Source organism: Vulpes vulpes, chromosome 2, assembly GCF_048418805.1.
Source record: "Vulpes vulpes isolate BD-2025 chromosome 2, VulVul3, whole genome shotgun sequence".
Taxonomy (NCBI): domain Eukaryota; kingdom Metazoa; phylum Chordata; class Mammalia; order Carnivora; family Canidae; genus Vulpes; species Vulpes vulpes.
This window is the reverse complement of record NC_132781.1, coordinates 65,290,284-65,434,462: the sequence shown is the minus strand read 5'-3', so window position 1 is coordinate 65,434,462 and position 144,179 is coordinate 65,290,284. Positions and strand designations below refer to the sequence as shown.

Here is a 144,179-nt window from a genome sequence, read left to right as displayed (position 1 = left end):
TGTTATTGACCATTGACCCTAGAGAAAACACCACAATACCGTTTTCTCCAGAGCTCTGGACAAACTCTTCCATTTCCTGTGAAGAAAAAATTTGCTCCATCACAAAAGAGAAACAGCATAGCAAACACTATTGGAAGAATTTCTATGAGGTTGCGTGGGAGGCTCAGTCGTTTCAGCATCCGACTCTTGATTTGGGCTCAGGTTATGATTTCGGGGTTGTGAGATTGAGCCCTGTGTCTAGCTCTGTGCCCAGTGGGGACTTTCCTGGGTGTTCTCTCTCTCCTTCAGCTCCCTTCCCCCACCCCACGTGCAGTCTCTCTCTCTCTCTCTCTCTCATAAATAAATAAATAAATAAATAAATAAATAAATCTTTAAAAAATTTTCTTCAATTACAGATAGATACCAAATATCATCAAGAATTATTAGAGTAATGCCTATAGTGATTCTTATTGTGATAAACTACACATAAGAATTATCCTTTTAAGTATATCTGAGTATGCAGTTCAATAGTGTGTATATTTTATACTGTTGGTCAACTAATCACCAGAACTTTTTCAGCTTGTTAACCTGGATCTCAATACCCATTATATTACAATTACCGATTCCCTCATAGACCATCTTTATTTTATTTTTATTTTTAATTTTTTAAAAAGATTTTATCTTTTTATTCATGAGAAATAGAGATAGAGAGGCAGAGACACAGGCAGAGGGAGAAGCAGGCTCTATTCAGGGAGCCCGATTTGTGACTCGATCCCGGGACTCCAGGATCACGTCCTCGGCCAAAGGCAGGCGCTAAATCGCTGAGCCACCCACTGATCCCTGCTCCTTGACCATCTTTAGCAACCATCATTACATTTTGTATTTCTGTGAATTTGAGTGATCTGGATACCTTATATCAGGGGAATCATACACTATTTACAGTATTTGTCTTTTTATGATTGCCCACTTTCACTTTGCATAATATCCCAAAGCTTTGCCACTTTGGTAGGTGTTAGAATTTTCTTCTATTTTAGACCGAATATTCCGTTGTGTGTAAATACATTTTGTTTTTGGATTTGTGTGTTGATGGACACTTGTGTTAGACTGAATAGAACTTTTGCTAGTTTTACATCAGGATTTAGAACTTGAGAAAGTTACCATATACACCTAAATATTTTGCAATCAAAATCGATATTAGGTTAACCATTGAATAAGATCTTAGTTGCAGGGTAATCAGACCCTTTGCAGAGTTTAAAAGACTCATTAGGTAGTTATATATGATTAAGGTTATTTATCTAACCTTTTGTAGAATCTGGGCAAGGGTAGACGTAATCACAGTGGCTCATTCCTCTAGTAGACATCCAGCATGATGAAGAGACCATCAAGTAATTCAGTAAGGGATGCTTATTTTTCAATTATTTCTTAAAGGTTCAATATCAACCTAAAACTTATTATATCATTGCTTTTTTCATGAAGATTATCACCTTATGTGCTAAGAGTGTACTTTTGCAATTTTATACTATGAATTTTTTCAGATATAAGTGGTAGAAGTTATTTGGTCTTTATTAAATATGCAGAATTCACGGTCCTCATTATATACACAGTGTAGCTTTCTCCGTGCTCAGGTTTACTGAGATTTTGTCTGGCCTTGGTGTGTGGCGGAAAACATATGTTCTCATAGATTAATTAAACCTGTTAATTATGTAAGTCGTCAAACCTTGGGATCTCAAATGAGGAATTGTGCAAGTTGGAATGACAGCAAGGAAACATTTGATTTGCCTGCAGATATTGTTGGGGCACATGAATATTGTTGAGGAATGACCTTTGTAAGCTACAATACTGATGAAATGGCCTAGAGGAAACAAAGCAAAAGAAACAGGAATCAGTTACCTTAGGCAGGGGTTTGGCAGGTTTGCAGTGGAGGCCTCCAACAAAGTCAAAATGTGGTAGGAGTGGGTGAGGAAATTCCAAATCCCAGTAGGTTCGAATGAGCCATATATCAGCTTTCCTCATTAACTCATATAGTGTAGTGGGTCTTCCTGAAGGGGAAAAAACAAACAGATCACATCAATAAGAGAAAGGATGGGTATCCCTGGGTGGCTTAGCAGTATGGCGCCTCCCTTTGGCTCAGGGCGTGATCCTGGAGTTCCGAGATCGAGTCCTGCATTGGGCACCTGGCATGGAGCCTGCTTCTCCCTTTGCCAGTGTCTCTGCCTCTCTCTCTGTCTATCATCAATCAATCAATCAATCAATCAATCTTTAGAAAGCTAAAAAAAAATTAGAGAATGGATAAAATGTATATGATCATATCCACATATGCAGAAAAGGCATTTGACTAAGTATAACAGCCATTGATGATAAAAACCCTCAGCAACATTGGTTTCGAGGGAACATACCTCAACAAAATAAAGGCTTACATGGAAAACCCACAGTGAACATCATACTCAATGGGAAACACCTGAGAGCTTCTCCTCTAAGGTCAGGCACAAGACAAGGATGTCCACCCTTCCCACTTTTATTCAACATAGTACTAGAAGTCCTGGCTACAGCAATGAGACAATGAAAAGAACTAAAACCATCCAAATTGGTCAGGAAGAAATAAAACTGTCACTATTTGCAGATGACATGATACTCTATATAGAAAACCCTGAAGACTTAAGCAGAAAAGTCCTAGAACTGATAAATTAATTCAGTAAAGTCACAGGATACAAATCAGTGTACAGAAATCTGTTATATTTCTATGTACTAATAATGCAGCAGAAGAGAGAAATTAAGAAAACAATCCTGTTTGCCATTGCACCAAAAATAATAAAACTTAACCAAAGAGGTGAAAGACCTGTACTCTGAAAACTATAAAATACTGATGAAAGAAATTGAGGATAAAAGGCGTTCCATGCACAAAACTTGGAAGAATAGTATTGAACTGTCTATAATACCCAAGGCAAACTTTAGATTTAGTGTGATCCCTATCAAAATACCAACAGCATTTTTCACAGAACTGGAGCAAACAATCCTAAGATTTGTTGGAACTACAAAAGATTTCAAATAACCAGAGCTATCTTGAAAAAGAAAAAAAACCAAACCGGACGTATCACAATACAAGAGTTCAAGTTATGCTACAAAGCTATAATGGTCAAAACAGTATGGTCGTGACACAAAAATAGACACATAGATCAATGGAAGAGCATAGAAAACCCAGAAACGAACCCACAATTATATGGGCAATTAATCTTTGACAAAGCAGGAAAGAATATCCAATGGGAAAATGACAGTTTCTTGGTGTCGGGAATATTGGACAGCAACATGGAAAAGAATGAAACTGGACCACAGTTTTTTTAGTCTTCTTTTATTTTTTATTCTATTTTTAAAAAAAATTTTATTTATTTATGATAGTCACAGAGAGAGAGAGAGAGAGAGAGGCAGAGACACAGGCAGAGGGAGAAGCAGGCTCCATGCACCGGGAGCCTGACGTGGGATTCGATCCTGGGTCTCCAGTATCGTGTCCTGGGCCAAAGGGAGGCGCTAAACCGCTGCGCCACCCAGGGATCCCTTTTTTATCCTATTTTCATTTTTAGTCTTTTATTTTATTTTATTTTATTTTATTTTATTTTATTTTATTTTATTTTTTATTTTATTATTCATGAGAGACAGAGAGAGAGAGAGACAGAGGCAGAGACACAGGCAGAGGGAGAAGTAGGCTCCATGCAGGGAGTCCAAGGTGGGAGGGTCTCCAGTATCACGACCTAGGCTGAAGGCCGCGTTTAACCGCTGAGCCACCCGGGCTGCCTTGACCACTTTCTTACAGTATACCCCAAAATAAATTCAAGGTGGAATGAAAGACCTAAGCGTGAGACAGGAAACCATTAAAATCCAGGAGAAGAAAACACGCAGTGATCTCTTGACCTCAGCAAGAGCAATTTCTCACTAGATATATTGATGGTAGTAGGAAACAAAAACAAAAATGAACTATTGGCACTTCATCAAGATAAAAATCTTCTGTACAGCCAAGGAAATAATCAGCAAACCTGACAGGCAACCTACAGAATGGGAGAAGGTATTTGCAAATGACATTTTCACTAAAGAGATGGTATCCAACATCTATAAAGAGTTTATCTAACTCAACAACGACACCCAGAGAACAAATAACACATTTAAAAAATGGGCAGGAGACATGAATAGGCATTTTTTTAAAAAGATTTTATTAACTTATTCATAAGAGACACAGAGAGAGAGCGAGGCAGAGACACAGGCAGAGCGAGAAGCAGGCTCCATGCAGGGAGCCTGAGGTGGGACTCGATCCCAGGGCCCCAGGATCACACCCTGGGCGGAAGGCTGCACTAAACTGCTGAGCCACCCAGGCTGCCCATATGTCAAATTTAATGAACCAACCAAACAAGCAAAATACAAAAAGACAGAGAGAAACCAAGAAATAGATTTTCACTGTAGGGAAAAAAAACTGATGGTTATCAGAGGGGAGGTGAATGTGGGGGATTGGTAACATAGGTGATGGGGATTAAGAAGTGAACTCATGATGAGCACTGAGTGATGTATGGGAGTGTTGAATCACTGTATTGTACACCTGAAAGTAATATAACACTCTGTTAACTATCCTGGAATGAAAATTAAAACGTGGGAGAAAACTAAGAGTAAATAAAGAAGTAAAAAAACTCATAACAAGCAACTTCTACTACAAGCAAGTAGAAGAAATGAGGTTAATGGAATGTGAATTTACTATGGAATCTTCTGAAAGGAGTTTGACTAATTTGAAAAAAGGCTTAAAAGTATTTGTAGTTTGCTAACAGACACATGTATGATTCAAACATGTATTGATGCAAATATATACATTTGCATATATATATGTTGATCATATGTAAATATGAGAGACAAAGTGTAAGACTCATTTCTCACATCACAGTAGTACATTCACAACCAATTTGTTAACCTCAGCCACTATGAAAATAGACCATGTATTTATTTATTCTTGAATTCTGCAAAAGTAACATGCAAATGTAACTATTGAGCCCCACCCCCCATCAATTAACCAATGCAAACACCTTTCCCGCCTGTACTCAGTGTGATTTCTACAATTTAGCAAATTATTCCCTTGATCCTAGATTTTCCAAAAAAACTGTGAGTTTTTGGGGGTATGGCTTGTATTGACCATTGTAATTAGTTAATATTTGGAGCTTAATAATATTTATGTAATAAATAATATTTGCAAGTAACAGCCGGAATATTTTCCACAAGTATGGAAATAGATACGTGCACTCTTAATCGTGGCGCATTACGTCTTTAGGGCAGTAACATAGTTTGTTTTTTTTAAAGTGAACTATTAACGTGTATGTGCACCCCTCAGTAAGATTTAGACCTTTAAAACAGGATTTACGGTCAACCCCGGTGGCGCAGCGGTTTAGCGCCACCTTCTGTCCAGGGCGTGATCCTGGAGTCCCGGGATCGAGTCCCACATCAGGCTCCCTGCTTGGAGCCTGCTTCTCCCTCTGCCTGTATTTCTGCCTCTCTCTCTCTCTCTCTCTCTCTCTCTCTGTCTCTCATAAATAAATAAATAAATAAATAAATAAATAAATAAATAAATAAATAAATAAATATCTTAAAAAAAATAAAAAAAAAAACAGGATTTATAAGCCCTGGTGAAAGAATATGTAATCATTAGAAACTTCATACTAGATTCCTGAGTCTAACATAGCCATTGTATCTCATAGCCTTCTAATTGGCTATGGATGAAGGAATTATGAAGGAGTTATTCACAGTCATAAAACATTATTAAACCTAAAGCCACTGTCAAATTAAACATGCATTTGTTTATCTGAAATGCTGCAAAAGTGACAGATTCAAATGTAAACAATTATTTGAGCTCCCCTGTCAATTAACCAAAGGAAACACTTTTCCCTAGAGTTCTCAGTGTAATTTCTACAATTCAGCAAGTTATTCCTTTGATCCTAAAATTTCTTTCAGGTAATTTGTAAACACTTTAGTTCTTTTTAAAAAAAAGATTTTATTTATTCATGAGAGACAGAGAGTGAGGCAGAGACACAGGATTAGGGTGAAGCAGGCTCCATGCAGGGAGCCTGATGTGGGACTCTGTCCCGGGACCCCAGGATCACATCCTGAGCCAAAGGCAGACGCTTAACCGCTGAGGCACCAGGCATCCCAACACTTTAATTCTTAACTAAGGAAACTGAAGAAACAAGTGGGAATAATATCCTCAATACTATAGACAGTTGTACTAGAAATATATGACCCCTCAGTTGACATGTCTGCTTTCATCAAGATAGTGAAATTTCTAATGCCGTTTTTTTTTAAGATGGAAAAAGTAGAGTAAAATGGATATATAGAAAATAAGTACAGCAGACAGGAATTTAAAGCAGTGAGACTACTCTGATATAATAGTGGTAGATGCATATCATTATAAATTTTTAAAACTCATAAAGTGTACAAAGCTGAGAGTAAACTCTTATGTAAACTATGAACTTTGGATGATAATAATGTGTCAGTGTAGTTTCATGAGTCGCAACAAATGTACCACTCTGATGGGGGATGTTGATAATGGAGAAACTTATGACTGTGTGGGGGTGAGGGTTATACAGGAAATCGTGATTCAAAATGTTGTGACTTAAAATTCTTCTAAAAAGTAATGCAAGCATATGTAATATTTTCACTGTGTATTTCATAAACAAGGAAGGATAAAATACTTTACCAAGGAAAAATTAAAAAGCAAACCACAGAAACCCCTTTTTAAAGATATTACAAACAAACACATGGAATGGATATGTCATTGGTACAAGAATTCCTCAGTGCTCTAATGTCAGTTATTGACTCCCTAGAGTGTGATGGACCCATAATGGACAGTGGGATTCTAACTGGCCCTGTCATATATAAGTCTTTGCATGTGTTTGTGAGATTGAGAGATCGATCATTTTAAACTTTCATGTCATCATTTTACTTCTAAAAGACAAATTTCCTCCCTCTTAGTACTTGTACAAACTCTCCTCCCTTGCACTAGGAGAGCTAAGACTTCGTGTTACTAATCAAAAGCAGGACTTACCTAGTACTTCGCTGTAAAACTGATCCCAACTCTTCTCATTTATTGTTTGGAACCAAAAGTCAAAATAAAGCACATATAGCATATTTTTTACTCTCTCCATGAATGTCATTTGATCAGTTAGTTCTGACAGAATAACAGGTACGTAGGATGGAGGGAGCGGAAGTCCTCCAATGTGTTTCTCAAATGCATAGCCTGGAGAGAAACGGAGAGTGTACACTAAAGGTATTTTAAGGAGCTCAGCCAGCAGCTCACCGCAGGGTCCCACAGCGTCTGCAAGAATGAGATCAAATTTTGATTCTTGTAGTTTTGTCATGAGTTTCTTGTTCAAAACTACATCTTTACAGAGCTTCTCAGCAGACTCATAAAATTCCCAAAAAATTTCTTGCATTACGGAAAAATACGCCCAAAATGAATCTTTTGGTATATCATATATCCAAATGTTGAGCAGTTTTATGAACAAAGCCTCAAAATCACCTCTAGATAAATGTGCAGAATAAATCTCAAATTTAATAGCAGATAATTTGTTCGGATCAACAAGAATGGAGGCTGAAGATGTCAGAACAGTCACTTCATGACCCCTCTGGACAAGTTCATCCAGGATTGTCTTTACATTGATCCAATGGCTGTATTCTGTGGGCCACACCAGCACCTTTCCGCAGCTCCCAGAGCTAAAGTAACAGCTCAGCTGGAGCAGCAGCAGAACTGAAATCCATTTCGTAGACATCCTGGTGGAACACGCTGCTGCTTCTGAAATTCCTGCCTTCTCCTACCATTGCTTGCACTTATATCCGAGGAGCAATCAATCAGGAAGTTAAAATATAACTCCTACCTTTCAAAGTAAATACATTATATGAACTGTCCGAGCATTTGGATGGCAAGTGGAAAAAGCCAAAGTAGATGACTTCATTTGTATGCAAATGTGTGTAATGTCTGTTTGATGATTTTAAGTCCTATCATCTAGCTAAGAGTCAATGTGCAAGTCATCTGACTTACGTAATATATTTTGGAAGAGTGTCGAGGACGGTGGTGAGAGGTGACTGCAGTCCTCTTGACACAAGAATGAAAGTTATTATACAGGAAAATTATCTTTCTGGTTATGATGACTCAAGAGATGTTTTTGTTTTGTTCATAAAACTTTGGTTGACATGTGCGTCCATACCGTACAAGTGCCAGATTTAAAGTGTACAGTTCAGTGGTTCATAGTATATTCACAGAATTGTGCAACCGCTCTGGTGATCAATTTTAGAGCACTTTCATCACCCCAAATGGAAACCTTCACTCTGTGATGGAACTCTTCATTTTCTGCATTTCCCAGCCTTAGTCAACATTTTTTCTACTTTTTTTGTCATATATATTGCCTATTTTGAGCATTTCGTATAAATGAAGTGTCGTTTGTGACTGGTTATTTTAATTAGCATACTGTTTTATTTTAAAAATTTTTTTGACTTTATTGAGATATCCTTGATATAACATTGTGCAGTGGTGAGGTGTACAACATGATGACTTGAATCGCTTTATATATTGTGAAGGGATTACACCATTCTCATCCATCACGTCACACACTTATCTTTTTGGTGGTGAGAATTTTATAAAAATCATTTTTATTACTTTTTTATTGAAGTACAGTTGACACACAATGTTACGTTAGTTTCAGGTTACAACATAGTGATTCAACAAGTCTATCTGCTGTGGTGTGCTCACAAGGGTAAATTCCATTCGTCACTACACAATGCCACTACAATTACTGACTATATTCCCTGCGTTTTATGTTTTATTCTCCTGACATTTATTCCATTTATTTCATACCTGGAAGCCCGTATCTCCCACTCCCTTTCACTCATTTTGCCTTCCCTCTCCCCCTTTTCTCTAGAAGCTCTCATTTCTCTATATTTGTGAGTCCTTCCGCTCTGTTTGTTTATTCGTTTCGTTTGGATTCCACATATAAGTGAAATCATATGACATTTGTCTTTCTCCTTCTGCCATATTTTACTTAGGGTAACACCCTCTCAGTTTGTCCATGTTATCACCAATGGCAAGATCTCATTCTTTGTTTGTGGTGGAATAATATTGCATTGTCTCTATATAGTACGTCATCATTATCCATTCATCTATTGACGGACACTTGCATTATTTCCATTAGCTGGCTATTTCAAATAATGCTGCAGTAAACGTAGGGTGTGTATATCTCTTTGAATTAGTGTTTCATTTTCTTTGGGTAAATACCCAGTTGTGGAATTACTGGAGCATATGGTATTTTCTATTTTTAGTTTCTTGAGAAACCTCCGTACTGCTTCCTCTAGTGGGTGCACCACCAACAGTGGACAAGGGTTCCTTTTCCTCCAACTTTGCCAATACTTGTATTTCTTGTCTTTTTGATTCTAGCCATTCTGACACGTGTAAGATGATATCTCCTTGTCGTTTTGATGTGTATTACCCTGATGATTAGTGACATTGAGCATATTTTCATGTATCTGTAGGCCATCTATTTGTCATCATTGTCTTCTCCTCCTCCTCCCCTCCTCCTCTTTTTCTTCTTCCTCCTCCTTCTCCTCCTCCTCCTCCTCTTCTTCTTCTTCTTCTTCTTCTTCTTCTTCTTCTTCTTCTTCTTCTTTCTACTTCTTCAGAAGGCTCCATGCTCAAAGTGGTGGTTGAACTCATGGCCCTGAGATCAAGAGTCATATACTTTACCAATTGAGCCAGGCAAGTGCCCCTTCATTGCTGGTCTTCTTTGGGAAAAGTCTATTCAGGTTGTCTGCCCATATTTTAATTGGATTCCTTCACTTTTTTGGTGTTGGATTGTCTATGTTCTTCATATATTTTGGATATTAATCTCCTACTGGGTATGCCATTTGTGAATATCTTCTCCTGTTCTGTAAGTTGCCTTTTGGTTTTGTTGATGGTTTCCTACATTGTGCAAAAACTTACTTTGGTGTAGTCCCAATGGTTTATTTTAGTTTTGGTTTCCCTTACCTGAGGAGGGATATCTAGAAAAATGTTGCTGCAAACAATGTCAAGGAGATTGCTGCCTATGTTTTCTTCTAACATTTGATTTCATGCCTCACATTTGGTCTTTGTTCCATTTTGAGCTTATTTTTGCTATGGTGCAAGAAAGTGGTCAGTTTTATTCTTTGATGTGTAATGGTCCAGCTTTTCCAGCACCATTAATTGAAGGGGCTGTCTGTCCCCCATCATATATTCCTACCCCTTTTGTCCTAGATTGATTGGCCATAGAAGTGTGGGTTTTATGCCTGGGCTCTCTCTTCTGTTCCACTTCTCAGTATATTTGTTTTTGTGTCAGCACCATGCTGTTTTGATTACTATAGCTTTGTAGTGTATCTTAAAATGTGAGATTGTGATGCCTCCAGCTTTGTTCTTCCTTCCTGAGATTGTTTTGGCTATTTGGGGTCATTTTTGATTCCATACAGGTTTTAGTATTATTTGTTTTGATAATGTGAAAAATGCTATTGGTATTTTGATCGAGATTGCTTTGAATCTATAGATTGCTTTGTGTAGTATGGGCATTTTAACAATATTACTTCTTGTAGTTTGTGAGCATAGTCTATTTTTCCTTCTGATTGTGTCATTTTAAATGACTTTCATCAATGTTTCATAGTTTTGAGTAGATGTTTCAGCTCTTAAGTTTATCCAAGGCTTTTTTCTTTTTTCTGGGAAATTCTTTTATCTCTCTTTCCATTCTGAATGAACTCCTGCCCAGGTAAAGTATTTTGGATTATAGGCTTCTTCCTTTCAGCACTGTGAATATGCCATGTGTTCCATGAGAGGGAGGTATATGCAAAATGACTTCCAAAGGCTGGAAGTACTGGAAGACAGAATAAAAAGGCTGACAAGTCCAGCCTGAAGACAAATGGTTTACTAAAGGGACTTAGTGACAGAAGCATTTCTTGGGCAGCTGAAAGTAGATCTTTGTAAACTCACCTTCTGTTAGACCTACATTTTTAGCTCTAGTGACTGAGGAGTGTATGCTGATAGACCACTGAGGAGGAGATGTTAGAGTTATAGTCATATCGCTAAGAAGATCAAGGACATTATGCCCCCCAAGGGGTTGCTTTAGGGTTGGTTAAACCCAAACTGTGACCAGCTAATATAGTTTACTTATTCAAATACAGCTTTCTCAGCAAGACAGGTTTCAAGATCTCACTTCGCTATGTCCAGCAATCCAAAGTTATGTCATAAACTTTGCCCCGTCCCAACCACTTCCATGTGGTATATAGTTTTTCTTGAGTTCTCCAACCCAAGTACCAACAACTTAGGATAATCTTCCCATGATTTCCTTCATCTCAAATCATAGTAAAACTCTGTCAAGGTGGCCTTCTCCCTTCTTGTTATGTCAAATAAACCTAACTTTGCTTGATCAACTTTTTATTTTTTTGTATGCTTTTGGAAGAGTTAGCAGTTGACTTGTGTATTCAGAAAGATCTGCCCTCCTCACAGAAATCCTTGAATAAAGTGAAAGAGAATGTGAAACTAGGCTTCGTGCATTTGTATGTCACTCTGTGTCCAACATAGTTATTATTGAATTGACTCGTATTTCCTCTTGGCGATTTTTTCATAAAGTCTCTTTTGATATGTAGGCTTTCCAGATTGTGAAGGCTACATATGATAATAAAACCTAATTATGAGATTACATACAATTACCTGGGAAAAGAAGGAAAGTGCTCTTGTTAAATAATTTATATGCACATAAGGAAAAGCCCTAAATTTATTAACTACAACCTTTTCTCGTTTTTTAATTCCTACTGTCAACAGGCTCTCTAAATTGAAACTCTGTCTAAGATTTATCTGCTGATCTCTTTTTCAGGTGTTATTGTATTAATTGACTGAACAAGACCAAGATTTACAAATAATTCACCATTTCTCAAGTGTTTTTTTTTTTTAAAGAATTTATTTATTCATGAGAGACACAGACAGAGAAGCAGACCTCCTGCAGGGAGCCTGATGCAAGACTCCATCCCAGGACCCTGGGATCATGGCCTAAGCCAAAGGCAGACACTGAGTCACCCATGTGCCTTTTCTTAAGGTTTTATATATATATATATATATATATATATATATATATATATATATATATATATATATATATTTTTTTTTTTTTTTTTCTCTCATGCTCTTGCAATATCTGGCATGGTATATTAATCTTATCTCACGTTAAGGAAATAACTTTTCACAACTTTCTGTACTTTGTTTCTTCCTATTTTTACTCAGAGTTCTAACGAAATTGCAACAATGTGTATTAACATTATTTTTGTATAAAACGATTAAATCTTGGATATAAATTTGATTCTATTTCTGATCCTGGCCCAGATAATTTGAGGGAACTAATGCCATGATTATAATGAATGTGACAGATTTTGCTCATAAACTCTATATGTTGAATGGATTTTACTCCCTTGAGTGTGTGATTTAACAGATAAGACATCCGATTAATGTATATATAAACTAACTGGAGTCCACGACATAAAGTTATTGAAAACTTTGGATATTTCTAACTCTGTGGCTTGTTGTGTAGGTTAATATTAAACTGGATATTTCCTCCTTGATATCTTACTTATTGTATTTGTTCTCAAGCTTTGCTAGTGATAGGAGGCATGTTAATTGAATCAAATAAAATTATCGAATTTATCCACCATTGAATGAGTTTTAATGCACCAGAACAAATAATTCCTGCGAGAGACTTATTTCCATGAATTGTATTATCAGACTACAATGATCTGTGCTGTTTTGTGCTGTGAAATTCTTATCTCATATGTATATGTCAGGAAGGATGCTTCCAGTTTAGATTACTGGTGAGACTGTAATGTTTTTTCTTCTTTTCAAACAGATTTTAACATTTTAATCTTATTTTTTGGTTTTGAAACATTGATTCTCTTATTCAAAGGAGGCACTGATAAAAGGTGAAACCATAATAGCTAATATTTATTAAGCACTATGTTCTTGACACTAGGTAAAGGCCTTACCTATTTAGTGAATTCTTATTATCACAGTACTCATGTTTTATACAGAACATGTTAGCAAACACTGACTCATTCCTCCCAGGGGAAATAGAGGGTTAGGGTCCTACCAGCTTCTCCTCACCTTTTCATGAGTCGATACACACATCGCCCTGTTTTGTATGCTTATCTGTTTCAAGACACCTTATTTAATATGTATTATTGATTTATTACCATTAAACTCATAGCCAATGGTCCTATAACTAATGGAACTGAGCAAGCTTAGCTAACAATATGTTTTCTCCCTGAGGCACATCTTTTTGCTTCTTCTTAGGAACTCTACAAAGTATTCTGCACTGTCGTCAGGGGCCATTCTAAACAGTGAAATCACATAGAAAAAGCACAAAAATTAAGAAAAGTGTCATAAAATATAATGGCAAAGGGACACTTGTTTACAGTACGAGATGCAACAACCAGGCAATACTTTGCCTCAACTGAGAAAGACTGGGAGAGAATGTTTTATAGTGTCTATATCCACATTATCCTGCATTTCTTCCATAGTTTTTCCAACTGTTATGTGGCCTAGAATTTTCAGTGATAATGAGATATGAAACACTACTCTATGAGGAAATGGTGTGAAGAAATTTTATACATTGGCCCATGTCTTTTCCATAAGATGTATGGATTGCAGATGGAAAACTTCAAGAGTAAAGTTTTACCTTAGGCAAGGGTTTGACCTTAATAAATTAAAAACATTAAAATAAAGTCCATTGTGCTACATAAAAGAAGCCAGTTTCAGAAGACCATGGATGGTGGTAGATTCCATTTGTATGACTGTCCAGAAAGGCTAATCAACAGAGACGTAAATTTAATTAATGGTTGCTTGGGTCAGAAGAATGGAAAATGACTTCTAAGACATATACGGTTTCTTTTTAGGGTGATGGAAATGTTCTAAATTTATGTTGTGGGGATGAATTCATAGCTTTGTAAACATGCTGTATATATTTGAATTTTATACTTTAAACAGGTGAATTTTATGGTATGTAAATTACATTTCATTAAAAAATCTATTCAAATAATGAAAATATAATCAATTTTTCAGTAAAAAAGTTTTAGAGCCACCAGTAGCTTTATAATAGTGTTTCTGAATTGGCTTTCTGACATTTAATTGTAATCCAAATTTTGTAACTCTGTGGGAGAGAGGACTTTTTGTGATTCTTTCTTTTGAGGTGAGTTTTTCTCCTTCTAGTCATTTTGCTCATTGCAGAGTGGCCAAAAACAAGTTGTACTGGGAATAGGAGAAAAAGAGAGAAGAGAGAAAAGAAAAGAAAAAAAAAAAAGAGAAAGAAAAAGAAGAGAAGAAAAGAAAAAAAAAGTGGGGGGAATGCAAACAGAAAACAAAAAACAAGGGGGAATATCCTCTGATTCTGTATACTGTAAATCCCTCGACTTCCCCTGGAATTTTCCAGTGTGGGTTGGTCAATAACTTGCTTTTCCCCTTCCTTCCAGGTGGTCTTCTGGGGGAGGGGCCTGCTGTGCTGATTCTCAGGTGTGAGCACCTGGGGAAGCTGCTCAGCCCCCTGCCTGGTGCATGGCTCAGTGGGAGCTGTTTAGTTTGTTTATCTTGTGAGGCCACTGTGAGGCTCAGTGGGGGGTTGTTCACCCTGTGAGGCCCCAGGAGGAACAACAACGGTGTCGGTGTCGGTGGCCAGCTCTCCAGCCCTGGAGTCAGCTCCCGCAGTAACGACCGCAGCTCCCAGTCTGCAGGGGCCTGGATGCTCTGGGACTGGGGGCGCTGACCTGCACAGCCGGGGCTGCCCTGGCAGGGGTGTCCTTGCTGTCCTTGGCCCTCCTGGCCTCCGTCTGTCTTGGCGGAGCACCGGATCCTGGGCTGTGTCCCCAGCCTCTGGGCTCCTGGCGGTCCAGCCCCTCCGAGCTGCTCCGGGTCCCGCCTGATACCTGAGATAAATTGGAGCTATCATAATAGTTTACCTTTCATTTTCATGCATTACATTTGAATGATCAGAACCTTTACAGAAATTTTTTTTTAAATTTTATTTATTTATTCATGAGAGACACAGACAGAGGGAGAAGCGGGCTCCTCACAGAGAGCGTGATGCGGGACTCGATCCCCAGACCCTGGGTCAGGCCCTGAGCCAAAGGCAGACGCCCAACCACTGAGACACCGAGGCGCCCCAGAACCTTTTCAGTGCTTGTCCACTATAATGTACTTTATGTAACCTTTTGTGGACTCTGGGCAGGGCTGATGCAATTACATTGACCCTTTCTTCTGTCATGTTACTGACCACTGACCCCAGAGTAAACACCACAATCCCATTTTCTCCAGAACTCTGGCAAATTCTTCCATTTCCTGTGGGGAAAGATTTGCTCCATCATAAAAGAATAACAGCGGGGAAACTACTCTTGCAAAGATTGCTACGAACAACTGAATCATGTATTAGCAGGAGTTATTAAAGTAATGGATTTTTTTATTGTGGTAAAATAGGTATAACATAAAATTTACCATTTTAAACATTCTTAAGTATATAGATCAGTAGTGTTAACTATATTCACTTTGTGGTGCATCCAGTCTCCGGAACTTTCTCTTCTGGCAAAAATGGAACTTTAAACCTGTTATAGCATAATGCCCCATATCTCCCTTCACATTCCCTGGCAACCATCACTCTCCTTTCTATTTTTATGAATCTGACCAGTCTAGATTCCTCTAGAACTGGTATCATACAGTATTTGTCTTTTTGTAAATGGCCCATTTCACTCAGCATAATGTCCTAAGGTTCATTCGTGATGGCACATGTTAAAATTTTCTTCTGAGTATTATTCCATTGTGTGCATATACGGCATTTCATCGACTGATCTCTTCATCAATGGACACTTGGGTCGTTTCTACCTTGTGGCTGTCGTGAATAGTGACGTCAGGAAGATGGGTGTCCTAATTTCAATTCTTTTTGGATATGGACCCATAAGTCTTATTGCTGGACCAAATGGTAATTCTATTTTTACCTTTTCAGGAGCCTCCATCCCCTTTTCATCAGTGTTATTTATAATAGATCTAATCCCTCTTTCCTTTGGAGTATACAATTGATATGAGATTGATTTCCTTTATCAGTATATTTCTACATATGAGTGTGTGTTTCTATGTGGATGTGTGTGTTTGTATGCACAAGCAAGAAACAAAGGAGAGCCGGTATGCAGTATCAAGGAGGAAGTGCTCTTAGATGTGTGGTATTATACCTGGATTCTTTATAATGTCATCCGTGACTGACATAGATTCCTGAAAGGAGGCCACACAATAGGATATGAACTCACCTTCACTTATTTATTATTATAGTCCTATTAAACTCCTTGTGTTTAGTCTAGGCAGGTTTTCTGAAAAGTTGCTTTTCTTTAGTCATTGGTATTTTATTTCTTTGACTATGAGCACTAAAAAAAAATCATATTGTGATTGAGATGACTTTATATCCTTTTTCTCTTAGCTTCATCATCTATACCTAACGTTAAACTTTGTCAGCATTTCCCAAGCTCTCCTATTAAAACGCTCTTTAAGGATTAGAGGTTAAGACGTGCTGTCGTACACGCATTGGGTTCTCCTTTTGGAATTTGCATAAAGTAGTCCTGTGATTCCTATTGACACTCCAGAAATATATAGTAACTTACTTCAATAATCATATTTTTGTCTTCCTTAAGTATGACATCTTTTGCCCTGAAATCATATTGTGTAATTGGTGTCTCATTAGAATGTGCTATGCATTACTGGCAGTGAGGGGAGGGGCCCTGGTCATCCCCACAGTGAGTGCCCTGGGGAGCACTTGCACCACAGTGGCAGAGGTACAGCAGGGCTTAGCAGAGATGTGGTCACCCTCCTGAGTAGCTCAATTCAGACTATATAAAGCTCTTGGTAAAGCCGTGTTCTACTGGAATTGTTTTGTAATTATTCTGGCTTGTAGTCCCAGATCCTTGCCAATTTAAGAATATTTGCTACTTTGTATGCTAGAGTAATTCCTCATTGCTCAATGCACTCTCCTACCAAAAAAAGGAAAGAAGAAATAAAGAAAGGAGAGAAAGAAATGGAAAGGAGCCAAAATTTCCTGGTTATCTTGTCAATACTACGTTTACCTTTTTGGTTTCGTTTTGTTTTCTTTTGGTCTTTCTGTTTTAAATTCATTATTTCTTATTTTCTCTCTGGAAAATAATGATTAATCCTTCCAATACAAAGAGTATGCTTTCTCATTCTTTCTCATTGTTCTACAGCTTCTCTAAAAGCTTTTTTAAAAAATAGAATAAAGAAAAAGTTTTCAAACGTTGACCTTGTAGACTATATGGTGTCCAGAGACTACTGCCAAAGTAGGATTCTACCCAGGGGTGCCTGAGTGGTTCAGTCATTTAAGTGTTCCAGTCCCAATTTCAGCACAGGTCATGATCTCAGTGTCGTGAGGTCCCCCCCCCCCCCCCAATAGGATCCTGCCCTCAGCAGAAAGTCTGCTTGGGATTCTCTCTCTCTCCCTCTGTCTCTGCCCACCCCCTGCTTAAATACAAACATACATACATACATACATACATACATACATACATACGTACATACATACAATCTTTTATTTTCTTTTCATACAATCTTTTAAAAAAGTATAATTCCACCCTAATGATATTAGTTTCACATGATGGTCACTCTACTCTCCTATGACTAACATTTGGCATCCTCATGATCTCTGGGAGACAGTAACCTGTAGCAACATTGATAGTTACCTATGTTCAATGTTTTGTCTCATTAGCTCCCTGCTGATAGCCTTCTTCAACCATGCTGTAGAAGATGGTTCTCTATGGCTCCCTATAATCTTTCTTTCGGTTCATCACTGACTTAGACTAGTCGTTCTGATTCTATAACATTCTTATAAAAGTAAATAACATGGGTTTATTGAAAGAACATTTGGAAAAGCTTGAAAGAGAATAAAAAAGGAAGTAAGATTCACTCCCTAGTCTCCATCCACGTTTATCCTTGGTGTGAACAATATATACATTTTTGCACATTTTGATTATTTTTCTCTGTATAGTTTTATATGTGCATATTATGAAGTCAAAATGTATAGACTTTTGTTTTTTTTTGAGAGAGAGAGAGCAAGCATGCACATGAGTGGTGGGAGGGGCTGAGGGAGAGGGAGAGAGAGAATCCTAAGCAGGTTCCACACTCAGCACAGGGCCTGATTTGGGGCTGCACCTCATGATGCTGAGATCACAGACTGAGCCACAATCAAGAGGCGGTTACTTACTGACTGAGCCACCCAGGCACCCCAAAGTGCATAAGCACATTTAAAGATTCTTATTGCAATTTTCCAAATGTCTTATTTCTTAAATGAAGAGTATGGAAATATCCTGGGATCCTAATAACCAATGGAAGGCAAGTTGTTTAGAAGAAGAATTTATTTTATATAATAAAGAATATTAGACAGGCTTCACAATCATTGACTTGGAATCAGATCTTATTTTGCAACTTAATAACAGCAGCTACTGTTACTAATCATTATGATTATACATCTATTCATCCTTCTCCTTGTCCTCTTCTTCTTCTTCCTCTTTTTCCACTCCTACTGATGTAGTCACCTTATCTTAGTGTGAAGGGGACATCTCTCAAGAATAGGTATAGATTGAATAGAACTTTCCCTAATCTTACCTTGGCCTTTACCCTTGTGAAAGTTTCCACAGGTGGCCTAAATAATTTGTAATCAAGAGAAATTGCATTAACCCTTGAACAAGATTTCAGTTTTATGTTGTTGCCAATCAAATGGTAGACAAAAAGGATCTCTTAATAGGTCAATTAATAGTTGAGTAAAGGATGCTGATTGTCTATTAGTATCTTAAAGATAGGCCATCAATTTAAAACATATAGATTCTTTCTCTCATAAGGAATATCATTCTATGTACTAACAGCATTACTTTGTAATTTTAGTCTCTAGGCAGTTTTCAGATAGAAGTGTAGAAATGTAACAAGTGTGCAGAATGTATAATCCTTATTATACACACAATGTCCATTTTCTCTTTGATCATGCTGACTGACAGGAAGCTATGATATCTAGAACTTTGTTCCCTATGGGATCTTTACTGAAATTTCATACAGGTTTGGTATATGGTATACGGACTTACTCCAATAAAAGCTAATCCATTTTATGCTCTAAATGTCAAAGTCTGGGATCACAGATGAGGAATTATTTAAAGGCTGTAAAGAGGCCAAGTAATTTTGGGTTTGGCTGCCAATTTTGTTAGGGCACACGCAATATTATTGGGGAATGGTCTTCCCTGTAAGCTAGAATACTGGTTAAGAGCCTTAACTCTTACCGAATACCTTGAGCGTTTCAATGCCCTCATCTGGTTGCCAAACTACACACTTACTCTTAAGTACTGCACAGAATATCTATTCTCTATGACTATGCTAGAAAATGCCATCTTTATCTTTTGGAAACCAGTTCTTGTTTAATGCGGAATCATATCAAATTAGTCTGACACAGTTTGGGTTATTAATAACATAATAGTAACAAAATCATGACGGTACTTCATATTCCTTCTGTATCAATATGTGCCAGAGAAATTTCAAAAATTTTGTAAATGTTAAGTAGTTATCTCATTGGATAGAAATATGAGGCTATCTGGCATTGTAGAGAGTAGGCATAGTCATATCTTTAATGTCCGGTTCTTCTGTCATGTTACCTGAACTCTTGCAACGACCTCCTAACTGGTTCTCTTTCACTCTTGCCCCTCTGCTGTCCAATCCAGTGATTGCGTCTTGAGAGCCTTTTGAAAAAGCAAATCTGATCGTAGATTTCTTTCCCTTTTCACACCTCTTTTCTCCTTTTCCTTAGCTCCCTAATGCCCTTAGTAGATACTTCAAAATCCTCGTAATTATTTGCCTCTCACATACTTCTCTAGCATCATCTGCCTCTTTATTCAGCCTCTTTCTACCAGACAAAACTCAGACTTCTCAGGAAATGTCATTATTACTCTACCTGATTTATTTTTGGTAGTCTTCCACTCTCCCCATCTCTTCCTCTTACAACTGTACATCCTTCAGATCTCAGGTAGCAATGGTATGAGGTACTTCCTATGATCCCTGCTAGATGTTCTTCAGTATTGTGGTTTTTCCTTATTATAACACTTCTCACATAGTTTTAATCACAGGCTTAAATTCTTTCCAAGTAGAATGTCAGGTGCATATGGCTGGAAATTTGTGTCTACGCTGTTCTCTGAATATCCAGCACTTACGTCTGAACTATGCTAGTCACTTTAAGAATATTCTCTGAATGAATGATTGATACTTTCTTGTGTGTAGGATAATGAAGGCCTTAACTTAACCGAACCCTGTTCCCAAAGTCTCCAGGTATAATGTTATTTTGCAATAATAATGAAATTCACATATTGTAATGATATTGAAATATTTACATTTCTAATTATCAGGTCATTTTACCCAGCTTCCCATATCTTTCTCACTGTAATCAGACATTCTGAATAAAGGATACAGAATCATTTCTACTGACAATGCAAAGTAAAAAGTAACCAAAGCAAAACAAACAGATACAGGTTACCGTCAGCAGGGGTTTGGGAGGTTTGCAGTGGAGGCCTCCAACAAATGTGGAGGAGTGGGTGAGGAAATTCCAAATCCCAGTATGTATCAGCTTTCCTCATTATCTCCGATATTGTAGTGGGTCTTCCTGATGGGAAATAGAGCAAGCAAAAGGTAGAGGAAACAGGAATATTGTTATGTGAATATACCAGGTAATTTTCTGAAAGGAGCTTGAAATGACTTAGCCAAAAGTGTTTAAAAGTGTCTGTGGTTTGAAAATAAAAATATGTAAATATGTATATTGTTTATAAATATATATACAAAAGAAAAAGTGCAACAGACTCATTAAACCTAAGCCGCTAAAATATTTAACATGCATTTATGTATTCTGGGAAGCTGTGAAAGTAACAAATGCAAATGTGAAAACTGATTTCAACTCCTCAATCAATGAACCCTACCCACACTCGTGGAAACAGTTTTCCCTAGAGTACTCTAGTCTACTGTCTATATATTAGCAAGCTATTTGATTCTAGATTTTCCAAGTATATTGCGAGGTTTTTGAGGGTATGGCCATTACTCTATTTGGTTCATGTTAAGAGCTTAATAATATTTGTGTATTAAATAAAAATATTTATCAAAGCAGCTGGGAACTCGAGGAGCCTGCTTCTCCCTCTGACTAGGTCCCTGCCTCTCTTTCTGTGTCTTTCATGAATAAATAAATAAAATCCTTTTAAAAAGGCGGCTGGAAATTATCATAATGTCTGCAAATAGGCATGTTCACCCTTAATCTTAGCTCATTTTTTTCTTTAATGGAAAGCCATAATTTTGAAAAAAAAATATAGACTAATAACATGTGTGTCCATACTTGAACAAAATTTAAGTACTTACTTAAGGAATATGTATGTAGTCGTTAGAAACTTTACCTTATAGGCTCCTGAGTCTGGGAGTCCAGACTTTCAATTGTGAAGGAGTCCGTCCTTCAGATAATTTGGCAACTCAGTTTAATTTTTAAGTGAAACTAAAACAAGGAGGACACAATTTCCTTCAATGCTCCATAGACAGTTGTGCTAGAAATATGTAAATCCTGAGTCTACAGGTCTTCTTTGATAACGATACTTCATGAAATCCCTAATGCTTTCTATTAAAGATGAAAAAAGTATAATAGAATTTATATGTAGAATGACTAGGAAGGGCACAGAGAATGTTTAGGGCACTGAAACTACTCTGTACAAATAGAGTGGTGGATACATAATATTACAACTATTTCCAGACTCATCAAATGTACAACCCCAAGAATGAACCTTCACATGAACTATGGACTTTGGAGCATAATGATCTGTCCATACGGTTTCCTGGATTGTAACACACTCCGTATTCCTCTGCCGCGGGATACAGGAGGCAATGCACGCGAGGCGCCAGGGCATATAAGATCAAGCTCTACTTAATATTGCTGTGGACCTAAAACTCCTCCTTACAGCGCAGCCTGTTACACACAAAGAAACAAGAACGCATGTGTGATCGCTCAAAGAACTCCTCAGTGCTTCCGTTTGTAGGTTATACTTCTTGGGAGCGTTTTGTATTAGCAGTGGACCACAGGATTCTACCTGACCTTAGAATTTAAGCATTCCATGGTATTTGGGAGCTTGAGAGATCACTTCATATATTCACTCCATCATTTGACTTATAAAAGACAATTCCCTTTGACGTTGTACAAAGTCACCTTCCTAGGCACTAGGAGAATTAAGATTTCCCGCTACCAATTAAAGACATGACTGAGGAGAGCCTGGGTAGCTCAATGGGTTAAGCGTCTGCCTTTGGCTCAGGTCATAATCCCACGCTCCTGGGATTGAGTCCAGCATTGGGCTCCTTGCTCAGCAGGGAGCCTGCGTCTCCCTCTCCTTCGGCCTGCTGCTCCCCATGCTTGGGTTCTCTCTCTCTCTCTCCCTCTCAAATAAATAAGTAAAATATTTAAATAGAAAAAGAATAAAAACCCTGACTTACCTAAGACTTCACTGTAAAACTGATCCCAACTCCTCTCATTAAATGTTTGGAAACAAAAGTCAAAATAAAGCACATATAGCACGTATTTTTACTCTCTCCACGAATGTCATTTGATCAGTTGATTCTGACCGAATAACAGCTACGTGGGATGGAGGGCGAGGAAGTCCTCCACTGTGTTTCTCAAATGCAGAGAAACGGAGAGTGTACACTAAAGGTATCTTAAGGAGCTCAGCCAGCAGCTCCCCGCAGGGTCCCACAGCGTCTGCAAGAATGACATTGAACTCTGATCCTTGTCGTTATGTCATGAGTTTCTTGTTTAAAGGCGCATCTGTACAGTTTATCAAGACAACCAGAACATTTCCAAAGGGTTTCTGGCATTAGTGCAAAACGTGTCCAAAATGTATGTTTTGGGAGATCACGTATCCATCTATTGGCCAGTTGCGTCATAGTAACCTCAGTATCCTTGTTCGTCAGAGATGTAGGGTATGTCTCAAATTTACTAGCAGATTGTTTGTTGGGACCAAGAAGAATGGAAGCTGAAGATGTCAGAACAGTCACTTCACGACCCCTCTGGACAAGTTCTTCCAGGATGGCCTTTATATTGATCCAATGGCTGTATTCTGTGGCCACACCAGCACCTTTCCGGGACGACCCCCAGAGCTAAAGGAACAGCTCAGCTGGAGCAGCAGCAAAACTGAAACCCATTTCATGGACATTTTGCTTCTTTTCAAATTCCTGTTCCCTGTTGTCATTACTTGTGCCTTCCTTCTTCATTTAGATGTTTGGTCCATTTTGAGTAGTTTTTGCATATGGCTTGAGAGAGGGTGTCCAGCTTCAATCTTTTACATGTGGATGATCAGTTTTTCCAGAATTTATTCAAAAGAGTGTTCATTTCCTTGTCAAAAATGAATCAGCCATCAGTGTGTGAGAATATTCCTGGGTTCTGAAATCTATTCTGTGGATCCATATGCTTATCTCTGTGCCTGTGTCCCGCTCTCCTGATTACTGTAATTTATCATTAGTTTTCCTCTTCCGACTTTTTATTTAAATTCCAGTTAGTTAACATACAGTGTAATATTAGTTTCACGTGTAGGACGTAGTGATTCATCACTTACAGACAACACCCGGTGCAGTGTAGTTATTTTTAAAATCAATCAGTGATTTTAAATCACTGAATCATTGTAATTCCTCCATTTTTATTCAAAGTTATATAAAGGTTGTGGGACTACTTTTAGGTCCCTTGAAATATCTATATAAATTTGAGACTGGCTTGTCAATCCATTGTAAAAGGGTCCGCTGGGATTGTGATAGCGATAGAGATTGGGTTGGACTGTGTATCGATTTGTGGAGAATTACTATTACAACAATGTTGTTTAAATCCATGAATATGCGGTGTCTTCCTTTTAGAAATTTTAAAGTATCTTCCTGCAATGTTTTGTAGTTTCCCTAGTACAGACTTTACCCTTTCCTTGTGAAATTTATGAGGCCTTTTTTTCTTTTGATGGTGCTATATTGGGGATTGTCTTCTTAATTTCATTCTGGATTGTTTATTGCAGTTGTGTATTGTATATTTTCTAGTGAATTCCCAGGGTTTTTCTCCATATAGGATCCTGTCACCTCCCCATTGAAATAGTGCGATGTCTTCCTTTCCAACGTGGATTTCTTTATCTTATTTTCTTGGCTAGTCATTTTGGTTTGAACCTTCAGTACAACTGTTGAAGAGAAGCGTTGAGGGTGCATGTCCTAATCGATGTCCTATTCTCCTTTGTTATCTTAGAAAGAAAGCATTTAGTCTTAACCATAAAGTATGCTGTCAGCAGTGGGGTTTTTGCAGATGCCTTTTATCCATTTGAGAAAGTTCATTTCTCTCAGTAGTTTACTGGGTATTTTTATCACAAGGGTATTGGATTTTGTAATGTTTTTCTGCATTTATTGAGATAATCATGCGGTCTTTGTTTTTCAATCTCTTGGTATAGGGTGTAGGAATAATCGGTTTTGAACTGTAAAAGCACCTTTTGCATTCCTGGGATAAATCCCAGTTTTCCTTGGTGTATGATTTCTTTTGCATATTCCTGGATTTGGCTTACTTGCATTTTGTTGAGGACTTTTGTTTTTGATGTTAATTTTATCTAAGTCCAATTAATTAACAGCTAATGTATTATTGGTTTCAGAGGAAGAATTCTGCGGTTCATTAGTCTTACACAATACCCAGTGCTCATTATACCACATGCCCTCCTCAATGTCCATCACCCATCACCCCGTTCCCCCACCCACTTCGCCTCCAGTGACCTGCAGTTTGTTTCCTATGATGAAAAGTCTCATGGCTTTTCTCCCTCTCTGATTTTGTCTTGTTTGATCATTTTTTTCCCGCTCTTCTCCTATGTTCCTCTGTTTTGTTTCTTAAACTCCACATATGAGTGAGATCATAAGATAATTACCTTTCTGATGGACATATTTCACTTAGTATAATATCCTCTAGTTCTATCCACATCATTGCAAATGGCAAGATTGCATTTTTCTGATGGCTGAGTGGTATAGGCCATTGTATATATACACCTCATCTTTATCCATCCATCTGTGGGTGAACATCTCAGCTCTTTCTATAGTTTGGCTATTGTGGCCATCGCTGCTGTAAATATTCGAGTACAAGTGTCCCTTTGATCACTACATTTGTAACTTTTGGGTAAATACCCAGTATTGCAATTGCTGGGTCATAGAGTGGCTCTATTTTCACCTTTTTGAGGAACCTCCAACCGTTTTCCAGAGTGGCTGTGCTGGCTTGCATTCCCACCACAAGAGGGTTCTCCTTCTTCCTCATCCTCGCCAACATGTGTTGTTTCTTGACTTGTTAATTAGGCCTTCTGACCCGTGTGAAGTGGTATCTCATTGTGATTTTGACGTGTATTTCCCTGATGGCAAGTGATGTGGAGCATTTTTCATGTGTCTGTTGGCCATTTGTATGTCTTCTTTGGAGAAATGTCTGTTCCTGTCTTCTGCCCATTTCTTGTTTGGATTCTTTATTCTTTGGGCATTGAGTTCTTTATAGCTTTTGGATACTAGCCCTTTATCTGATAAGACATTTGCAAATATCTTGTCCCATCCTGTAGGCTGTCTTTTGGGTTTTGTCCACAGAGTCCTTTGCTGCGCAAAAGTTTTGTTTGTTTGTTTCTATCTTGATGAAGTCCCAATAGTTCATTTTTACCTTTGTTTTCCTTGCCCTTGGAGAGCTGTCAGGCCAGAGCTGCAGCCACGGTCAAAGAGATTTCTGCATGCATTTTTCCTCCAGGATTTTGATGGTTTCCTGTCTCACATTTAGGTCTTCCTATTTTTGTGTGTGGTGTAAGAAAATGGTCCAGTTTCTTCTTTTGCATGTGGCTGTCCAATATTCTCAAAACCACTTGTTGAAGAGACTGTTACCGTTGGACATCCTTTCCTGCTCTGTCAAAGATGAGTTAACCATAGAGTCGAGGGTCCATTTCTGGGTTCTCTATTCTGTTCTTTTGATCTCTGGGTCTGATCACCATATTGTCTTGATGATTACAGCTCTGTAACAGAGCTCAAAGTCTGAAATTGTGACGGCCCCAGCTTTGGTTTTCCTTTTCAATAGTCGTTTGGCTATTTGGGGTCTTTGCTGGTTCCGCCCAAATTTTAGGATTATTGGTCCCAGCTCTGTGAAAAAAGTGGATGGTATTTTGATAGGGACTGCATGGAATGTAGAGATTACTCTAGGTAGCATAGACATTTTAACGATATTTGTTCTTCCAGTCTATGAGCGTGGAACCTTTTTCCATTTCTCTGTCTTCCTCAGTTTCTTTCACGGGAGTTATTTAGTCCTCTGAGTACAGATCTTTTGCCTCTTTGGCTAGGTTTTTTCCGAGGCATCTCATGATTTCGAGTGCAATTACAAATGCGATTGACTCCTTAAATCCCCTTTTTTTCTGTCTCATTGTTAGTGTCTAAAAATGCAACTGATTTCTGTGCATTGGTATTATATCCTGCCACTTTGCCGAATTCCTGTATGAGTTCTAGCAATGTTGGGGTGAGGCCTTTTGGGCGTTCCACATAGAGTATCATGTTGTCTGCAAAGACTGAAACTTTGACATTTTCCTTGCTGATTTGGATGCCTTATATTTCTTTTTGTTGTCTGATTGCTGAGGCTAGGACTTCTAGTACTATGTTGAACAGCAGTGGTGATAGCGGGCATTCCTGCCGTGTTCCTGACCTTAGGGGAAAAGCTCTCGGTTCTTCCCCATGGAGAATGATGTTTGCTGTTGGGTTTTATACATGGCTTTTCTAATACTGAGGTCTGTTCCCTCTATCCCTACACTGTGAAGAGTCTAATCAGAAGGAAGACTGTACTTTGTCAAATGCTTTTTCTGCATCTATTGAGAGGATCATATGATTCTTGTTCTTTCTTTTATTAATGTGGTGTATCACTTTGATTGATTTGCAGATATTGAGCCATCCCTGTAGGCGAGGAATAAATCCCACTTGGTCGTAGGGAATAATCCTTTTAATGTACTATTGGATCCTAGTATCTTGGTGAGAATTTTGGCATCCATGTTCCATCAGGGATATTGTTCCAGAATTCTCCTTTTTGGTGTGGTCTTTGTCTGGTTTTGGGATCAGGGTATTGCTGCCCTCATAGAAAGAGTTTAGAAGTTTTCCTTCCATTTCTATTTTTGGAAATAGCTTCAGAAGAATAGATATTAATTTTTCTTTAAATGTTGGGTGGAATTCCTCTGGGAAGCCATCTGGCCCTGGACTCTTGATTGTTGGGAGGTTTTTCATTTCCTTTGTGGTTATGGCTCTGTTCAGTTTTTCTATTTCTTCCTTTTTCAATTTTGGTAGTTTATACTTCTCGAGGGATGCATCCATTTCTTCCAGATTTCCCAATTTGTTGGCATATAGTTCTTCATAATATGCTGTTATAATTGTGTGTGTTTCTTCGGTGTTGGTTGTGATCCCTCCACTTTCATTCTTGATTTTTTTCTTTTTTTCCATTTGGGTCCATTCTCTTTTCTTTTGGAGAAGTCTGGCCAGGGGTTTATTGATCTGATTAGTTCATTCGAAGAACCAACTTGGTTTTGTTGATCTGTTCTACTGTTCTTAGGTTTCTAGTTCATTGATTTCTGCTCTAATCTTTGTTATTCTTCTTCTGCTGGGTTTAGGTTTGATTTGTGTCATTTCCCCTTTAAGTGTAAGATTCGGTTGTGTATTTGAAACTTCTAGTTTCTTGAGAAAGGCTTGGATGGCTCTATACTTCCCTCTAAGAGCCGCCCTTGCCACATCTCACAGGCTTTGAACAGTTGTGTTTTCATTTGCATGTATTTCCATGGAGTTTTTTTTTTTAATCTCTAATTTCCTGATTGACCTAATCATTATTTTAGTAGGATGCTCTTATGCCTCCACGTATTTGAGTTCTTTTCAAGTTTCCTCTTGTGACTGAGTTCCACTTTCAAAGCATTGTGTTGTGAAAATAAGCAGGGAATGATCCCAATCTTTTGGTACCCGTTGAGACCTCATTTGTGACCCTTTATGTGATCTATTTTGGAGAATGTTTCATGTGCACTTGAGAAGAACGTATTCTGTTGCTTTAGGATGAAATGTTCTAAATATGTCTGTTAAGTCCATCTGGTCCAACGTGTCATTTAAAGCCCTTGTTTCCTTGTTGGTCTTCTGCTTAGATGATCCATCTGTCCGTTGCAGTGAGGAGGGTGTTAAAGTCCTTTACTATTATTGTATTATAGGTGTTGTGTTTCTTTAATTTTGCTATTAATTGGCTTGTGCAACTGGCTTCTGCCGTGTTAGGGGTATCAATATACAGTTGTCAGATCTTATTGCATAGACTTTTTAATCATGATGTGCTGTAAAAAATTATGATATTACTGTCCTTTCTCATCTCTTATTAACATCTTTGGTTTAAATCTAATTTGTCAGCTATAAAGATTGCTACCTCGGTGTTCTTTTGATGTCCATTAGCATGATAAATAGTTCTCCACCCCCTCAGTTTCAATCCGGAGGTATTTTTAGGTCTAAAATGAGACTCTTGTAGACAGCATATCAATGAGGCTTGCTCTTTTGTCCAGTCTGATACCTGTTTCTTTTGATTGGGGCATTTAGTCCCTTCACATTCAGGGCAACTGTTGAAAGATATGAAATTAGGGCCATAGTGTTACTTGTAACGTTACTGTTTCTGTATATGGTTTCTGTTCCCTTTTGGCCTACGTGACTTTTGGGCTTGTTCTTTGCTTAAAGGATCTTTTAAAATACTTCTTGTAGGGCTAGTTTGGTGATCACAAATGCTTTTAGTTTCTGGAAACTTTTTCTCTCTCCTTTTATTTTGACTGGGATCCTAACTCCTGCATATTTTTCTCATCTCACACCTTGACTATATCATGCCAGTTCTTTCTGGCCTCACAGGTCTCTGAGCATAGGTCTGTTGCCAGTCTAATGTTTCTACCCTTGCAGGTTACAGACCTCTGGCCCTGAGCTGCTGTCAGGGTTTTCTCTTGGTCTCTGAGATTTGTAAGTTTCTCTATTATATGTCAGGCTGTTGACCTATTTTTATTGATTTGGAGGGATTCTCTATGACTCTTGAACTTATATACCTCATTCTTTCCCCATATTAGGGAGGTTCTCTGCTATAATTTTCTCCAATGTACCTTTTGCCCCTCTCTCTTCCCGGCTCACTGGGATTCCAGTGTTTCTAACACTGTTTTGCTTTGTGGCATCACTTATCTCTCGAACTCTCCCCTGCTGATCCAGTACTTGTTTATCTCTCTTTTCCTCAGGGTCTATATTCTCCATCATTTTATCTCCTAGATCAGTATTTCTCTCTTCTGCCTCATTTGTCCTAGCAGTTAAAGCCTCCATTTTTTATTGCATCTCATTAATAGCCTTTTTAATTCCGACTTGATTGGATCTCAGTTCTTTTATTTCTCCAGAAAGGGGTTTTGTAGTGTCTTGCATGCTTTTGCAAGCCCCACTCGTATCTTTATAAACATCTTTCTGAACTCTAGGTCCAATATCTTACTTATGTTCATATTGATTAGGGCCTGACAGTCAGTGCAGCTTCTTATTCTCTTTTTTCTTCCTCTTCTTTTTTTTTCTATGATATTTTATGTATTTACTTGAGACAGAGAGAGAGAGAGACACAGAGAGAGACAGAGATAGTGACAGAGAGCATGCGGATGGGGGAGAAGTTGAAGCAGGCTCCCTACGGAACAGGAAGCCTGACATAGGTCTCGATCCTAGGACTCTGGGATCATGACCTGGGCCAAAAGCAGATGCTAAACCAACTGTGCCACCCAGGTGCCCCTCTTGTTATCTTTTTGGAGGTGAGTTTTTCCATGTTGTCGCTCTACCCAGAGAAGAATAGATTCATGAGGGTCAAAATACTAAAATGGCAACAACAACCTCAGAGAAATAGACACAAAACAAAACAGAAGAGACCTTGAACCGAGAGAGAGAGAGAGAGAGAGAGAAAATAATCAAAGAGGTGAACAGAATAGAAAAAAAGCACTAGATCCTCTGTGTATATTGGTCCATTTGCTAGAAAACTGGATACCAAACTTCTAAGGAAAGAAAAACATATCATGAAAAGAATTAAATACAATGAAAGGATAGAATGTAACTATAAAAATTAAAAGGCAAAAAAAGGAAAAATAAACAGAAAGGTGAACAGAAAGGAGCAATGCAGGGTATCCTGAATATATTTTGGTTGGGTTTTGTATCTCAAAATTGCAAGGGAAGAAAAAATATATACAAAAATAACGTTAAATCCCTTGAACATGTAAGTGTAAAAATGAAATTAAAAGAAGACTTTAACAAAACAGAAAAAATAAAAGAAGAACAAAACAAAACAAAACAAAAAGAGTGACTATGATCAGACAGGTGAAGAGAATAGAGCCATACACTAGATTCTGTCTATCAGAAGAAAGTGCATCCCAAAATTGTAAAGAAAGGAAAAAAAATCCAGGATAAAATTAAATACAATGAAAGGGTAGAATGAAACTAACTGTAAAAAGGAAAATTAAAAAAAGATTTTTAAAAAGTTGATAAAGTAACAAATTGGTTGAGAAAAAAAGAGGAAAAATAAAATTGGAAGACTAAATAATCATAGGGGGGAGATAAAAATACAACCGTGCGTTCTATATGCTATCTTCCCCTAGTGCCTGAGTTTTGCAGGACTCAGTGTTTGGTAGACTTGGTCTTGGCTGGATGTTCTGCTGAACTTCTGGGGGGAGGTGCTGGTTGCACTGATTCTCAGGTGTCTTTGGCCCAGGGGGGATTGCACAGAACCCTTGCCAGGGGGCCAGGCTGTCATGTGCTCAGGATTGCTCTTGGTGGCTTTTGTTCCCTGAAGGCTCTCTGCGCAGCTTCAGGGCATGGGCGTGCAAATGGTGGCCTCCCAGTCTCCAGCCCTGGAGCCAAGAGCTCATGAGCCCACTGTTGAGTGCGCCCTCAGGGAAAAGCATACAATCACTCCTGTCTCCCTGGTCCCCGTCCACACTCCGTGTTCACCCAGACTGGGACTATTTCTACCTCAGGCACACGACCCCTGTTTTGAGTCTCCAAACCACGCAGACTCCTTTGGCGCTCCCATACATGCTGCTCCTCCTGGGGGAGGGAAGGGCATCGCACTGGTTCTGCCACTTGTTGGGCCCCTGCTTGGAGACTGGGCATGCATTCTGTGCAGGGTTCATGGTTTATGGCCCCCCTGAGCTGCCGGCCCACTCCTGGACTTGCTGATTGTACCCAGTTTCCCCCACACCTATGCCTCAGAACTCCTTCACACTAGGGCACCCCCAGTCTTCCTGTGACCCCCAAGGAGCCTATGACCCCACCTAGGATTCCGCCCCTGCTTCACCACCTGAGCAGCTCTCAGGCCAGGAGATCCCTCACCAGAGCAGACTTCAAAAAGTTCTGATTTTGTGCTCTGCTGCCTTACCACTTTTTGGTAGCTGGCTGCCAGAAACTGCCTACCCCTGGGGTTTATCTTCTCATGTATCACCTCAGATTCACCTCTCTGCACCTTCGGCCTTGCAGAAAGTTGTCACTTTGGTAGAGTTGCAGCTATTTTCATAGATCTCCAGATGAGTTATCAGGTGTTCAGAATGATTTGAGAGCTATCTAGCTGAATTCCTAGGATCAGATGAAACAGGTCTTCTACTTCACCTATGCGGATTTTCTTTTTCATCTTGAGTCTACTCAATAGTTCATATTTTCTGCACCTACTAGCATTGGAGTTTCTGTTGCAATGAGTTGAGTGGGGGATAAAAAAGTGGGTCATATTTCAAATGTTATAGATCCTTGTTGATCTTTTTTTCATTCTAAGTTTTTATTTAAATTCCAGTTAGGTAACATACAGTGTAATATTAGTTTCAGGTATAGAATTTAGCGATTTCACATTTCCATAGAACATCTGGTGCTCATCACATCAGGAGGCCATTTAACAGCTCCCATTTAACCCATTCCTCAGCCACTTCCCCTCTGGTAACCATTAGTTGGTCTCTATGGTTAAGACTGTGTTTCTTGGCGGGCGGGGGGTGGGGGATCCCTGCATAGCTCAGATATTTAAGCATCCACCTTCTGATTTCAGCTCAGGTCATGATCTCAGACTCTTGAGATCAAGCCCTGTGTTGGGCTTGAAGCTAGCATGGAGCCTGCTGAAGGTTCTCTCTCTCATTTCCTTTCTCTGCCCCTCCCCCTTCTCCCCACCCCTTTCTATGTCTTTTTTTTTTTAAAGTGTCTGTTTCTTGGTTTTCAGCTCTTTGAATCCCATTCTCACTGTTTTATTACCATGTTTTAGCAAATAGTATAAATGTTTCTTTATTTGCTGTAGGTTCTTACAAGAATTCCTGGAGACTTTATTTTTTATGGTAAAATCCATTAAAAAATGTTAAATTCCAGTATAATTAATGTATATTAGCTTCAGGTGTGCAATATAGGGATTCAATAATTCTTTTTCTTTTCTTTTCTAGTTTTATTTAACTCCTAGTTAACATACATTGTGGTATTATTTTTAGGTGTACGATTTAGTGATTCAGTACTTAAACTAATACCCAGAGACCGTCACAACAAGTGCTCTCTTCATACCCATCACCTATTTACCCATTCCTCTCCCACCCAGTATGTGATCTCTTCTGGAGAAGGTCCCATGTGCACTTGCAAAGAATGTGTACTCTGCTGCTTTAGGGTGAAACGATCTGAGGATATTTGTGAAGTCCATCTCGGCCAGTGTGTCATTCGAGGCCATTATTTCCTTGTTGATGTTCTGTTTTAGGTGATCTGTCCATTGCTCGCAATGTGATGTTAAAGTCCCCTATTGTTATTGCTTTATTATCAATGAGTTCCTTTTTGTTTGTTATTAATTGTTTTATATATTTGGGTGCTCCCAAGTTGGGGGCATCAATATATACAATTGTTAGATCTTCATGTTGGGTAGTCTCCTTTATTATGATATAGTGCCCTTCTTTACCTCTTTTTACAGTCTTTAAGATCTCGTTTGTCTGATGGAATATTCCTACTCTGGCTTTTATTTTTGGAAATATTCATTTGCATGTTAAATGTTCCTCCAACCCCTCACTTTCAATCTTCAGGTGCTGTTAATCCTAAAATGAGTCTCTTGTAGTCAGTCTACACTTGGGTCTTTTTTTTTTTTTTTTACAATTTGGTTCATTTACGTTCAGAGTAATTATTGATAGATATGTACTTAGTGCTATTTTATTGCCTGTTTTTTTTTTTCACTGATTCCTGAGATTCTCTCTGTTTGTTGCTAGTCTTTGACAGTTTTAGAATTTTTTTCCGACTGAAAAGAGTCCCATTTAATATTTATTGTGGGAGTTGTTTAGTGGTCATGACTCCTCTAGGTTTTTTGTTTTTGTTTTTGTTTTTTTGTCCTGGAAACTTTTCATTTCTCCTTCTATTCTGAATGGAAGCTTGGCTGGATAGAGTATTCTTGGCTACATATTTTTCTCATTCAGCACGTTGAATATACCATGCCACTCTCCTCTGACCTGCTCATTCTGTGGAGAAATCGGTTGCTAACCCGTTTCCTCTTCCATTAGAGGTTAGGGATTTCTTTTACCTTGGTGCTTTCAAGATTCTTTCTTTATTTTTGTGTTTTGCAAATTGTATTACAATATGCCTTAGTGTTTCCCTGCTTTTGCTGATTTAGATGGGAGTTCACTGTGCCTCCTGGATTTGGGTGTCTGCATGTTTTCCCATATTAGGGGAGGTTTCAGCTATAATTTGCTCAGATAAACCTCTACCTCTTTTTCTGTCTCTTTTTTCCAGGTCCTACATTATGCACGTTATTACACTTTATGGAGCCACTGAGTTCCCTAAGTCTACCTTCCTGACCCAATATTTTTCTTCGCCTCTTCTCTTCAGCTTCATTATCTTCCATTATTTTATCTTCTGTATCACTTATTCATTTTTTCTGCTTCTTCCATCCTTATGGTCAAGCCCATGCAGTGGGTTTTGCCTCTCGTTTATAGCATTTTTCACTTCAGCTTGACTAGTTTTTAGGTCTTTTATCTCTGTGATAAGGGACTTTCTGGTATCTTCTATGCTTTTCCCAAGGCCAGCTCATATCTTTGTGATTGTTGTTTTAAATTCTGGCCCAGGCATATTACTTATATCTCTGTTTGTTAGATCCCTGGCTGTGATGTCGTCTTGTTTTTTCTTTTGGGATGAATTTTTCCATCTTGGCATTTTGTCTACGTCTTCGTCTTTGTGTTAGGAAGGCCTATTTTGTTTCCTACTCCTGAGAATAATGACTGTATTAAGAAGAGGTCACATACTGTCCAGGGCCCGGTGCTTTGGGGAACGTTTCAGGTGTATGCTGTGTGCATTCCTAAGCTACAGTTATTTTCAAAATGTAACATTTGTAAGTTCCCAGTTTTTAGTTTATTTCTTAATTGTAATTTTGTTACTAATGTATAATTCCTAGAAAGTGTAGAAATGTCATTTCAGAGTTCTTTGACTACATAACAAACTGCCTTCACGTGTAGAGGCCTACAACATCAATAATCTTTTAATTATTATCTCTTATAACTCTGGGTGTCAGCTGGCCTCAGCCAGTAGGTTCTTCTTCGGGTTGGTTCTTGGGTTTCTCAGGTGGTTACAGACATATGGTAGCTGAGGTGTAATCATCTGGAGGATGTTCATTCACACCTCTACTGATACTTTGGGAATACTCAAATTGCTGTGGACCTGGAGCAACAGAGTTTCTAAGGCACACCTTTCTAATGTCTCCAGCACTTAGCCTTCATCATGGGTCCTTGGGGTTTGGCACAGGGTTCTAAAGTGAGTGGACTGAAAGAGGGTGGGGGATGGAGGGAAAAAGGGTGAATGAGAAAGTGAGAGGTAAAGAATGTATTGCCTTTTTTTATGAGAGCCTTGGAAGTTAAGCTGTATCACTACACTGCATTCTTTTTGTTGAGACTACTGCGAGGCCTGCCAAAGGTCAAGGGGAGGAGACACGATGGGAGCATTGTCATGGTATTTGTAGTCATGTTTCAAAATCACCGTAAATATAATCTTTTGAAGCCAGCCAACAGAGGTTACTAAGCTACTATAAATTTCATGAAATACTGACGTGAAAAACACGGTAAAACAGTTAAGAATTGTTGAACTTAGATCTTCACATGTATTGAAACTTTTAATAATACTCTCATATATTTATTTATTACTAGTTATTTTAGAGGAAAGATTCTTAAACAGGAAAGAAGGAAGAAGGGCCCGAATTTGTAATAGAAGATGGTCCATCAGATTTTGGTCAGTTAAATATTCTGAATGACACTCCTGAACCGATAGCACAATATCAAAGTGTTGGAACTTGACATCGTGCATCAATATGTTCATTTTGTTAACAAATTTATTATTCCATATCATAGGCATATGAAAATCATGTTGTGAAATATCAAAAATGAAGACATACCTAAATGTTTAAATTACCATAATATGAAATCCTGTCTGTTTTGTGTTTATAGAAATTTACATATATTTTAATTTATTTCCAAAAGAGAGTATCGTGCTTGTATATTTTTCCTGGAACTTATTCATGTAGCAATGTGACATGGAGATCATGCAAAAATACTGCCTGTCACCATATCTTCTCCGTAATTACTGTATACATTACATCTTTCATCAAATGTGTTTTTCGTATATATTTAGGTACTTTAGGGAATATGTTGAACATAAATGTGTATGTGTGCATTTCTAGATGGCTGATTCCTAGATGTGGAATTGCATCGTTAAATAGCGTGTTTAAATCTTATCGGAAAGCATCATACTAACTTGTACTTCATAAAAATAGTGTTCTCAGATTCTTTCTCCCCCCTCCTTTAGCAGAAGGAAATTTCTTAATTTGATAAAGCATATTTATCTATCGTGAGGCAATAACAGGCAATATTGGTGAAATAGTCAAAGTTTTTCACCTGAGATTAGGAAGGAGAGAAGAATGGTGACAATTCCACTTCAGTTCAAAATTGTGTGGGGGGTTCTGACCATACAGGAAAGCCAAAATAAAAATCACAGATTGTGTAGGAAAAAAGGTCCCTGGGAGGCAGAAGGTTGGGACTTGGACTGGAGAATTCCAAAGCAAGCCAAACCATAGTGGAAAGTTTAGAAAATGTTAGATGTGTACAACATGAAGTGGACCCTGAAGCTGACTTTAAGGAAAACAATCAGCCATTTCTAAGAGAAGCTGACAGAATATTGACGTGGTTTCCTTATCTCACTTTGGCATTAATTCAAAATATTTACTAGAAGGACCACTTCCCGGAGAATTAAAACAATTTACATCTAAGCGCTTATTTCTGTAGGACTTCCTCTACCACTTGAAGTAGAAATCAAAGCCGAGGACGTCTCAACAGACAGACAGACAGACAGCCTGCTGACCTGCAGTACGTGTGACTTCTCCACGGCCCAGGAGCCCGAGCAAGGTCCCAGGGCCACTGGCAGGCCCGGCGGCTGTCCCTGAAGAGAGGCCCAGGCCGGCCGGGATCCGCCAGCACTTTGAGAGTCTGCAGACGGCTGAGGACCCCAGGATGACACCAAGCACCCGACATCCATCTGCACGGTTGGTCACCGTCCTTGCTGGAGAGGACTGGGGAATGGAAGCTGTGGCACGGCCTGCCAAGGAGTGGGGGGCTGTGATTTGCAATGTCAAAGCGTGGGCAGTGGCCCCCAGGAGAGGCCACGCAGCCAGCACACAGGAGACTACCCTGGGTGGGACTCAGCCTGTCCTCTGCGCCCTCAGCCTCACACCCCAGCGGCGGCCTAGCTCTGGCGTGGAGCTGGTGGCGCTCAGGGTAGGGCATGCACCCCCTGGCTGCACCGAGGGGCTCAGCCAGGCTGAGGCTGCAGAGACCCAGTAGGTGAGCAAGTGCCAGCCCTCCAGGACTTGGCGGGTCGGGTGTGATCCTTGGCGGGGTGGCCGACGGCAGGAACCAGGTCAGGGGGCAGGTCAGGGGGCAGCCAGGCCACAGCAGCCCACGACCAGCAGGGAGGTGGCCTCCAAGTGCCGCTGCTGGGCAGGTCCAGCCCTCGCTGTGGGCTTGGGCGTGGAGTCTCCCCTCGGCCTCTGGCAGCCTTGCAAGCAAAGCAGCAGGAACCAGTTGTCAGACCCCTGCCTCAGCCTCTGCTTCAGGGAGCTCAGCTGCTCCTCCTGATGGGCCCCTGCAGCCTGCAAGGGGAGGACTTCCTCCCTGGGAGCCACAGCGGCCTCTTCCCTCTTCAGATTCTGCTGCTTGATCCATCTGTGGGAAACACTTTGTGACTTAATTTACATTTCCCTATGAATTCATACCTTTTGTTCTCTTATGTTATTGGGTTTTGTTTGTTTGTTTGTTTTTACTTCTGTGAATTGCCTCTTCACATCCTCCGTTTAGTTTCATTTACTGGGTTTTTTGTTTGTTGTTTTTTTTCTGATTTGTAACGTTTCTGGCTTTATACTTATCAACCTTTAATCTGGTAGGTGTGGTACAGGATAGATTTGAGGACAATTAAACCCACTCACGGTTTAACAACATTATCTGCTATGGCTCTATAGTCTCTTGAGTTAAAAATGTGTCAAATATCTCAAAGAATTGTATGGAAATTCATGATAAACTTTTCTGAGAATTCCCACCCCAAACCTCGCCCCCAGCCCCACATCTGTTTTAACTTGTTTTTAAGAGAAACTCATGCTTTAGGGGAGAGAATGTTGTGAGACTACAGTGATGGTCTTCTTAACCAATGAAGACAGGTATTTTTCTGTCATCTGAACCACTTCAATCATAAAGTGATTGATTCCCGATGCTTAGGTTTCAGGAGGCTCTCGAGAACCCTTGTGGGTCGATTCTGTTTCCATAAAATACATAGTTTTTGTCTTCTTTGTATTGTTATTGATTATCGCCAGACTTGGTGTACCTAGGTTTAAGGAAATGATTGCAATCTGTTTTTTATCACGCCAAAGGATTCATTGTTTCCTATTATGTTAATGGAAAAGATGGAACAGCAAGCAGGCTGCTGAGGAAAGAGAAAGAATGAGTCATGCTCGTCTAAAGTATGGTCATACAGAATGATCATGATTTCAAACTGCATTGAACTAACACATTGAATTGCTCACCATATCTGTAACAGCAAAGTGATGATGTGTCTGGTTTCAAAAGAGAAGATGTATATAGATACCCCCACTGTAGGGGAGAGTGAAAATTTAGTAAGTTCCTCTAGGGAGCATATTCTATACTATCCAACCTACAACTGAAACTTTATATCCATAATCAAAGGGTAAAATGAGAGTGTAAGCCACCAGGTGAATTGTTTTAAAGGACTGTGAGGTAAAGAGAATAAGCTAATGAAACCGATCTTATTATTAACTCAGCTTTCTTTTTCTTTTAAGGTTTTATTCACTTGAGAGAGAGAGAGAGAGAGAGAGAGAGAGCATGCTTGTGAGTGGTAGAGGAATAGAGGGGGAAGAAGAGGGAGGAGATAACCTCCAGCAGACTCCAAGCTGAGCACAGAGCCCAATGCAGGGCTTGATCCCACAACTCTGAGACCATGACCTCTGCTCAAACCGAGAATAAGGAGCTTAATGGAATGAGGTGCCCAATAGCTCAGTTTTATAATAGGAAACAGCTGTTATATTTCTAAATTCCATACATTCCACAGGATACTGACTAGGTGGTTGAAGGCCATCAACTTGCCATGTCCCAGGGTAAGGAGTGATGCTCAGGCTGGGTACACTATAAAAGCCAAGGAGAATTAGTGGTCAACCAAAACAAAATGGATGGGTCAGTCATTTTATACAACTTTAACTATCTGTAGTTTCTCTAGCAAAGGACGAAACGACAAATTTTGCACCAAAATGAAGTTAAAATATTCTGAGTATTTGCAGAGTAACAGTGATATTGTGAATAGCCTACTGAATGTTCTTATATTCATGCCCTATGTTGGAAACACAGGTAAGCTCAGTAAGTTTTGGAGGGGGATGACTTTTCATTTAGAATAATAAGTTTCTGTAAATTCCCGTAGAGTTTTATTTTAATTTAATTTTATTTTGCCAGTTTTTCTGTTGGCATGACACATTTCTGACTCTTAAACAGGCAATAAATCCCTTGAGAGCAGATGTTGATCTCAGAAGCTAAGTTGGGAGGAGTCGTTCCTTCACAGGGGAAGGGAACTTTACATCATAACTCCTTGCTGGCATCAACTGGAGGAGTCCCATCTAGGAGGCAGACCAGCTTGAGGCCTCAGATACGACTACTCCTTTTTTATCTTCTGCCCTGTTTTTGCGACCTTCCGACAACAAAACAGACAACACTGTGTGGTGACAAACATAGCAGTTACCACACAGGCCAGCAGAAACCCAATGACATCCAAGGAGTGGTACTGCAACCAGGTGAGGTCGTGGGAGGCTGGCCGCAGGTGCTTGGCTCCTTTGTGGCGCATGACATACTCGATCCAGAAGACTGCTCGGTCCAGGGGCTTTAGAGGCTGATCGTGCTGAATTCTTGATAATTTCATAGCATTCTCTTTGTACCTAAGGGAGAAACATAAAGATACCGACATTGAAAGGAAGTTAATTTGCCAAATCAAAGAATTCCCATGAAAGGTCTTTGAAAAGAGCCATACAAATGATTCAAAACAAGTGCCATAGAATTACAGAAGTCGTGTGTTCTTTATTTGGGTCCTCATAGGAGATTTGGCTTTTAAATTGGAATTTTCTGAGTGACGAATGTTGAAAAGTAAAAATGGAAGTTAGGTTAGTTTGATCTTCTCTAACAGAGAAAAGGATACGAGCCATCGTAACAGCTATAAAAGAGACGGTGGAAATGCATTATAGAATGATCCTCATGAAGCAGGAAAGGGAATTGCGTCATGGTGAGTAAAATGCCGCCTCACCGGGCCTCGTCCTTCCATTCTTCTATCCTCTACTCTTTATTTTCCATCATGTAGCCAGTCTGATTTTTGAAAACAGACATCAGATTATGACACTTCCCTGCTAAAAATTTCCAACTGGCTTCTCACTACCTACAGGAAAATTCAAATATGGATTTTGGACTCTAGGATCTTGCAAATACACACACCCGGCAACTTCGTTTCCTGTCACTTTGTCCCACGTACACTCTGCTGTAGGCCCAGAGGCTTGCTAGCAGTTCACTGAAGTTGCCAGACGTATCCCACCTCAGCCAGCACCTTTGCACTTTCTGGCTCCTCGGTGTCTGCTGGACACTTCCCTGCCACACCCCAAGGATGCTTCTACCTCTGGATGGATGACCCAGCTTTGTGTCCCGTCTCGGAGAGACTTTTCTGGGCCACACTATCCTAGCACCTTGAGACATTTGTTCTGTTTGTGTCTATGTGTATGTGTTTTGCTATTTGCAACCCAGAACTTGAAAACATGTTTTATTTTCCAAAATAACCTTTAGGCGTAACACATAAGAAATATGCACAGTCTTCACGGAATACCCATACATTCAAAATTAGCTAGAATATTATTGTGAAGTGGATGTAATAATGTACCTACTACTAAGATATTGGTATAGGGTGTCACAAGCTACCCAGAAGCACCCCATCTGCCCTGATCCTTTTAGTCATCATAGGTTAGTTTTTATTATTTATATATTAGAATATGAAGTGAGCGCTCATTTCCTTTGGTCTTTTGTGTAAGAGTTGTTGGTTAATTCTGGCACTGTTAGGTATTCCATTGTTGGCAATAGTACCGGTTATTTCATCATTTAATGATCAATAGCCATTTGTGTTAATCTTTTGGCCATTACTACTAATGCTGCCATAAAAATCTTGTATCTTGATTTACATGTTTGTACAAGTGTTTGTATATATGTAGAAGTGGAATTGCTGAGAAGAGGTGTATTGATGAGTATGATTTCTTTATTGGCTGAGTTATGTAGAAGTATATTGCTGAATTTCCAAAATGTAGAGAGGTTTTAGTTGTCTTTCTTTTTGATGATTCTAAGTGAATCCCAGTAGAGCTGAACAGTGTGCTCTTGATGATTTATATTCTTCAAAATTCCTTTTGGTTTATGGCCCACGTATGGTTAATTCCAGTATCTAATCCATTCTTGAAAAATGGGTATTCTCTGTTGTTTTATATAAATGTCAGATGGGTTGCATTTTTAAATTGTGTCCTTCAAAACACTTAGGTATTTCTCCCTTCCATTATCTTATCTTTTTTCCCTTGTTCTGATCTTACTTTTCTATGTTACTGAGAAAGATGTTTAAAAATTCAATATTATGACTGTAAATTTGAATGTTTGTTCTTTGGCCCACTTCTACTGCATTTTGATGTTTTTCGTAGTAGGCGTCACTAATTGGTAATTTGTACTCTTTTGAAAGATAAACCTATTCATTATGAAATACTTGTCTTTATTTTTGTTGGTAATTCTGGACTAGTGTGTCTGATCTCTGCTTGGGTCCAACATCTTTCTGCGGTTACTGCTAGAATAGGTCATTTCCTACCTTCTTCCTACTTAAATCTTTTTGTGCATCTCTATTTGAACATGTCTTGTAACTGGCATATACTTTAAAAAATGTGTTCTGACAATCTTTGTCTTTAAATTATTTAGTCTGTTTAGATTTAATGTCTTGGCATATTTATATTTTCATCTACTGTCTTAGTCTGTTTTCTTTTCTATTTGGCCAACCTGCCTTATATTTCTTTACCTTTCTCTCTTGTTTTAAGGTATTTTTATTATGCAATTACTCTACCATTTTCTCCCCATAATACATTTTTCAGTGTTTCTGATATGTGAATGACAATAAGTACATGAAAAGATGTTTAATAACTTTGGCTGTAAGAGAAATGAAAATGAAGACCACAAAGAGAGACCCACTAGGATGGCTGTAATAAAAAAGATGATAGCAAGTGTTGAAAATGATGTGGAGAACTTGAATCTCCCATACTTAGCTGGCAGAAATGTAAAATAGTGCAACTTATTTGGACATCAATTTGGCAGTTCTTCAGAGATAATCTGTGGCCTAGATGTCAACCCAAAATGCTACTCCTAGATGTCTACCCAAAAGAAGTGAAAAATTTTGTTCACACAATAAATGTGTAGCAATATTTATAATACCTAAATGTGGAAAGAACCCAAATGTTCACGAACTGATACATGGATAGATTGCAGCATATCCATACCATAGGATATTTATCATTCAGCAATACAAACCTACCACACGAATGAAACTCAAAAACATGCCAAATGAAAGAAGCCACATGCAAAAGCCCGTAAGTGGTATGATTCCACTTGTATGAAACACCCAGAATACAGCAATTTGTAGAGACAGAAGTAGATTAAGGTTTACTTGAGGCAAGAGAAATGGGCAAAGACTCCTAAGTCAGTCGTATGTGATTTCTTCTTGGGCTAATGAAAATGTCCCAAAGTTAGATTATGGTGATGGTTTCATAATTCCATATATATTACATGTATTTGAATTTTATACTTTTAGTTTTATGGTACAAAATTACATATTATAAATATATTAACAATAAGAACCAAAATCAATGTTTGAGCAAAAAGAGATTTATAGCTTTGGAAATTTTGGTACTGAATAGAAAGTCACTTTACATGACTTCAAGTTCTTCATTCTTTCATTCTATGGTTTCTATCATAGGAACTTTGAAATATTCTTACAGTTACTATATAATCGTTTGCATTTGTGTATGTAGAAAATTGTTGCAGTAATTGGTTGCCCATTAAGTCAAAGGGATTTAAATGCAACTGTGAAATAAATGTCTGGTTGAAAATAAAAGTAGATTTAAGATCAGTCTATCACTTGGCTTCTTTCCAAATTAGCCTCTTAAGAATGGGAGGAAACTCACAACCACCATTGACTATCTATCAATAATCTATCGATAATCAATTGATAAATTCTATCAATTGAAAAAAAATGCAATACTCACGAAGGGGCATTAATGACTGTCCTCAATGCATTGAGCAAGTCTGCGCTGGACATTGCGCTGAAGTCCAGTCTGATAGCTGCTCCCTTAGCTTTCATGTGAACAATGTTATCAGCTTGATCGGCAAACAAGGGAATGCCCACCATGGGGATCCCGTGGTAGATCGCCTCATAGATGCCGTTGGTTCCACCATGGGTTATAAAGGCTTTGGCTTTCGGATGACCTAGGATTGGATGAATCTCAGCACATTATTAACTGTAAGTCTTAGAAATAAAATGAGAATTGGGCAACATAAGACATATGTTATTATATAAACATGAAACAGCATTAAAATGTCTTTTGGCTGTCAGCGCAAGAAGCACATAAATGTGCTGGAGAGGTAAATGAAGATTGGTGTGGTACTTGTAACTTGAAAAATGAATACAAGATTGCTGGACAGACAAATTGAACGATAACATTCTGGTTATCACCAAAAAAAGGGAAAGGGTGCAAAAAAAAGAAAGGGAGGTGGCATGTTAGAACATATCCTCTTAAAGACACAGTAAAGTCATTGAGTTTCACTGTAGGGTGTCAAGGCAGCAGGAAGTGTGATGGTGGTGGCTCAAACAGGGGAAGGAAAGATAGCACTTTATCATGAAATGTGACTTCATGGAAAAGATTATGGTGTTTTTCTAGGGAAAATGTAGAGTCCCTGGTAATAAAAGAGAGGCTATTATTTTCCATTGGCACTGAATACCCATGCAGAAGGAGAAAGGATAGGAATAAGGTGGGAAAATTCGGAGACAGAGCGATGCTCTAGGTAGTTAGTAACAAATTATGTGGGAGAAGTAATTACAGCTGAAATACAGATACTTTGATTCTGGCCATAAGGAATGGGACTGTGTATAACAACATGCCAACTGTTGTTGGTTATCTTTTTCCCTCTAGGTCTGCAAAATATATGTAAGAGAGTTAAGTTTTAGTTTTGAGTTTTTGAGTAGTAAATGCTCAATCAGATTGCTTTTTGATGAACTGTTATCATTTTGTTTAGAGTTCCTTTCCATTCAGTATTTTCCAGATTCTTACCAAGAAGGTCATTCTGGGGAAGCCACTTATACAGCCGAGTATTTGGCCCTAAGGTTTCTGGTTTCTTGCCATCAAATCTCCATAGAACCTGTTAAAGAAAATACCTTATTTCATGAGTTGAACTTTGAAGTTATAGCTTGTGAACATTTTAAAGAAATTAAGAGATAATCTAGTTAGACTCCTTTCATTGACTGATAAATAACAAGGACAAAAGATATTAAAAATGAGACTACTAAAACCCTAGTATAGTAAGAATACCCCCATTTTGTTACTTATTTTTATATTCAAGCAAGTATGAATGTAATCATAATATTTCACACATGAGGATTAGACAGATGAGATTATCAAGGACAAATTCAAGCATTTAAGAAATTTTTAGGCAGTTATTATAATTCTAGTGCAAACGAGTAGGAAATTACTAAGATCCACACCTTTGTTATCATTGCTTTCATCTTCCAATGTAATACCAACGTATTTACATCTTTTTAAGTGATACAGAAGGACGTTCCCTTATATCCACTTGTTCATAGCCCTAGTTCCATAAGTTCTTTTATTTGAGTTTTACATGTTTTGATACACAAAAAAGCTAAATGTGCAATCTGCTGCTTGTGAGAAACAAGTAATTCTGCTTATTAGTAATTCATTAATATCAATAATTTCTCCTTAGTACGTTTAACTTCTTTCACATTACCTATGATTAGGCACTACTTCCAAGAAAAAGTTAATTTTTTTTACATGAATGCAGATTACTATTAGTATTTCTTGGTTTGGCAGTTCTTTACATGTGGGAAGAAAAGCCTGTTGGCAATTCAGAAATAACAGTGTACGTGTCAAAAAGACTCCAAAAGTGTAGTGGTGCTAAATTTTATTGAACTGGTTGTTGACATGTCAATGATGCACTACAAAGCACTGACAGCATTGATTGATATGAAATCTATGGCTAAGCAATTTCCATTGCCATATTAAAATAGATTCTGATTTTAGAATTTCCCAGCAATCCTCATAACTGGAATATAGTTTGCATTGGTTAGCATATATTTGCTATATGAATGTTAAAATAACTTGCTATAGTAAGCAAAAATTAGCATAAGGAGAAACTATTACAGTGACCGAAAAGTAGTTCACAAATACCCAAATACTCCAGGTGCATTCTCTCTATCGGAAAATAATTTACTATTGTAGTTTATGCAGAAAGAGGCATGTGAAACTTTCCCATGCTAGGCTTGTTTCTGGTTGACTCCTTAATATGTATTTTTTTTCCTTCCTTAATTGGGAGCAGTTATTATTCTGATAAGTTAGAGTCCTTTGCAACCAGATATTATTAAGCACTGGGTCACCTTGAAGAGTGGACCCATCTTCCCCCTTTTCAATGATCTTACTCTTTCACTCGGAATAGGGTCCATTTCATCAGTCATGTCAATTTTTCCCTTTTTCTAAGTCATCTTGGCTGGACGAAACCTAGACATAGTTTGGTGAGCCCTGGGTATTGTTTTTCTACACAGCACACTGAGGAGGCTTACCTAAAAATTTAAGAGAAGGAAAGGAAATCTGGATTATCTGGTAAATGTAAACTGTATGGTGCTTTTCACTCTTTTCAGTTCCTCTTTAACATAACTGTTGAAATTTAACTCCTTTCTGAAAACAGCTATGAGGTAGTCAGTGCCCTTGGAAGTCTTGAAAGGAATGCAGATCTTGTAAGGAAAAGGAAAGAATGACAGACAGAATTTGGTGATTGCTATTCCTGCCCACAACACATTAGAATACCAAGGTTTTCTCTGCACGTCCTATAAATATATTTTTCCAATCTCAATGTTAATGCCAAAGGTATTGTCAAAACGACTTCTGTAGTACTTTAGCATCTGCCATTTATATTTTCCTCATGTTTGACGTAAATTGGAGCTATCATAATGATGTTCATGTCATGAAGGAAAGGGTAATCCAGCCCTTTACAGAGTTTAACAGCCTCATTAGGTAGTTGTATACAATTAAGGTACTCTGTCTAACCTTTTGTGGAATCTGGGCAAGGGCTGATGCAATCACATTGGCTCTTTCCTCTGGCATGTTATTGACCATTGACCCTAGAGAAAACACCACAATACCGTTTTCTCCAGAGCTCTGGACAAACTCTTCCATTTCCTGTGAAGAAAAAATTTGCTCCATCACAAAAGAGAAACAGCATAGCAAACACTATTGGAAGAATTTCTATGAGGTTGCGTGGGAGGCTCAGTCTTTTCAGTATCCGACTATTGATTTGGGCTCAGGTTATGATTTTGGGGTTGTGAGATTGAGCCCTGTGTCTAGCTCTGTGCCCTGTGGGGACTTTCCTGGGTGTTCTCTCTCTCTTTCTGCTCCCTTCCCCCACCCCATGTGCAGTCTCTCTCTCTCTCATAAATAAATAAATAAATAAATCTTTAAAAAATTTTCTTCAATTAAAGATAGATACCAAATATTATCAAGAATATTTAGAGTAATGCCTATATTGATTCTCATTGTGATAAACTACACATAAAAATTATCATTTTAAGTATATGTGAGTATGCAGTTCAATAGTGTGTATATTTTATACTGTTGGTCAACTAATCACCAGAACTTTTTCACCTTGCTAAACTGGATCTCAATACCCATTATATAACAATTACTGATTCCCTCTTAGACCATCTTTATTTTTTTTATTTTTATTTTTTAAAATATTTTATTTTTTTATTCATGATAGAGACAGAGAGGCAGAGACACAGGCAGAGGGAGAAGCAGCTATAATGATAGCAACTATCATTATACCTTGTATTTCTGTGAATTTGAGTGATCTGGATACCTTATATCAGGGTAATCATACAGTATTTGTCTTTTTATGATTGCCCACTTTCACTTTGCATAATATCCCGAAGCTTTGCCACGTTAGAGTATGTGTTAGAATTTTCTCCTATTTTAGGCCGAATATTCCGTTGTGTGTAAATACATTTTGTTTATGGATTTATCTGTTGATGAGCACTTGTGTTAAACTGAATACAACTTTTGCTAATTTTACGTCAGGATTTAGACATTGAGAGAGTTACCATATACCCCTAAATATTTTGCAATCCAAATCGATATTAGGTTAACCATTGAATAAGATCTTAGTTTCAGGGTAATCAGACCCTTTGCAGAGTTTAACAGACTCATTAGGTAGTTATATATGATTAAGGTTATTTATCTAACCTTTTGTGGATTCCGGGCAAGGGCTAATGTAATCACAGTGTCTCATTCCACTAGTAGACCTCCAGCATGATGAAGAGACCATCAAGTAATTCAGTAAGGGATGCTTGCTTATCAATTATGTCTTGAAGCTTCAATATCAACTTAAAACTTATTACATCATTGCTTTTTCATAAAGAATATCACCTTATATGCAAAGAGTGTACTTTTGCAATTTTATACTATAGGTTTTTTCAGATACAAGTGTTAGAAATTATTTGGTATTTATTAAATATACTGAATTTATGGTCCTCATTATATACACAGTGTAGCTTTCTCCGTGCTCAGGTTTACTGAGTTTTTGTCTGACCTTGTGTGTGGCGGAAAACATATGTTCCCATAGATTAATTAAACCCGTTAATGCTCTAAGTTGTCAAACCTTGTGATCTCAAATGAAGAATTGTGTAAAGTTGGAATGACAGCAAGGAAATATTAGATTTGCCTGCAGATATTGTTGGGGCACATGAATATTGTTGAGAATGAGATTTTTAAGCTACAATACTGATGAAATGGCCCAGAGGAAACAGAGCAGAATAAACAGGAGTCAGGTACCTTAGGCAGGGGTTTGGCAGGTTTGCAGTGGAGGCCTCCAACAAAGTCAAAATGTGGTAGGAGTGGGCGAGGAAATTCCAAATCCCAGTAGGTTCGAATGAGCCATATATCAGCTTTCCTCATTAACTCATATACTGTAGTGGGTCTTCCTGAAGGGGAAAAAACAAACAGATCACTTCAATAAGAGAAAGGTTAAAATGTATATGACCATTTCCACATATGCTGAAAAGGCATTCGACAATGTATAACAGCCATTGAAGATAAAAACCCTCAGCCACGTTGGTTTCGAGGGAACATATCTCAAAAATAAAGGCTTACATGGAAAACCCACAGTGAACATCATACTCAATGGGAAACACCTGAGAGCTTCTCCTCTAAGGTCAGGCACAAGACAAGGATGTCCACCCTTCCCACTTTTATTCAACATAGTACTAGAAGTCCTGGCTACAGCAATGAGACAATGAAAAGAACTAAAACCATCCAAATTGGTCAGGAAGAAATAAAACTGTCACTATTTGCAGATGACATGATACTCTATATAGAAAACCCTGAAGACTTAAGCAGAAAAGTCCTAGAACTGATAAACTAATTCAGTAAAGTCACAGGATACAAATCAGTGTACAGAAATCTGTTATATTTCTATGTACTAATAATGCAGCAGAAGAGAAAAATTAAGAAAACAATCCTGTTTGCCATTGCACTAAAATAAAGTATCTAGGAATAAACTTAACCAAAGAGGTGAAAGACCTGTACTCTGAAAACTATAAAATACTGATGAAAGAAATTGAGGATAAAAGGCGTTCCATGCACAAAACTTGGAAGAATAGTATTGAACTGTCTATATTGCCCAAGGTAATTTTTAGATTTAATGCGATCCCTATTAAAATACCAACAGCATTTTTCACAGAATTGGAACAAACAATCCTAAGACTTGTTGGAACTACAAAAGATCCAAAATAACCAAAGCAACCTTGCAAAAACAAAAAACAAAAACAAAAAAACAAAACAAAAACTAGAGGTACCACAATTCAAGACTTCAAGTTATACTAAAGATATAGTGATCAAAACAGTATGGTCGTGGCAGAAAAACAGACACATAGATCAATGGAAGAGCATAGAAATCCCAGAAATGAACCCAGAATTTTATGGGCAATTAATCTTTGACAAAGCAGGAAAGAATATCCAATGGGAAAATGACAGTTTCTTGGTGTTGGGAAAATTGGACAGCAACATGGAAAAGAATGAAACTGGACCACTTTTTTTTTTTAAATCTTCTGTTTTTTATTTTATTTTATTTTATTTTATTTTATTTTATTTTATTTTATTTTATTATTTTATTCATGAGAGACAAGACAGAGAGAGAGAGAGAGGCAGAGACACAGGCAGAGGAAGAAGCAGGCTCCTTGCCGGGGTCCAAGGTGGGAGGGTCTCCAGGATCATGCCCTGGGCTGAAAGCGGCTCTAAGCAGCTGAATTACCCGGGCTTCCTTGGCCACTTTCTTACAGTATACACAAAAATAAATTCAAGATGGAATGAAAGACCTAAGCGTGAGACAGGAAACCATCAAAATCTTGGAGAAGAAAACAAGCAGTGACCTCTTTGACCTCGGCAAGTTCAGTTTCTTACTAGACATGTTGCTGGTAGCAAAGGAAACAAAAACAAAAATGAACTTCACCAAGATAAAAATAATCAAAAAGCTTAACAGGTAACCTACAGAATGGGAGAAGGTATTTGCAAATGACATTTTCAGTAAAGAGATGGCATCTAACGTCTATAAAGAACTTACCAAACTCAACACCCACACCCAGGAAACAAGTAACGCACTTAAGAAATGGTCAGAAGACATTAATATGCATTTTTAAAAATGATTTTATTAATTTATTCATGAGAGAGAGAGAGAGAGAGAGAGAGAGAGGCAGAGTCACAGGCAGAGGGAGAAGCAGGCTCCATGAAGGGAGCCTGATGTGGGACTTGATCCTTGATCTCCTGGATCAGGGCCTGGGCTGAAGGTGGTGCTAAAGCACTGAGCCACCCAGGCTGCCCTGAATAGTTATTTTTCCAAGGAAGACATCCAGATGGCTAACAGACACTTGCAAAGATGTTCATCATCATTCATCATCAGGGGAATACAAATCAAAACCGCAATAAGGTGTCACCTCACATCTTTTAAAATGGCTCAAATTAAAGCCACAGGAAACCAGTGTGGAGGTTTCTCAAAAAGTTAAAAGTAGAACTTCCTTATGATCTAGGAATTGCACTACAAGGTATTTACCCAAAGATTATAAAAATACTCATTCAAAAGGGCATATGCTCCTGGTCGTTTACAGCAGTATCATCTACAATAGCCAAATTATGGAAACAGCCCAAGTGTCCATCAGCTGAAGAATGGCTAAAGAAGAAATGATATATTTATACAATGAATATTACTAATCCATAAAAAAGAATGAAATCTTGGGCTGCCTGGATGGCTCAGTTGGTTAAGCATCCAACTCTTGGTCTTGGCTCTGGTTATGATCTTGTGGTCTTGGGATCCTGCCCTGAGTGGAGCTCTGCAATCAGTATGGAGTCTCCTTCATTTTCTCTCTCCCTCTCTCTCTCACTCAAAGAAATTAAAAAAAAAACTTAGAAAAAAAGGATGAAGTCTTGAGGTTTGCAGTGACGCAGATGGAGCTAGAGAATACTATGATGTTAATCAAAATAAGTCAGAGAAAACAAGTACCGTATGATTTCACTCATATGTGGAATTTAATGAACAAACCAAACAAGCAAAATAGAAAAAGACAGAGAGAAACCAAGAAATAGACTCTAAGTGTAGGGAACAAACTGATGGTTATCAGGGGGAGGTGAATGTGGGGGATGGGTAACACTGGTGATGGGGATTAAGAAGTGAACTCATGATGAGCACTGAGTGATGTATGGAAGTGTTGAATCACTGTATTGTACACCTGAATGTATTATAACACTCTGTTAACTATCCTGGAATTAAAAAGTAAAACTTGGTAGAAAAATAAGAGTCAACAAAAAAGTAAAAAAATCTCATAACAAGCAACAGGTGGAAGAAATGAAAATAACGGAATGTGAATATACTATGGAATCTTTTGAAAGGCGTTTTGACTAGTTAGCAAAAAAGGTTTAAAAGTATTTGTAGTTTGCTAACAGACACATATATGATACAAACATGTATTGATGCAAATATATACATTTGCATATATATATGTTGATCATATGTAAATATGAAAGACAAAGTGTAAGAGACTCATTTCTCACATTTTGTAGTACGTTCACAACCAATTTGTTAACCTAAGCCACTATGAAAATTAACCATGCATTTATTTATTCTTGAATTCTGCAAAAGTTACAGATGCAAATGTAAACAATTATTTGAGCCCCCACCCCCACCCCCATCAATCAACCAATGGAAACACCTCTCCCGCATGTACTCAGTCTAATTTCTACAATTTAGCAAGTTATTCCCTTGAACCTAGATTTTCCCAGAAAACTCTGAGGTTTTCTTGGAAATTACGAAGAAATCTTCCAGGTAATATGTAAACACTTTAGGGGCAACCCCGGTGGCGCAGCGGTTTAGCGCCGCCTGCAGCCCAGGGTGTGATCCTGGAGACCCAGGATCGAGTCTTGCGTCGGGCTCCCTGCATGGAGCCTGCTTCTCCCTCTGCCTGTGTCTCTGTCCCACCCCCTCTCTCTGAATTAAAAAAAAAAAGAAAAAAAAATATATATAGACTTTAATTCTCTTTTTTAAAAAAGATTTTATTTATTCATGAGAAACGAGAGAGAGAGAAAGAGAGAGAGAGAGAGAGGCAGAGTCAGAGGCTTAGGGTGAAGCAGGCTCCATGCAGGGAGCCTGATGTGAGACTCTCTCCCGGGACCCCAGGATCACACCCTGGGCCAAAGGCAGACGCTTAACCGCTGAGCCACCAGGAATCCCAACACTTTCTTTTTTTTTTTTTTTAATTTTTTTTTTTTTATTTAATTATGATAGTCACAGAGAGAGAGAGAGAGAGAGGCAGAGACATAGGCAGAGGGAGATGCAGGCTCCATGCACCGGGAGCCCGATGTGGGATTCGATCCCGGGTCTCCAGGATCGCGCCCTGGGCCAAAGGCAGGCGCCAAACCGCTGCGCCACCCAGGGATCCCAACACTTTAATTCTTAACTAAGGAAACTGAAGAAACAAGTGGGAATAATATCCTCAATACTATAGACAGTTGTACTAGAAATATATGACCCCTCAGTTGACATGTCTGCTTTCATCAAGATAGTGACATTTCTAATGCCGTTTTTTTAAGATGGAAAAAGTAGAATAAAATGGATATATAGAAAATAAGTATAGTAGAGAAGAATTTAAAGCAGCGAGACTACTCTGATATAATAGTGGTAGATGCATATCATTATAAATTTTGAAAACTCATAAAATGTACCAAGCTGAGAGTAAACTCTTATGTAAACTATGAACTTTGGATGATAATAATGTGTCAGTGTAGGTTCATGAGTTGCAACAAATGTACCACCCTGATGGGGGATGTTGATAATGGAGAAACTTATGCCTGTGTGGGGGTGAGGGTTATACAGGAAATCGTGATTCAAAATGCTGTGACTTAAAATTCTTCTAAAAAGTAACGCAAGCATAAGTAATATTTTCACCCTGTATTTGATAAACAACAAAGGAAGGATAAAATACTTTACTGAGAAAAAATTAAAAAGCAAACCACAGAAACCCCTTTTTAAAGATATTACAAACAAACACAAGAAATGGATATGTCATTGGTTCAAGAATTCCTCAGTGCTCTAATGTCAGTTATTGACTCCCTAGAGTGTGATGGACCCATAATGGACAGCGGGATTCTTACTGGCCCTGTCATATATAAGTCTTTGCATGTGTTTGTGAGATTGGGAGATCATTTTATATTTACTCTCTTTACTTTTTTAAAGATTATTTATTTATTTATTCATGAGAGACAGAGAGAGAGAGAGAGAGAGAGAGGCAGAGACAGAGACAGGGTGAAGCAGGGTCCACACGGGAAGCCCGATGAGGGACAGAATCTGGAACATCCAGGATCACACCCTGGGCCAAAAGCAGGTGCCAAACTGCTGAGCCACCCAGGGATTCCTTATATTTTCAAGTCATCATTTCACTTCTAGAAGACAAATTTCCTCCCTCTTACTACTTATACAAACTCTCCTCCCTTGCACTAGGAGAGTTAAGACTTCATGTTACTAATGAAAAGCAGGACTTACCTAGTACTTCGCTGTAAAACTGATCCCAACTCTTCTCATTCATTGTTTGGAACCAAAAGTCAAAATAAAGCACATATAGCATATTTTTTACTCTCTCCATGAATGTCATTTGATCAGTTAATTCTGACAGAATAACAGGTACGTAGGATGGAGGGAGCGGAAGTCCTCCACTGTGTTTCTCAAATGCATAGCCTGCAGAGAAACGGAGAGTGTACACTAAAGGTATTTTAAGGAGCTCAGCCAGCAGCTCACCACAGGGTCCGATAGTATCTGCAAGGATGAGATCGAATTTTGATTCTTGTAGTTTTGTCATGAGTTTCTTGTTCAAAACTACATCTTTACAGAGCTTCTGAAAACACTCATAATATTCCCAAAACATCTCTTGCATTACTGAAAAATATGCCCAAAATGAATCTTTTGGCATATCATATGTCCAAGTCTTGAGCAGTTTTATGAACAAAGCCTCAAAATCACCTCTAGATAAATGTGCAGAATAAATCTCAAATTTAATAGCAGATAATTTGTTCGGATCAACAAGAATGGAGGCTGAAGATGTCAGAACAGTCACTTCATGACCCCTCTGGACAAGTTCATCCAGGATTGTCTTTACATTGATCCAATGGCTGTATTCTGTGGGCCACACCAGCACCTTTCCGCAGCTCCCAGAGCTAAAGTAACAGCTCAGCTGGAGCAGCAGCAGAACTGAAATCCATTTCATAGACATCCTGGTGGAACACGCTGCTGCTTCTGAAATTCCTGCCTTCTCCTACCATTGCTTGCACTTATATCCGAGGAGCAATCAATCAGGAAGTTAAAATATAACTCCTACCTTTCAAAGTAAATACATTATATGAACTGTCCAAGCATTTGGATGGCAAGTGGAAAAAGCCAACATAGATGACTTTGTTTGTATGCAAATGTGTGTAATGTCTGTTTGATGATTTTAAGTCCTATCATCTAGCTAAGAGTCAATGTGCAAGTCATCTGTCTTACGTAGTATATTTTGGAAGAGTGTCGAGGACGGTGGTGAGAGGTGACTGCAGTCCTCTTGACACAAGAATGAAAGTTATTATACAGGAAAATTATCTTTCTGGTTATGATGACTCAAGAGATGTTTTTGTTTTGTTCATAAAACTTTGGTTGACATGTGCGTCCATACCGTACAAGTGCCAGATTTAAAGTGTACAGTTCAGTGGTTCATAGTATATTCACAGAATTGTGCAACCGCTCTGGTGATCAATTTTAGAGCACTTTCATCACCCCAAATGGAAACCTTCACTCTGTGATGGAACTCTTCATTTTCTGCATTTCCCAGCCCTAGTCAACATTTTGTCTACTTTTTGTCATATATATTGCCTGTTTTTAGCATTTCGTATAAATGAAGTGTCTCTTGTGACTGCTTATTTTAATTAGCATACTATTTTATTTAAAGAAAATTTTTTGACTTTATTGAGATATCCTTGATATAACATTGTGCAGTGGTGAGGTGTACAACATGATGACTTGAATCGCTTTATATATTGTGAAGAGATTACACCATTCTCATCCATCACGTCACACACTTATCTTTTTGTCTGGTGAGAACTTTATAAAAATCATTTTTATTACTTTTTTATTGAAGTACAGTTGACACACAATGTTACATTAGTTTCAGGTTACAACATAGTGATTCAACAAGTCTATCTGCTGTGGTGTGCTCACAAGTGTGAATTCCATTTGTCACTACACAATGCCACTACAATTACTGACTATATTCCCTGCGTTTTATGTTTTATTCTCCTGACACTTATTCCATTTATTTCATACCTGGAAGCCCGTATCTCCCACTCCCTTTCACTCATTTTGCCTTCCCTCTCCCCCTTTTCTCTAGAAGCTATCATTTCTCTAAATTTTTGAGTCTTTCCACTGTTTATTCCTTTGTTTTGTTTAGATTCCCCATATAAGTGAAATCATATGACATTTGTCTTTCTTGTTCTGACAATTTTACTTAGCATAACACCCTCTCGGTTTGTCCATGTTATCACCAATGGCAAGATCTCATTCTTTGTTTGTGGTGGAATAATATTGCATTGTCTCTATCTAGTACGTCATCATTATCCATTCATCTATTGATGGACACTTGCATTATTTCCATTAGCTGGCTATTTCAAATAATGCTGCAGTAAACATAGGGTGTGTATATCTTTTTGAATTAGTGTTTCATTTTCTTTGGGTAAATACCCAGTTGTGGAATTACTGGAGCATATGGTATTTCTATTTTTAGTTTCTTGAGAAACCTCCGTACTGCTTCCTCTAGTGGGTGCACCACCAACAGTGGACAAGGGTTGCTTTCCTCCATCTTTGCCAATACTTGTATTTCTTGCCTTTTGATTCTAGCCATTCTGACACGTGTAAGATGATATCTCCTTGTCGTTTTGATGTGTATTACCCTGATGATTGTGACGTTGAGCATATTTTCATGTGTCTGTGTTCCATCTATTTGTCATCATTTTTTTCTCCTCCTCCTTCTCCTCCTCCTCCTTCTCCTTTTCTTCCTCTTCTTCTTCTTTTTCTTCTTCTTCTTCTTCTTCTTCTTCTTCTTCTTCTTCTTCTTCTTCAGAAGGCTCCATGCTCAATGTGGTGGTTGAACTCATGACCCTGAGATCAAGTGTTTTGCTCTACCAATTGAGCCAAGCAAGCGCCCTTCATTGCTGGTCTTCTTTGGGAAAAGTCTATCCAGGTTGTTGCCCATATTTTAATTGGATTATTTCACTTTTTTGGTGTTGGATTGTCTATGTTCTTCATATATTTTGGATATTAATCTCCTACTGGGTATGCCATTTGTGAATATCTTCTCCTCTTCTGTAAGTTGCCTTTTGGTTTTGTTGATGGTTTCCTACATTGTGCAAAAACTTACTTTGGTTAGTCCCAATAGTTTATTTTAGTTTCGGTTTCCCTTGCCTGAGGAGGGATATCTAGAAAAATGTTGCAGCAAACAATGTCAAAAGATTGCCGCCTATGTTTTCTTTAGCTTTTTGATTTCATGCCTCACATTTGGTGTTTAATCCATTTTGAGCTTATTTTTGCATATGGTGTAAGAAAGTGGTTCCGTTTTTTTTCTCTGATGTGTAGTGGTCCAGCTTTCAAGCACCATTAATTGAAGGGGCTGTCTGTCCCCCATCATATATTCCTACCTCTTTTGTCCTAGATTAATTGGCCATAGAAGTGTGGGTTTTATGTCTGGGCTCTCTCTTCTGTTCCACTTCTCAGTATATGTGTTTTTGTGTCAGCACCGTGCTGCTTTGATTACTATAGCTTTGTAGTGTATCTTAAAATGTGAGATTGTGATGCCTCCAGCTTTGTTCTTCCTTCTTGAGATTGTTTAGGTTATTGGGGATGTATTTTGATTCTATACAGGTTTTAGTACTATTCGTTTTGATAATGTGAAAAATGCTTCTGGTATTTTGATAGAGATTGCTTTTTTTTTATTGGCAAATTGAAAATGCAGTCACCTTTCATGTTCTTGGCTTGAAATATTTAGAATTACATCTTGTCCCATTCATTGAACTGAAATTTACTGAACATTTTCAATGTTTAACACTGTTGTGGCCTTGTTTTTAGGAATATGGAGGGGAATGCAACAAAATTACCCCTCAGGGAACTTGAAAAAGAAATCAAAAGGCAATACAGACTGAAAGAAAATATTTGCAAAAGATCCATTTGAAAAAGAACTCGTATCTGAAATAAAGAAATTCTTATAACTGAAAAGTAAGAGAATCCCATAAAAATACATATTCCGTCAAAGAAAAGTTAAAGATGATGAATACATAAAAAACGCTGAAAATCATTATTAGGGATGTGCAAGTTAAAAAGCACAGTAAGATATCACACTTGGGTATTGGGTAGTATGGGCATTTTAACAATTTACTCCTAGTTTGTGAGCATAGACTATTTTTCCATCTGATTGTGTCATTTTAAATGACTTTCATCAATGTTTCATAGTTTTTTTTTTTAAAGATTTTATTTATTTACTCATGAGAGACACACAGAGAGAGAGAGAGAGAGAGAGAGAGAGTCAGAGACCCAGGCAGAGGGAGAAGCAGGCTCCATGCAGGGAGCCCAACGTGGGATTCGGTCCGAGGACTACAGGATCAAGCCCTGAGCCAAAGGCAGGTGCCAAACCACTGACCCACCCAGCGATCCCTGTTTCATAGTTTTGAGTAGATAGTTCAGCTCTTTATTTGAGTTTATCCAAGGGGTTTTTTTTTTTCTTTTTCTGGGAAACTCTTTTATCTCTCTTTCCATTCTGAATGATATCCTTTCCAGTAAAGTATTTTGGATTGTAGCCTTCTTCCTTTCAGCACTGTGAATATGCCATGTGTTCCACGAGAGGGAGGTATATGCAAAATGACCTCCGAAGGCTAGCAGTGCTATAAGACAGAATAAAACGACTGACAAGTCCAGCTTGAAGACAAAAGGTTTACTAAAGGGGACTTAGGGACAGAAGCATTTCTTGGGTGGCTCCAAGTAGATCTTTGTAAACTCACCTCCTGTTAGACCTACATTTATAGCTCTAGTGGCTGAGGAGTATATGCTGATAGACCACTGAGGAGGAGATGTTAGAGTTATAGTCATATCGCTAAGAAGATCAAGGACATTATGCCGCAAGGGTTTACTTTAGGCTTGGTGAAACCCAAACTGTGACCAGCTAAAGTAGTTTACCTATTAAAATTCAGCTTGCTCAGCACGACAAGTGTCAAGATCTTACTTCACTATGTCCAGCAATCCAAAGTTATGTCATAACCTTTCCCAGTCCCAACCACTTCCATGTGGTATAAAGGTTGAGTTCTGCAACCCAAGTACCAACAACTTAGGATGATCGTCCCTTGACTTCCTTCATCTCAAATCAGAGTAAAACTCTGTCAAGGTGTGTTCTCCCTCTTATTATGTCAAATAAACCTAGCTTTGCTTGATCAACTTTTTATTTTTTTGAATGCTGTTGGAAGAGTTAGCAGTTGGCTTGTGTATTCAAAAGGTCTGCAGTCCTCCCAGAAACCCTTGAATAAAGTGAAAGAGAATGTGAAACTAGGCTTCTCGCATTTGTATGTCACTCTGTGTCCAACATAGTTATTATTGAGTTGATTCATATTTCCTCTTGGCGATTTTTCATGAAGTCTCTTTTGACATGTAGGCTTTTCAGATTGTTTAGGCTACATATGACAATACATCCTAATTATGAGATTACATACAATCACTTTGGGAAAAGAAGGAAAGTGCTCTTGTTAAATCATATATATATGCACACAAGGAGAAGCCCTCGATTTATTAACTACAACCTTTTCTGGTTTTTAAATTCCCACTGTCAACAGGCTCCCTAAATTGAAACTTTGTCTAAGATTTATCTATTGATCTCTTTTTCAGGTGTTATTATATGAACTGACTGAACAAGACCTAGATTTACAAACAAAATTCACCATTTCTTAAGTGTTGTTTTTCAAAGATTTTATTTATTCATGAGAGACACAGAGAGAGAAGCAGAGCTATAGGCAGAGGGAGAAGCAGGCTTCCTGCGGGGAGCCTGATGCGAGACTCGATCCCAGGACCCCGGGATCACGACCTGAGCCAAAGGCAGGCACTGAGTCACCCATGTGCCTCTTCTTAATGTTTTATATTATGTTTTATTTTTGTCTCATGCTCTCGCAATATCTGGCATGGTATATTAATCTTACCTCACATCAAGGAAATAACATTTCACAACTTTGTGTACTTTGTTTCTTCCTATTTTTACTCAGAGTTCTAAAGAAATTGCAACGATGTGCATTAACATTATTTTTATACAAAATGTTTAAATCATGGATATAAATTTGATTCTATTTCTGATCCTGGCTCAGATATTTTGAGGGAACTAAGGCCATGAATATAATGACTGTGACAAATTTTGCTTATAAACTCTTTATGTTGAGTGGATTTTACTCCTTGAGAGTGTGATTTAATGGATATGACATCCGATTAGTCTATATATAAACTAACTGGAGTCCATGACATAAAGTTATTGAAAACTTTGGTTTGCATTTCTAACTCTGTGGCTTGTTGTGTAGGTTAATGTTGAACTGGATATTTCCTCCTTGATATCTTACTTATTGTATTTGTTCTCAAGCCTCACTAATGATAGGAGGCATGTTAATTGAATGAAATAAAATTACCTAATTTATCCACCATTGAATGATTTTTGATGTGCTGGAACAAATAATTCCTGAGAGAGGCTTTTTTCCGCGAATCCTTATTATCAGACTGCAATGATCTGTGCTGTTTTGTGCTGTGAAACTCTTGTCTCATATGTATATGTCAGGAAGGATGCTTCCGGCTTAGATTACTGGTGAGACCTCGTAAGCTTCAAATAGATTTAAACATTTTTATCTTATATTTTGGTTTTGAAACATTGATTCTCTTATTCAAAGGGACGCTGATAAAAGGTGAAACCATAATAGCTAATATTTATTAAGCACTATTTTCTTGACACTAGGTAAAGGCCTTACATATTTAGTGAATTCTTATTATCACAGTACTCATGTTTTATAACAGAACATGTTAGCAAACACTGACTCATTCCTCCCAGGGGAAATAGAGGGTTAGGGTCCTACCAGCTTCTCCTCACCTTCTCATGAGTCGATACACACATCGCCCTGTTTTGTATGCTTATCTGTTTCAAGACACCTCATTTAATATGTATTATTGATTTATTGTCATTAAACTCATAGCCAATAAATAGTGCTATAACTAATGGAACTGAGTAAGCTTAGCTAACAATTATGTTTTCTCCCTGAGGCACATCTTTTTGCTTCTTCTTAGGAACTCTACAAAGTACTCTGCAATGTCGTCAGGGGCCATTCTACACAGTGAAATCACATAGAAAAAGCACAAAAATTTTTTTATTTTTTTAAAAAAAGTGTCATAAAATATATTGGGAACGGGACACTTGTTTACAGTATGAGATGCAACAACAAGGCAATACGTTGCCTCAACTGAGAGAGACTGGGAGAGACTGTTGTATAGTGTCTATATCCACATTATCTTGCATTTCTTCCATAGTTTTCCCAACTGTTATGCGGCCTAGAATTTTCAGTGATAATGAGATATGAAACATTACTCCATGAGGGGATGGTGTGAAGAAATTTTATACATTGGCCCATGTCTTTTTTCATAAGATGTCTGAATTGCAAGATGGAAACCTTGCAGAGAATCAAGTTTTACTTTAGGCAAGGTTTTGGCAGGTTTACATTAGGGTTCTCCAATGAATTCAAAATTAGGCAAGAGAGGGTGAGGAAATTCAAAATCCCAATATTTATATCAACCACATATCAGCTTTCCCCACGGATTCACATATTGTAGTAGATTCCTGAGAAAGGATGTAGAGAAATGAAAATACATAAGTTTGTGAATTTTTATTTATTTACTCTTAGGAGATTGTAGTAATAAAATTTCAGGTCTCTGTAGGGTAAGATAATCAAAGTATGCCAGTGTTTTAAAGTTTAAGCAAACATTCAACAATAACAAAAATGAAAAGAAAATCATGTATGTGAGAGAGTGACATATCTAATAAAACACTCTCACCTCTGCCCCTTTCTAGATTCAGATATTCAATAATTTCTCTTCTCATGCATTACAAATTGAAGGTAACTGGTACATTCTATTTCTCAGTCAGTATTTCTCTGGTGTTTATGTTTATGATTCATGCTAAATTCTAAATGACTATCATGTTTTCCATCTCCTCAGCATTAGGTTTGTATCTCTTATGATATTTGTGACATGTTTACTTCCTCCTATAGCATTTTAAGCATGTTTTATTTTCTGTTCTACCTGTCGATCCCTATGATTTGGGGAAGACAGCGTTTCACATGGGACACGGGCCTAGGTCAGAACTCATTGTCCTGCTCCCTGAAAATGAAGAAAGGCCCTACCCCAAGGTCGATGTCAGTGGTTGAATAAGATATTGTTTTCCAAAGGTTATACTTATCTTCCACATTAAATATAGATCTGCTGCATGGAGAATTTGCATTGATCACTCTTGTCTCAATCTGGTCTCCAGTTGTACTCAGCCAGCTACCACAGCACAGACAGGTTACTTGTGGGAAGGGGACTATCCTTTAGGGCTATAGTGAAAGGCAAGCAGAGAAACCTCAGGGTTCAAAAGTCCTCCCTACTGATGCAAACCTCACCGTGAATCAGCAACCTTTCCCTTTTATGGTGCGCAGACTCATCCTTCCTTGTATATTATATACAAGAAACATTATTACAGGACCAAATTCCTGGACTTTCTGCAATCAGTAAAGTGCATGGTAAGTGAGATGCACTAAATAAAATACGGTCTTTCACCTTCATATCCATGTCATTTATTTTTTATGACCAAGGAAACTTGAAGTTCTGACATGTGTTAAATATTATGGTTTAATGTAAAGGGAAGGCTGCTTGACAACTGCCTGGAAAGAATAGAAGCCTGAGAACTGTCCCATGATTCAGCTCATCAGGTGTTTCCTGGATCTAAATCTGTGTCATTGGAAAAATAATAAAATGAAAAACTGAGGATAAATATTACTAAGCATGAGGGAATGGGTAGTAAGGGAGATTCAATCACGAAATGCTGCACATCTCCTTTTGGTATATTTGTAATTTGACCAAGGGACTGATCATGTGAGTGACGCTTTCCTGGACCATTTGTCCTTAGCCAAGCTGATAGCTAACTGCATCATAATGAGTGAGCGCAGGCAAGCCCCAAAGAGGAAACATTTCCCTGAGCCCAGCCCAAATTGCTGGTCCACAAGATCACGAGCAGATGCTTCTTGCTGGTTTAACCCTAAGTTTGAGATGGTGGGTTATATAGCGGGAAACACAGACATTAGGATTTATGAAAAACACAGTCTGTATGGTGCTTTTTAAAGAAACAAGCTCTAAGAATTTAAAAAGAGTGGATCAATGTGTAACTAAGGGAGGTATAAACTATTAGAAGATACTTTGCACAAGTGGTCTAATATGGTTAAATTTCATTTTTCTAACTTTTAAAGTTTTATATTTATTTCATTTTTATATTCAATTTTAAAATTTTAAAATATTATATTTTATATATTTTAATTTTTATTCTATTTTTAAAATTATTATTTTCTAATATGTTCATATTAATATATAACATGTTTTATTTATATGACTATTATATACACAACACACAAATAGGCAACATATATAAGATATGTTATATATTACAAAACCTGTCACATGGATAACATGTCACATACATGTCACATAGCATACATTTTATATGTTACACATGTCTTATGATATTGTATACATAACATCTATTTATTGATAATGGTGGGGAAAAAGTGGAATAAACATTGCCTAAAAGGTTATTTAAAATGGAGCAAGATAAAATAAATAAATAAAATATAAATTGCTTATTTATTCTCGGGGTAGAAACTGACAAGGCAGATCAGTCCCTTGGTCAAATTACAAATATACCAAAAGGAGATGTGCAGCATTTCGTGATTGAATCTCCCTTACTACCCATTCCCTCATGCTTAGTAATATTTATCCTCAGTTTTTCATTTTATTATTTTTCCAATGACACAGATTTAGATCCAGGAAACACCTGATGAGCTGAATCATGGGACAGTTCTCAGGCTTCTATTCTTTCCAGGCAGTTGTCAAGCAGCCTTCCCTTTACATTAAACCATAATATTTAACACATGTCAGAACTTCAAGTTTCCTTGGTCATAAAAAATAAATGACATGGATATGAAGGTGAAAGACCGTATTTTATTTAGTGCATCTCACTTACCATGCACTTTACTGATTGCAGAAAGTCCAGGAATTTGGTCCTGTAATAATGTTTCTTGTATATAATATACAAGGAAGGATGAGTCTGCGCACCATAAAAGGGAAAGGTTGCTGATTCACGGTGAGGTTTGCATCAGTAGGGAGGACTTTTGAACCCTGAGGTTTCTCTGCTTGCCTTTCACTATAGCCCTAAAGGATAGTCCCCTTCCCACAAGTAACCTGTCTGTGCTGTGGTAGCTGGCTGAGTACAACTGGAGACCAGATTGAGACAAGAGTGATCAATGCAAATTCTCCATGCAGCAGATCTATATTTAATGTGGAAGATAAGTATAACCTTTGGAAAACAATATCTTATTCAACCACTGACATCGACCTTGGGGTAGGGCCTTTCTTCATTTTCAGGGAGCAGGACAATGAGTTCTGACCTAGGCCCGTGTCCCATGTGAAACGCTGTCTTCCCCAAATCATAGGGATCGACAGGTAGAACAGAAAATAAAACATGCTTAAAATGCTATAGGAGGAAGTAAACATGTCACAAATATCATAAGAGATACAAACCTAATGCTGAGGAGATGGAAAACATGATAGTCATTTAGAATTTAGCATGAATCATAAACATAAACACCAGAGAAATACTGACTGAGAAATAGAATGTACCAGTTACCTTCAATTTGTAATGCATGAGAAGAGAAATTATTGAATATCTGAATCTAGAAAGGGGCAGAGGTGAGAGTGTTTTATTAGATATGTCACTCTCTCACATACATGATTTTCTTTTCATTTTTGTTATTGTTGAATGTTTGCTTAAACTTTAAAACACTGGCATACTTTGATTATCTTACCCTACAGAGACCTGAAATTTTATTACTACAATCTCCTAAGAGTAAATAAATAAAAATTCACAAACTTATGTATTTTCATTTCTCTACATCCTTTCTCAGGAATCTACTACAATATGTGAATCCGTGGGGAAAGCTGATATGTGGTTGATATAAATATTGGGATTTTGAATTTCCTCACCCTCTCTTGCCTAATTTTGAATTCATTGGAGAACCCTAATGTAAACCTGCCAAAACCTTGCCTAAAGTAAAACTTGATTCTCTGCAAGGTTTCCATCTTGCAATTCAGACATCTTATGAAAAAAGACATGGGCCAATGTATAAAATTTCTTCACACCATCCCCTCATGGAGTAATGTTTCATATCTCATTATCACTGAAAATTCTAGGCCGCATAACAGTTGGGAAAACTATGGAAGAAATGCAAGATAATGTGGATATAGACACTATACAACAGTCTCTCCCAGTCTCTCTCAGTTGAGGCAACGTATTGCCTTGTTGTTGCATCTCATACTGTAAACAAGTGTCCCGTTCCCAATATATTTTATGACACTTTTTTTAAAAAAATAAAAAAATTTTTGTGCTTTTTCTATGTGATTTCACTGTGTAGAATGGCCCCTGACGACATTGCAGAGTACTTTGTAGAGTTCCTAAGAAGAAGCAAAAAGATGTGCCTCAGGGAGAAAACATAATTGTTAGCTAAGCTTACTCAGTTCCATTAGTTATAGCACTATTTATTGGCTATGAGTTTAATGACAATAAATCAATAATACATATTAAATGAGGTGTCTTGAAACAGATAAGCATACAAAACAGGGCGATGTGTGTATCGACTCATGAGAAGGTGAGGAGAAGCTGGTAGGACCCTAACCCTCTATTTCCCCTGGGAGGAATGAGTCAGTGTTTGCTAACATGTTCTGTTATAAAACATGAGTACTGTGATAATAAGAATTCACTAAATATGTAAGGCCTTTACCTAGTGTCAAGAAAATAGTGCTTAATAAATATTAGCTATTATGGTTTCACCTTTTATCAGCGTCCCTTTGAATAAGAGAATCAATGTTTCAAAACCAAAATATAAGATAAAAATGTTTAAATCTATTTGAAGCTTACGAGGTCTCACCAGTAATCTAAGCCGGAAGCATCCTTCCTGACATATACATATGAGACAAGAGTTTCACAGCACAAAACAGCACAGATCATTGCAGTCTGATAATAAGGATTCGTGGAAAAAAGCCTCTCTCTGGAATTATTTGTTCCAGCACATCAAAAATCATTCAATGGTGGATAAATTAGGTAATTTTATTTCATTCAATTAACATGCCTCCTATCATTAGTGAGGCTTGAGAACAAATACAATAAGTAAGATATCAAGGAGGAAATATCCAGTTCAACATTAACCTACACAACAAGCCACAGAGTTAGAAATGCAAACCAAAGTTTTCAATAACTTTATGTCATGGACTCCAGTTAGTTTATATATAGACTAATCGGATGTCATATCCATTAAATCACACTCTCAAGGAGTAAAATCCACTCAACATAAAGAGTTTATAAGCAAAATTTGTCACAGTCATTATATTCATGGCCTTAGTTCCCTCAAAATATCTGAGCCAGGATCAGAAATAGAATCAAATTTATATCCATGATTTAAACATTTTGTATAAAAATAATGTTAATGCACATCGTTGCAATTTCTTTAGAACTCTGAGTAAAAATAGGAAGAAACAAAGTACACAAAGTTGTGAAATGTTATTTCCTTGATGTGAGGTAAGATTAATATACCATGCCAGATATTGCGAGAGCATGAGACAAAAATAAAACATAATATAAAACATTAAGAAGAGGCACATGGGTGACTCAGTGCCTGCCTTTGGCTCAGGTCGTGATCCCGGGGTCCTGGGATCGAGTCTCGCATCAGGCTCCCCGCAGGAAGCCTGCTTCTCCCTCTGCCTATAGCTCTGCTTCTCTCTCTGTGTCTCTCATGAATAAATAAAATCTTTGAAAAACAACACTTAAGAAATGGTGAATTTTGTTTGTAAATCTAGGTCTTGTTCAGTCAGTTCATATAATAACACCTGAAAAAGAGATCAATAGATAAATCTTAGACAAAGTTTCAATTTAGGGAGCCTGTTGACAGTGGGAATTTAAAAACCAGAAAAGGTTGTAGTTAATAAATCGAGGGCTTCTCCTTGTGTGCATATATATATGATTTAACAAGAGCACTTTCCTTCTTTTCCCAAAGTGATTGTATGTAATCTCATAATTAGGATGTATTGTCATATGTAGCCTAAACAATCTGAAAAGCCTACATGTCAAAAGAGACTTCATGAAAAATCGCCAAGAGGAAATATGAATCAACTCAATAATAACTATGTTGGACACAGAGTGACATACAAATGCGAGAAGCCTAGTTTCACATTCTCTTTCACTTTATTCAAGGGTTTCTGGGAGGACTGCAGACCTTTTGAATACACAAGCCAACTGCTAACTCTTCCAACAGCATTCAAAAAAATAAAAAGTTGATCAAGCAAAGCTAGGTTTATTTGACATAATAAGAGGGAGAACACACCTTGACAGAGTTTTACTCTGATTTGAGATGAAGGAAGTCAAGGGACGATCATCCTAAGTTGTTGGTACTTGGGTTGCAGAACTCAACCTTTATACCACATGGAAGTGGTTGGGACTGGGAAAGGTTATGACATAACTTTGGATTGCTGGACATAGTGAAGTAAGATCTTGACACTTGTCGTGCTGAGCAAGCTGAATTTTAATAGGTAAACTACTTTAGCTGGTCACAGTTTGGGTTTCACCAAGCCTAAAGTAAACCCTTGCGGCATAATGTCCTTGATCTTCTTAGCGATATGACTATAACTCTAACATCTCCTCCTCAGTGGTCTATCAGCATATACTCCTCAGCCACTAGAGCTATAAATGTAGGTCTAACAGGAGGTGAGTTTACAAAGATCTACTTGGAGCCACCCAAGAAATGCTTCTGTCCCTAAGTCCCCTTTAGTAAACCTTTTGTCTTCAAGCTGGACTTGTCAGTCGTTTTATTCTGTCTTATAGCACTGCTAGCCTTCGGAGGTCATTTTGCATATACCTCCCTCTCGTGGAACACATGGCATATTCACAGTGCTGAAAGGAAGAAGGCTACAATCCAAAATACTTTACTGGAAAGGATATCATTCAGAATGGAAAGAGAGATAAAAGAGTTTCCCAGAAAAAGAAAAAAAAAAACCCCTTGGATAAACTCAAATAAAGAGCTGAACTATCTACTCAAAACTATGAAACAGGGATCGCTGGGTGGGTCAGTGGTTTGGCACCTGCCTTTGGCTCAGGGCTTGATCCTGTAGTCCTCGGACCGAATCCCACGTTGGGCTCCCTGCATGGAGCCTGCTTCTCCCTCTGCCTGGGTCTCTGACTCTCTCTCTCTCTCTCTCTCTCTCTCTGTGTGTCTCTCATGAGTAAATAAATAAAATCTTTAAAAAAAAAAACTATGAAACATTGATGAAAGTCATTTAAAATGACACAATCAGATGGAAAAATAGTCTATGCTCACAAACTAGGAGTAAATTGTTAAAATGCCCATACTACCCAATACCCAAGTGTGATATCTTACTGTGCTTTTTAACTTGCACATCCCTAATAATGATTTTCAGCGTTTTTTATGTATTCATCATCTTTAACTTTTCTTTGACGGAATATGTATTTTTATGGGATTCTCTTACTTTTCAGTTATAAGAATTTCTTTATTTCAGATACGAGTTCTTTTTCAAATGGATCTTTTGCAAATATTTTCTTTCAGTCTGTATTGCCTTTTGATTTCTTTTTCAAGTTCCCTGAGGGGTAATTTTGTTGCATTCCCCTCCATATTCCTAAAAACAAGGCCACAACAGTGTTAAACATTGAAAATGTTCAGTAAATTTCAGTTCAATGAATGGGACAAGATGTAATTCTAAATATTTCAAGCCAAGAACATGAAAGGTGACTGCATTTTCAATTTGCCAATAAAAAAAAAGCAATCTCTATCAAAATACCAGAAGCATTTTTCACATTATCAAAACGAATAGTACTAAAACCTGTATAGAATCAAAATACATCCCCAATAACCTAAACAATCTCAAGAAGGAAGAACAAAGCTGGAGGCATCACAATCTCACATTTTAAGATACACTACAAAGCTATAGTAATCAAAGCAGCACGGTGCTGACACAAAAACACATATACTGAGAAGTGGAACAGAAGAGAGAGCCCAGACATAAAACCCACACTTCTATGGCCAATTAATCTAGGACAAAAGAGGTAGGAATATATGATGGGGGACAGACAGCCCCTTCAATTAATGGTGCTTGAAAGCTGGACCACTACACATCAGAGAAAAAAAACGGAACCACTTTCTTACACCATATGCAAAAATAAGCTCAAAATGGATTAAACACCAAATGTGAGGCATGAAATCAAAAAGCTAAAGAAAACATAGGCGGCAATCTTTTGACATTGTTTGCTGCAACATTTTTCTAGATATCCCTCCTCAGGCAAGGGAAACCGAAACTAAAATAAACTATTGGGACTAACCAAAGTAAGTTTTTGCACAATGTAGGAAACCATCAACAAAACCAAAAGGCAACTTACAGAAGAGGAGAAGATATTCACAAATGGCATACCCAGTAGGAGATTAATATCCAAAATATATGAAGAACATAGACAATCCAACACCAAAAAAGTGAAATAATCCAATTAAAATATGGGCAACAACCTGGATAGACTTTTCCCAAAGAAGACCAGCAATGAAGGGCGCTTGCTTGGCTCAATTGGTAGAGCAAAACACTTGATCTCAGGGTCATGAGTTCAACCACCACATTGAGAGGGGGGCCTTCTGAAGAAGAAGAAGAAGAAGAAGAAGAAGAAGAAGAAGAAGAAGAAGAAGAAAAAGAAGAAGAAGAAGAAGAAAAGGAGAAGGAGGAGGAGGAGGAGGAGAAGGAGGAGGAGAAAAAAATGATGACAAATAGATGGAACACAGACACATGAAAATATGCTCAACGTCACAATCATCAGGGTAATACACATCAAAACGACAATGAGATATCATCTTACACCTGTTAGAATGGCTTGATTCAAAAGGCAAGAAATACAAGTATTGGCAAAGATGGAGGAAAGCAACCCTTGTCCAGCAAGGGTTGGACTGTTGGAGGTGCAGCCACTAGAGGAAGCAGTACGGAGGTTTCTCAAGAAACTAAAAATAGAAATACCATACGCTCCAGTAATTCCATTATTGTGTATTTACCCAAAGAAAACGAAACACTAATTCAGAAAGATATACACACCCTATGTTTACTGCAGCATTATTTGAAATAGCCAGCTAATGGAAATAATGCAAGTGTCCGTCAATAGATGAATGGATAAAGATGACGTACTATATAGAGACAATGCAATATTATTCCACCACAAACAAAGAATGAGATCTTGCCATTGGTGATAACATGGACAAACTGAGAGGGTGTTATGCTAAGTGAAATATGTCAGTAGGAGAAAGTCAAATGTCAGATGATTTCACTAATATGGGGAATCTAAACAAATGAATAAACAGTGGAAAGACTCACCAATATAGAGAAATGATAGCTTCTAGAAAAAAGGGGGAGAGGGAAGGCAAAATGAGTGAAAGGGAGTGGGAGATACGGGCTTCCAGGTATGAAATAAATGGAATAAATGTCAGGAGAATAAAACATAAAACGCAGGGAATATAGTCAGTAATTGTAGTGGCATTGTGTAGTGACAAATGGAATTTACCCTTGTGAGCACACCACAGCAGATAGACTTGTTGAATCACTATGTTGTAACCTGAAACTAACGTAACATTGTGTGTCAACTGTACTTCAGTAAAAAAGTAATAAAAATGATTTTTATAAAGTTCTCACCAGACAAAAAGATAAGTGTGTGATGTGATGGATGAGAATGGTGTAATCTCTTCACAATATTTAAAGCGAATCAAGTCATCATGTTGTACACCTCACCACTGCACAATGTTATATCAAGGATATCTCAATAAAGTCAAAAAAATTTCTTTAAATAGAATAGTATGCTAATTAAAATAAGCAGTCACAAGAGACACTTCATTTATACAAAATGCTCAAAACAGGCAATATATATGACAAAAAGTAGACAAAATGTTGACTACGGCTGGGAAATGCAGAAAATGAAGAGTTCCATCACAGAGTGAAGGTTTCCATTTGGGGTGATGAAAGTGCTCTAAAATTGATCACCAGAGCGGTTGCACAATTCTGTGAATATACTATGAACCACTGAACTGTACACTTTAAATCTGGCACTTGTACGGTATGGAGGCACATGTCAACCAAAGTTTTATGAACAAAACAAAACCATCTCTTCCTGTATAATAACTTTCATTCTTGTGTCAAGAGGACTGCAGTCACCTCTCACCACCGTCCTCGACACTCTTCCAAAATATGTTACGTAAGACAGATGACTTGCACATTGACTCTTAGCTAGATGATAGGACTTAAAATCATCAAACAGACATTACACACATTTGCATACAAACAAAGTCATCTATGTTGGCTTTTTCCACTTGCCATCCAAATGCTCGGACAGTTCATATAATGTATTTACTTTGAAAGGTAGGAGTTATATTTTAACTTCCTGATTGATTGCTCCTCGGATATAAGTGCAAGCAATGGTAGGAGAAGGCAGGAATTTCAGAAGCAGCAGCGTGTTCCACCAGGATGTCTATGAAATGGATTTCAGTTCTGCTGCTGCTCCAGCTGAGCTGTTACTTTAGCTCTGGGAGCTGCGGAAAGGTGCTGGTGTGGCCCACAGAATACAGCCATTGGATCAATGTAAAGACAATCCTGGATGAACTTGTCCAGAGGGGTCATGAAGTGACTGTTCTGACATCTTCAGCCTCCATTCTTGTTGATCCGAACAAATTATCTGCTATTAAATTTGAGATTTATTCTGCACATTTATCTAGAGGTGATTTTGAGGCTTTGTTCATAAAAATGCTCAAGATGTGGACATATGATATGCCAAAAGATTCATTTTGGGCATATTTTTCTGTAATGCAAGAAATTCTTTGGGAATATTTTGAGTGTGTTGAGAAGCTCTGTAAAGATGTAGTTTTGAACAAGAAACTCATGACAAAACTACAAGAATCAAAATTCGATCTCATCCTTGCAGACGCTGTGGGACCCTGCGGTGAGCTGCTGGCTGAGCTCCTTAAAATACCTTTAGTGTACACTCTCCGTTTCTCTCCAGGCTATGCATTTGAGAAACACATTGGAGGACTTCCGCTCCCTCCATCCTACGCACCTGTTATTCTGTCAGAATTAACTGATCAAATGACATTCATGGAGAGAGTGAAAAATATGCTATATGTGCTTTATTTTGACTTTTGGTTCCAAACAATGAATGTGAAGAGTTGGGATCAGTTTTACAGCGAAGTACTAGGTAAGTCCTGCTTTTCATTAGTAACATGAAATCTTAACTCTCCTAGTGCAAGGGAGGAGAGTTTGTATAAGTAGTAAGAGGGAGGAAATTTGTCTTTTAGAAGAAAATGATGACATGAAAGTATAAAATGATCTCTCAATCTCACAAACACATGCAAAGACTTATATATGACAGGGCCAGTTAGAATCCCCCTGTCCATTATGGGTCCATCACACTCTAGGGAGTCAATAACTGACATTAGAGCACTGAGGAATTCTTGAACCAATGACATATCCATTCCATGTGTTTGTTTGTAATATCTTTAAAAAGGGTTTTCTGTGGTTTGCTTTTTAATTTTTTTCTCAGTAAAGTATTTTATCCTTCCTTTGTTGTTTATCAAATACAGGGTGAAAATATTACTTATGCTATGCGTTACTTTTTAGAAGAATTTTAAGTCACAGCATTTTGAATCACGATTTCCTGTATAACCCTCACCCCCACACAGGCATAAGTTTCTCCATTATCAACATCCCCCATCAGGGTGGTACATTTGTTGCAATTCATGAACCTACACTGACACATTATTATCATCCAAAGTTCATAGTTTACATAAGAGTTTACTCTCAGCTTGGTACATTTTATGAGTTTTCAAAATTTATAATGATATGCATCTACCACTATTATATCAGAATAGTTTCGCTGTTTAAATTCTTGTCTGCTGTACTTATTTTCTATATATCCATTTTACTCTACTTTTTCCATCTTAAAAAAATGGCATTAGAAATGTCACTATCTTGATGAAAGCAGACATGTCAACTGAGGGGTCATATATTTCTAGTACAACTGTCTATAGTATTGAGGATATTATTCCCACTTGTTTCTTCAGTTTCCTTAGTTAAGAATTAAAGTGTTGGGATGCCGGGTGGCTCAGCGGTTAAGTGTCTGCCTTTGGCCCAGGATGTGATCCTGGGGTCCCGGGAGAGAGTCCCACATCAGGGTCCCTGCATGGAGCCTGCTTCACCCTAAGCCTGTGACTCTGCCTTGCTCTCTCCATCTCTGCCATGAATAAATAAATAAATAAAATCTTTTTTTAAAAAAGAGAATTAAAGTGATTACATATTACCTGAAAGATTTTTTCATAATTTCCAAGAAAACTTCAGAGTTTTCTTGAAAAATTGAGGATCAAGGGAATAACTTGCTAAATTGTAGAATTACACTGAGAACTCTAGGGAAAAGTGTTTCCGTTAGTTAATTGACAGGGGAGCTCAAATAATAGTTTACATTTGCATCTGTCACTTTTGCAGCATTTCAGATAAACAAATACATGTTTAATTTGACAGTGGCTTTAGGTTTAATAATGTTTTATGACTGTGAGTAACTCCTTCATAATTCCTTCATCCATAGCCAATTAGAAGGCTATGAGATACAATGGCTATGTTAGACTCAGGAATCTATAGTATGAAGTTTCTAATGATTACATATTCTTTCACCAGGGTTTATAAATCCTGTTTTAAAGGTCTAAACACACACACGTTAACAAGTTCACATAAAAAAAAAAAACTGTTACTGCCCTAAAGACAAAATGTGCCATGATTAAGAGTGCACGTATCTATTTCCATACTTGTGGAAAATATTCCAGCTGTTACTTGCAAATATTGTTAATACATAGATATTATTAAGCTCCTAATATTAACTAATTACAATAGTAAATACAAGCCATACCCCCAAAAACTCACAGTTTTCTTGGAAAATCTCGGATCAAGGGAATAATTTACTAAATTTTAGAAATTACACTGAGTATATGCCGGAAAGGTGTTTCTTTCCATTGGTTAATTGATTGGGGGGGGCTCAATTGTTTACATTTGCATCTGTTACTTTTGCAGAATTCAAGAATAAATAAATGCACGGTTTATTTTCATAGTGGCTTCGGTTAGGTTAACAAATTGGTTGTGAACGTACTACTCTGATGTGAAAATTGAGTCTCTTACACTTTGTCTTTCATATATACATATGATCAACATATATATATGCAAATGTATATATTTGCATCAATACATGTTTGTATCATATATGTGTTCTGTTAGCAAACTACAAATATTTTTAAGCCTTTTTTTTATTTTTTTATTTTTTTAAGCCTTTTTTATAACTAGTCAAAACTCTTTTCAGAAGATTCCATAGTATATTAACATTCCATTACTCTCGTTTCTTCTACCTGTTGCTTGTTATGAGATTTTTTTACTTTTTTATTTACTCTTATTTTTCTACCAAGTTTTACTTTTTAATTCCAGTATAGTTAACAGAGTGTTATATTACTTTCAGGTGTACAATACAGTGATTCAACACTTCCATACATCACTCAGTGCTCATCATGTGTTCACTTCTTAATCCCCATCACCAGTGTTACCCATCCCCCACATTCACCTCCCCTCTGATAACCATCAGTCTGTTCCCTACATTTAGAGTCTATTTCTTGGTTTCTCTCACTCTTTTTGTAATTTGCTTGTTTGGTTGGTTCATTAAATTCCACATATGAGTGAAATCATATGGTACTCGATTTTCTCTGACTTATTTTGATTAACATCATAGTATTCTCTAGCTCCATCTGCGTCACTGCAAACCTGAAGACTTCATCCTTTTTTTTTCTAAGATTTTTTTTTTAATTTATTTGAGAGGGAGAGAGAAAATGAGGCAGACTCCATACTGATTGCAGAGCTCCACTCAGGGCAGGATCCCAAGACCACAAGATCATAACCAGAGCCAAGACCAAGAGTTGGATGCCTAACCAACTGAGCCATCCAGGCAGCCCAAGATTTCATTCTTTTTTATGGATTAGTAATATTCATTGTATAAATATATCATTTCTTCTTTAGCCATTCTTCAGCTGATGGACACTTGGGCTGTTTCCATAATTTGGCTATTGTAGACAATGCTGCTGTAAACGACCAGGAGCATATGCCCTTTTGAATGAGTATTTTTATAATCTTTGGGTAAATACCTTGTAGTGCAATTCCTAGATCATAAGGTAGTTCACCATTAACTTTTTGAGAAACTTCCACACTTGTTTTTGTGGCTTTAATTTGAGCCATTTTGCAAGATGTGAGGTGATACCTCATTGTGGTTTTGATTTGCACTTCCCTGATGATGAATGATGATGAACATCTTTGCAAGTGTCTGTTAGCCATCTGGATGTCTTCCTTGGAAAAATAACTATTCAGGGCAGCCTGGGTGGCTCAGTGGTTTAGCGCCACCTTCAACCCAGGCCCTGATCCAGGAGATCAGGGATCGAGTCCCACATCAGGCTCCCTTCATGGAGCCTGCTTCTCCCTCTGCTTGTGTTTCTGCCTCTCTCTCTCTCTCTCTCTCTCTCTTTCTCTCAGTGTCTCTTATGAATAGATTAATAAAATATTTTTTGAAAATGCATATTCATGTCTTCTGCCCATTTCTTAACTGCGTTATTTGTTTCCTGGGTGTGGAGGTTGAGTTTGAGAAGTTCTTTATAAATGTTGGATACCATCTCTTTACTGAAAATGTCATTTGCAAATACCTTCTCCCATTCTGTAGGTTGCCTTTTAGTTTTGTTGGTTATTTCCTTGGCTGTACAGAAGATTTTTATCTTGATGAAGTCCCAATAGTTCATTTTTGTTTTTGTTTCCTTTGCTACCATCATCGTGTCTAGTAAGAAACTGCTGTTGCCGAGGTCAAAGAAGTCACTGCGTGTTTTCTTCCCAGGATTTTGATGGTTTCCTGTCTCACGCTTAGGTCTTTCATTCTACCTTGAATTTATTTTTGTGTATACTATAAGAAAATGGTCAAGGCAGCCCAGGTGGCTTAGCGGTTTAGCGCTGCCTTCACCTTAGGGCATGACTCTGGAGACCCTCCCAACTCAGACTCCCTGGGTGGAGACTGCTTCTCCCTCTGCCTGTGTCTCTGCCTCTCTCTCTCATGAATGAAAAAATAAAATAAAATAAAATACAGAATATTAAAAAAAAGGAAAATAGTGGTCCAGTTTCATTCTTTTGCATGTTGCTGTCCAATTTTCCCGACAACAAGAAACTGTCATTTTCCCATTGGATATTCTTTCCTGTTTTGTCAAAGATTAATTGCCCATATAATTGTGGGTTCATTTCTGGGTTTTCTATGCTCTTCCATTGATCTATGTTTCTATTTTTGTGCCACGACCATACTGTTTTGATCACTATAGCTTTAGTATAACCTGAAGTCTTGAATGGTGATACCTCCAGTTTTTTTTTTTTTTTTCTTTTTCAAGGTTGCTTTGGTTATTTGGGAACTTTTGTAGTTCCAACAAGTCTTAGGATTGTTTGTTCCAGTTCTGTGAAAAAATGCTGTTGGTATTTTGATAGGGATCACATTAAATCTAAAGATTACCTTGGGCAATATAGACAGTTCAATACTATTCTTCCAAGTTTTGTGCACGGAATGCCTTTAATCCTCAACTTCTTTCATCAGTATATTATAGTTTTCAGAGTACAGGTCTTTCACCTCTTTGGTTAAGTTTATTCCTAGATACTTCATTATTTTTGGTGCAATGGCAAACAGGATTGTTTTCCTAATTTCTCTCTTCTGCTGCATTATTAGTACATAGAAATATAACAGATTTCTGTACACTGATTTGTATCCTGTGACTTTACTGAATTAATTTATCCGTTCTAGGACTTTTCTGCTTAAGTCTTCAGGGTTTTCTATACAGAGTATCATGTCATCTGCAAATAGTGACAGTTTTATTTCTTCCTGACCAATTTGGATGGTTTTAGTTCTTTTCATTGTCTCATTGCTGTAGCCAGGACTTCTAGTACTATGTTGAATAAAAGTGGGAAGGGTGGACATCCTTGTCTTGTGCCTGACCTTAGAGGAGAAGCTCTCAGGTGTTTCCCATTGAGTATGATGTTCACTGTGGGTTTTCCATTTAAGCCTTTATTTTTGAGGTATGTTCCCTCGAAACCAACGTTGCTGAGGGTTTTTATCTTCAGTGGCTGTTATACATTGTCAAATGCCTTTTCTGCATATGTGGAAATGATCATATACTTTTTAACCTTTCTCTTATTGATGTGATCTGTTTGTTTTTTCCCCTTCAGGAAGACCCACTACACTATATGAGTTAATGAGGAAAGCTGATATATGGCTCATTCGAACCTACTGGGATTTGGAATTTCCTCGCCCACTCCTACCACATTTTGACTTTGTTGGAGGCCTCCACTGCAAACCTGCCAAACCCCTGCCTAAGGTAACTGATTCCTGCTTCTTTTGCTTTGTTTCCTCTGGGCCTTTTCATCAGTATTGTAGCTTACAAAGGTCATTCCTCAACAATATTCATGTGCCCCAACAATATCTGCAGGCAAATCTAATGTTTCCTTGCTGTCATTCCAACTTTTACACAATTCCTCATTTGAGATCCTAAAGTTTGACGACTTAGAGCATTAACAGGTTTAATTAATCTATGAGAACATATGTTTTCTGCCACACACCAAGGCCAGACAAAATCTCAGTAAACCTGAGCACAGAGAAAGCTACACTGTGTGTATAATGAGGACCATAAATTCTGTATATTTAATGAAGACCAAATAATTTCTACCACTTATATCTAAAAAAAATCTATAGTATAAAATTGTAATAGTAAACTCTTAGCATATAAGGTAATAATCTTTATGAAAAAAGCAATGATGTAATAAATTTTAAGTTGATATTGACCCTTCAAGACATAATTGATAAACAAGCATCCCTTACTGAATTACTTGATGTTCTCTTCATCATGCTGTATGTCTATCAGAGGAAAGAGCCCCTGTGATTACATCAGCCCTTGCCCGGATTCCACAAAAGTTTAGATAAATAATCTTAATCATATATAACTAGCTAATGAGTCTGTTAAACTCAGCAAAGGGTCTGATTACCCTGAAACTAAGATCTTATTCAATGGCTAACCTAATATCGATTTTGACTCTAAAATATTTAGGTGTGTATGTAACTCTCTCAAGGTCTAAATCCTGACGTAAAACTAGCAAAAGTTCTATTCAGTCTAACACAAGTGTCCACCAACAGATAAATTCTTAAACAAAATGTATTTACACACAACGGAATATTCGGCCTAAAGTAGAAGAAAATTCTAACACGTACTCCAAGGTGGCAAATCTTTGGGATATTATGCAAAGTGAAAGGGGGCAATCATAAAAAGACAAATACTGTATGATTCCCCTGATATAAGGTATCCAGATCCCTCAAATTCACAGAAATAAAAAGTATAATCATGTTTGCTAGTGTTGGTCAAGGAGGGGGGATTACTAGGTGGCTCAGCGGTTTAGTGCCTACCTTTGGCCCAGTGATCCTGGAGTCCCGGGATCGAGTCATAAATCGGGCTCCCTGCATGGAGCCTGCTTCTCACTCTGCCTATGTCTCTCCCTCTCTCTCTCTCTTTCTCTGTGTGTCTGCCATGAATAAAAAAATAAAATCTTAAAAAAATAAATATAAAAAATAATACAGATGTTCAAGGAGGGAATGGGTAATTGTTATATAATGGGTATTGAGATCCAGTTTAGCAAGATGAAAAAGTTCTGGTGATTAGTTGACCAACAGTATAAAATATACACACTATTGAACTGCATACTCAGATATACTTAAAATGATAATTTTTATGTGTGGTTTATCACAATAAGGATAAATACAGGCATTACTCTAATAATTCTTGATAATAATTCTTGATAATACTCTAATAATTCTTGATAATATCTTGTATCTATTTTTAGCTGTGTGTACAAAAATTTTTAAAGATTTATTTATTGGAGGCAGGGCAAGATGGTGGAAGAGTAGGGTCTCCAGGTCACCTGTCCCCACCAACTTTCCTAGGTAACTTTCAAATCATCCTGAAAACCTACAAATTGGGCCTGAGATTTAAAGAGAGAACAGCTGGAATGCTACATTGAGAAGAGTTTGTGCTTCTATCAAGGTAGGAAGACGGAAAAAAAAATAAAGAAATAAAAGGCATCCAAGGGGGAGGTGCTCCGAGAGGAGCCGGGCTGAGGCCCCAGCGAGAGCCCCCAGGACAGGAAAGCCGGGTCCCAGAGAAGCAGGAGCTTCACCAACCTTCCCCGACAGAACTGCGCTGGCAGGGAGCTCGGGCAGGCTCCCAGGGGCACTAACAGCACCTGCGCCCTGGGGAGAGCACGCAACACCCCGCAGCCGAGCTCCCTAAAGGGCTGGGGTGCGCCCGGCGGGGCCCCAGAAGTGGCTCAGGTGGCAGCTCCATGCAGAGGGGGCTGCGCGGGCCGCAGGAGCTTGATTCCTGTGCTGCAGGCCCTGGAGCCCAGGACGTCCAGGGGGCACAGCCCCGGATCCTGCGCTCCCCCCGGGACAGGCAGAGGCCGGGAGGGCACAGGACAGCCAGACGCTCCTGCCCCCGGGTGGCCCCGAGATGCACAGATGGGCATCCACTGCCCCCCGGAGCATCCAGGCCCCTGCGGACTAGGAGCTGCGGTAGTTACTGTGATAGTTACTCCAGAGCTGGAGAGCTGGACGCTGCCACTGTTGTTGTTCCTCCTGGTTTCAACTTGTACCTGGGATGGAGCAGGGCTGACAGGGAGCAGGGGCCTCACAGGATAAACAGCTCCCACTGAGCCGTGCACCTGGCAGGGGGTGGGGCAGCTTCCGCAGGTGCACACATCTGAGAATCAGCACAGCAGGCCCATCCCCAAGAAGAGCAGCTGGAAGGACAGGGGAAGACCATGTTCTCGACCAAGCAGCACTGGAAAGTTCCAGGGTAATCTGCAACTTACAGTATATAGAATCAGAGGATACCACTCCTTGTTTTTTTGTTCCTTGTTTGTACCCCCCATCCCTTATTTTTCTCTTTTTCTCCTTTTTCCAGTACAACTTGTTTTTAACCACTCTTCACTGAGCAAAATGACTAGAAGGAAGAACTCACTACAAAAGAAAGAAACAGAAACAATACTCTGCCACAGAGTTTCAGAATTTGGATTATAATTCTATGTCAGACACCCAATTCAGAAGCACAATTATAAAGCTACTAGTGGCTCTGGAAAAAATCAAAAGGATTCAAGAGATTTCATGACTGCAGAATTTAGATCTAATCAGGCTGACATTAAAAATCAATTAAATGAGTTGCATTCCAAGCTGGAGGTCCTAATGATGAGGGTTAAGAGGTAGAAGAACGAGTGAATGACACAGAGGACAACTTGATGGCAAGGAAGGAAGCTGAGGAAAATAGAGAAAAACAATTAAAATATCATGAGGATAGGCTAAGGGAAATAAATGGCAGCCTCAGAAGGAAAAATCTACATTTAATTGGGATTCCAGAGGGCGCCTAAAGGGTCAGAGGGCCAGAAAGTGTATTTCAACAAATCATAGCTGAAAACTTCCCTAACTTGGGAAGGGAAACAGGCATTCAGATCCAGGAGATTGAGAGATCCCCCCCTAAAATCAATAAAAACCTCTCAACACCCCAACATTTAATAATGAAACTTGCCATTCCAAACATAAAGAGAAGATCCTTAAAGAAGCAAGAGACAAGAGATCCCTAATGTTTATGGGGAGAAATATTAGGTTAACAGCAGACCTCTCCACAGAGACCTAGCAGGCCAGAAAGGGCTGACAGGATATATTCAGGGTCCTAAATGAGAAGAACCTGCAGCCAAGAATACTTTATCCAACAAGGCTCTCATTCAGAATAGAAGGAGAGATAAAGAGCTTCCAAGATAGGCAGAAACTGAAAGAATATGGGACCACCAAACCAGTTATGCAAGAAATATTAAGGGGGACTCTGTAAAAGAAAAAGGAAGCCCCAGGAAACAATCCACAAAAACAGGGACTGAATAGGTATCATGATGACACTAGGTTCATATCTTTCAATAGTAACTCTGAACATGAATGGGCTTAATGATCCCATCAAAAGGCACAGGATTTCAGACTGAATAAAAAAGCAAGACCCATCTATTTGCTGTCTAAAAGAGACTCATTTTAGACATAAGGACGCCTACAGTCTGAAAATAAGAGGTTGGAGAATCATTTACCATTCAAATGGTCCTCAAAAGAAAGCTGGGGTAGCCATCCTCATATCAGATAAATTAAAGTTTATCCGAAAGACTATAGTAAGAGATGAAGAGGGACACTATATCATACTTAAAGGATCTATCCAAGAAGAGGACCTAACAATCATGAATATTTATGCCGTGAATGCGGGAGCTGCCAAGTATATCAATCAGTTAATAACCAAAGTTAAGACATACTTAGATAATAATACACTTACACCTGGAGACGTGAACACAGCGCTTTCTACAATTGAGAGATCTTCTAAGCAAACATCCCCAAAGAAACAAGAGCTTTAAATAATACACTGGACCAGTTGGATTTCAAAGATATTTACAGAACTTTACATCAAAACGCAACTGAATACACATTCTTCTCAGGTGCACATGGAACTTTTTCCAGAATAGACCACATACTGGGTCACAAATCAGGTCTTAACTGATACCAAAAGATTGGGATTGTCCCCTGCATATTTTCAGACCACAATGCTTTGAAACTTGAACTGAATCACAAGAAGTTTAAGGATTTCAAACACGTGGAGGTTAAGGACCATCCTGCTAAAAGATGAAAAGGTCAACCAGGAAATTAGAGAAAAATTAAAAAGATTCATGGAAACTAATGAGAATGAAGATACAACCGTTCAAAATCTTTGGGATGCAGCAAAAGCAGTCCTGAGGGGGAAATACTTCACAATACAAGCATCCATCCAAAAACTGGAATGAACTAAAATACAAAAGCTAACCTTACACATAAAGGAGCTAGAGAAAAAACAGCAGATAGATCCTACACCCAGCAGAAGAAGAGAGTTAATAAAGATTCGAGGAGAACTCAATGAAATCAAGACCAGAACTGTGGATTAACAAAATCAGGAGTTGGTTCTTTGAAAGAATTAATGAGATAGATAAACCATTAGCCAGCCTTATTAAAAAGAAGAGAGAAAAGACTCAAATTAATAAAATCATGAATGAGAAAGGAGAGACACCACCAATACCAAGGAAATACAAATGATTTTAAAAACTTATTATGAACAGCTATATGCCAATAAATTAGGAAATATAGAAGAAACAGATGCATTTCTGGAAAACCACAAACTACCAAAACTGGAACAGGAAGAAATAGAAAACCTAAACAGGCCAATAACCAGGGAGGAAATTGAAGCAGTCATCAAAAGCCTCCCAAGACATAAAAGTCCAAGGCCAGATGGCTTCCCAGGGGAATTCTATCAAATGTTTAAAGAAACCATACCTATTCTACTAAAGCTGTTCGGAAAGACAGAAAGAGATGGAGTACTTCCAAACTCATTCTATGATGCCGTCTCACCTTAATTCTAAAACCAGACAAAGACCCTACCAAAAAGGAGAATTATAGACCAATATTCCTGATGAACACGGATGCAAAAACCCTCAACAAGCCAATAGGATCCAACAGTACATTAGGAATATTATTCACCATGACCAAGTGGGATTTATCCCTGGGATGCAAGGCTGGATCAACACTCGTAAAGCAATCAATGATAGATCATTTCAACCAGGGAAAAAACAAGAACCGTATGATCCTCTTAAAAGATGCAGGGAAAGCATTTGACAAAATACAGCATCCATTCCTGATCAAAAGTCCTCAGAGTGTAAGGATAGACGGAACATTCCTCAACATCTTAAAAGCCATCTACGAAAAGCCCACAGCAAATATCATTCTCAATGGGGAAGCACTGGGAGCCTTTCCCCTGAGATCAGGAACAAGACAGGGATGTCCACTCTCACCACTGCTATTCAACATAGTACTGGAAGTCCTAGCCTCAGCAATCAGACAACAAAAAGAAATAAAAAGCATTCACATTGGCAAAGAAGAAGTCAAACTCTCCCTCTTCACAGATGACATGATACTGTACGCAGAAAACCCAAATGACTCCACCCCAAGATTGCTAGAACCCATACAGCAATTCGGCAGTATGGCAGGATACAAAATCAATGCCCAGAAATCAGTGCCATTTCTATACACTAACAAGGAGACTGGAGAAAGAGAAATTAAGGAGTCAATCTCATTTACAATTGCACCTAAAAACATAAGATACCTAGGAATAAACCTAACCAAATAGGTAAAGGATTGATACCCTAAAAGCTACAAAACACTTCTGAAAGAAATTGAGGAAGACACAAAGAGATGGAAAAATATTCCATGCTCATGGATTGGCAGAATTAATATTGTGAAAATGTCAATGTTACCCAGGGCAATGTACACATTTAATGCAATCCCTATCAAAATACAATGGACGTTCTTCAGAGTTGGAACAAATCATCTTAAGATTGGTGTGGAATCAGAAAAGACCCCGAATAACCAAGGGAATATTAAAAAAGAAAACCATAGCTGGGGGCATCACAATGCCAGATTTCAAGTTGTACTACAAAGCTGTGGTCATCAAGAGAGTGTGATACTGACACAAAAACAGACAGATAGATCAATGGAGCAGAATAGAGAATCCAGAAGTAGACCCTCAACTCTATTTTCAATTAATATTCGACAAAACAAGAAAGACTATCCCCTGGAGAAAAGACAGTCTCTTCAATAAATGGTGCTGGGAAAATTGGACATCCACATGCAGAAGAATGAAACTAGACTATTCTCTTACACCACACACAAAGATAAACTCAAAATGGATGAAAGATTTAAATGTGAGACAAGAATCCATCAAAATCCTAGAGGAGAATACAGGCAACACCCTTTTTGAACTTGGCCACAGCAACGTCTTGCAAGATACATCCATGAAGGCAAGAGAAGCAAAAGTAAAAATATGAAATATTGGGACTTCATCAAGATAAAAAGCTTCTGCACAGTAACAGACACAGTCAACAAAACTAAAAGGCAACGTATAGAATGGCAGAAGATATTTGCAAATGACCTATCAGATAAAGGGCTAGTTTCCAAGATCTACAAAGAACTTATTAAACTCAACAGCAAAGAAGCAATCCAATCATGAAACGGGCAAAAGACATGAACAGAAATTTCACAGAGGAAGACAGAGACATGGCCAATAAGCACATGAGAAAAATACTCTGCATCCCTTGCCATCAGGGAAACACAAATCAAAACCACAATGAGATACCACCTCACACCAGTGAGAATGGGGAAAATTAACAAGACAGGAAACAACAAATGTTGGAGAGGATGCAGAGAAAGGGGACCCTTCTTGCACTGTTGGTGGGAATGTGAACTGGTGCAGCCACTCTGGAAATCTATGTGGAGGTTCCTCAGAGTTAAAAATAAATCTACCCTATGACCCAGCAATTGCACTGCTGGGGATTTACCCCAAAGATACAGATGCAGTGAAAAGCTGGAACACCTGCACCCCGATGTTTCTAGCAGCAATGTCCACAATAGCCAAACTGTGGAAGGAGCCTCGGTGTCCATCGAAAGATGATGGATAAAGAAGATGTGGTTTATGTATACAATGGAATATTCCTCAGCCATTAGAAACGACAAATACCCACCATTAGCTTTGATGTGGATGGAACTGGAGGGTACTATGCTGAGTGAAATACGTGAATCAGAGAAGGACAAACATTTTATATGGTTTCATTCATTTGAGGAATATAAAAATTAGTGAAAGGGAATAAAGGGAAAGGAGAGAAAATGAGTGGAAATATCAGTGAGGGTGACAAAACGTGAAAGACACTTAACTCTGGGAAAGAACAAGGGGTAGTGAAAAGGGAGGTGGGTGGGGTGTTGGGGTGACTGGGTGATGGGCACTGAGAGGGACATTGGCGGGAAGAGCACTGGGTGTTATGGTATATGTTGGCAAATTGACTCCAATAAAAATTTTTTTTAAAGATTTATTTACTTATTTATATGAGAGAGAGAGAGAGAGAGACTCTCACATGGGCTGGGGAGCAGAAGGAGAGAGAGAACACCCAGGAAAGTCTCCACTGGGCACAGAGCTAGACACAGGGCTCAATCTCACAACCCTGAAATCATAACCTGAGCCCAAATCAAGAGTCGGATGCTGAAACGACTGAGCCTCCCACGCAACCTCATAGAAATTCATTCAGTGGTGTTTGCTATGCTGTTTCTCCTTTTTGATGGAGCAAATTTTTTCTTCACAGGAAATGGAAGAGTTTGTCCAGAGCTCTGGAGAAAACGGTATTGTGGTGTTTTCTCTAGGGTCAATGGTCAATAACATGCCAGAGGAAAGAGCCAATGTGATTGCATCAGCCCTTGCCCAGATTCCACAAAAGGTTAGATAGAGTACCTTAATTGTATACAACTACCTAATGAGGCTGTTAAACTCTGTAAGGGTCTGACTACCCTTTCCTTCATGACATGAACATCATTATGATAGATCCAGTTTATCTCAAACATGAGGAAAATATAAATGGCAGATGCTAAGTACTACAGAAGTCGTTTTGACAATAACTTTGGCATTAACATTGAGATGGAAAGAAATATATTTAGGACGTGCAGAGTAAAGCTTGGTATTGTAATGTGTCCTGGGCAGGAATAGCAATCACCAAATTCTGTCTGTCATTCTTTCCTTTTCCTTACAAGATCTGCATTCCTTTCAAGACTTCCAAGGGCACTGACTACCTCATAGCTGTTCTCAGAAAGGAGTTAAATTTCAACAGTTATGTTAAAGAGGAACTGATAAAAGTCTGAAAAGCATCCTGCAGTTTACACTTATCAGATAATCCAGGTTCCTCTTCCTTCCCCTAAATTTTGAGGTAAGCCTCCTCAGTGTGCTGTTCAGAAAAACAATCACCAAACTATGTCTAGGCTTTCGTCCAGCCAAGATGACTTAGAGAAAGAGAAAAATTGACATGACTGATGAAATGGCCCTATTATGAGTGAAAGAGTAAGATCAATGAAAAGGGGGAAGATGGGTCCACTCCTCAGGGTGACCAAGTGCTTAGTAATATCTGGCTGCAAAGGACTCTAACTTATCAGAATAATAACTGCTCCCGATTAAGGAAGGAAAAAGAAACATATTAAGGAGTCAACCGGAAAAAAAGCCTAGCATGGGAAAGTTTCACATGCCTCTTTCTACATAAACTATGGTTGTAAATTCTTTTCCAATACATAGAATGCACCTGGCATATTTGGGTATTTGTGAACTACTTTTCGGTCACTGGAATAGTTTCTCCTTATGCTAATTTTTGCTTACTATCGCAAGTTATTTTAACATTCATATAGCAAATATATGCTAACCAATGCAAACTATATTCCAGTTATGAGGATTGCTGGGAAATTCTAAAATCAGAATCTATTTTAATATGGCAATGGAAATTGCTTGGCCATAGATTTCATATCAATCAATGCTGTCAGTGCTTTGTAGTGCATCATTGACATATGAACAACAAGTTCAATAAAACTTAGCACCACTACACTTTTGGAGTTTTTGTGACACGTACACTGTTATTTCTGAATTGCCAACAGGCTTTTCTTCCCACATGTAAAGAACTGCCAAACCAAGAAATACTAATAATAATCTGCATTCATGTAAAAAAATTACCTTTTTCTGGCAAGTAGTGCCTAATCATTAGTAATGTGAAAAAAGTTAAATGTCCTAAGGAGAAATTATTGATATTAATGAATTACTAATAAGCAGAATTACTTGTTTCTCACAAGCAGCAGATGACATATTTAGCTTTTTTGTGTATCAAAACATGTAAAACTCAAATAAAATAGCTTATGGAACAAATGGCTATGAACAAGTGGATATAAGGGAACGTCCTTCTGTATCACTTAAAAAGATGTAAATAGGTTGGTATTACATTGGAAGACGAAAGCAATGATAACGGACAAAGGTGTGGATTTTAGTAATTTCTTACTTGTTTGCACTAGAATTATAATAACTGCCTAAAATTTTCTTAAATGCTTGAATTTGTCCTTGATAATCTCATCTGTCTAATCCTCATGTGTGAAATATTATGATTACATTCATACTTGCTTGAATATAAAAATAAGTAACAAAATGGGGGTATTCTTACTATACTAGGGTTTTAGTAGTCTCATTTTTAATATCTTTTGTCCTTGTTATTTATCAGTCAATGAAAGGAGTCTAACTAGATTATCTCCTAAATTCTTTAAAATGTTCACAAGCTATAACTTCAAAGTTCAACTCATGAAATAAGGTATTTTCTTTAACAGGTTCTATGGAGATTTGATGGCAAGAAACCAGACACCTTAGGGCCAAATACTCGGCTGTATAAGTGGCTTCCCCAGAATGACCTTCTTGGTAAGAATCTGGCAAATACTGAATTGAAAGTAATCCTAACAAAATGATAGCAGTTCACCGAAAAGCAGTCTGACTGAGCATTTACTACTCAAAAACTCAAAACTCAAACTTAACTTTCTTATATTTATTTTGCAGACCTAGAGGGAAAAAGATAACCAACAACAGTTGGCATGTTTTTATACACAGTCCCATTCCTTATGGCCAGAATCAAAGTATCTGTATTTCAGCTGTAACTCTTCTCCCACATAAGTTGTTACTAACTACCTAGAGCATCGCTCTGTCTCCAAATTTTCCCACCTTATTCCTATCCTTTCTCCTTCTGCATGGGTATTCAGTGGCAATGGAAAATAATAGCCTCTCTTTTATTACCAGGGACTCTATATTTTCTCTAGAAAAATACCATAATCTTTTCCATGAAGTCACAACACATTTCACGATAAAGTGCTATCTTTCCTTCCCCTGATTTGAGCCACCACCATCACACTTCCTGCTGCCTTGACACCCTACATGTGAAACTCAGTGACTTTACTGTGTCTTTAAGAGAATATGTTCTAACATACCACCTCCCTTTCTTTTTTTTGCACCCTTTCCCCTTTTTTGGGTGATAACCAGAATGTTATCGTTCAATTTGTCTGTCCAGCAATCTTGTATTCATTTTTCAAGTTACAAGCACCACACCAATCTTCATTTACCTCTCCAGCACATTTATGTGCTTCTTGCGCTGAGAGCCAAAAGACATTTTAATACTGTTTCATGTTTATATAATAACATATGTCTTATGTTGCCCAATTCTCATTTTATTTCTAAGACTTACGGTTAATAATGTGCTGAGATTCATCCAATCCTAGGTCATCCGAAAGCCAAAGCCTTTATAACCCATGGTGGAACCAACGGCATCTATGAGGCGATCTACCACGGGATCCCCATGGTGGGCATTCCCTTGTTTGCCGATCAAGCTGATAACATTGTTCACATGAAAGCTAAGGGAGCAGCTATCAGACTGGACTTCAGCACAATGTCTAGTGCAGACTTGCTCAATGCGTTGAGGACAGTCATTAATGACCCTTCGTGAGTATTACATTTTTTTTCAATTGATAGAATTTATCAATAGATTATCGATAGATTATTGATAGATAGTCAACGGTGGCTGTGAGTTTCCTCCCATTCTTAAGAGGCTAATTTGGAAAGAAGCCAAGTGATAGACTGATCTTAAATCTACTTTTATTTACAACCAGACATTTATTTCACAGTTGCATTTAAATCCCTTTGACTTAATAGGCAACCAATTACTGCAACAATTTTCTACATACACAAATGCAAACGATTATATAGTAATTGTAAGAATATTTCAAAGTTCCTATGATAGAAACCATAGAATGAAAGAATGAAGAACTTGAAGTCATGTAAAGTGACTCTCAATTAAGTACCAAAATTTCCAAAGCTATAAATCTCTTTTTGCTCAAACATTGATTTTGGTTCTTATTGTTAATATATTTTATGTGTAATTTGTGTACCATAAACTAAAAGTATAAAATTCAAATATGTGTAGTGTATTATGGAACTATGAAACCATCACCATAATCTAAGTTTGGGACATTTTCATTAGCCCAAGAAGAAATCACATACGACTGACTTAGGAGTCTTTGCCCATTTCTCTTGCCTCAAGTAAACATTAATCTACTTCTGTCTCTACAAATTGCTGTATTCTGGCTGTTTCATACAAGTGGAATCATACCACTTACGGGCTTTTGCATGTGGCTTCTTTCATTTGGCATGTTTTTGAGTTTCATTCGTGTGGTAGGTTTGTATTGCTGAATGATAAATATCCTATGGTATGGATATGTTACAATCTATCCATGTATCAGTTCGTGAACATTTGGGTTATTTCCTCATTTAGGTATTATCAATATTGCTACACATTTATTGTGTGAACAAAATTTTTCACTTCTTTTGGGTAGACATCTAGGAGTAGCATTTTGGGTAGACATCTAGGCCACAGATTATCTCTCTGAGGAACTGCCAAATTGATGTCCAAATAAGTTGCACTATTTTACATTTCCGCCAGCTAAGTATGGGAGATTCAAGTTCTCCACATCATTTTCAACACTTGCTATCAACTTTTTTATTACAGCCATCCTAGTGGGTCTCTCCTTGTGGTCTTCGTTTTCATTTCTCTTACAGCCAAAGTTATTAAACATCTTTTCATGTACTTATTGTCATTCACATATCAGAAACACTGAAAAATGTATTATGGGGAGAAAATGGTAGAGTAATTGCATAATAAAAATACCTTAAAACAAGAGAGAAAGGTAAAGAAATATAAGGCAGGTTGGCCAAATAGAAAAGAAAACAGACTAAGACAGTAGATGAAAATATAAATATGCCAAGACATTAAATCTAAATAGACTAAATAATTTAAAGACAAAGATTGTCAGAACACATTTTTTAAACTATATGCCAGTTATAAGACATGTTCAAATAGAAATGCGCAAAAAGATTTAAGTACGAAGAAGGTAGGAAATGACCTATTCTAGCAGTAACCGCAGAAAGATGTTGGACCCATGCTAAGATCAGACATGCTAGTCCAGAATCACCAACAAAAATAAAGAGAAGTATTTCATAATGAATTGATTGATCTTTCAAAACAGTCCAAATTACCAATTAGTGACGCCTACTACGGCAAACATCAAAATGCAGTAGAAGTGGGCCAAAGAACAAACATTCAAATTTACAGTCATAATATTGAATTTTTAAACATCTTTCTCAGTAACATAGAAAAATAAGATCAGAACAAGGGAAAAAGATAAGATAATGGAAGGGAGAAATACCTAAGTGTTTTGAAGGACACAATTTAAAAATGCAACCCATCTGACATATATATAAAACAACAGAGAATACCCATTTTTCAAGAATGGAATAGATACTGGAATTAACCATACGTGGGCCATAAACCAAAAGGAATTTTGAAGAATATAAATCATCAAGAGCACACTGTTCAGCTCTAGTGGGATTCACTTAGAATCATCAAAAAGAAAGACAACTAAAACCTCTCTACATTTTGGAAATTCAGCAATATACTTCTACATAACTCAGCCAATAAAGAAATCATACTCATCAATACACCTCTTCTCAGCAATTCCACTTCTACATATATACAAACACTTGTACAAACATGTAAATCAAAAGATACAAGATTTTTATGGCAGCATTAGTAGTAATGGCCAAAAGATTATTAACACAAATGGCTATTGATCGTTAAATGATGAAGTAACCTGTGCTATTGCCAACAATGGAATACCTAACAGTGCTAGAATTAACCAACAACTCTTACACAAAAGACCAAAGGAAATGAGCGCTCACTTCATATTCTAATATATAAATAATAAAAACTAACCTATGATGACTAAAAGGATCAGGGCAGATGGGGTGCTTCTGGGTAGCTTGTGACACCCTATACCAATATCTTAGTAGTAGGTACATTATTACATCCACTTCACAATAATATTCTAGCTAATTTTGAATGTATGGGTATTCCGTGAAGACTGTGCATATTTCTTATGTGTTACGCCTGAAGGTTATTTTGGAAAATAAAACATGTTTTCAAGTTCTGGGTTGCAAATAGCAAAACACATACACATAGACACAAACAGAACAAATGTCTCAAGGTGCTAGGATAGTGTGGCCCAGAAAAGTCTCTCTGAGACGGGACACAAAGCTGGGTCATCCATCCAAAGGTAGAAGCAGCCTTGGGGTGTGGCAGGGAAGTGTCCAGCAGACACCGAGGAGCCAGAAAGTGCAAAGGTGCTGGCTGAGGTGGGATACGTCTGGCAACTTCAGTGAACTGCTAGCAAGCCTCTGGGCCTACAGCAGAGTGTACGTGGGACAAAGTGACAGGAAACGAAGTTGCCGGGTGTGTGTATTTGCAAGATCCTAGAGTCCAAAATCCATATTTGAATTTTACTGTAGGTAGTGAGAAGCCAGTTGGAAATTTTTAGCAGGGAAGTGTCATAATCTGATGTCTGTTTTCAAAAATCAGACTGGCTACATGATGGAAAATAAAGAGTAGAGGATAGAAGAATGGAAGGACGAGGCCCGGTGAGGTGGCATTTTACTCACCATGACGCAATTCCCTTTCCTGCTTCATGAGGATCATTCTATAAGTGCATTTCCACCGTCTCTTTTATAGCTGTTACGATGGCTCGTATCCTTTTCTCTGTTAGAAAAGATCAAACTGGGACGCCTGGGTTGCTCAGTGGTTGAGCATCTTGCCTTTGGCTCAGGGCATGATCCTGGAGACCTGGGATCAAGTCCCACATCGGGCTCCCTGCATGGAGCCTGCTTCTCCCTCTGCCTGTGTCTCTGCCTTTCTCTGTGTGTCTCTCATGGATAAATAAATAAAATCTTAAAAAGAAAAGATCAAACTATCCTAACTTCCATTTTTACTTTTCAAAACATTCATCACTCAGAAAATTCCAATTTAAAACCCAAATCTCCTATGAGGACCCAAATAAAAAACACACGACTTCCGTAATTCTATGGCACTTGTTTTGAATCATTTGTATGGCAGTTTTTAAAAAGACCTTTCATGGGAATTCTTTGATTTGGCAAATTAACTTCCTTTCAATGTCGGTATCTTTACGTTTCTCCCTTAGGTACAAAGAGAATGCTATGAAATTATCAAGAATTCAGCACGATCAGCCTCTAAAGCCCCTGGACCGAGCAGTCTTCTGGATCGAGTATGTCATGCGCCACAAAGGAGCCAAGCACCTGCGGCCAGCCTCCCACGACCTCACCTGGTTCCAGTACCACTCCTTGGATGTGATTGGGTTTCTGCTGGCCTGTGTGGTAACTGCTATGTTTGTCACCACACAGTGTTGTCTGTTTTGTTGTCGGAAGGTCGCAAAAACAGGGCAGAAGATAAAAAAGGAGTAGTCGTATCTGAGGCCTCAAGCTGGTCTGCCTCCTAGATGGGACTCCTCCAGTTGATGCCAGCAAGGAGTTATGATTTAAAGTTCCCTTCCCCTGTGAAGAAACGACTCCTCCCAACTTAGCTTCTGAGATCAACATCTGCTCTCAAGGGATTTATTGCCTGTTTAAGAGTCAGAAATGTGTCATGCCAACAGAAAAACTGGCAAAATAAAATTAAATTAAATAAAACTCTACGGGAATTTACAGAAACTTATTATTCTAAATGAAAAGTCATCCCCCTCCAAAACTTACTGAGCTTACCTGTGTTTCCAACATTGGGCATGAATATAAGAACATTCAGTAGGCTATTCACAATATCACTGTTACTCTGCAAATACTCAGAATATTTTAACTTCATTTTGGTGCAAAATTTGTCGTTTCGTCCTTTGCTAGAGAAACTACAGATAGTTAAAGTTGTATAAAATGACTTACCCATCCATTTTGTTTTGGGTGACCACTAATTCTCCTTGACTTTTATAGTGTACCCAGCCTGAGCATCACTCCTTACCCTGGGACATGGCAAGTTGATGGCCTTCAACCACCTTGTCAGTATCCTGTGGAATGTATGGGATTTAGAAATATAACAGCTGTTTCCTATTATAAAACTGAGCTATTGGGCACCTCAGTCCATTAAGCTCCTTACTCTCGGTTTGAGCAGCGGTCATGGTTCAGAGTTGTGGGGTCAAGCCCTGCATTGGGCTCTGTGCTCAGCTTGGAGTCTGCTGGAGGTTATCTCCTTCTCCCTCTCCTTCCCCCTCTATTCCTCTACCACTCACAAGCATGCTCTCTCTCTTTCTCTCTCTCTCTCTCTCTCTCTCTCTCTCTCAAGTAAATAAAACCTTAAAAGAAAAAGAAAGCTGAATTAATATATGATAGATCGGTTTCATTAGCTTATTCTCTTTACCTCACAGTCCTTTAAAACAATTCACCTGGTGGCTTACACTCTCATTTTACCCTTTGATTATGGATATAAAGTTTCAGTTGTAGGTTGGATAGTATAGAATATGCTCCCTAGAGGAACTTACTAAATTTTCACTCTCCCCTACGGTGGGGGTACCTATATACATCTTCTCTTTTGAAACCAGACACATCATCACTTTGCTGTTACAGATATGGTGAGCAATTCAATGTGTTAGTTCAATGCAGTTTGAAATCATGATCATTCTGTATGACCATACTTTAGACGAGCATGACTCATTCTTTCTCTTTCCTCAGCAGCCTGCTTGCTGTTCCATCTTTTCCATTAACATAATAGGAAACAATGAATCCTTTGGCGTGATAAAAAACAGATTGCAATCATTTCCTTAAACCTAGGTACACCAAGTCTGGCGATAATCAATAACAATACAAAGAACAAAAACTATGTGTTTTATGGAAACAGAATCGACCCACAAGGATTCTCAAGAGCCTCCTGAAACCTAAGCATCGGGAATCAATCACTTTATGATTGAAGTGGTTCAGATGACAGAAAAATACCTGTCTTCATTGGTTAAGAAGACCATCACTGTAGTCTCACAACATTCTCTCCCCTAAAGCATGAGTTTCTCTTAAAAACAAGTTAAAACAGATGTGGGGCTGGGGGCGAGGTTTGGGGTGGGAATTCTCAGAAAAGTTTATCATGAATTTCCATACAATTCTTTGAGATATTTGACACATTTTTAACTCAAGAGACTAGAGAGCCATAGCAGATAATATGGTTAAACCGTGAATACGGGTTTAATTAATTGTCCTCAAATCTATCCTGTACCACACCTACCAGATTAAAGGTTGGTAAGTATTGAAAAGCCAGAAACATTACAAATCAGAACAAACACAACAAACAAAAAACCCAGTAGATGAAACTAAACGGAGGATGTGAATAGGCAATTCACAGAAGTAAAAACAAACAAAACCCAATAACATAAGAGAACAAAAGGTATGAATTCATAGGGAAATGTAAATTAAGTCAGTAAAGTGTTTCCCACAGATGGATCAAGCAGCAGAATCTGAAGAGGGAAGAGGCCGCTGTGGCTCCCAGGGAGGAAGTCCTCCCCTTGCAGGCTGCAGGGGCCCATCAGGAGGAGCAGCTGAGCTCCCTGAAGCAGAGGCTGAGGCAGGGGTCTGACAACTGGTTCCTGCTGCTTTGCTTGCAAGGCTGCCAGAGACTGAGGGGAGACTCCACGCCAAGCCCACAGCGAGGGCTGGACCTGCCCAGCAGCGGCACTTGGAGGCCACCTCCCTGCTGGTCGTGGGCTGCTGTGGCCTGGCTGCCCCCTGACCTGCCCCCTGACCTGGTTCCTGCCGTCGGCCACCCCGCCAAGGATCACACCCGACCCGCCAAGTCCTGGAGGGCTGGCACTTGCTCACCTACTGGGTCTCTGCAGCCTCAGCCTGGCTGAGCCCCTCGGTGCAGCCAGGGGGTGCATGCCCTACCCTGAGCGCCACCAGCTCCATGCCAGAGCTAGGCCACCGCTGGGGTGTGTGGCTGAGGGCGCAGAGGACAGGCTGAGTCCCAACCAGGGTAGTCTTCTGTGTGCTGGCTGCGTGGCCTCTCCTGGGGGCCACTGCCCGCGCTTTGACATTGCAAATCACAGCCCCCCACTCCTTGGCAGGCCGTGCCACAGCTTCCATTCCCCAGGCCCCGCCAGCAAGGACGGTGACCAACCGTGCAGATGGATGTCGGGTGCTTGGTGTCATCCTGGGGTCCTCAGCCGTCTGCAGACTCTCAAAGTGCTGGCGGATCCCGGCGGGCCTGGGCCTCTCTTCAGGGACAGCCGCCGGGCCTGCCAGTGGCCCTGGGACCTTGCTCGGGCTCCTGGGCCGTGGAGAAGTCACACGTACTGCAGGTCAGCAGGCTGTCTGTCTGTCTGTCTGTTGAGACGTCCTCGGCTTTGATTTCTACTTCAAGTGGTAGAGGAAGTCCTACAGAAATAAGCGCTTAGATGTAAATTGTTTTAATTCTCCGGGAAGTGGTCCTTCTAGTAAATATTTTGAATTAATGCCAAAGTGAGATAAGGAAACCACGTCAATCTTCCGTCAGCTTCTCTTAGAAATGGCTGATTGTTTTCCTTAAAGTCAGCTTCAGGGTCCACTTCATGTTGTACACATCTAACATTTTCTAAACTTTCCACTATGGTTTGGCTTGCTTTGGAATTTTCCAGTCCAGGTCCCAAACTTCTGCCTCCCAGGGACCTTTTTTCGTACACAATCTGTGATTTTTATTTTGGCTTTCCTGTATGGTCAGAACCCCCCACAGAATTCTGAACTGAAGTGGAATTGTCACCATTCTTCTCTCCTTCCCAATCTCACGTGAAAAACTTTGACTATTTCACCAATATTGCCTGTTATTGCCTCACGATAGATAAATATGCTTTATCAAATTAAGAAATTTCCTTCTGCTAAAAGACGGGGGAGAAAGAATCTGAGAACACTATTTTTATGAAGTACAATGTAGTATGACGCTTTCCGATAGGATTTAAACACGCTATTTAACGATGCAATTCCACATCTAGGAATCAGCCATCTAGAAATGCACACATACACATTTATGTTCAACATATTCCCTAAAGTACCTAAATATATACGAAACCACATTCGATGAAAGATGTAGTGTATACAGTAATTACGGAGAAGATATGGTGACAGGCAGTATTTTTGCATGATCTCCATGTCACATTGCTACATGAACAAGTTCCAGGAAAAATATACAAGCACGATACTCTCTTTTGGAAATAAAATAAAATGTATGTAAATTTCTATAAACACAAAACAGACAGGATTTCATATTATGGTAATTTATCTCCCCCCTATGATTATTTAGTCTTCCAATTTTATTTTTCCTCTTTTTTTCTCAACCAATTTGTTACTTTATCAACTTTTTAAAAATCTTTTTTTAATTTTTATTTTTATGGTAGTTCCATTCTACCCTTTCATTGTATTTAATTTTATCCTGTATATATATATATATTTTTTCCTTTCTTTACAATTTTGGGATGCACTTTCTTCTAACAGACAGAAATACACCCAGATTTTAGTGTATGGCTCTATTCTCTTCACCTGTCTGATCATATTCACTCTTTTTGTTTTGTTTTGTTCTTCTTTTATTTTTTCTGTTTTGTTAAAGTCTTCTTTAAATTTCATTTTTACCCTTACATGTTCAAGGGATTTAACTTTGTTTTTGTATATATTTAGTCTTCCCTTGCAATTTTGAGATACAAAACCCAACCAAAATATAGTCAGGATACCCTGCATTGCTCCTTTCTGTTCACCTTTCTGTTTATTCCTTCCCTTTTTTTGTCTTTTAATTTTTATAGTTACATTCTATCCTTTCATTGTATTTAATTCTTTTCATGATATGTTTTTCTCTCCTTAGAAGTTTGGGATCTAGTTTTCTAACAAATGGACCAATATACACAGAGGATCTAGTGCTTTTTTTCTATTCTGTTCACCTCTTTGATTATTCTCTCTCTCGCTCTCTCTCTCTCGGTTCAGGGTCTCTTCTGTTTTGTTTTGTGTCTATTTCTCTGAGGTTGTTGTTGCCATTTTGGTATTTTGACCCTCATGTATCTATTCTTCTCTGGGTAGGACGACAACATGAAAAACTCACCTCCAGAAAGATAACAAGAGGGGCACCTGGGTGGCACAGTTGGTTTAGCATCTGCTTTTGGCCCAGGTCATGATCCCAGAATCCTAGGATGGAGACCTATGTCAGGCTTCCTGTTCCGTAGGGAGCCTGCTTCAACTTCTCCCCCCTCCTCATGCTCTCTGTCACTATCTCTGTCTCTCTCTGTCTCTCTCTCTCTCTCTCAAGTAAATACATAAATTATCATAGAAAAAAAAAAGAAGAGGAAGAAAAAAGAGAATAAGAAGCTGCACTGACTGTCAGGCCCTAATCAATATGAACATAAGTAAGGTATTGGACCTAGAGTTCAGAATGATGTTTATAAAGATACTAGTGGGGCTTGCAAAAGCATGCAAGACACTACAGAACCCCTTTCTGGAGAAATAAAAGAACTGAGATCCAATCAAGTCGAAATTAAAAAGGCTATTAATTAGATGCAACCAAAAATGGAGGCTTTAACTGCTAGGACAAATGAGGTGGAAGAGAGAAATACTGACTAGGAGATAAAATGATGGAGAATAGAGACCCTGAGGAAAAGAGAGATAAACAAATACTGGATCAGCAGGGGAGAGTTCGAGAGATAAGTGATGCCACAAAGCAAAACAGTATTAGAAACACTGGAATCCCAGAAAAGCCAGAAAAAGAGAGGGGCAAAAGGTACATTGGAGAAAATTATAGCAGAGAACCTCCCTAATGTGGGGAAAGAATGAGGTATCTAAGTTCAAGAGTCATAGAGAATCCCTCCAAATCAATAAAAATAGGTCAACAGCCTGACATATAATAGAGAAACTTACAAATCTCAGAGACCAAGAGAAAACCCTGAAAGCAGCTCAGGACAAGAGGTCTGTAACCTGCAAGGGTAGAACATTAGACTGGCAACAGACCTATGCACAGAGACCTTTGTGGCCAGAAAGAACTGACATGATATAGTCAAGGTGTGAGATGAGAAAAATATGCAGCAGCTAGGATCCCAATCAAAATAAAAGGAGAGAGAAAAAGTTTCCAGAAACTAAAAGCATTTGTGATCACCAAACTAGCCGTACAAGAAGTATTTTAAAAGATGCTTTAAGCAAAGAACAAGCCCAAAAGTCACGTAGGCCAAAAGGGAACAGAAACCATATACAGAAACAGTAACGTTACAAGTAACACTATGGCCCTAATTTCATATTTTTCAACAGTTGCCCTGAATGTGAAGGGACTAAATGCCCCAATCAAAAGAAACAGGTATCAGACTGGACAAAAGAGCAAGCCTCATCGATATGCTGTCTACAAGAGCCTCATTTTAGACCTAAAAATACCTCCGGATTGAAATTGAGGGGGTGGAGAACTATTTATCATGCTAATGGACATCAAAAGAAAACCGAGGTAGCAATCTTTATAGCTGACAAATTAGATTTTAAACCAAAGAAGTTAATAAGAGATGAGAAAGGACAGTAATATCATAATTTTTTACAGCACATCATGATTAAAAAGTCTATGCAATGAGATCTAACAACTATACTATTGATACCCGTAACACGGCAGAAGCCAGTTGCACAAACCAATTAATAGCAAAATTAAAGAAACACAACACCTATAAAACAATAATAGTAGAGGACTTTAACACCCCCCTCACTGCAACGGAACACAACACCTATAAAACAATAATAGTAGAGGATTTTAACACCCCCCTCACTGCAACGGACAGATGGATCATCTAAGCAGAAGACCAACAAGGAAACAAGGGCTTTAAATGACACGTTGGACCAGATGGACTTAACAGACATATTTAGAACATTTCATCCTAAAGCAACAGAATACATTCTTCTCAAGTGCACATGAAACATTCTCCAAAATAGATCACATAAAGGGTCACAAATGAGGTCTCAACCAGTACCAAAAGATTGGGATCATTCCCTGCTTATTTTCACAACACAATGCTTTGAAAGTGGAACTCAGTCACAAGAGGAAACTTGAAAAGAACTCAAATATGTGGAGGCTAAAGCATCCTACTAAAATAATGATTGGGTGAATCAGGAAATTAGAGATTAAAAAAAAATCCATGGAAATAAAGGCAAATGAAAACACAACTGTTCAAAGCCTGTGAGAAGTGGCAAGGGCGGCTCTTAGAGGGAAGTATAGAGCCATCCAAGCCTTTCTCAAGAAACTAGAAGTTTCAAATACACAACCGAACCTTACACTTAAAGGGGAAATGACACAAATCAAAACTAAACCCAGAAGAAGAAGAATAACAAAGATTAGAGCAGAAATCAATGAACTAGAAACCTAAGAACAGTAGAACAGATCAACAAAACCAAGCTGGTTCTTTGAATGAACTAATCAGATCAATAAACCCCTGGCCAGACTTCTCCAAAAGAAAAGAGAATGGACCCAAATGGAAAAAAAAAAAATCAAGAATGAAAGCGGAGGGATCACCACCAACACCAAAGAAACACACACAATTATAACAGCACATTATGAGGAACTATATGCCAACAAATTGGGCAATCTGGAAGAAATGGATGCATCCCTCGAGAAGTATAAACTACCAAAACTGAAAAAGGAAGAAATAGAAAAACTGAATAGAGCCATAACCACAAAGGAAATGAAAAACCTCCCAACAATCAAGAGTCCAGGGACAGATGGCTTCCCAGAGGAATTCTACCCAACATTTAAAGAAAAATTAATATCTATTCTTCTGAAGCTATTTCCAAAAATAGAAATGGAAGGAAAACTTCTAAACTCTTTCTATGAGGGCAGCAATACCCTGATCCCAAAACCAGACAAAGACCACACCAAAAAGGAGAATTCTAGAACAATATCCCTGATGGAACATGGATGCCAAAATTCTCACCAAGATACTAGGATCCAATAGTACATTAAAAGGATTATTCCCTACGACCAAGTGGGATTTATTCCTCGCCTACAGGGATGGCTCAACATCTGCAAATCAAAGTGATGCACGACATTAGTAAAAGAAAGAACAAGAATCATATGATCCTCTCAATAGATGCAGAAAAAGCATTTGACAAAGTACAGTCTTCCTTCTGATTAGACTCTTCACAGTGTAGGGATAGAGGGAACAGACCTCAGTATCAGAAAAGCCATGTATAAAACCCAACAGCAAACATCATTCTCCATGGGGAAGAACCGAGAGCTTTTCCCCTAAGGTCAGGAACACGGCAGGGATGCCCGCTATCACCACTGCTGTTCAACATAGGACTAGAAGTCCTAGCCTCAGCAATCGGCAACAAAAAGAAATATAAGGCATCCAAATCAGCAAGGAAAATGTCAAAGTTTCAGTCTTTGCAGACCACATGATACTCTATGTGGAAAGCCCAAAAGACCCCACCCCAACATTGCTAGAACTCATACAGGAATTCGGCAAAGTGGCAGGATATAATACCAATGCACAGAAATCAGTTGCATTTTTAGACACTAACAATGAGACAGAAAAAAAGAGGATTTAAGGAGTCAATTCCATTTGTAATTGCACTCGAAATCATGAGATGCCTCGGAAAAAACCTAGCCAAAGAGGCAAAAGATCTGTATTCTGAGGAGTAAAGAACTCCCGTGAAAGAAACTGAGGAAGACAGAGAAATGGAAAAAGGTTCCACGCTCATAGTCTGGAAGAACAAATATCGGTTAAATGTCTATGCTACCTAGAGTAATCTCTACATTCCATGCAGTCCCTATCAAAATACCATCCACTTGTTTCACAGAGCTGGGACCAATAATCCTAAAATTTGGACGGAACCAGCAAAGACCCCAAATAGCCAAACAACTATTGAAAAGGAAAACCAAAGCTGGGGCCGTCACAATTTCAGACTTTGAGCTCTGTTACAGAGCTGTAATCATCAAGACAATATGGTGATCAGACCCAGAGATCAAAAGAACAGAATAGAGAACCCAGAAATGGACCCTCGACTCTATGGTTAACTCATCTTTGACAGAGCAGGAAAGGATGTCCAACGGTAACAGTCTCTTCAACAAGTGGTTTTGAGAATATTGGACAGCCACATGCAAAAGAATGAAACTGGACCACTTTCGCAGACTTCTTCCTCTGAAACCAATAATACATTAGCTGTTAATAAATTGGACTTAGATAAAATTAACATCAAAAACAAAAGTCCTCAACAAAATGCAAGTAAGCCAAATCCAGGAATATGCAAAAGAAATCATACACCAAGGAAAACTGGGATTTAGTCCAGGGATGCAAAAGGTGCTTTAACAGTTCAAAACCAATTATTCCTACACCCTATACCAAGAGATTGAAAAACAAAGACCGCATGATTATCTCAATAAACGCAGAAAAACATTACAAAGTCCAATACCCTTGTGATAAAAATACTCAGTAAACTAATAGAATGAACTTCCTCAAACGGATAAAAGGCATCTGCAAAAACCCCACTGCTGACAGCATACTTTATGGTTAAGACTAAATGTCTTCTTTTAAGATAACAAAGGAGAATAGGACATCGATTAGGACATGCACCCTCAACGCTTCTCTTCAACAGTTGTACTGAAGGTTCAAACCAAAATGACTAGCCAAGAAAATAAGATAAAGAAATCCATGTCGGAAAGGAAGACATCGCACTATTTCAATGGAGAGGTGACAGGAGAAAAACCCTGGGAATTCACTAGAAAATATACAATACACAACTGCAATAAACAATCCAGAATGAAATTAAGAAAACAATCCCCACTATAGCACCATCAAAAGAACAAAATGCCTCATAAATTTCACAAGGAAAGGGAAACTACAAAACATTGCAAGAAGATACTTTAAAATTTCTAAAAGGAAGACACCTCATATTCATGGATTTAAACAACATTGTTGTAATAGTAATTCATCACAAATCGATACACAGTCCAACCCAATCTCTATCGCTATCACAATCCCAGCGGACCCTTTTACAATGGATTGACAAGCCAGTCTCAAATTTATATAGATATTTCAAGGGACCTAAAAGTAGTCCCACAACCTTTATATAACTTTGAATAAAAATGGAGGAATTACACTGATTGATTTTAAAAATAACTACACTGCACCGGGTGTTGTCTGTAAGTGATGAATCACTACGTCCTACACGTGAAACTAATATTACACTGTATGTTAACTAACTGGAATTTAAATAAAAAGTCGGAAGAGGAAAACTAATGATAAATTACAGTAATCAGGAGAGCGTGACACAGGCACAGAGATAAGCATATGGATCCACAGAATAGATTTTAGAACCCAGGAATATTCTCACACACTGATGGCTGATTCATTTTTGACCAGGAAATGAACACTCTTTTGAATAAATTCTTCTGGAAAAACTGATCATCCACATGTAAAAGATTGAAGCTGGACACCCTCTCTCAAGCCATATGCAAAAACTACTCAAAATGGACCAAACATCTAAATGAAGAAGGAAGGCACAAGTAATGACAACAGGGAACAGGAATTTGAAGAGAAGCAAAATGTCCATGAAATGGGTTTCAGTTTTGCTGCTGCTCCAGCTGAGCCGTTCCTTTAGCTCTGGGAGTCGTCCCGGAAAGGTGCTGGTGTGGCCACAGAATACAGCCATTGGATCAATATAAAGGCCATCCTGGAAGAACTTGTCCAGAGGGGTCGTGAAGTGACTGTTCTGACATCTTCAGCTTCCATTCTTCTTGGTCCCAACAAACAATCTGCTAGTAAATTTGAGACATACCCTACATCTCTGACGAACAAGGATACTGAGGTTACTATGACGCAACTGGCCAATAGATGGATACGTGATCTCCCAAAACATACATTTTGGACACGTTTTGCACTAATGCCAGAAACCCTTTGGAAATGTTCTGGTTGTCTTGATAAACTGTACAGATGCGCCTTTAAACAAGAAACTCATGACAAAACGACAAGGATCAGAGTTCAATGTCATTCTTGCAGTCGCTGTGGGACCCTGCCGGGAGCTGCTGGCTGAGCTCCTTAAAATACCTTTAGTGTACAGTCTCCGTTTCTCTGCATTTGAGAAACACAGTGGAGGACTTCCTCGCCCTCCATCCCACGTAGCTGCTATTCGGTCAGAATCAACTGATCAAATGACATTCGTGGAGAGAGTAAAAATACGTGCTATATGTGCTTTATTTTGACTTTTGTTCCAAACATTTAATGAGAGGAGTTGGGATCAGTTTTACAGTGAAGTCTCAGGTAAGTCATGGTTTTTGTTCTTTTTCTATTTAAATATTCTACTTATTTATTTGAGAGAGAGAGAGCCCAAGCATGGGGAGCAGCAGGCCAAGGGAGAGGGAGAAGCAGGCTCCCTGCTGAGCAAGGAGCCCGATGCTGGACTCAATCCCAGGAGCCTGGGATTATGACCTGAGCCAAAGGCAGACGCTTAACCCATTGAGCTACCCAGGCTCTCCTCAGTCATGTCTTTAATTGGTAGCGGGAAATTTTAATTCTCCTAGTGCCTAGGAAGGTGACTTTGTACAACGTCAAAGGGAATTATCTTTTATAAGTCAAATGATGGAATGAATATATGAAGTGATCTCTCAATCTCACAAATACCATGGAATGCTTAAATTCTAAGGTCAGGTAGAATCCTGTGGTCCATTGCTAATACAAAACGCTCTCAAGAATTATAACCTACAAATGGAAACTAATGTGAATCTAATATCATTAGGGTGGAATTATAATTTTTAAGAAGATTGTATGTATGTATGTGTGTATTTAAGCAGGGGGTGGGCAGAGACACAGTGAGAAAGAGAATCCCAATCAGACTTCCTGCTGAGGGAAGGACCTTTTGGGGGGAATGACCTCACAACACTGAGATCATGACCTGTGCTGAAATAGGACTGGAACACTTAAATGACTGAACTACCCAGGCACCCCTGGGTAGAATTCTACTTTTGAAGAAGTCTCTGGACACCATACAGTCCACAAGGTCAAAATTTGAAAACTTTTTCTTTATTCTATTTTTTAAAAAAGCTTTTAGAGAAGCTGTAGAACAATGAGAAAGAATGAGAAAGCATACTCTTTGTATTGGAAGGATTAATCATTATTTTCCAGAGAGAAAATAAGAAATAATGAATTTAAAACAGAGAGACCAAAAGGAAATGAAACGAAACCAAAAAGGTAAGTGTAGTATTGACAAGATATCCAGGATATTTTGGCTCCTTTCCATTTCTTTCTCTTTTCTTTATTTCTTCTTTCCTTTTTTTGGTAGGAGAGTGCATTGAGCAATGAGGAATTATTCTAGCATACAAAGTAGTAAATATTCTTAAATTGGCAAGGATCCGGGACTATAAGCCAGAATAATTACAAAACAATTCCAGTAGAACACGGCTTTACCAAGAGCTTTATATAGTCTGAATTGAGCTACTCAGGAGGGTGACCACATCTCTGCTAAGCCCTGCTGTACCTCTGCCACTGTGGTTCAAGTGCTCCCCAGGGCACTCACTGTGGGGATGACCAGGCCCCTCCCCTCACTGCCAGTAATGCATAGCACATTCTAATGAGACACCAATTACACAATATGATTTCAGGGCAAAAGATGTCATACTTAAGGAAGACAAAAATATGGTTATTGAAGTAAGTTACTATATATTTCTGGAGTGTCAATAGGAATCACAGGACTACTTTATGCAAATTCCAAAAGGAGAACCCAATGCGTGTACGACAGCACGTCTTACCCTCTAATCTTTAAAGAGCGTTTTGACAGGAGAGCTTGGGAAATGCTGACAAAGTTTAAGGTTAGGTATAGATGATGAAGCTAAGAGAAAAAGGATATAAAGTCATCTCAATCACAATATGATTTTTTTTTAGTGCTCACAGTCAAAGATATAAAATACCAATGACTAAAGAAAAGCAACTTTTCAGGAAACCTGCCTAGACTAAACACAAGGAGTTTAATAGGACTATAATAATAAAGAAGTGAAGGTGAGTTCATATCCTGTTGTGTGGCCTCCTTTCAGGAATCTATGTCAGTCACGGATGACATTATAAAGAATCCAGGTATAATACCACACATCTAAGAGCACTTCCTCCTTGATACTGCATACCGGCTCTCCTTTGTTTCTTGCTTGTACATACAAACACACACATCCACATAGAAACACACACTCATTTGTACAAATAGACTGATAAAGGAAATCAATCTCATATCAATTGTATACTCCAAAGGAAAGACGGATTAGATCTATGATAAATAACACTGATGAAAAGGGGATGGAGGCTCCTGAAAAGGTAAAAATAGAATCACCATTTGGTCCAGCAATAAGACTTATGGGTCCATATCCAAAAAGAATTGAAATTAGGACACCCATCTTCCTGACGTCACTATTCACGACAGCCACAAGGTAGAAACGACCCAAGTGTCCATTGATGAAGGTATCAGTAGATGAAATGCCGTATATGCGCACAATGGAATAATACACAGAAGAAAATTTTAACATGTGCCATCACGAATGAACCTAGGACATTATGCTGAGTGAAATGGGCCATTTACAAAAAGACAAATACTGTATGACACCAGTTCTAGAGGAATCTAGACTGGTCAGATTCATAGAAATATTATTTTTGGTGGGGTAATACTTCCTTTTTGAAAATTTTTTGTATATTTTTTATTGTAGTTCAATTTGCCAACATATTCTATAACACCCAGTACTCATCCTGTCAAGTGTCTCCCTCACCTACTTTCACCCAGTCACCCCCAACCCCCCACCCACCACCCCTTCCACTTCCCCTTGTTCATTTCCCAGAGTTTGGAGTCTCTCATGTTCTGTCACCATCTCTGAATTTTTTCCACTCATTTTATCTCCTTTCTCCTTTAATCCCTTTCACTATTTTTATATTCCCCAAATGAATGAAACCATATAATGATTTTCCTTCTCTGATTGACTTACTTAGCATAATAATCTCCATTTCCATCCACGTTGAAATAAATCATGGGTATTTAACATTTCTAATGGCTGAGTAATATTCCATTGTATATATAGACTACATCTTCTTTATTCATTCATCTTTTGGTGGACAGCAAGGCTCCATGGTTTGGGTATTGTGGACATTGCTGCTATAAATATTAGGGTGCAGGTGTCTTGGTTTTTCATTGCATCTGTATCTTTGGGGTAAATCCCCAGCAGTGCAATTGCTGGGTCGTAGGGCAGGTCTATTTTTAACTCCTTGAGGTACCTCCACATAGTTTTCCAGAGTGGCTGCACCGGTTCACATTCCCACCAACAGTGCAAAAGGGTTCCCCTTCTCCACATCTTCTCCAACATTTGTTGTTTCCTGTCTTGTTAATTTTCCCCATTCTTACTGGTGTGAGGTGGTATCTCATTGCGGTTTTGATTTGTGTTTCCCTTATGGCAAGGGATGCGGTACATTTTCTGATGTGCTTGTTGGCCATGTCTATGGCTTCTTTGGTGAAATTTCTGTTCATGTCTTCTGGCCATTTCATTATTGGGTTGTACGTTTCTTGGATGTTGAGTTGATAAGTTCTTTTTAGATCTTGGATACTAGCCCTTTGTCTGGTATGTCATTTGCAAAAGTCTTTTCACATTTTGTAGGTTGTCTTTTAGTTTTGTTGATTGTTTCTGTTGCTGTGCAGAAGCTTTTTATCCTTATTAAGACCCTATAGTTCATTTTGTTTGTTGCTTTTGTTTCCCTTGGCTTCGTAGAGGTATCTTGCAAGAAGTTGCTGTGGCCAAGTTCAAAAAGTGTATTGTCTGTGTTCTCCTCTAGGATTTTGATGGATTCTGTCTTACAGTGAGATCTTTCATCCATTTTGAGTTTATCTTTGTGTATGGTGTAAGAGAATGGTCTAGTTTCATTCTTCTGCACGTGGCTGTCCAATTTTCCCAGCACCATGTATTGAAGAGACTGTCCTTTTTTCAGTGGATATTCTTTCCTGCTTTGTCGAATATTAGTTGACAATAGAGTTGAGGGCCCATTTCTGGATTCTCTATTCTGTTCCATTGATATATGTCTGTTTTTGTGCCAGTACCGCACTGTCTTGAGGATCACAGCTTGAAAACTGGCATTGTGATGCCCCCGGCTCTGGTTTTCTTTCTCAATATTCCCCTAGCTATTCAGAGTCTTTTCTGATTCCACACTAGTTTAAGATTTTTTTGTTCCAACTCTGAAAAAAGTCCGTGGTATTTTGATAGGGATTGCATTAAATGTGTAAATTTCCCTGGGTAGCATAGAGATTTTCACAATATTAATTCTTCAAATCTATAAGCATTGAATATTTTTCCATCTCTTTGTGTCTTCCTCAATTTCTTTCAGAAGTGTTCTGTAGTTTTTCGTGTACAGATCTTTACCTCTTTGGATAGGCTTATTTCTATGTATCTTAAGCTTTTGGGTGCAATTGTAAATGGGATTGACTCCTTAATTTCTCTTTCTTCAATTGTGTATTGAAATGCCACTGATTTCTGGGCATTGAATTTGTATCCTGCCACACTACCAAATTGCTATATGAGTTCTCGCAATCTTGGGGTGGAGTCTTTTGGGTTTTTTATGTGCAGTATCGTGTCATCTGTGAAGAGGGAGAGTATGGCTTCTTCTTTGCCAATTTGAATGCCCTTTATTTCTTTTTGCTGTGTGATTGCTGAGGCTAGGATTTCAGTACTATGTTGAATAGAAGTGGTGAGAGTGGACATCCCCGTCTTGTTCCTGATCTTAGGGGAAAGCCTCCCAGTGTTTCCCTATTCAGAATGATATTTGCTGTGGGCTTTTCGTAGATGGCTTTTAAGATGTTGAGGAATGTTCCCTCTATCCCTACATTCTGAAGACTTTTGATCGGGAATGGATGCTGTATTTTGTCAAATGCTTTCTCTGCATCTATTGAGAGGATCATATGGTTCCTGTTTTTTTTTTTTTCTCATTGATATGGTCTATCATGTTGATTGTTTTATGAGTGTTCAACCAGCCTTGCATCCTGGGGATAAATCCCACTTGGTCATGGTGAATAATTTTCTTAATGTACTGTTGGATCCTATTGGCTAGTATTTGGTGAGAATTTTAGCATCTATGTTCATCAGGAATATTGGTCTATAATTCTCCTTTTTGGTGGGTCTTTGGTTTTGGAATTAAGGTAATGATGTCCTCATAAAACAAGTTTGGAAGTATTCCGCCCCCTTCCATCTTTCAGGAACTTTAGTAGAATAGGTATTGTTTCTTATTTAAACGTTTGATAGTATTCCCCTGAGAAGCCATCTGGCCCTGGACTTTTGTGTCTTGGGAGGTTTTTGATAACTGCTTCAATTTCCTTCTTGGTTATCAGCCTCTTCAGGTTTTTATTTCTTCCTATTACAGTTTAAGTAGTTTGTGGTTTTTCAGAAATGTGTTCATTTCTTCTAGATCGCTTAATTTATTGGCGTATAGCTGCTCATCATATGTTTTGTATTTCCTTGGTATTTGTTGTGATTTCCCCTAATTCATTCATGATTTTATTAATTTGAGTTTTTTCTCTTTTGTTTTTAATAAGGCTGGCTAGGGGTTTACCTATCTTATTAATTATTTTTTTATAATAAATTTATTTTTTATTGGTGTTCAATTTTCCAACATACAGAATAATACCCAGTGCTCATCCCGTCAAGTGCCCTCCTCAGTGCCCATCACCCATTCACCCCCACCCCCCGCCCTCCTCCTCTTCCACCACCCCTAGTTCGTTTCCCAGAGTTAGGAGTCTTTATGTTCTGTCTCCCTTTCTGATATTAATTCTTACAAAGAACCAACTCCTGGTTTTGTTGATCTGTTCTACAGTTCTTCTGGTCTCTATTTTATTGAGTTCTTCCTGAATCTTTATTAACTCTCTTCTTCTGCTGGGTGTAGGTTTTATTTGCTGTTCTTTCTCCAGTTCCCTTAGGTGTGATGGTAGTTTGTGTGTTTGAGTTTTTTTCCCAACATTTTAAGGAATGCTTGTATTGCATGTATTTTACCTATTAGGACTGCTTTTGCTCTATCCCGAAGATTTTGAATGGTTGTATCTTCATTTTCCTTAGTTTCCATGAATCTTTTTAATTCTTCTTTAATTTCCTAGTTGACCCATTCATCTTTTAGCAGGATACTCTTTAACCTGCACGTGTTTGAGTTTCTTCCAAATTTCTTCTTGTGATTGAGTTCAAGTTTCAAAGCATTGAAAATATGCAGGGGCGATCCCAATCTTTTAGTATCGGATGAGACTTGATTTGTGAACCAATATGTGGTCTATTCTGGAGAAAATTCCATGTGCACTTGAGAAGAATGTGTATTAAGTTGCGTTCAGATGCAAAGCTTTGTAAATATCTGTAAAATTCATCTGGCCCAGTGTATCACTTAAAGCCCTTGTTTCTTTGCAGATGTTGTGTTAGAATATCTGTCATTTGCAGAAAGCAACGTGTTGAAGTCTCCCAATATTAGTGTATTATTATCTAAGTATGTCTTTACTTGGGTTATTAATTGATTGATATACTTTGCAGCTCCTACATTAGGGGCATAAATATTCATGATTGTTAGATCCTCTTGTTGGATAGATCCTTTACATGTGATATAGTATCCCTCTTTCTCTCTTACTACAGTCTTTGGAATAAACTTTCATTTATCTGATATGAGGATGGCTACCCCAGCTTTCTTTTGAGGACCATTTAAATGGTAAATGGTAAATGGTTCTCCAACCTTTCATTTTTAGGCTGCAGGTGTCCTTAGGTCTAAAATGAGTCTCTTATAGACAGCAAGATGGGTCTTGCTTTTTTATCCAGTCTGAAACCCTGTGTCTTCTGAGGGAATCATTTAGCCCATTCACGTTCACAGTTACTATTGAAAGATATGAATTCAGTGTCATCGTAATACCTATTCAGTGCCTGTTTTTGTGGATTATTTCTTTGAGCTTCCTCTTTCTTTTCTGAGTCCCCATTAATATTTCTTGCAGAGCCAGTTTGGTGTCATATTCTTTCAGTTTCTGCCTATCTTGGAAGCTCTTTATCTCTCCTTCCATTTTGAATGAGAGCCTTGCTGGATAAAGTATTCTTTGCTGCATGTTCTTCTCATTTAGGACCCTGGATATATCCTGCCAGCCCTTTCTGGCCTACCAGGTCTCTGTGGAGAGGTCTGCTGTTAATCTAATAGTTCTCCCCATATAAGTTAGGGATCTCTGGTCTCTTGCTGCTTTAAGGATCTTATCTTTAACTTTGGAATTTGCAAGTTTCACTATTAAATGTCAAGTTGTTGAACGGTTTTTATTGATATTAGGGGGGGACCTCTCTATCTCTGGGATCTGATTGCCTGTTTCCCTACCGAATTAGGGAAGTTCTCAGCTATGATTTGTTCAAATATGCTTTGTGTCCCTCTGTCCCTCTCGGCACTTTCTGGAATCCCAATTATACGTAGATTTTTCCTTCTGAGGTTATCATTTATTTCCCTTAACTTTTTCTCATGGTCTTTTAATTATTTTTCTCTTTTTCGTCAGCTTCTTCCTTGCCATCAACTTGTCTTCTATGTCACTCACTCATTCTTCTACCTCATTAAACCTTGTCGTTAGGACCTCTGGTTTGGATTGCATCTCATTTAATTTGTTGTTAATTTTGGCCTTATTAGATCTAAATTCTGCAGTCATGAATCTCTTGATTCCTTTATGTTTTTTTTCCAGAGCTACCAGTAGCTTTATAATTGTGCTTCTGAATTGCTTTCTGACATCGAATTATAATCCAAATTCTGTAACTTTGTGGCAGATAGTACTGTTTCTGATTCTTTCTTTTGTGGTGGGTTTTTCTTTTTAGTCATTTTGCTTATTGCAGAGTGGTGGTATGAGCGGGGTGAGTTAAGAATATCAACCACGATGTAAGTAAATTTCATCCTAGATGATTCTGCCGAGGTCAGAGCCAGAAATTGAAAACAAAGATCAGAACAAAATAAGAACAGGAGCACTAAAGTAAAAAACAAATTTTAAAACAAAGTAGTAAAAAATAAAAGACCAAGAATCCCAAAGAAGAAGAGAAAAAAAAAAAAAAGAAAGAAGAAAAAAAAAGGAGAAGAAAAAAAGGAGGGTCTGGGAGACGGTGGTGGTGACAAAGTTATTTTGGAAGGAGAATGTAGTCTACATGAGGGGTTCTAGAGGGTAATCCTCTTGTTTCTGAGTGTATTAAGTCTGTATATTTGAAGATGGTCAGTCCGAAATTTATATAAACCTGAAATACTTGTAGAAGACCCCAACATTGACCGCCAAAACATAAATGAGATAAAAGAGGGGGGCAGAGTGGGAATGAGGAATGTCACAGAATGAACCAGCACGGTTCACCCCTTGGTTCTGGGTGCATGCTGGTCATATTTTAGAAAGTATTAACTTCTGTCATTATAGAACAAAATGAGGCAGAGAAAACAAAAATCACAAAACAAAACAAAAAAATATCTTGCATATCTCCCAAAATTAAGTTGAGTGTGTTAAAGAGAATCTAGAAATGGAAAATATGTCCAGGGCCTATAATTGTAGAAATATGAACATCAAAAAGGCAGAATCTTCAAAATGAAGAAGTGGTAAACTATTGTAGTTAAGGTGGGGAGAAAGAAAAAAAAAACATTGGAAATTTACAGTCTGATTTAAAAACGAGTTGTATGTAAAAAGGAAGAAAAAATATGAAAGAGGGGTACCCTCTAGTTCTATATACTGTAAATCCCTCGACTTCCCTGGAACTTCCCAGTGCTGCTCGGTGCAGAACTTGCTCTTCCCCTGTCCTTCCAGCTGGTCTTCTGGGGGAGGGGCCTGCAGTGCTGGTTCTCAGGTGTGTGCACCTGGGGGAGCTGCTCAGCCCCCTGCCTGGTGCATGGTTCAGTGGGAGCTGTTCACCCCGTGAGGCCCCTGTTCCCCAGCGGCCCCGCCCCCCCAGGCACAGGGTGACACCACCGGCAGCGGCCAGGTCCCCAGCCCTGGAGTCAGCTCCCCAGGAACCACCGCAGTCTCCTGGTCCGCAGGGGCCTGGGTGCTCCCAGGGCGGGGGGCGCTGCCCTGCACAGCGGGGGGCCCCGGGGCAGGAGCGTCCTCGCTGTCCTGGGCCCTCCCTGCCTCCGCCTGTCCCGGGGGGAGCAGGATCCCTGACGTGTCCCCGGCGCCCTGGGATCGGGGCCTGCGCCACCCGCATTGCGCTCCCTGGGCTGTGGTCCCCAAGCCCCAAGGCAGCAGGTGCAGCCCCCCTACCCCCCCGAGCCCCCGCCTGACCCCCGGCGTCTCCCCGTGGCCCCTCCCAGCCCTGCCCCAGGTCCCTGCGAGGCTTCTCCGGGAGGAATCGGGGGGTTGGTGAGGTTCCCGCTGCTCCGGGCGGGGCTGTCCTGTCCCGGAGGCTCTCCCGGGGCCTCAGCCCGGCTCCCTGCGGGGCCTCCCCCACTGGTTCTTTTTTGTTTTATTTTTTTCCACCTTCCTACCTTGTTAGAAGCGAAAACCCGTCTCTCGGTAGCATTCCTGCTGTTCTCTCTGTAAATCTCAGGTCGAATTTGTATGTTTTCAGGGTTGTTTGAAAGTTATCCAGGTGAGTTCTTGGGGCCAGGTGAGGTGAGGACCCCAACTCCTCCACTATCTTGCCTTGCCCCCCCCCCCCCCCCCGAATTTTTCTCTTTGGGATAAAAAGATATATTCTGTAACTAATGCTATAAGAATAAAAGATCTAAGTTTTCTTTCCTTTTTTAAAAGAAATTGAGTACATTTTGGGCGCCTAAGTGGCTCAGTCAGTTAAGGGTCTGATTTCAGCTTAGGTAGTCATGATCTCAGGTCCTGGGATGGACCCCCGAGTTGGGTTCCTTTCTCAGCAGGGAGTATGCTTGTCCCTCTGCTCCTCCCTCTGCTCTTGTTTCATTCTCTCAAATAAATAAATACAACCTTAAAAAAATTAAAATAAAAGAATGGAGTCATACCAAAAGGATATAGGAACCAATATATAAAAAAGTTTCCAAAATCTGGGACGCTTTGAACAATAAATTAAATAATGATAATAATTGAGTAAAATATATAAAATAAAATAAATGTATATCTTATACTGATAAAGTAAATAAATAATAAACAAGCAGTTTCTTGAATTCCAATAAAAAACAGAAAGAAAAAAAACAGAAAGAATGAAAAAATTTTAATTTACTAGGTTTTCAATATTAACATTTTTACATAAATAATAAAATGTTCAAAACTATAAATCCTTATTCAGATGTTGTCAATTATCCTGCTAGTGTTCTTTTTTCTCTCTGATACACGATCTAGGTTCCCTTCTTGAATTATCTTGCCCAGTGTCCTCACTCTTTTCAACTTGTGACAGTTGCCACAGTCTTTCTTTAACTCTTATTTAAGAAAAGTATTGTCTGGTTGCTATTTTTAGACACTCCTTTAATTTGGGTTTTTATGATATTTTCTCATACTAAACTGAGGTTATACATCTTTGGTAAGAATGCCATAGAAGCAATCTTGTGCCCTTCACTGTGTGGCACATCAGGAGGCACATAATATGGATAGATTAATCTTAGTGACAATAATTCTGATCACTTAGTTAAGATGGTGTCTGCCAGGAGCCTCCTTATGTAATTAAATATCTTCTAAGAAGATGCCATGAGACTATGCAAATCACAGTAACCATATGTTTATGCATATTTTTGCAAACTTTTACCATAAAATTCCAATTAACAACTGCAGAAGAATAACAAAAGTGGTAAATCACTATTAGGCAAACACCACACTAATAATTCCTGCAGGGTATACAGAAGTCTCTATACTTCATTTGTAATTTTCATAAATCTAAAATGATTATTAAAAACGTAAAAGAAACTTGGGGATTTGGTTGAAAGAACTTTAATATAGGAATTAGTCATGCAGGCCAGTTGTAGGAAAAGGGGCCAGCTTTAAACAGCAGAAAGGGAGTTGAGAGAGGAGACACCAAGTTGGTCAAACCCAAAAACTAGATTTGGTTATCTTAGTTTATTCTCCATGTTTCTTGACCAGTCTATCATATTTTCTATTCCACGTTTTTTATTCAGAACTTAATTATATGTCATGTCTTTGCTTTCTTTTCTGGGTTACTGTTTATTTCAATAGCTGTGTCTACTCCTTTGGTTTCATTCGTTGAATTTATAATTTCTAGAAATTCTCTTTGGCTCTTTAGCAAATTTTCACAATTATTCTTTTTCATCTCTTGTTCCTTGCTAATGTTTTCAGTTTCTGCATTCATACTCAAACATATTGAACAACATAATTTTATATTTCATTTCAAATAATAATGTTTAAAATTACTGTGTTAATATTTGGGGTTTCTGTTGGTTTTGCTGGTTTGCAGTCATGAGATGTTGTTTCCTTATACACAAATTCTAATTGTGCAGGGTTGATTGGCGATTTGACCCTAGATTTATCTTTGCATCTTTTAAACAATTCTACTTTGGATCTTCTCTTTAACACAACAGAAAAACTCTCAAGGGATTTGAAATTTCAATATGTCCCTGTCAAATATTTTGATATAATTTTGTAATTGAATATAACATTGATAAAACCATGTCATACTTCTTGGAACAGAGATACATTAGTATTCTCTGTTACTTCCAAGTGATACTCTTCAACCTGTAACTACCACGCTTAAAGACTTAGCTAAAGCATTATATCATCATTCTCTTCTTCCACTAAGCAACCTCCTTTATGGGCTTGCCCTCCCTAATTCCTTCTAACCACCTAAGATCCATCTCCCTCATGTGTGTAGAATAAGTATTGGTTGAACTGACATTTTTGCAGCAACCTGTGAAGTCATTTTGAACTGGAAATGATTTTTCTTGTTTATGCCCTGTGCATAGTACAGAATCTGGTATACACGGTGTGCTAAAAATTGCTTTGGGAAAGTATGAAGTATTAAAGGATTTGTAAAGGAATTCAAATTGGGTCAAATATAGATGGACAATCATCATATAGTTTCATCATATGGTTTCATCATATGGGGAACCAAGTGGGAAAAATTAGAGAGGGAGACAAACCATGAGAGACCCCTAACTCTGGGAAACAAACAAAGGGTTAAGGAAGGGGAGGTGGGTGGGGGGATTGAGTAACTGGTGATGGGCACTGAGGAGGGTACTTGATGGGATGAGCACTGGGTATTATACTATATGTTGGCAAACTGAATTTAAATTTAAAAAAATGTACAAAAAAAAAGAAAATATAGATGGACAACTGAACACAACATGTATATTTCTAAATATTACCCTTCCGTTGAGATTTTGGTGTTTACGTCAAGTCAATATTTCCACAGACATGTCCAGTTATTAACTCACACACACTGGAGGTCACAAATCTTTCCACAGACACTATTCCTTTAGTGCCTCATGGTTTTGCCTGTCATTATCATACTCTGGTTGCTCAAACTATAAACTGAGCACTTCTTTGTTTTTTAATTACCAACCATTTCTCACTTCTCCTGAAATATAAGGCATCATTCTATGCTTTCCTTTCATGAACCAAAATTATATTCTCCCTGGTATTCACATCAGATCTTGTTTTCCTAATATTTACTTTTAGCCCCTTACACATGTATTTTTTTCTATAACATTCAAATCCTATTTATTTATTTAATTTTAATAATTTTACTTTATTGATTCATGAGAGATACAGAGAGAGAGGCAGAGACACAGGCAGAAGGAGAAGTAAGCTTTCCATGGGGACCCAATGTGAGACCCGATCCCAGAACCCTGGGATTATGACCTGAGTTAAAGGCAGACACTCAACCACTGAGCCACCCAGGCATCCCTCAAATCCTATTTAGAAGCTAGAATAGTTTCATTATAGGACACATATGATCATTTTCTGAATCTCATTTGCAAATCTGAGTAGACTTCTTTAATGGAAATTAAAATGGAACCGAAAGTACAAGATCCAAGGCTCTCCAAAGTGTCCTGTTTTAAATAGTATTTTCCTTGTCTGCACTGTCCTATGTTGGCCTTCACTCTAAACATACTGAACTGATAACACATAAATGGTCATTATTCCCATATCAGCATTCTTTTTTTCCTTTTCTTCCATTCACCTTCAGAACCCTCCTTCTGTCACGTTTGCTTCTGGGCTCAGATGAAATGCACCCTCCATCTTGGAGCTTTGTGTGATTTTTTTCACATTAGTGTGACAGCATCTTCTGAGGCCCTGAAATGCTGTACTTTAATCTACTATTTAGCACATTCCTCTTGTTACTATGTGATGTATGCATCTTACTCATATACTAGCATGTAACCAATTTTGTGTCAAGGCTTACATTTTTGTTTCCCAAGTTATCAATCATCATGTTCCATAAGATGTACTATATTATCTATTAGACTTGCTTAAATGGATTATTCTTTTATATTTAAAAATTGTCAATTGAAATATATCATTTTTGTTTTAATATATTTAAAATGAACTCCTAAAATACTGCAGTCATTTCCTCTAAAATATTTAAATATTTCATATCTCCATTTAGACAAATGCTCTATAGGACTGTGCCTCGTCAACAACGACAAAGTGTTCTCACATAGTGTCATTTATTAACTCTAGAAATTAATTTTTAACTTGATCTGTATCTAAATTGCCTCTTCACTCTGTGCCCAGCAAACATTTAACTTCTGTAGAGCAGTGTGTAAGGAACCTACTGTCATGATGTCTACAAAATGGATTTCAGCAATTGTGCTGCTGCAGCTCTGCTACACTGGCTGTGGATTCTGTGGGAAGGTCCTGGTGTGGCCCTGTGACATGAGCCCTTGGCTCAATATAAGGATTATTCTGGAGAAACTCACAGAAAGGGGCCATGAGGTGACTGTGTTGGTGTCTCCACAGAGTTTCATCATTGACTACAACAAGCCTTCCACACTGAAATTTGAGGTGATCCCCATGCCACACGACAGAGAGGCTGCTGAAAAGTGGCTAGATCATTTTTTAGACGTAGCTACTAATGTTATGCCAACATTGTCACCCTGGCAGTCAGCATTAAAACTGGAAGAATTCTTATATCAAGATGATGGAAATTTCAAACTGTGTGAGACTATAGTCTACAACCAGTCAATCATGAAGAAACTCCGGGAAGCTAACTACAACGTAATGGTCATAGACCCTGCATTACCCTGTGGAGAGCTGATTGCTGAACTACTGGGGGTCCCTTTTGTGTATACGGTAAGGTTCTTTATTGGTGACACTGTGGAAAAATACTGTGGGAAGCTTCCAGCTCCACTTTCCTATGTTCCTGTTACCATGACGGCACTAACAGACAGAATGACTTTTCTGCAAAGGGTAAAAAATTTAATGTACTCCATTTTCTTTAACTTCTGGATCCACCAACATGACAATCCGTTTTGGAACCAGTTTTACAGTGAAGTATTAGGTAAGTGATTGCTTTTCATTCTAAAGTAGTTGTGTAAAGAAACTTAGGTGGTTTAAAAACAGTCTAGGAAAATGAAGAGTATATTTTTAAAAGTTTCAATTCCACATAAACCTTTATAAGTGATAGCAATGAACTGTTATCCATAATCAATTGGGAAGACGAGGCAAGAAATATCTTGGAATGGTTACCCTGTCTTTACAGTCATCTAACCAGTTTGTAAGGTACCGTGATACTTAATAGATTGTTATCAAAACAAAATATAAAACACACTAATAAATGTCAGTCTAATGGAAGTTATATTGTTTTTTATCAGATATAGGATATCGCAAATGAGTCTTGTATACTGAGTTTTCATAATGGAAGAGATTTGACATTTTATTGGTTAAAGAAGTGTAATATTTGTTGTAAAAGTAAGATAATCCTTTTTCCTGATTGTGGTAACAAACTGAAGCCTGAACTATATTAACAACGGATTAACTTTGGCATATATAATTTCCTTTGTCTGAATTTTGACCCACAAATTTTGAGACTCATTAATTATTACATTTAAAATGTGTATTATTCTCTCCTGTTGGGGCAGAGTCTTTGCCATTCATCTCTCTCTCTCTCTCTCTCTTTTTTTTTTTTTAACACGGAATGAAACTTCATTAGTCTTACGTGAACTGTTTCATCATAGCTGGTCATACTGGAAAGTTTTCTAGAAGCTTTATACTCCTTAAGGGAGTACTACACAGAAACTAGAAAAATTAAATGGAAAACTAAAAAAGTTAATAGCTTGAGTTGTTGAAAGATAGCCCTTTTTAAATTACTAATGACACATATTCTATTTTATCTGATTGCTTTTTCTAATAAGGAATGGTTTTGCTTTGCAATTTTCGTATGTTTGGCTCTCATTGGATTCCATCAACTGAGGTTGGCTTCCACACCCAACTATTTTTGAGAATCTTGGTGTTGCCAAGTCTGGTTTCTCTGGGATATTGGATTAAGGCCCACTCTTAGGACCTCATTCTAATATAATTACTTCTTTAAGGTATCTAATTCAAAAATATGATCAGATTTCAACATGAATGTTAGAGGAACACAAGTCAGTCTGGAACACTGACTTTCCAATAGATACCTTGTTTCACAAACAATATATTCAAAGGAATAAAATTTAAAACTCCTTAGCTTTATACATGATTTAAGTTTATACTGTGCTGATTTCACTGCAAATAATTTGAGAACTAGGAAGCACAATGTGGGTGTAGGTAGTGTGCTGGGTTCTATGGATTTAAATCCTTAAGACAGGATTTTGGTCTCAATTCTATTCTCATAAATAAATGCAAGATATAGAAAAATAAATATGTTCTGTTAATAAGAGAAACTTTTCCAGGGCTATCGATGAATTTTTAGTCCATTTGTCATATTATGCATAAAGAGGGGAAAGTTATAGGATTCTCTGTATAAATATTATGGAATAGATGTCATCCTTAGGATCTATGGCAAATGTTTAACTCTGTCATCTTTAGTAGGCTTGTTTGTTTGTTGTATGTACTTTTGTTGATTTTCAATCCTGCATTCTCTCATATTCTTTATCAGGAGATTCTGAATATACCATGACCATAACTTCCTTGTCAATCTCATAATAAAAATAACTAATAAAATGGCTGAAAAATTTAAACAGAACAAAAATATATATAATGAATAATAATTGGCTTTGTATTTCTCTACATAAGCACTATTAAGTATTCTGGTCTTTATATCAAGATATTATCTGTGCTTCATTAAACATAAATATTTATTAGATACATCTTTTCTTTCTTCTTTGTCATTAGGAGGAATGACTAAATATTCATTTTTGCCTTTCTTTTCACCGAATCTAGATTTGATATCTTTCTGCAGAATATTTTAAAATTTACATTATTCTTTACATTCACTTATAGTATTAGTTTTAATGGATGTAAAAATCATTGAACTAGTCTAGTCATGATAACTACTTGGGTTGTTCCAACTCTGGTATTACAAAAAAAGTTGTCCTAAATTTATTGCACTTATATCCTTGCCACAGTGTTCTCTAAAATTGCTGAATCATTTAGCCTTTATCCTGAGATCTTTTTTGGGGCTGATAAAAATTATTCCATTTTCCTCAAGTCTGTTTATCTTAGTACCTGTAAGAACATTTTAGGGAATTTAAGCCTTTTTTCTATAATGTGTGTACAAATATATTTTAAGCCCAATCAATTGATGTGGAAATTTTCAACTAATTTACACAGACATAAAAATATTTTATATCTATTTCAAAATATTATGCATCTACTTTCAGATTTTAGAAAATATCATACCAACAAAAATATGTAAAATGTAAGTGTACCATTGAAAGAAATAATAAAATAAACTTCTGTTTATAAGTAAGTTAGGAAATAGATTGTTGCCAGTATCTTAGAAACATCTTTCTTATAGTGGAAACTATAAACCTGACTCTGGTAAACATTTTGAAAATTTCTCATCTGCTATCTATATGTGGTTCTTTCAAAACTTTATTGTTTAGTTTTCTGAATAGTGTACAAATACAGTTTGCTATTTATGCTCAATATTCTTTGGTGATGGAATCATGTATTTCCTCTCTTTTTTAAAAAGCTCTCTATATAGTGTTTTATGGTGTAACTACACCATGCCAATCTGTGGATGGACATCTGGCTGTGTAAAGTGTTTTATGTAATGCTGCTGTTATGAACACTCTTGTATTTGTCACCTGTTGTATAAGAGCAACAGTATAAATAAGGTATAAGCTATATACATTTTCCCTTACCAGATAATCTCAGAGCTTCCTAAAAAATTTATACTTCAACAAACATTATGTAAATTTGTAGTTTATCTGTTAACAGGGCATTTTAGTCCCACTGCTCCATGTCTATTTTCTTTGAGTCTGTTTATCTGACTGACCTACAACTAATATTTTAGGGAATTTAAGTCTTTTTTTCTATTGTATGTCTTGCAAATACGTTTTAAGCCCATCAGTTGACTTGGGGATTTTCAACTAATTTACACAGACATAAAAATATATCTCTCTCCACACCTCTTCAACACAATACTGAAGGTTCCTAACTAAAGGAATAAGACTAGAAAAGGAAATAATACAGAGGCCAGAGATAGACCCAACCAAGGTAGTCCAGTGATGTTTGACAAGGAAACAAATGTAGTACAATGGATAGTCTTTCAAGAAATGATGCTGGACGCAATTGGACATCCACATGCAAAAAAAGAACATAAGTACAGGACTTACTCCCATCACAAAATTTAGCTAACAATAAATCATAGATCTAAATGTAAAATGCAAAACTATAAAGCTCCTGGAAGATAACCTAGAAAAAAACCTAGATGATCTTGGACATGGCAATGAGCATTTGTACACAACACCAAAGGCACAAAATAGAAATAATGAATATGTCAGACTTCATTAAAATTAAAAACTTCTTCTCTGTAAAAGACAATTTCAAGAGAATGGATCAATAAGACACTGATTGAGAGAACATACCTGATAAAGAATGTTATCTAAAATATTTTATAGGAGCCCCTGCGTGGCTCAGTTGGTTAAGCATCCAACTCTTGATTACAACTCAGGTCACGATCTCAGGGTTGTGAGCTTGAGCCCTAAGTCTGGCTCCACACTGGGCATGGAGATTGAGCTTCCTTAAGATTCCCTTTCTCCCTCTCTCTCTGATCCCTCTCAAAATATTTATGTATGTATTAAACTCTTAGAAAGCCATAAGGAGACATACAACACAATTAAAAATGAAGCGAAGCAGAAACCTCAACAAAGAAGATACACAGTTGGCAAACAAATATGTAAAAAGATGCTCCATATCATGTGTCATGAGGTGAATGCAAATTAAAATAATGATATAGCACTACACATCTGTTAGAGTGGCCAAAATGCAGAATAGTGACAAATACCAAAAGCTGGCCAGTTGTGGAACAGGAATTCTCATTTATTGCTAGTGGGAATGCAAAATGCTATAGCCACTTTGGAAGACATTTTGATGGTTTCTTAAACTGAGCATACTCTTACCATACTATCATACTCCTTGGCATGTACCCAAATAAGCTGAAAACTTTTGTCTGTACAAAAATGAGGCATGGATATTTATAGCAGCTTTATGCATATTTGCCCAAACATGGAAGCAACCAAGCTGTTCTCCAGTAGGTGAATGGATAAACGGGTAGATCTAGATAATTAAATGTTATTCAATACTAAAAAGAAATGAGCTATCACACCAGAAAAAGACATTGAGAATCCTAAAATGCATATTACTAGGTCAAAGAATGCCACCTTAAAGGATAAATACTGTAGAAGTCCAACTATATGACATTGTGGGAAAGGCAAAACTAAGGAGACAATAAATATCAGTGTTTTCTAGGAGTGGGGGCTGGGTTTGGGGTGGGGAGGAAGCGGGATGAAAGGGGAGAACACAGAGGACTTTTAGGGCAAGTGAAAATACTCTGTTACCAGAATGATGGATAGTCAGATAGAAATCATCCTACCTGTGCCCAGTCTCATAGAACGAACAATACCAGGAGTGTACTATAATGTAAACTACTGACTTTAGAGAATTAGAATGTGCCAGTGTAAGTTCATTAAGTAATGAACTTATACCTGATGTACCACGATGTTTGCGGATGTTAATAATGGAGAGTCTATGCATGTGTGAAGGTGAGGGCATGTGAAAAAGTTCCGCCTTGGGGCACCTGGGTGGCCCAGGGGTTGAGCCTCTGCCTTTGTCTCAGGTCATGATCTCGGGATCCTGGGATTCAGTCCCGCATCAGACTCCCCGCGCGGAGCCTGCTTCTCCCTCTGCCTGTGTCTCTGCCTCTCTCTCTGAGTCCCTATGAATAAATATTTATTCTTATTTATTTAATTATTCTCATTGTCTCGATTTTACTGTGATCCAGAAACTGCTCTAAATAAGTAAAGTATTACTTTTTTAAACAGTGATTCAGATATAATATTTTTCCTCAAATGTCTTCAAAGAGAAATTACTAATCTTAGCCTAGAAAAGCTGTCTCTAGGTATCAACCCAGCTAATACGACTTACCTCTGAGAGACTGGTAACTGTCCACTGAAATTCTCTTCTATTTATCTTGCTTATAGTAAGGCATTTTGCTATGAATTCAGACTCTTTGAAATTAAAAGCCACCTTAGTAGACTCGTCATGTAGGTTTATAACACTCTATTCAAACATTAGCAGTATTTACATAGTAACTCCAATTTAACAGCTCATTTATGTAATTCTGCACTGTGTTCCTAACTCAGTGTGTGGGAATCATTTAATTATAGGAAGAATTTGGTGGTTAATTTTAATTCTATATTTTTGTTTTACAATTCCTCAATATAACATTTAGAATGTGTTATGAAATTATGTGCCAATATTTGCATACTTTTGTTTAATTTTATTCTCTTTATTTTTGTTTGATTCTGTATTTGTATGTGCACCACTGCTTCAAATAAAGAATTTTAGCAAATATTTAAGTTAGGTACTTCTCAAAATGTGGCCTATAAGTTACATGCAATAATTTCACCTAAGGAGGTGATAATCAAGACATGACATCATACATTGAACAAGACCTCTAATGTACAGAAATATTTTGACGTGGAACCTGTGAAGTGGTGTGTTTATCCAATCTCTGGTGTTTTCAAGAGAACGTCCTTGAGAAATTCTTCTTCATTATCAGATTAAGACATTTGACTATATAACATCAGACTTAAATTCAAACACTACAAAGCAATGACTAAAATGAGGCTCTCCTGCCTGTGTTATATATGATCACCAATTTTGGTTATGATCTTTTAGAAAGGAAATTCTCATATGAATTTTTATTTGTTTAAATGGAAAACATGGGTTTTTCTTGGTTTCCAAAATGGTTGATTTTGTCACTTGCAAATAATCATTCCTCCCCTTTACAATCTTCTAAAATTAATACTCAGAATCTTCCTTTCAAAAAACATCTTTTATAGGTAACACCAAAATAACTGTGTGATGTTGATGATATGTACATGTATATTTCACATTCCAAAGGGGGTTATATTGGGTACGAATTATTCAGAGAATTCGTACTAATGAAATATTGGCAAATCAATTGTGGTGGACAGTGATGGGATTTGATTGAGGAAGGTAAAGTAAACAAATACTGGTGGGATTTTTTATCATTATGAGTGAACCAGAGACTATAACTGGCTGGGAGGTAGAGAAACAATTTGAATTGGAAGTCAAAAAAACATTGAAAGGGAATTTGTGTTGATACAATGGGGCTAATCTATCACCTGCCATTTAACTGGAGAGAAGCAAGAAGTATTAAATTTATCATACATGGAGTTGTGGTTAAATTTTTTATTGAATTTGTTTTTGTGAAAGTACACTTGCACATGACTTTCCCGACCTAAATATCCTCTGACCCACCCTCCTTCTCATTTCTCATCCTTCTCTTTCTTACCTCCTCTTTATTCCCTCCCTCTCTCCCTCTCTACCTTCCTTCCTCCCTCTCTTCATCTCTATCCCTCTTTCTTTTCCTTTCTTCCTTCCTTTTCTTTCTCTTTCCCTCCTTATCATTTTAACTTTCCCTTCCTTTTAATATCTCAATGTGATAAATAATCTAGGAGACATAGATTTATCTTTTTCCTTAATAGCCTGTCAGTAAATTAGCGTAGATTGCATTCCAACAAATATATATACTGGTAACCTTTACTCGACTTTTTTTTTTTTTTTCTCCAGGAAGACCCACTACATTATGTGAGATTATGGGGAAAGCAGAAATTTGGTTAATCCGAACATATTGGGATTTGGAATTTCCTCGCCCATACTTACCTAATTTTGAGTTTGTAGGAGGGTTGCACTGTAAACCTGCCAAACCATTACCTAAGGTAGGTCTATTACATTGGGGGATTTCTTTCGTATCTTATTATATAATGCTGACTCTTCTTTAAAGTATACTTCCTTGATAACAGACATATGATGATTTTTTGTTCTTAATCTATTTTGCAAAACATAAAGGTCTCTCATGGTTGACATTACCTTTTTAGACTTCACTTTGATATTTTGGCTGAAGAAAGAAATAATTCAAGCAGCAAGTTAAAATACCAGTGTGTCTACAGTTTGGGTACTGAATTGATGTAACAGTAAACTAAAGCTTTGGAAATACCCCAAAAGTTTGTGATAGTCTTCCTAACTTTCTAACTATGATGGAGTTATGAATTGGGACTGTTAATAACTGGTTGAATGATAATGATTTCATGAGAACCCTCAGGTAGATTCCAGAGTTTTGTCAGTAAGAAGAAAGTGTTGACAGAAGAATGGACACAGGTAGCACTTCTTGAAGAAAAGTGATCTCTACCAAGATAAAAAAAGAATTCATGGAAAAAACTTTTTTTTTTTGCGATGACAATGATAAATTCAGTTTTGGACCAATTCACTTTAAAGACTCAAAATAATTTTCAGGTGGATATTTCTAGTAATCATTTGGATCATACAAGGTCTAGGTTTTAGCAGAGAGCATTAGAAACAGATTAGGAGTCATTGAAATAAAGAAGTCATAGAACTAAGAGACAGAAACACTGAATTCATTCTTTGTTTTTAATGTTATTTATTCATGAAAAACCCACAGAGAGAGGCAGAGACAGAGGCAGAGGGAGAAGCAGGCTCCCTACAGGGAACCTGATGTGGGACTCAATCCCAGGGCCCCGTGATCACGATATGAGCCAAATGTAAATGCTTAACCAATGAGCCACACAGGTGCCCCCAAACTGAATTTATTCTTTAGGACCATGTTGTCAGGTTTTTCTGAAACGAAAAGGAAAATTGTATACCACAATCCAAAGTCATCAACAAATAAATGTGGACAGTCAAAAATGTTGGAAGAAGACAACATGAGAAGTAATAGAGAATAATAGATAAACATAATAAAAATATTGTATTTAACTATCTTTATCAATAACTACCTTTATCAAGGGATTGAAGAGGTAGAGACTCATTTGCCTAGGATGTAGGTGAGTGAACATAACCTCTGTAGAAGATTGAGGTTGAATAGTGTTCTCAGGAGGTTCTTGATTTCTAATTTGGGTAAGATATACATTTAGGTTTAAATTTTATTTTAGGATTCTGAATATGCTTTTATTACCAGTCAAGTTATGGCTGCATGTAAGCTCTATTAAGTGTTATTATAGCAGATAATAAACCAATATCAAAGAAAAGTATGGAAAGAGACAAAACATATTCCTTGGATCACAAGACAATACCTCATGCCGCACTATTATATTCATCATGTCATCTTTACTTTTCATATGCACAATTTTACAAAAAAACTCAGACACGTTTTACAAGGGGGGTGGATTATTCCATTCCAAACCCAATTGCTAATACAAACATTTGGGCAATATGAATACCAACATAGCTTATATCTCTGATGAAAAAGTTGTGCCAGGGACTGCATACACAGGAAGAAAGCAATGAAAGCCAGCCAAATCAAGAATCCAAATCTAACTGCTATATATATATTTTGTGTGTGTGTGTGTTTGTGTATGTATGTATATTCAATCACTGTTTCAGGGAGGCAAATCAAAATGGCAAAATGCCAACTCCTGGGACTTCAGAGATATTCTACCAATATTATCTAAGCTAAAATAGCAGTCCACTTTCATGTATAACATCATCCTTTCCCTAGTAATTTTAACAGCCTTGAATTGAGAAATGCTTTGAGAAATAAATAAATATAATTGAGAAATTCAATAAATATATTGAGAAATATCACACCGAAGCCAATAATACTAACACAGGGAAAGCACGACAGATCTATGCATGTTGATATCACATGTATCACAAATCAAAAGACCTCAAAGAGATTTTGCAGTGCCCAACTTGCATAACTCTAAGTAGTGACCAGAGGGTTTTATTTGTATAGGAGTTTATATTAACCAATGTGCTAAGGTTCAAATTAAGGGTGTATCAGCTATTTGTGAGAAGGTAGAGAAGCACTGTCTCATAAATGTTATCCTCATTTAAAACAACAACAACAGTTTTTTAACTTTTAAACTGTATTACTATATTGTCAATTCTAAAAAAAATCATTTTTACTCCAATTCATCAGGCAAAGAATAAACATGAGAAAATTATCCTGAAGTCCTAATAGAGAGTTAGATTGACTTATTAACAATTTAACGCAGGTAAACTGACATGCACATTTTAAAAGTCTAGTTAGGACCCTTTTGTAGGCTTCTTACACGGAATATTTTTGAGTTTTCAAATATCTCTGCTGGTTCATAAAATTAAGCCTTGAGCATAAGAGTTCCATGAGCCATGGGAAAAGATGTCTCTTATTGCCTATTCACTTTGTATAATGGTTCAGTTTCTGATAGTTTTCAGAAACCTATTTCCTCTTAAAGATGCTAGATTGTTCTCTGTGGCAGAGAGTAGAACCAGTCTAACATCTCGGATACTTCTCTTGACGTCTATTTTAGAAGTATAAGTGAAATCTTCCCCTGTGATCCTGCACATTTATAATAAAGATAATTTTATCACTGTAGGAAATGGAGGAATTTGTCCAAAGTTCAGGTGAAGATGGTGTTGTGGTGTTTTCTCTGGGGTCAATGGTCAAAAATCTCACAGATGAAAAGGCCAATCTCATTGCCTCGGCTCTTGCCCAGATTCCACAGAAGGTCAGTACAACTTTGGGGCCTGGTTGATAGCCACTCTGCCAATTGGATAGAAAGTGTAATGAATAGGACTCTTTCTAGATCAACTCTGAAACACTGAGCATAACTGGTACCACCTTCAAGTAAAAATTTCTTAAAACATTGAATAGTATATTGGGGCACATTTAATCATTTTCTTAGTAAGTCTCTGCATTACTATGGAAATACATCTTTTTATACAATCATTTATTTTCAGTGAAATAGAGATGACAATGTTAAGTTCCCAAAAATGTTTTACTATTTGATATCTTATGACCTGCACTGACTATTCCCCAAAGTCTCAAGTGTGTTAGCGCCAGGTCCAGGAAAAGAGCGATGGTGTACATTAGAATAGACAGGAATTATGCTCAAGGATATACTTTATATTTTGAGGTTTTACTGAGACTATATCAATATCTAGTTGGTTTAAAAGTGGAAGCCTAATCTTTCTAATTTGAAATTTCTACAGTTAAAAACAGTTAAAAATCCTAATATTATTATCAAACAATATATATTTTCTGATTTATTATATTTAATTAACTTGAAGTTTGTTGTCATTATAGTTCTAGATTTCTACTTTTTATAGATTCCTCTTCGTGAAATACCCTAGAACTTTTTATGTTTGTATATTAGTTAAAATATATAAACCTCCATAATGGTAAGCATTACTAATTAGGGCTGCTAAGTCTTTGCTATTTATTTCTGCACTTTTTGCCACCCAAGGATGTAGAGAAAAAGGCATTATTTTGCATGGCTGGCAGGAATTCAAACTGGTGCAGTCACTCTGGAAAGCAGTATAGAGGTTCCTCAAAAAGTTAAAAATAGAACTATACTATGATCCAATAATCATGCTACCGGGTATTTACCAAAAGAATGCCAAAAGACTAATTCAAAGGGGTACATACCCCGGTGTTTATAGCAGCTTTACAATAGCCAAGTTATGGAAGCAAACCAAGCGTCCATGGACAGATGAGTGGATAAAGAAGACATGGTGTTATGTAAGTGATGAATCACTCAATAATACTCCTATAACCAACATTACACTGCCTATTAACTAACTAAATGTAAATAAAAATTGAAAAAAAAAGATGTGCTATACATATACAATGGAATATTTTTTTCAGCCATGCAAAAGAATGAAATCTTGCCATTTGTAAAGACATGGGAGGTGCCAGAGAATATAATGCTAGGCAAAATAAGTCAAAGAAAGACAAATGCCATATGATTTCAATTGTATGTGGAATTTAAGAAACAAAACCAATGAACATGGGGCAAAAGAGTGAGAGAGACAGACAGACAGAGAAACCAAGAAACAAACTCTTATAGAGAACAAACTGATGGCTACCAGAGGAGAGGTGGATGGGGGGATGGGTTAAATAGGTGGTGGGGATTAAAGCATGCACTTATCATGATGACTACTGGATGAATTGTTGAATAAACTAAAAACTTAAAAGAAAGAGTTCACCATCTATTAATATTTAATGTGAACTTAGTTTTACAGAGCTCCCTACTCTGCAACAAGTATGTAAGAAAAGGTTAACATCCTAACAAGATACTTCATTAAATAGTGAAATAAAGCAAACCTCCAGCTCTTCCTCCCTCAAACACTATAGAGAAAGGGAGAGAGAGAGAGGGAGAGGGAGAGGGAGAAAGAGAGAGAGAGAGAGAGAGAGAAAAGAAGAAGAAGAAGAAGAAGAAGAAGAAGAAGAAGAAGAAGAAGAAGAAGAAGGAGAAGAAGAAGAAGAAGAAGAAGAAGAAGAAGAAGAAGAAGAAGAAGAAGAAGAAGAAAGAAGAAGAAGAAGAAGAAGAAGAAGAAAAGGAAGGAAGGAAGGAAGGAAGGAAGGAAGGAAAGAGGGAAGCAGGAAAGAAGGAGACAGTCATTTAACAAGCAGACAATAAACACTTAAAACTAATTATATTTTCAGAAAACGTTATATTTGAAACATGAGAGTTAAGATGGCCTTATGACATTAATAAATTACCAGTTTTCATGTTTATTTCAATGCTATTAAAAACCCCCGTGCTCTGATGGATTAAACTAGTCTTTTTATTTTTCATCTTTTCACTTATAATGTCACACCAAAGATTTTTAAGTGAGAAATGTAAAAATGATGAAACTATACTTAATAAACTATTAGGACAAGCCCTTTTTGACAGGGTTAATGTAAACAGTCCTCCTATATTTCTGTGCTTGCAAACGACCCCTATGTCCACTTCTCTCACTATCACATAAAGTAGTGGTGGGCTACATAACTTACAAATAATTCTACAGCCCTAAGATGCCTTCACTGTGCGTTTTTACTTGCAAAATTAAAGCACTGTCTTTGACAGGTTTTATGGAGATACAAAGGAAACAAACCAGCCACGTTGGGAACCAATACTCGGCTCTATGACTGGATACCCCAGAATGATCTTCTTGGTAAGACTGAGGGGAAGAAAACCTGTACAGTTGGATAATGGGCAAGTAAAGTGGCTGTTTAGCAGCAAATACATTCAATGAATATTTAGTAGGTAAAATGTCACGTTTTAGGCTAAAATCAAAAACACACAAAACAAAAAATGTTGGTGAAGATGTGAAGAAAAAGGAACTCTCTTGCACTGCTGGTGGGAATGCAAACTGGTGCAGCCACTCTGGAACACAGTATGGAGGTCCCTCAAAAAGTAAAAAATAGAACTACCCCATGATCCAGTAATCACACTACTGGAGGTTTTTTCTTTTTTTTAAATTTTTATTTATTTATGATAGTCACAGAGAGAGAGAGAGAGAGGCAGAGACACAGGCAGAGGGAGAAGCAGGCTCCATGCACCGGGAGCCCGACGTGGGATTCGATCCCGGGTCTCCAGGATCGCACCCTGGGCCAAAGGCAGGCGCCAAACCGCTGCGCCACCCAGGGATCCCACTACTGGAGGTTTACCCAAAGAATACAAAAGAATAAATTCAAAGAGATACATGCACCCCTATATTTATAGCAGCATTATTTACAATAGCCAAGATATGAAAGCAGCTTAAGTGCCCATCAATTGATGAATGGATAAAGAAGAAGTGGTATGTGAATACAATGGAATATTGTTCAGTTTTAAAAAGAATGAAACGTTGCCATATGCAATGATATGGATAGAGCGGGAAGTATAGTGCTAAGAGAAATAAGTCGGAGAAAGGTAGATACCATATGATTTCATTCACATGAGGAATTTAGGGAACAATAACAACAACAGAAGAAGAAATGAGCAAAGGAAAAGTAAAAAAGAGAGGGAGACAAACCAAGAAACAGACTCTTAACTATAGAGAACAAACTGCTGGTCCCCAGAGGGGAATTGATTGGACGGGGCAAGGATAAATAGGTGATGAGGACTAGGGAGTGCACTTGTTGTGATGGGTACTGGGTGGTGTATGGAGGTGTTGAATCACTCTATTGTACACCCCAAACTAATACAACATTGTATGTTAACTACACTGGAATTTAAAACAAAATTTAATAAAGGAAGAAAGAAAGAAAGAAAGAAAGAAAGAAAGAAAGAAAGAAAGAAAGCTAGAAAAAGAAAATCAAATGTCACATTTTACTTGCCGTCTTAAAGCAGAAATAATTCAAGAATTGGCGGTTCATTTTAGAGAGTCGGTGCTTTCTTCGATTCACAAAAGAGCATCTTCAGTTGAGACTCCCATCACTCTTCAAGTTTCAGTCTCAGTTCAGGTATTTCCTCCTCAGTAAAGTCTCTGCAGACAATGCAGAGGGAACTACTGCCTCCTTTCCTGGGATCATAGTTTTCTGAGATAGCCATAGCCCAGGTGCTCTTGGCTTTTGTAGAAAACTGCTGCTTTCTTCATTGAGTTACCCCTGTAGTCTTTTCCCTCTTTCTCCAATTCTGTTAACCAATCCAATTCATAGACAATGAAATCCTCATCCACTTCTCACCCAATTCCAAACTAGGTCATCCCAAAACAAAAGCTTTTATCACTCATGGTGGAAGCAATGGGATCTATGAAGCTATTTATCACGGGGTTCCTATGGTGGGAGTGCCTTTGTTTGCTGATCAGCCTGACAACATCGCTCACATGAAGGCCAAAGGAGCAGCTGTGGAGGTGAACATCAACACAATGACCAGTGCAGATCTGCTCCATGCCCTGAGAACAGTCATTACTGAACCTTCGTAAGTACTACTGCTTTAAAGGCCTACCGTGGATTAGGCTACCCATCACACCTGGAAATATTCAGCGTTTCATGCCTTGTAACTGATTTACTTTTAAATGACAACCATAACATGACCAATATCAAAACCGCTTTATTTTTTCATTTTCTTTTATTAATGTTTTTAAATATTTTTAAGGGTTAAAAAAGTGTTTAAAGTTTGTAATTCCTGGGATCCCTGGGTGGCGCAGTGGTTTGGCGCCTGCCTTTGGCCCAGGGCGCGATCCTGGAGACCCGGGATCAAATCCCACATCGGGCTCCCGGTGCATGGAGCCTGCTTCTCCCTCTGCCTGTGTCTCTGCCTGCCTCTCTCTCTCTCTCTCTCTCTCTGTGACTATAATAAATAAAAATTAAAAAAAAAAGTTTGTAATTCCTAGTAGGAAAACATTATTTGAATGAATACCCTAATGGCAAACCACTGTAGAATGTTTGAGCTGTATGTGGGGCAGAGGAGTAGGGATTCCCTTCACAGCAGCCCAGCTTTCTTCTTGAGGCAGAGATACAGTGGTTTGTATTACTGCGACATCCATTAGGTGATCAAAGTTGCTTTTCTTCAACAAGGGCTTTATTTGTCAGAAGGGCGTTATGCTTGACCTCCAAATTTGGCTGACAATTTACTGATGAGATTCATGACCTTTGGGTTGCTCTGATATTTTGACATATTTGCTGGGTTCTGGGCTACATCCTGGAAGGCCACCATAACTTCTGGATCCTGCATGGCTGCAAGAACCTCTGGGTCACTAAGAATTTCATTGAGCCCAGGCATTCCTGCCATTCCAGGCATCCCCCTGCCATTCCAGGCATTCTTCCAGGAAAATTACTAGGCATTCCCTACCCGCCCGCCCGTCCCTGGAAAGCCACCTGGGAAAGAGCCATACTGAGCTCCTGATTGTCATCTGGCTTCTTCCTCCCTCTGGGCTCTCTCATATTCTTCCCGAGTCTTCTTAACCTTTTCTATTCTCTTTGATCTCTTGCTCTTCAGGTTTTCGTTCATACTTCCTCCGATGTTCAGCAATTTTCTGGGCCCTCGGTTGAACTTCTTTCAGCATTGCATTAACATCTTCATCATAATCCAGTTTACAAGCAAGGTCAAGATCATGTGCTGCTTCTTCCCAATGACCCAGAAGTCTGTGTGCTTTCCCTTGCCACTTGTAAGGCTGAGCTGAATCAGAATTTATTTCAATACCTCTGCCACAGTCTCAAATGGCAGCACTTGGCTTCTGTAATTTAATGAGGACACTGGCTCTCTTGGCATACAAAATGGCTAAGCGAGGATTCGGTTTGATGGCATCTGTGAACAAGTCAATGGCTTTCTGTAGTTCACCATCATTTTGGGCATCAATGGCAGCCACTTTTTTTTTTTTTTTTTTTTTTTTGGCAGCCACTTTTTTATCATTTGCTTGATCCATCATTTTGTTGGTTATCTCTACATTTTCATCTCCCATTTCTTGAGGGGCATCAGTATCTGGTTCAATTACACCTTCATTGTCAATATCTAGATCACTTTGCTCACCTGATGGTTCGTCTGTCTTTATGTTTCCCTTCGCCTTCTTACTATTTGTTTTTTCTTCCTTGGTATTGTCTTCTGATTTGGTTTTATGAGTAGCAGGTGGTATTTCACCCCCATGCACTCCACCCACTCCCGCAGGAAGCGCAGAACTCTCGGATCGGATCCTGCTTACGCATTTTGACGAAGGCACGAAGCTTGCTCACTTTGCGGGGGTCCGTGGTCCAGGGGCGCTGGCAGGTGGCAGGCGCTGCTGAGGTTACAGCCCCATTCCAGGCGTGGGTACTAGATCAGCATGACTGTGTGGATGCGGCTATTTTTTCATTTTCTAAACATTGAAATGATTTGCTGAAAATGGGGGAAAAAAGACTAATACTTCAAATACTTTATTAATGTTTTTTTCAGAATGAATAATGATCATGTGAGTTCTCAGAAATTTTTTGAATATGCTTGTTTGTATAGACAAACATACATATGCTTATTTAAATATTATGAGCATTCACTAAGTACCAAATTGGAAATGATAATTCACTCTATCATTCAAAAATAACCATCATTAACACTGACTATACCATTGATCAGTATATGCATATACACAGGGAAGAGAGATATTGAGTAGGTATTAATTTTATAAATATTGGTATTAGTATGCATGGATTTTTAAACAAAATTGTGAATTTCATCTGATTTAGCAATTGAAATTTTCAATTGATGTCATTATCTTCATCTCTTTCAGTTAATCAATCTGATTAATTGAAAGGAGTCTATAAATTAGATTGAACTTTAGTTATATATCATTATATGCTATTTTTTTCTCTGAATTGTCTCACCAAACTAAAGAATTAATATATGAATACAATTTTAAGTCTTTATTTTTATGGATTTTTTATTTTTGCAAACCTTGAATTCTAGCTATAGAAATAAATCTCATCTCAAAGAGATATGTATTACTTAAAATTTTAATTTGTGAATATTTATGCCGCTTATTTTACTTAAATTAAGTCTTTTTGCAGTATTTTAAGGGAATACACTATTTACCATTAAGTAGAGATTCATTATTCCAAAATGTTTCAGATTCATTCTTAACTGAATATATTACATGAAATTTTCATTCAGTGAAGACTCATGGATATTAAATTTCCAGATCAGCCTGGAAAAAAATCATTTTTTAAAAAAATTCAGACCTAATTAATGATGTATTGTTATATATTATTTTCTATATTTTCCCTAGGTTATATTATGTTCTTTCAATACTGTTAATGTAGAACAAAAATTAAAATTTTTCTTCTCAGAGTTTTTTTTTTTTGTTACTTATAAAATGTTTGGTAGTTCCATTTTTTCTCTATTTCAGAGATGTCAAATTTCAGTGGTCTCTATGTTAAAATATCTTGGTTTGTTTCCTTCTCTATTAGTTTCTAAGTATCCTAATCATTTTTTACCTTTCTTAAGTCACTGAGATTTCCTCAATCTCTAAATTAGTAAATTTACTTTTTTGCCACTAGAAAATACTTTTTCTAATTTCTTTATTAATCCTTGAAGGAGGTATTTTTAACAATTTATTTCAACAACTCAGCTATACCCTTTATCACCACTTTTTGTTTTATAACCTGATTTTCTGTAATTCATAACACTTGCATTCTTATTTTACTTCAATGCTCCTCTTTTTTGAACTGTGTATTATGCCTAATTACATTCTAAGCCCATCATTTTTATGGTTCCCCCCCAACATTATATAAGTTGTTATCAAGGCATTATCTTTATCTAATACTCTCAGTATTTGCTCTGAATTTGTATAAGTGCTTTATGTGTACACTTGTTTCCAGATTATCTCAGACTCCATTATTTTTTTTTTCAGAGGCAAAACTCAAGAGATTGTTACAACATTCCATTTGTATTACTCAAATCTTAAATTCATATTTCAGAGGAGAAAGTCAACTCAAATGCAATTTTGTTGGAACTAATCTACATAAAAGCATCTACTCAAAGTCCTAGTTGCAAGGTTTTTAGACAAAGGAGTTGATGTACTGATCCCCAAAAGGGAAGACACTCAATGCTTGCCTTGAGTCCAACTTGAAAAATCAATGCTAGTTGTCCAGTTCCCCCTCCCACACACATTCCAATCAAGTGACTTTTATTAAGATGTGCATTTAAGTCATAATTTTCAAAATATTACAAAAAATGGATATTACATCCATCTGGGAGATGGACCCAGGGTTAGGAGCTTCAGCAAGGCCATGATCTTCTGTTTCTCATAAATGATGGTCTTGATGTCTAATGCATTAGACTATTACTGGGTTGTTAACTGATGCTAATTTGGTTCATTTTACTAAATATCAGAGTAAGTCCTGCAATTTTTTAGAACTCTACCTTATTTCATACAAAACTTAAGTTCATAGAATTAAATTTTTTGATGATTTGAAAAGTATTGATGCAAAAGGCAGAAACATAAGTGCTCTTAGAATTTTCCAAGAAAATACTGAAGTTATTTATATTAAAATATCTTAACATTAACTCTAAACTTAGTTGTAACTCTGAAATTTTCTAGGAACAAAAGAGTTTCATGTGGAGTGTATATATGGATGTATTTGCATCCCTTGTCTTCATGCTTAGAGGAATTAAGGAATACAAAAGATTACAATTAAATGCATGAACCATAGTGATTTTAATTGTTTATAGTATCTTGATAACAGTAACTATAACATTAGTGTACAATAAAATGTTTAATGGTAATTTTAAATATGAGAATAAGCCTTTCTTTTCACATTTATAGGAAATCATACTTTTTAAAAAAGATTATTTATTTATTAATTCATGAGAAACACAGAGAGAAAGAGAGAGAGAGAGAGAGAGAGAGAGAGAGAGAGAGGCAGAGACACAGGCAGAGGGAGAAGCAGGCTCCATGCAGGGAGCCCAGTGTGGGACTTGGTCACGCCCTGGGCCAAAGGCAGGCTCTAAACCACTGAGCCACCCAGATGTCCCAGCATGCTTTATTTTTATTTGAATTCACAAGTACAAGTTTATCTATCTAGCATATGTGGATTTCTGGTTTTAAATCTCTATCTCTATCTCTCTGTCTCTCAGTGGAGAAAACGTTGAACAAAAGTATGATTTGGGAAGAGAGTACCCACTATAGTTTACCTAAAATGTTTTAGGATGAACCACGTGAAATTACTTCTCTAACCTTACTAACATTTCAACCCGACTGGAGAATATTCTTTCTCACCACACACAAAAACGAACATAAGTGAATTATCCTCTCCTACTGCATCTAGCATACCATGTTCACTGGTGAATAATAACCACATTTCTCCTTCTCCAATCCCAACAATATGTAAATCACACTAGGACATCTCTTCCCAAGTCATTTATCTTCTACCATCTTCACGTCATCTGGTCGAAACTTTTATCTCTAACACAAAACCCAAAGGAAATATACTAATTCTGGCTCATCAACCAAGAAATGGTTGGTGATGATATCACTTGCCTTTCAAATACATACTTCTATCCATTTTTGTTTGAGAGATTAGAGTTGTCAACTCCATATAACTATTGCTACTGTCATGCCACATGATTAGGGGGGTTTAATTCTAGCAAGATATTTCTATTTATCTAAAACACTCAAAGTCCATGTCCTTGCCATTTCCAAAATTATCCCAGTATCTTTACCAACCTTGATATTGTCAATATAGACACTTTCCTTTGCATCATAGAGACACAACTATGTGCACTGGAGGAATTATCACAGTGCCAGGGTCTTAGACACTGCAGAAATTGTTTATAATGTTGATTATCAGCTTGTCTATAATCATGATTATATATAGCCAGATATTAGAGACCATGCTAGTGAACCTACTTATGGGAGTTTCCCCACAATATTGGGTTATTCCCAGTCTTGGTTTTGGAACAACCCTGGAAACTATACTTTACGCAATCTCAAAATTCTTCCTTGGAGAAATTAGGACATACATTTGCAATAAACTTATTTGATTTTTTATGTTTGCATTTCATCACATTCTGTTAAGAATATATTTCATCTACATATTCCCTTCCTGACTCTTAAGATGCTATGCAACCCACAAAGTTTATGTCTCAGCAAGAATGAATTTTTTTTCTCAGTGTATCTATGGCCTTTGGCTTACATAACCTATAACATGTATCACATGTTACCTGTAATGAAAACAGAAACTCTCTAATTTCTATATTTTTGCCTGCCAGTTATAAAGAGAATGCTACAAGATTATCGAGGATTCACCATGATCAACCTGTAAAGCCCCTGGACCGAGCAGTCTTCTGGATTGAGTTTGTCATGCGCCACAAAGGAGCCAAGCACCTGCGGCCAGCCTCCCATGACCTAACCTGGTACCAGTACCACTCCTTGGATGTGATTGGATTCCTGCTGGCCTGTGTGGCAACTACTATATTCTTGGTCACAAAATGTTGTTTGTTTACTTGTCGAAAATTTAATAAAGCAGGAAAGAAGAAAAAGAGGGAGTAGATCTTTCTAAGCTGGGAAGAGGCCTTAATGGGCAATCCCGTTCATTCTAACCACCGTGACTTTAATGAAAACACCGTATCTCCATCTCATTTTCAAAATTCCCATTCTTCTACTCTAGCCTGGAGGTAAAGCCTAAAATTCAACATGATCATTAACTAGTGAACATGTCCCAGTATTCCTTTGTCTTTTCCCAGGTGCCTTTACCCTTTCCTCTCATTTTCCTGGCACAAGGACACTAATAATTTTATGTATCTTTTTAGCCAAAATATCGTTATTTTTCATTATTCTTTTTCATAAAGATAAGTCCTTCTGCTTGCCCAAATTTGCTGCGGTCAGAGCCTAAATTGATAAGTACTGTAACAGTGCATCATACTAGGGAAGGTCTGCAAATTCCTATTTTATACATAGATAATCATGGCCTTTGTTCCTGCCTATAATCAACAAGTACTCATGTGTAACTATTTTTGAAACAAGAGTATGGGGACTGCCCACAAACAAAAGAGATTAATTGAGTCATTATTTTTCCTCAGGGACAGAGAATGTCAACAGTATTAAAGGTGAATAGATCATCTATAGAGGAAATTATTAAGAAATATGGAAAAAATCGTACTTTTATGAGATGTTTAATTAACAGTACAAGTAATAACATTAAAGTTAAACGTCAATTTATTATATTGTAAAATCACTAATGCCCATAGTCTGTAATCAGTCTTTATAATCAAAGATTTAGTTCCCTAGCAAAAACAAATATTTCCTTGGAATGTAAGATCATCATATTATTTTTCAGTCTGTATATTTTGCAAATTTAAATGTATCAATTAAATATTATGCCAAGGATGTAAGACATTAGCAGACCTGCTTGACTCAGAGTATGTTTTAGTAAATACTTATGACACAAAACACTAATTAAAATTCATATTTGACTCAGCTTTGCATTAATTTAACAAATAAAGACTGTACTTTCTTTATACTTAATGATGTATTCTAATTAAAGTAAAACTTTATTATTGAAATTAAAAATTTCAATAGTTGATGTATAATTGAGGTGATAAATTACAGCCCTTGACTTACGGACATTTTTGAAATTCATATTCATTTCAATATGGCATATTGAAAATTACTTCCAATTTAAAAATAAATGCATGATATGTGGTATATATGAATATGTGTTTCTTTTGAATATGTACATTCCTGAAAATGCAAATAAATTCTTAAATCTTTTTGTGAAGGCTAAAGATGTATTTCTTAAATGCTAATATTTTTAAAGGTGGTTCATGTTGATGTGTTTTGACTTTTACAATTTGATTATGTCCTGAGAAGAGCTCTTTATGTTTGCTCCATGCAGTTTATTCCTATTGGAATATAGCCAGTGGCTAAGATCCAAGAGAGATGGAGTAGCCATTCATGGTGTTGAGCACCACCCAATTCAGGCACCCATTTGGTTTCTGAAACTGGCCACCCACAACATAGAGATTTGTTTCTTCTCAATAGCCACCGTTCACCTGCTTTCTCCTCTCCTGCTGATTACCTGCTGATTTCTTCCTTTCCCTAAATAACATCTGAAGACAGTGGGCAAAAATTTCTGGGTGATACCAACTGCATTAGTTGTTCTAACTGCAGCATATTTTTGGATAATAAGCAAATAAATAAACAAAAATAACACATACATACAAACACTTGTAAAACTGCTCAGATGAGGAAACACTCATCCCTAATGAGTAGAAACCAATCCCCATTAGCTGGAGCACAGATACACAGTTCTTACATTTTAAGACCTTGGAGAAATTCAGGAAGCTGCAGCTAATATTTTTACTTATTTAGTTCATAAACCTTCCATGTTCGCCTTACCCTCTGGGAGCATCTCCTCTGGTTAGGGTTCTTTACCTGATAGGATGATCCAAAATTTCATCCACTCCAAATAAATGTCAGTAGCCTAATTATCTTTGGTATTTTGAATTCATGATCACAGCCAAGAGAGTAACGCCTTCTTTGAACAAATTCTGAAGCATAGGAGCCAAAATAATCAACCTCAAAGTAATTCACAGTTAATAATCTATAAAATCCTGGTCATATCTCCGGGTAGAATCTTTCTCCTTGAGAAATGCAACCTCCAAACTGCCTGACTCCAAGAGGTAATAATGAAAAACAAAACCGTCTAGGGCAATAGTGAGGCATACTTGTTAGGGGACTCATTCTCCCTTTCAACCCCTTGAGATCTGAACCCATGTTTTCAAATGAAAATACAGAAAGCATATTTATGAGGTTATGCTTTGACACATACATTGCATCCTTTAAGACAGCCTCTAAAATATATAGGATATTGTCTCCCAGCTAAAACCCTGAAAAACTCTCATTAGTTAAGGAAGAATTTGGTAAAACTCAGCAAATTCTGTGAATATTAGACTGTTGAATTTCCTTAGTTGAAATATATTTCCCGGTTATACATGATGTTGACGTCAACACCAAGATTTTCACTTAAGGTCCACGTGCATAATTGGTTATCTGGCAGAAATACTACAGGGAAGGGGAAGAGGAAATCTGTCATTTGGAAATTATAATAAATTCTATGAAGGAAAAATGGTGCATCCCCGAGGATGGAAAGTGACCAATGCAATTTTTCTACTTTGTGGTTAGCTAGAGCCCTTGAGAGTTTACCATATTGGGTAGGAGGAGGGCGAGATCTCTGCTATTAACAAACTGAACATTTAAGAGTTGGAGACGTGAAATGAGCCTTTCACGGTGAGGTGAAGTCCATGCCGTGCGTCACATGAACTTTCCACCAGGTCTCCATTGCTCCTTGATGCATGAGCCTTAAGATCAAATTCGGAGAGTCTGGAAAAAGACACCGACATTCACAGGACTGATCATCCAAACCATCTTATCATTTTTAAAAAAGATTTTATTTATTTGAGAGAGAGAGAGAGAGACAGAGAGAGAGAGCACAAGCATGGGGAGGAACAGAGACAGAGGGAGAGGGAGAAGCAGGCTCCCTGCTCAGGAAGACTTGAACACACAAGTCTCATCCTCTACTGACTGAGCCCTCATGGGGCTCCATCCCAGACCCCAAGCCATGAGCTGAGCTGAAGGCAGATGCTTAACCGGCTGAACCACTAGAGCATTCCCAAACCAATTTACTATTGAGATAGTTGTCTGTAGAACATGACTTCTGGAGGGAATTTCCACAGAATAGGAGTATCTTCATAATCCATGCAAACACCAAGAGGTTTATTCACATACTTCTACCTGAAACTTTCTTACCTTTAATCTTCCCTCTAACTGGTCCCAAGTCCTTGACAACCCAGACAATCCATTAGTCTTTGCCTATAAATCTATAGGTCTGTAAAGAAGGTCACCATTTTCCCCACAAAAATGGAGTGACCTGGATCTATGCTTGATATTCTACCCATTGGGAAGATTTTGCTCCACCACTGTGTTTCAGAGACACCCTTGAGTGGGGCTGTAACAATGGCTACTTCTTGCTGCTTAAGAATATCATGTGTACTCATACATAAATTGGGATATATGACAATGTTTTCCCTATTTTCAGTTGGGAAGGCCCTTTTGAATCTGAAGGGGAGGATTCACAGATTTATATCCAAACATTGGTAGGTTCCATGGGAGTCTAAGCCACCCACAGAGACAATTTGCTGGAATCTCTGGTCCTGCTCTGAACTGTTCTCATATATACCTATTTAACTGTAGAATGTTGCTGCTAATGTTCAGTCGTATTTTGGTTGTTACCACAACATAGGCCATCACAAGTAGCATAGTCACTTGGTGCCCATGGTCAGTCTCACCCAGAGCTCAGTAACAAGCCAGGGACTGTGGTTTCTATGGAGAAGAGATACTGTGAAAATAGGTCATAGTTTAGCTTCAAAAATCCTAGGATTCTCTTTTTGGAGTTTGTCAGAAATGACAAATAGCAACTTAACATTGCTATTTGCTATAGGCATGGCAGATACCCTTGGAATTTTTTTTTTTTTTTTTTCTTGTAGTGGTTAAAAAACAACACATGAGATCTACCCCTCTTATCAAAATTTTAATTACTTTTTAAAAAGATTTTACTTATTTATTTGACATAAAGAGAGAGTACAGGCAGGGAGAGCAGCAGAGGGAGAGAGAGAGGCAGGGAGCCCGACTTGGGGCTTGATCTCAGGATGCTGGGATCATGACACAAGCCAAAGACAGACACCTAAATGACTCAGCCACCCAGGCACCCCCACAAAATTTTAACTATACAGTCAGTGTTGGTACAACAGATCTCTAGAACTTGTGTATCTTCCGTAACTGAAATGTTATACTTCTTGAACAGCAGCTCCCATTGACCTATCCGTCCAGCTTCTGGCATCTACTGCTCCACCTTCTGTTTCAATGAGTTGGTTTACTTTAGACACTTCATATAAATCAGATTTAATCACTCAGGTTCCATGCAGATACCAGAGTCACCTAAAAGGTTTCAAACAGGGACATTTTGATTGAAAAAATACTTAGCAAATACCTGGACAGTATGAAGGGAACTAAAAGAAAAGATGAGGCTCCCAGACTAACAATAGTACAGGTCATTACTAACCCATTGGGCTAAGATATAAAGGAAAACAGTAACGTTCTCAGAGACTAGTGAGAATAGGAACTGCGGAAGAAGAAATGTAGGCAAGAGATGTAGTAATGGAAGCTCCAAGCAGTTGCCTAAAACTAGGTCCCAAGCCAGGAAGGGAACAGCCAAATATATTTGGTCTCATCTACTACTAACTGAATTCAACCAGAAGCTACATGGCAGAGGAATTCACATAATAATAGAGTGCACCGAGGTGAGCCTCCTGAAACCCAAAACTAGAAAAGAAAGTTAAGGATAATAGATCTGGGAAGATAAATGAGAACAATAAGAGCATTGAGGGCCGCCCTTGAGAACGGATCAGAGAAATAGAAGCTATAAAGTGAGAAAAAGGAAGACTAAGTATTAGTAGTAAAACTGGGGATTTTATTGTTAGGGAACCCAGGAGAGGATGGTGTTTCAAGAAGGGGAAAAGAACATCCGTGAAATTACTTAAGCACTCTCATTGATACGTGATGCAAACCCAAGGAATCTTCTACAATACACTAACTTGTAGTATGCACGTGAGTTATCAGTGAGGAGACCGACCTAATCAACTCTACAGATTCAACTGTTTACCTGAAAATCTAAACTTATTTAGTTGACTCTGGAAAACTGTGTGGAGGTTCCTCAAAGAGTTAAAAATAGACCTGCCCTACGACCCAGCAATTGCACTGCTGGGGATTTACCCCAAAGATTCAGATGCAGTGAAACGCCGGGACACCTGCACCCCGATGTTTCTATCAGCAATGTCCACAATAGCCAAACTGTGGAAGGAGCCTCGGTGTCCATCAAAAGATGATGGATAAAGAAGATGTGGTTTATGTATACAATGGAATATTCCTCAGCCATTAGAAACGACAAATACCCACCATTTGCTTCGATGTGGATGGAACTGGAGGGTATTATGCTGAGTGCAGTAAGTCAATCGGAGAAGGACAAACAGTGTATGTTTTCATTCATTTGGGGAATATAAATAAGAGTGAAAGGGAATATAAGGGAAGGGAGAAGAAATGTGTGGGAAATATCAGGAAGGGAGACAGAACATAAAGACTCCTAACTCTGGGAAACGAACTAGGGGTGGGGGAAGGGGAGGTGGGCAGGGGGTGGGGGGGAATGGGTGACGGGCACTGAGGCGTACACTTGACGGGATGAGCACTGGGTGTTTTTCTGTATGTTGGTAAATTGAACACCAATAAAAATTAATTTATAAAAAAATAAAAAATAAACTTCTTTAGTTGAATAATTATTAGAATTAATAGCAGCTAAATAAAATGAGCAGATACTGAAGATTTTATGAGTTTGAACTTACTGAATATAATCTTTTTTTTTAAGATTTTATTTATTTATTCATAGAGACACACACACAGAGAGAGAGAGAGAGACAGAGAGAGAGAGAGGTAGAGACACAGGCAGAAGAGAAGCAGGCTCCATGCAGGGAGCCCGACGTGGGACTCGATCCCGGGTCCCCAGGGTCACACCGCAGGCTGCAGGCTGCGCCAAACCGCTGTGCCAGCAGGGCTGCCCCTGAATATAATCTTTTGCCAGTATTTTGTGAGGTGGTTTATATACATTTCTCTAGTACCTAAAACAACTCCCTGATGCAGACATGTCTATTTTAGTAGAAAGAGTAAGAAAATCATACACACTTAAGGTTATTTTTGGGGGACCTATAAGATCATAAGATAGGTGAAAACAAATGTTTGTACATAATAGTATACATGTAATTATATCTGTATAAGTGTAATTACATTTGTATAATTTATATGTGCTAATTAATGACTAGAAATATGAAACTTATTGTTTATTTTGTTCAGTCACTCTATAAATATCTTTACAGAAAATATGGAGGAATTTTGGAGAGTCATTGTGTTATTACAGAGGATATGATAGTTGATAAGTTAAACGCTGTAGTTTTCTATGAAAAATGAGTGATTATCCAGACAAAGGAATTACAAGCATGGACACAAAAATGATATTGAGGACATTATGTCTTTCTGCATCTGTCTACCGTAAACACGGCTATTCTTATTCATTTACCAACAACAGAAATTTGGCTATGTGTCCTTTAAGAGCTTCTACTAAATATTAAGTTCTCATAGGGAAAAGTTCAGCGACAGGAATGTCTTCAGGGAAGAGAAAGAATTAAGGGAGACCCCAGGGTTTCCACCTTGCGAATGTATTTGAACAGAGTCAGCTTTTACAGATATAGGAAACAACTGGAGGAGCAACTTCTTTGAGATTAATATACTGTGTTCTCTTTTGAATTTATTCGCTTCAAGGAGCCAAAGTGACATTTAGGTGGAGGTTTTGAGAAGTCATTTGGAAAACACAAGGTCTCAACCTCAGAAAGTAGCAAGAGAAACAAACTGAGGGTCAACGCATAAAGGAGACTTTATAGAAATTAGAGACCTAAACATCATTTGGTTCTTTGTGAGTATGATGGTAGGTTTTTTTAAGTAAAAAGAAAGTTGTACAACACATTGTGAGTTTTCAAAAAAAGAAATGTGGAATGTTAGGGATTTTGGAAGGAAACCGTTTTGAGAAAGAAAAGATGGTTATGTTAAATAAGGGAACAATATTGTAGTTAGCTAATACTAGGGACCATGAGAGGGGCCATTTTTTTGCTTGGGTTGTAGCATCTGAGTAAAATCTCTTTGAGAAACTTGCAAGGTAAAATAGTGTTCCCAGGGGGCTCTTGATTTCTGCTAATGGTAAAACATGTATTGATGTTTGAAATTTTATTTCAAGATTCTGAATATCCTCTTCTTCCTCCCAGTGAAGTTATCGTTGCAATCCAACCTCGATTGTGAGTTGCTGTTGCAGGAGTAATGAATCAATCTTTATTAGACTTAAAAAATGAGATATGACATCATGGGTCTCTCTAATCTACTATTCCATTTTTTTTCTACTTCCATTTTTCACACATCAATACACACAGATGTTCAGAAGCATGTACATATAACACAGAATGGTTCACAATTCTTCACAGTCGTCTCAGTGATGGAAGATGAGAAAAATTATACTCTTCACCTCTTCTAAATTCATCTATTAATATAAAAGCTTGTGCAGTTTGAGTACCCATCATAACTCCTGGGAAAACTTTCACTTAGTAGGGGTAGAAATTGTTTATTGAATGTGTTAAAGAAAGGATTTACATTGATTTACATTGTACATTAATTATTAACATAGAGGGACAGATAAATGAGTACATGAAAGATTACCCACTAGATATCTTGAAACATCATTTATCTAATCACATTTCCATAGAGTTTTCTTATTAAGTCAGTCACTGTAGGAAAAAAAATTTCAAATAGATCATATTGATCCTAGACCAGCTGTGAGTTTTGTGTATGATATCACACTTCTTCCATTTTGTACAAAACCATACATCTTTGTTCTAATACATTTTTTTCTAG

General features: G+C 37.9%; 4 protein-coding genes and 3 pseudogenes across 7 annotated transcripts in view; 3 read left to right on the top strand and 4 right to left on the bottom strand.

Moving 5' to 3' along the window:
* LOC140597877 (UDP-glucuronosyltransferase 2B31) overlaps positions 1–7,994 on the bottom strand; it is a 16,442-nt gene extending 8,448 nt beyond the window's left edge. The window contains exons 1-3 of one of the 2 annotated variants that reach the window (XM_072748845.1): positions 7,043–7,994; positions 1,870–2,018; positions 1–76 (exon numbers count right to left, since the gene is read on the bottom strand). The exon at positions 1–76 is cut by the window's left edge and continues 56 nt beyond it. In XM_072748845.1, the coding sequence (XP_072604946.1) occupies positions 1–76; positions 1,870–2,018; positions 7,043–7,766 (949 nt within the window). In that variant the 5' untranslated portion in view covers positions 7,767–7,994. The remainder of the gene's footprint in view (positions 77–1,869; positions 2,019–7,042) is intronic. The other variant, XM_072748846.1, reaches the window with a different exon arrangement.
* Positions 7,995–13,765: 5,771 nt separating this feature from the next.
* On the bottom strand, positions 13,766–23,271 carry LOC112923640 (UDP-glucuronosyltransferase 2B31-like; annotated as a pseudogene).
* Positions 23,272–39,084: 15,813 nt separating this feature from the next.
* LOC112923693 (UDP-glucuronosyltransferase 2B31-like) lies at positions 39,085–53,943 on the bottom strand. Its single transcript, XM_072748843.1, has 6 exons — positions 53,071–53,943; positions 47,820–47,968; positions 46,041–46,172; positions 44,037–44,124; positions 42,975–43,194; positions 39,085–39,590 (listed from the first exon to the last, which is right to left on the bottom strand). The coding sequence occupies exons 1-6, from the start codon at positions 53,792–53,794 to the stop codon at positions 39,311–39,313; spliced, it is 1,593 nt and encodes a 530-aa protein (XP_072604944.1). The 5' UTR covers positions 53,795–53,943; the 3' UTR covers positions 39,085–39,310.
* Positions 53,944–70,403: 16,460 nt separating this feature from the next.
* Positions 70,404–91,595, top strand: LOC112923639 (UDP-glucuronosyltransferase 2B31-like). Of its 3 annotated transcripts, none has more exons than XM_072748840.1 (6): positions 70,404–71,182; positions 76,255–76,403; positions 84,310–84,441; positions 86,351–86,438; positions 87,287–87,506; positions 91,091–91,595. In XM_072748840.1, exons 1-6 carry the CDS (start codon positions 70,459–70,461, stop codon positions 91,368–91,370), a joined length of 1,593 nt encoding a protein of 530 aa, XP_072604941.1. In that variant the 5' UTR covers positions 70,404–70,458; the 3' UTR covers positions 91,371–91,595. The 3 variants fall into 3 exon arrangements, with proteins under 3 accessions (XP_072604941.1, XP_072604943.1, XP_072604942.1); XM_072748842.1 differs by lacking the exon at positions 91,091–91,595 and adding an exon at positions 90,475–90,852 and having other exon boundaries at positions 70,417–71,182; XM_072748841.1 differs by lacking the exon at positions 84,310–84,441 and having other exon boundaries at positions 70,417–71,182.
* A 9,856-nt stretch (positions 91,596–101,451) lies between these two features.
* LOC140597876 (UDP-glucuronosyltransferase 2B31-like) lies at positions 101,452–103,093 on the top strand (annotated as a pseudogene).
* A 12,422-nt stretch (positions 103,094–115,515) lies between these two features.
* Positions 115,516–137,404, top strand: LOC112923691 (UDP-glucuronosyltransferase 2A3-like). Its single transcript, XM_072748844.1, has 6 exons — positions 115,516–116,283; positions 123,030–123,178; positions 125,834–125,965; positions 128,312–128,399; positions 129,910–130,129; positions 135,890–137,404. Exons 1-6 carry the CDS (start codon positions 115,563–115,565, stop codon positions 136,167–136,169), a joined length of 1,590 nt encoding a protein of 529 aa, XP_072604945.1. The 5' UTR covers positions 115,516–115,562; the 3' UTR covers positions 136,170–137,404.
* LOC112923599 (hsc70-interacting protein pseudogene) lies at positions 130,586–135,064 on the bottom strand (annotated as a pseudogene).
* Positions 137,405–144,179: the final 6,775 nt, after the last annotated feature.

What these genes read in the sequence shown, in the direction of transcription:
- LOC112923693 (XM_072748843.1), bottom strand. Translation starts at nt 53,794, where the DNA reads ATGTCTATGAAATGGATTTCAGTTCTGCTGCTGCTCCAGCTGAGCTGT. An exon ending in GTTTTACAGCGAAGTACTAG is followed by an intron (nt 47,969 to 53,070) that starts GTAAGTCCTGCT and finishes TTTCCCCTTCAG; the next exon opens with GAAGACCCACTACAGTATAT. An exon ending in CTGCCAAACCCCTGCCTAAG is followed by an intron (nt 46,173 to 47,819) that starts GTACCTGACTCC and finishes TTTTCTTCACAG; the next exon opens with GAAATGGAAGAGTTTGTCCA.
- LOC112923639 (XM_072748840.1), top strand. Translation starts at nt 70,459, where the DNA reads ATGTCTATGAAATGGATTTCAGTTCTGCTGCTGCTCCAGCTGAGCTGT. An exon ending in CTGCCAAACCCCTGCCTAAG is followed by an intron (nt 76,404 to 84,309) that starts GTAACTGATTCC and finishes TTTTCTTCACAG; the next exon opens with GAAATGGAAGAGTTTGTCCA. An exon ending in TTGCCCAGATTCCACAAAAG is followed by an intron (nt 84,442 to 86,350) that starts GTTAGATAGAGT and finishes TTTCTTTAACAG; the next exon opens with GTTCTATGGAGATTTGATGG.
- LOC112923691 (XM_072748844.1), top strand. Translation starts at nt 115,563, where the DNA reads ATGATGTCTACAAAATGGATTTCAGCAATTGTGCTGCTGCAGCTCTGC. An exon ending in GTTTTACAGTGAAGTATTAG is followed by an intron (nt 116,284 to 123,029) that starts GTAAGTGATTGC and finishes TTTTTTCTCCAG; the next exon opens with GAAGACCCACTACATTATGT. An exon ending in ACCCCAGAATGATCTTCTTG is followed by an intron (nt 128,400 to 129,909) that starts GTAAGACTGAGG and finishes ATTCCAAACTAG; the next exon opens with GTCATCCCAAAACAAAAGCT.